The sequence below is a fragment of the Capsicum annuum genome, chromosome 2 (assembly GCF_002878395.1).
Source record: "Capsicum annuum cultivar UCD-10X-F1 chromosome 2, UCD10Xv1.1, whole genome shotgun sequence".
NCBI classification, from domain to species: Eukaryota; Viridiplantae; Streptophyta; class Magnoliopsida; order Solanales; family Solanaceae; genus Capsicum; species Capsicum annuum.
The window spans coordinates 153,025,430-153,151,847 of record NC_061112.1 but is presented as its reverse complement, the minus strand read 5'-3'; the positions used below and the strand labels follow the sequence as shown (position 1 = coordinate 153,151,847).

General features: G+C 36.2%; 14 protein-coding genes across 29 annotated transcripts in view; 9 read left to right on the top strand and 5 right to left on the bottom strand.

Annotated features, from left to right (window-relative positions):
* LOC107860730 overlaps positions 1-2,956 on the top strand; it is a 21,686-nt gene extending 18,730 nt beyond the window's left edge. For 2 of the 3 annotated variants that reach the window (XR_007052618.1, XR_007052622.1), the window contains exon 14: positions 2,133-2,956. The gene's annotated coding sequence lies outside the window, so the exon portion shown is untranslated. Of the gene's footprint in view, positions 1-2,126 lie in introns of all 3 variants that reach the window. The other variant, XR_007052625.1, reaches the window with a different exon arrangement.
* Positions 2,957-4,371: 1,415 nt separating this feature from the next.
* LOC107858414 (zinc finger MYM-type protein 1-like) lies at positions 4,372-6,172 on the bottom strand. The gene is made up of 3 exons (XM_016703060.2): positions 5,593-6,172; positions 5,039-5,469; positions 4,372-4,794 (listed from the first exon to the last, which is right to left on the bottom strand). The coding sequence occupies exons 1-3, from the start codon at positions 6,170-6,172 to the stop codon at positions 4,372-4,374; spliced, it is 1,434 nt and encodes a 477-aa protein (XP_016558546.2).
* Positions 6,173-18,903: 12,731 nt separating this feature from the next.
* LOC107860729 (plant UBX domain-containing protein 1) lies at positions 18,904-24,861 on the bottom strand. The gene is made up of 7 exons (XM_016706190.2): positions 24,410-24,861; positions 21,587-21,683; positions 21,391-21,465; positions 20,979-21,046; positions 20,191-20,320; positions 19,871-19,975; positions 18,904-19,319 (listed from the first exon to the last, which is right to left on the bottom strand). Exons 1-7 carry the CDS (start codon positions 24,488-24,490, stop codon positions 19,117-19,119), a joined length of 759 nt encoding a protein of 252 aa, XP_016561676.2. The 5' UTR covers positions 24,491-24,861; the 3' UTR covers positions 18,904-19,116.
* Positions 24,862-37,652: 12,791 nt separating this feature from the next.
* LOC107860726 (AUGMIN subunit 6) lies at positions 37,653-45,072 on the top strand. 4 transcript variants are annotated; one of them, XM_047407629.1, is made up of 14 exons: positions 37,653-38,233; positions 38,310-38,366; positions 38,486-38,580; positions 39,101-39,251; positions 39,585-39,710; positions 39,825-39,981; positions 40,138-40,198; positions 40,280-40,577; positions 40,999-41,124; positions 42,621-42,782; positions 42,865-43,084; positions 43,189-43,650; positions 44,307-44,391; positions 44,489-45,072. In XM_047407629.1, exons 1-13 carry the CDS (start codon positions 38,018-38,020, stop codon positions 44,345-44,347), a joined length of 2,172 nt encoding a protein of 723 aa, XP_047263585.1. In that variant the 5' UTR covers positions 37,653-38,017; the 3' UTR covers positions 44,348-44,391; positions 44,489-45,072. The 4 variants fall into 4 exon arrangements, with proteins under 4 accessions (XP_047263585.1, XP_047263584.1, XP_016561670.1 ...); XM_047407628.1 differs by having other exon boundaries at positions 42,865-43,111; XM_016706184.2 differs by having other exon boundaries at positions 44,307-45,072.
* Positions 45,073-46,249: 1,177 nt separating this feature from the next.
* LOC107860727 (serine/threonine protein phosphatase 2A 57 kDa regulatory subunit B' theta isoform-like) lies at positions 46,250-53,024 on the top strand. 6 transcript variants are annotated; one of them, XM_016706187.2, is made up of 4 exons: positions 46,250-46,375; positions 46,917-47,050; positions 47,434-48,813; positions 52,174-53,024. In XM_016706187.2, the coding sequence occupies exons 3-4, from the start codon at positions 47,602-47,604 to the stop codon at positions 52,534-52,536; spliced, it is 1,575 nt and encodes a 524-aa protein (XP_016561673.2). In that variant the 5' UTR covers positions 46,250-46,375; positions 46,917-47,050; positions 47,434-47,601; the 3' UTR covers positions 52,537-53,024. The 6 variants fall into 6 exon arrangements, with proteins under 6 accessions (XP_016561673.2, XP_047263588.1, XP_047263586.1 ...); XM_047407632.1 differs by having other exon boundaries at positions 46,254-46,375; positions 47,405-48,813; XM_047407630.1 differs by lacking the exon at positions 46,250-46,375 and adding an exon at positions 46,396-46,828 and having other exon boundaries at positions 47,405-48,813.
* Positions 53,025-54,079: 1,055 nt separating this feature from the next.
* LOC107860728 (probable carboxylesterase 16) lies at positions 54,080-57,618 on the top strand. Its single transcript, XM_016706189.2, has 2 exons — positions 54,080-55,372; positions 56,790-57,618. Exons 1-2 carry the CDS (start codon positions 54,540-54,542, stop codon positions 57,328-57,330), a joined length of 1,374 nt encoding a protein of 457 aa, XP_016561675.2. The 5' UTR covers positions 54,080-54,539; the 3' UTR covers positions 57,331-57,618.
* A 970-nt stretch (positions 57,619-58,588) lies between these two features.
* On the top strand, positions 58,589-75,191 carry LOC107860723. 4 transcript variants are annotated; one of them, XM_047407627.1, is made up of 18 exons: positions 58,589-59,444; positions 61,145-61,390; positions 62,237-62,427; positions 62,510-62,681; positions 63,285-63,422; positions 63,507-63,684; positions 63,833-63,978; positions 64,433-64,609; positions 64,708-64,818; positions 66,647-66,766; positions 66,864-67,020; positions 68,652-68,815; positions 68,919-69,005; positions 71,760-72,088; positions 72,387-72,444; positions 72,643-72,782; positions 73,793-74,042; positions 74,655-75,191. In XM_047407627.1, the coding sequence occupies exons 1-18, from the start codon at positions 59,118-59,120 to the stop codon at positions 74,985-74,987; spliced, it is 3,324 nt and encodes a 1,107-aa protein (XP_047263583.1). In that variant the 5' UTR covers positions 58,589-59,117; the 3' UTR covers positions 74,988-75,191. The 4 variants fall into 4 exon arrangements, with proteins under 4 accessions (XP_047263583.1, XP_047263582.1, XP_047263580.1 ...); XM_047407626.1 differs by having other exon boundaries at positions 58,591-59,444; positions 63,507-63,693; XM_047407624.1 differs by having other exon boundaries at positions 58,591-59,444; positions 63,507-63,693; positions 73,769-74,042.
* A 138-nt stretch (positions 75,192-75,329) lies between these two features.
* Positions 75,330-78,193, top strand: LOC107860724 (putative E3 ubiquitin-protein ligase RING1a). Its single transcript, XM_016706182.2, has 6 exons — positions 75,330-76,304; positions 76,435-76,517; positions 76,591-76,829; positions 76,944-76,993; positions 77,098-77,172; positions 77,263-78,193. Exons 1-6 carry the CDS (start codon positions 76,048-76,050, stop codon positions 77,768-77,770), a joined length of 1,212 nt encoding a protein of 403 aa, XP_016561668.2. The 5' UTR covers positions 75,330-76,047; the 3' UTR covers positions 77,771-78,193.
* A 330-nt stretch (positions 78,194-78,523) lies between these two features.
* LOC107860722 (glycosyltransferase family 92 protein RCOM_0530710) lies at positions 78,524-80,890 on the bottom strand. Its single transcript, XM_016706178.2, has 2 exons — positions 80,466-80,890; positions 78,524-80,245 (listed from the first exon to the last, which is right to left on the bottom strand). The coding sequence occupies exons 1-2, from the start codon at positions 80,620-80,622 to the stop codon at positions 78,738-78,740; spliced, it is 1,665 nt and encodes a 554-aa protein (XP_016561664.2). The 5' UTR covers positions 80,623-80,890; the 3' UTR covers positions 78,524-78,737.
* Positions 80,891-88,226: 7,336 nt separating this feature from the next.
* Positions 88,227-89,740, top strand: LOC107860720 (transcription factor MYB20). The gene is made up of 3 exons (XM_016706176.2): positions 88,227-88,564; positions 88,798-88,927; positions 89,023-89,740. Exons 1-3 carry the CDS (start codon positions 88,432-88,434, stop codon positions 89,525-89,527), a joined length of 768 nt encoding a protein of 255 aa, XP_016561662.1. The 5' UTR covers positions 88,227-88,431; the 3' UTR covers positions 89,528-89,740.
* Positions 89,741-90,658: 918 nt separating this feature from the next.
* LOC107860721 lies at positions 90,659-93,700 on the top strand. Its single transcript, XM_016706177.2, has 4 exons — positions 90,659-91,005; positions 92,567-92,674; positions 92,867-92,931; positions 93,014-93,700. The coding sequence occupies exons 1-4, from the start codon at positions 90,916-90,918 to the stop codon at positions 93,159-93,161; spliced, it is 411 nt and encodes a 136-aa protein (XP_016561663.1). The 5' UTR covers positions 90,659-90,915; the 3' UTR covers positions 93,162-93,700.
* Positions 93,701-94,807: 1,107 nt separating this feature from the next.
* On the top strand, positions 94,808-99,013 carry LOC107860719 (protein WVD2-like 7). 2 transcript variants are annotated; one of them, XM_047407623.1, is made up of 9 exons: positions 94,808-95,361; positions 95,554-96,111; positions 96,310-96,681; positions 96,782-96,840; positions 97,000-97,074; positions 97,485-97,584; positions 97,698-97,760; positions 98,337-98,447; positions 98,653-99,013. In XM_047407623.1, the coding sequence occupies exons 1-9, from the start codon at positions 95,290-95,292 to the stop codon at positions 98,791-98,793; spliced, it is 1,551 nt and encodes a 516-aa protein (XP_047263579.1). In that variant the 5' UTR covers positions 94,808-95,289; the 3' UTR covers positions 98,794-99,013. The 2 variants fall into 2 exon arrangements, with proteins under 2 accessions (XP_047263579.1, XP_016561661.1); XM_016706175.2 differs by having other exon boundaries at positions 95,037-95,361; positions 96,307-96,681.
* A 1,172-nt stretch (positions 99,014-100,185) lies between these two features.
* On the bottom strand, positions 100,186-101,309 carry LOC107860718. The gene has a single exon (XM_016706173.2). It carries the CDS (start codon positions 100,916-100,918, stop codon positions 100,334-100,336), a length of 585 nt encoding a protein of 194 aa, XP_016561659.1. The 5' UTR covers positions 100,919-101,309; the 3' UTR covers positions 100,186-100,333.
* A 315-nt stretch (positions 101,310-101,624) lies between these two features.
* LOC107860717 (cystinosin homolog) lies at positions 101,625-104,393 on the bottom strand. Of its 2 annotated transcripts, none has more exons than XM_016706172.2 (9): positions 104,159-104,393; positions 103,941-103,986; positions 103,307-103,396; positions 103,103-103,227; positions 102,840-102,882; positions 102,546-102,663; positions 102,372-102,421; positions 102,197-102,286; positions 101,625-102,020 (listed from the first exon to the last, which is right to left on the bottom strand). In XM_016706172.2, the coding sequence occupies exons 1-9, from the start codon at positions 104,275-104,277 to the stop codon at positions 102,000-102,002; spliced, it is 702 nt and encodes a 233-aa protein (XP_016561658.1). In that variant the 5' UTR covers positions 104,278-104,393; the 3' UTR covers positions 101,625-101,999. The 2 variants fall into 2 exon arrangements, with proteins under 2 accessions (XP_016561658.1, XP_016561657.1); XM_016706171.2 differs by having other exon boundaries at positions 103,941-104,073; positions 104,159-104,391.
* Between the last annotated feature and the right edge of the window lie 22,025 nt (positions 104,394-126,418).

Sequence of the window (126,418 nt, the reverse complement as noted above, 5' to 3'; positions counted from 1 at the left end):
CTAAGACGGCCGCTTTTGAGAGCTTGTATGCAGGGTTACAGGGGAAAGGAGGGGAGAAAAAGTTGTTCCGACTCGCTAAGGCTAGGGAGAGGAAGGGTCGTGACCTCGATCAGGTGAGGTGCATTAAGGGGGAGGACGGTAGAGTGTTGGTGGAGGACGGCCACATAAAGAAGAGATGGCAGTCGTACTTTCATAGGCTCTTGAATGACGAGGGGGACAGAGCTATTGTGTTAGGGGAACTGGAGCACTCAAGGGAGTGTCGGGATTTTAGCTATTGTAGACGTCTTAAGGTAGACGAGGTTAGACAGGCAGTCCGCAGGATGCGAAGGGGTAGGGCGACGGGGCCGGATGAGATACCGGTGGAGTTTTGGAAGTTCGTTGGAGAGGCTGGTGTAAGGCGGTTGACTGCATTGTTCAATGAAATTTTCAGGACGGCAAAGATGCCCGAGGCGTGGAGGTGGAGTACCATGATCCCCCTCTATAAGAATAAGGGGGACATTCAGTGTTGCAATAACTATAGGGGGATTAAGTTATTGAGTCACTCTATGAAGATCTGGGAGAGAGTGGTCGAGGTGAGGCTGAGACGGATAGTGTCTATTTCGGAAAATCAGTTCGGATTTATGCCCGGCCGCTCGACGACGGAGGCAATCCACCTGGTACGGAGGTTGGTGGAGCAGTATAGGGAGAGGAAGAAGGATCTGCACATGGTGTTCATCGACCTGGAAAAGGCGTACGACAAAGTCCCCAGGGAAGTGCTTTGGAGATGCTTGGAGGTGAGTGGAGTACCGCAGGCATATATCAGAGTAATTAAGGATATGTATGAGGGAGCGAAAACCCAGGTGAGGACGGCGGGAGGAGACTCAGAGCATTTCACTGTCCTGACAGGATTGCATCAGGGATCTACTCTTAGTCCCTTTTTGTTTGCGTTAGTAATGGATGTGTTGACGCGGCGTATCCAAGGGGAGGTGCCGTGGTGTATGTTTTTTGCAGACGATGTAGTCCTGATAGATGAGACTCGAGGGGGTGTGAATGACAAATTAGAGTTGTGGAGGCAAACTCTGGAGTCTAAAGGGTTCAGGGTGAGCAGAACCAAGACAGAGTATGTGGAATGTAAGTTTAATGAAGTGAGGCGGGAGAATGAGGTAGTAGTGAGGCTAGAAGCACAGGAGGTAGGGAAGAGGGATAAGTTCAAGTATCTCGGGTCCGTGATCCAGAGTAACGGTGAGATTGACGAGGATGTCTCGCACCGTATTGGGGCGGGATGGATGAAGTGGAAACTCGCATCGGGGGTGCTGTGTGATAAGAAGGTGCCGCCCAAGCTTAAAGGCAAATTCTATAGGGTGGTAGTCCGTCCGGCCTTGCTGTATGGAGCGGAGTGTTGGCCAGTTAAGAACTCCCACATCCAAAAAATGAAGGTGGCAGAAATGCGGATGTTGCGCTGGATGTGTGGACTGACCCGAGGGGATAGAGTTCGGAATGAGACTATCCGGGAGAAGGTTGGTGTGACTTCAGTGGAGTGTAAGATGCGGGAAGCACGATTAAGATGGTTCGGACACGTGAAGAGGAGGGGCATGGATGCCCCGGTCCGTAGGTGTGAGAGGCTAGCGTTGGATGGTTTTAGACGGGGTAGGGGTAGACCAAAGAAGTACTGGGGTGAGGTGATTAGGCGGGACATGGAACAGTTACAGCTCACCGAGGACATGACCCTAGATAGGAAGGTCTGGAAGATGCGAATTACGGCAGAGGATTAGGGCCAGTTCGGGTCGCTAGTGTAGGGAATTAATTGGTGGGGGTGTTTCCTGTTATGATTCCGTATTCAGTGTTCCGTGTTCCGTGTTCCATGTTTATTACGAATCTGTGTGCTTTCCTCTGCTTTATATTCCTGCATTCCCGCTTTACTCTGTTTTATATTCATTATGGGTGCCGTATCTATGTTATGTCATCTGCTTCTGTGCTGTACTTTGTGTTTGTGTGATATCTTGTGACTTGAGCCGGGGGTCTTTCGGAAACAGCCTTTCTACTTCATCAGAGGTAGAGGTATGGACTGCGTACATCTTACCCCCCCCAGACCCCACTAAGTGGGAATACACTGGGTTTGTTGTTGTTGTTGTTGTTGTTGTTGCTAGCTACAGTGTTTCCCGTGAGCCGGGCCCTAGTCCTGGAAGAGGTATTGATAGGCCATCTAGTGGACACCGTGAAAGTCGCGGAAGTGGCATTGGGGATGGAGATAAATGGAGTAAAACATCTGGGCCTGTTATGCCTGGGAGGAATTTTCAGCCAGACCTTGCTTTTGGGGGCAATGCTATGGGATATCGACCTGGTCCAGGAGGCAATTATGGTGTTTTGTGGAACCTTCGAGCTCCGATGCCCATCCAGTATACCGGGGGTCAGTTTGTTGGGGGTATACTAGCTGGACCAATGCAATCCATGGGTCCTCATGGAGGAGCCTTGAGAAATGCAGTAGATGCTGACAGGTGGCAGCGTGGAACTGCTTTCCAAAAGGGTTTAATCCCATCTCCTCAGACACCTGCACAGATTATGCACAAAGCTGAAATAAAAGTATGAAGTAGGTAAAGTAACAGACGAGGAACAAGCCAAGCAGAGACAGCTTAAGGCTATCTTAAATAAGCTAAACTCCACAGAACTTAGAAAAATTATTCCAGCAAGTGAAAGACGTCAATATTGACTATGCTGTGACACTCAATGGTGTAATCTCTCAGATTTTTGATAAAAGCTTTGATGAAGCCAACTTTTTGTGAGATGTATGCCAACTTTTGTCAGCACCTAGCAGCCGAGTTGCCTGATCTGAGTGTAGACAGAGAAAAAATAATCAGTGATTTTAACGTTTTTGGGATTTCTCTGACATTGGGAAGGTACTAAATAAATTTTGTTAAAGGAATATTCAATTATTTTTATTATATGATAAATTTTTCACTTAGATTATTAAAGAAAATTATATCCATGTTTTTCTAATGATTGAAATATATTAAATGTCATTTACTTTTCTGAAAGTGGAATTTTCAAAAATTCTAAGAATACTTGATGATTAAACATTTAGAAAAACTATCAACATTCATTGAGTCCAGAAAAAATAAATCTACATTACTAAATATAATTTTTTTATTTATCTCCTCAATCAAGAAGAAAGGAATGTCATATAATTAAAAAAATAAAATTTTACATGTGGATGGTGATGTGGTATAGTCACGTGGTTTTTTTTACGTAGGTGGCTTGTTTGGTGAAATTTCGTTAAGAGACGGGGTATTTTTGAGCCAAAAAATTAACGAGGTGTACTTTTTATCCATTTCAGATAGTTAAGAGATATTTTTGACCTTTTTTCGAAAAATAAAATTTTACATGTAGATGGTGATGTGGCACCGCCACATGGCTTTTTTTACCTAAGTGATATGCTTGGTGGAATTTTGTTAAGGGGAGGGGTATTTTTGAGCCAAATATTTAATAGAGGGATATTTTTAATCCATTTCAGATAGTTCAGGGGTATTTTTGACCCTTTTCTGAATTTTTTAATATTTTGAGTAAGTGTAATTTTTTTATGAATTTTCTTTTCTTTTCGTTTCATGTTATTTTTAATGTTTACAATTCTTTTCAAGTCACTCACTTTTTGAAAGTAAACTATATTTTCATCAAATTATTCTTAATTGATACTTTCTCCGTTTCAAAATAACTGACATGTAATTCTTCCGTTTCAAAATAGTTGACATGTATATATTTTGTACAATACTTAAGAAAAAATTAATAAGGGGTACAAATTACCTAATATGTCCTTATTATCTTTTAATATTGATTGCATGAATCTTATTCAATTAATGTGAAAATTAATTACTACAGATATAATTAAAAAAAATAACTCTTGATCTTTTATATATGTTGTTGTAAAATTAATGTGTGGATGTCCACTACTCTAGAAATTACTTTCACTATTTTAGAAATTACTTCCACTACTTATCTCTATTATTTTCCTCCATTATGAAGATAATCTCCACCATTTATAATCTCCACCTTTTATGATCATTATTTTTGTAACTTTTCACATTCATAACTGGTGGAGCCAGGAAATTGGTTAAGGGTGTTCATACATTTAGAAAAAGAAGAGGGTCATAAAAGAATATTGTAAACCGTATATAGAAGAAGAAGCATTTTTGAACCAAATTAATCATAAAAAAAAAAAAAACATAAAGAATAACAGGCTGAAGCATATAAAAAAAAATGTCAACAAAGCAAATTCTATTAATAAAAACTTGATTAGAAAATATAATTACAAGTGCACTCGACGACGCTTTATCCCTTGAAATATTTTTATAATACACTCATTAGAAATATTCTTAAATACTCTTTTTTCTACATAAGACACTATGCAACATCTAAGAATTCATCATCAATTTGATTCCGCAAATCATTCTTGATATACTTCATTGCCGAAAAAGCTCTTTCAACTGATGCAGTAACAACGAGTAGAGGCAAAGCAAACGTCACTAAAAGAAATACAAGAGGATAGCTTAAATGCTTCTTTGTCTCAACCAACTTTCTTGCATGTTCCCCAACTCCGCCTAAATTGGAGAATCTTTTATCAATTTCACGAACATCAATAATATAATTAACAAGTTGATTCTCAAGAACCCTCATGTTGAACTCAAAGTCATCAGGATATAATTTAGCCATCACCAATATCTTTTTGATGTCAAAACTAGAAAATGTATCAATTGGATTCAAGCAAGCCATATCATTAAGCAAATAACTTGTCACCTCATTAAAACGGTCATTAACTTCTTGTAGCTGTCAATCAATAATTTTATAAAATACATCCATACGATAATGGTGCAAAGTAATATAATCAACTATTTTACGTCGTGATCTCCCAGAGTTAGCATATGACTCATCATAATTGGATAATGGAATACTATGCTTGATACAACATGTCTCAACCTTTTTCTTTGAGAGAATCCTAACAAACATTTTTTAAAAGAAGATCCCATTCATTATCTCATAATGCTTGTAATCTTTTCTTTTCTACTTTTACAAGAATCAAAGCATTAGCAATATCCCGTTCCAGTATCTGTAATGACACATTAAGATCAGTTGTGATTTCTAAAATATCAATCATCAAATGCAACAAGAAAACAATCTCAAAAGTTTGACAACTTCTGAGAAATCCCGATTCGATAGCTTTTTCTTCCGAAGTACTTGCATTTTTAACAAGAGAATCAAGTACATCAACAATGAAGGCAAAGTTACTAATAAAGTTTTCAAATGACTTGTGGTGAGATCCCCAACGAGTGTCACTAACTTTAATAAGACCATGTTCTTGATTCAAACCTCTACCCCTTTCTAGCTCATCCATATCTAATGCCTTTTGGAGTTTTTCTTTTTGAGATTCTCGAAATTCATCCACACGTTTAAAGGAAGCCCCCAACACAATCAAAGTATTTGAAATTGATAATACAAGTTCTCCTACTTGAACACACTTTTTGGAAACCGCAACAAGAGTCAATTGAAGTTGATGAGCAAAACAATCAACCGAGCGAGCTGATCAACTTTCTTGTCTAATTAATGTTTTAATACCACCTAACTCACCTTGCATATTATTTGCTGCATCATAACATTGCCCCCGTACATAAGCTAAAGTTAAATAATGGTGAGCAAGTACATCCACAATTGTTTTCTTTAGAGATAAAACACTAGTATCTTTAACATGAACAAGTCCAATGAATGTTTCCATCGCAAACCCCTTTTTATCAACATATCGTAAATAAATAGTCATTTGCTCTTTGCGTGATACGTCTCTTGATTCATCAACCAACAAAGCAAAGTAGTCACCATCTAAATCCTTTATTATAGCTTTGATTGTTTCAATCTTACATGCAATCACAATATCTTTCTGAATATCATGAGAAATTATTTTATTATTTTTTGGAGCTTTTTCTAACACATAAGGTTTAATGTCATCACATCTATCCGAAAGCCAAGAAAGTGCTTCAAGAAAATTACCTTTGTTCAAGGATGATTCACTTTCATCATGACCGCGGAGTGCTAGACCTTGATTTAGAAGAAATTGGACCACATCGATTGAAGCATTTAACCGAACTCGATATTCATTCTTACTTTTCTTGTCCCACTTGTAAAATGCAGCCTCAATAGATTGTTCTTCCCTCATAAGATTTTCACACTTTCTTTTTGATTGATTATGAATGCTATTCGGAGGATCAATGTGTGTTGCAAAGCTATCTTTTCTGTGTCAATTTCTAAATCCCTTTGTCGAAAATATATTACCACCTCCTTGATGAATGCTTTCGCCTTGAAATAAATAACAAGGCAAACAATAAGTTGCATCTGCACATACACTATATTCCAACCAATCAGAATATTCATCAAACCATTTCGAAACAAAACGACGTGAAGTTCCATAAAAGGCTGTTTGAGGAACTCATGGTCTCGAGGTTGGCAAGAACGTTTTAGAATGTATGCCCTTCTTATCTCATCACGAATGTTTGGAGGATAATTCAAAATTGGAGGTCTTTCAGCGTGGTCAGCCTTTAGATCATTTACATCAAATTTTTGTCTCTGAGAAAAATGAGATGGTATTTCTATTTGATCAACATCATCATCTTGTCGTGATAGATTTTGATACGTTGAACTTATTTTTAAAACTTTACGAAAACACTTCTCCAAACTCATTGAAACCTCAAACTGAAATAAAAGGAAGCCCATCACACTTATTGTTCAATTTCAACAAATGAAAAAATTATGAATACTTGAAATATTTTTTGATTCTCCTAAATAATATTAACTAGCAAGTTATCTACTAGATAAAATTAGAATATTAAATTACTTAGTCCAAAATTAAAAAAAAAAAAAAAAACAAATGCAGGTTTAAGGGGGGGAAACAAAACTAAAAGATAAGAAAAAATAAAAAATACCATTTTACAATTCACACTCCAATAATCCTTAAAAAAAAATTATAATGATATAGCCCCTTGAAGATCGAAGACTTTAACACCAAAATTCAATTTTTTAAAAAAATATGGTAATGGTAGAGAAATTATGGTGAAGGGTTAGAGAATAGGGGGGTTGGTAAGGCCTAAGGAATAGGTTAAAAGAAGGAAAAACTTCTGTTTGTCGTTTGACCTATAACCAATTATTTTTTAATTTAAAAATAAAGTGTGCAATAATTAGTTTTTTAAAAAAGGCATACTTGGTAGTTGTTGACCGGGTCCAACATAATATGTAAAAGGATATTTTCCCTTCTTTAAAAAGGAGAATAAAAGCAACTGCATTTAATGGGAATTGAACCCACATCACTAAACACAAATCTACACACCCTTAACCACTAAGCCATGCTTACTTATCATGTCAAATATGTTTAACAATATTTATATAACCATAAATATCTATGTATATGCTCGAAAAAATTTTCCGACGAACGGTGTTCATCTGACCATCCTTCGGTGGTTGTAGCTCCGCCCCTGCATAACCTAGATAACTTTTTGCATGCCTGTATATGACACTATAAATAGAGACATAAGGATTCATATTGTATACATTTGTACACTTGAACAATTGGAATAATGAAAAACTCTCATCTCTTGTCTTGTCTCCTTATTTTCCTGTTTATAGTAATCACTTGTTGTAGACACCTAATTTCGTCCCTCCCCGATATCATTTTTACCCATTTTTATTTTATCCTACCATGTACCCTCACCCATGTCATTATACCCCACAAAATACAAAAAATAAAAATAAATAAATAATAAAATAACTAATCCTATGTTATCCTAACAACCTACCCAATAAAAAAATAACACCTCACCACTACCCCCACCCCACGTTACCCCACCCCCCCTCTTTTTTTTCTTGTCCAAGACGAAAGGACCAAAAAAAAAAATACCATAATATATACACACATACTCTCACAAAACAAAAGGGGATGAACAGTAACAAATACAAAAAAAAAAAAAAAATCAACTCTCTTTTTCTCTCTCTAGACTCTCACTCTCTCTCTCCCTCCAATAAACTTCGCCGGCGACCGCCGCCCTCCGTCCGACCAACGACGGCGGCAATAGCGTCGTCGTCTCCGTCTCCCTCCCCTTGAAATCGACCGTCGCCTTCTCTCTCGGCCGTGAGCTCTCTTCCCCTCCGGCCAAACACGCCAGATCTGCCGTCACCGACCAACAATCCGACAACCAATACACCACCCGAACCACCAGCCATCGTCGAACCACGTAAATCGAACCAACCGACCGAAATTCGACCCGCACAGTAAAGAAAAGCAAGTTATGGAGGGTGTTTTGATGGAATTCCGGTGAGAAACCTGGTTCCCGTTCAAGCTTTTTCCGACGACCTAAGTGTCGAATTCAGTTTCAGTGTCAGTTGTTCGAATCGGTCTCATAATTGCCCAAATCTCTTTATTTTCTTTCGATTTCTGGATGAGATCTAGCCGGAGTCCGACCGTTTTAGTTGTTTTTGGTCACTGTTCCAGCGAGGTTACACTGATTCGGAGCACCGGGGTAGCGAGAATACGACGTCCAGCTCGTTGATCCATTCAAATCCGCGTCAAACTGCTTTTTTTTCTCGACCTTGATTCTGGTTTAATTCTCACCGGAAATATCAATTCTGGTTGTCAGTTCATTCGAATATGATCGAGTGGTGATTGAATCCAGTTAAATTCTCAAAGTTATGCGTTTGGTTATTCCTTTCGATTATTCGACTTCAATTTCGGGTTTCTATTTCTCTATACTGAGTGTGGATTTTGGTTGTTGTTGAGGTTCTCTATTCGGATTTTTCTGATCTGGTTTTCTTAGACAATGTTATCAACGTAATATTCAAATGTTAGATTCTATATCTCTTATTTATTTATTTTTTTGAGAATATTTTTGAATGGTGTGATTTTGGTCGGATTTGATTTAATTTGGTTGACGTGATTTTACTCGCCGTTGTCTGATTGTTAATCCTGATGTAAAGTATTGTTCATCGCGTAGTTGATTCGAGGTTAAGTTGAATTTTGGGGAAAAAGATTGAAAATTATCAAAAGAGAATGTTTATTTATGTCAGTTCAGTGATGATAGCCTGATTCGGAATGAACATCGATTTTGTTAAGTTCGATAGTCTCATGTTTTAGGCCGTGGATCATTAGGCAAGCAATATAGGTTCGGGTAGGCAAATTTTAAAACTTGTTATTTTGGTTGAATATTGGAATGTGCGTGTGAATGTCCCTTTCTAGATTATCGTATTTAATTCAAATGTATTTATTTAGCCGGGGAATGCCAAGAGATCATTTGTATTCATTCACCAGGGAATGCCCCAACGTATCATGTTGGCGGAAAACAATCGTAATAAAGGCCCGCGGCGTCGGGTAAGGCATTCGAGCTTAGATTTAGTTTAGACTAGGATTTATATTTTCGTATTTTTATTTATTTATTTTTCTCGAACTGTATAATTGGACTGGACTTTACGTTTTTGGACTGCTTTGTTTTGTTTATTGTTTGATTATTTTGAGTTCTTTTGTGTGGTTTATACATTTCATAATGCCAAAAAATAGTCGATACACTCTACCAAGCGACCGTGGTTGAACCACGGGATCGAGGGGTGTCTAACACCTTCCCCTCGGTCAACAGAATTCCTTAGCTGGAATCTCTGTTCGTAAACCAGTTTAAGAGTCAAATGGTTTCGAAAAGGATTTTTCAAAGGTGACTTGGCACACCGAATTATGCTCAGTGGCGACTCTGAATAAAAAATGCAAATAATTCTTTTTTCGAAACAAATTTTCATTTCTTTTCACTTAAATAATAAAATCCTTTCGAACTTTAAAATATACACATTTTTTTGGAATACGTAAAAAAGGGGTGTGACAGCTTCTGGCGACTCTGCTGGGGAACTATGACAAGTTTTCAGAATTCGAGCTATTTTTGGAGTCGTATTGGCTTTGTTTGGCATTACGAGTGTATAAACATTGTTTGTGGTTATTGTTTGTGTTATTTTTACTTTTTGTGCTTTTTCATGCTCTTTGTTTATATTATTTATCCTGGGGGCAGCCTAATGGTCACAGTACGGTACAGTATTGATTATTGTTAGGTGGTTGGAGGTTCGGGAGGAGGAGGTAATGGCGAATGATAATTGTAAAGAATGAAATGAACGAATGTATACCGTTCCACAAATGTGTTTGAATTCAAGAACCCAATTCAGATTAATGATAATGTACATGATCCTAAAAGTGTTTATGAAGTGTGGTTCACTTCTATTATGATTTATTCACTTACGTCTGATTTTCTTGATCCCCCATATCACATATGATTATTCACGGCTTTACATACTCAGTACATATTTCGTACTGACGTCCCTCACGGGGGACCTGCATTTCATGCTGCAGGCACAGGTGCTTCAGCTCATTCACAGCATAGATAGAAGCCAGGTCATACAGCTATTGTTGGTGAGCTCCAGTTTGCTTCGGAGCTTTCCGAGTCGGTCCCTTATGTTTTGTTATTGTACAGGAGTCATGTGTGGGCGGGGGTTTGTCCCGACCCTAGTTATGTCATGTATATCCTAGAGGCTTTGTAGACATAAGGAAGGGTAAAGTCATGGAAGTTTATATAGTGATGTTATATTTGTATATGCGGTGGCCCCGACGGCCAAGTATGTATATATATATATATATATATAATTATGCGTGTTGTGCTGATACAGGTAATTAGACCCTTCTATATGCAATGAAGTGCTGTCCAAATTTTTGGTGACATGTAAGTGAAAGTACAGGTATCTGAACGGGTTCTCCCGGGCCTTCTCGGTTTCGGGTGCCAGTCCGGCCCGATGGGATTTTGGGGCGTGACACTGTGAGCTGAACTGGAACCAAGACATAACCAGGAGTATCTGATGGACTCACAAATAATGGATGAGTATTATCGATTTTGATTTACAACATGGCTGAAATGCAGGTGAAAGACGGAAGGAAGAAATTGCACTATTTCCAAAAAGAAGAAAAAAAAGGTTCGAAGCTTAATTGTTTGGCTTTGATACCATGTTAAGCTTTTATCATGGAAACTGACGTTGAGCTTTTTCAATGTATAAGAGAAAAATAAATGGGAAGTATGTTTTTTTATTCCAAAAAAATCTGTTAGAGAATGTACAATCAGTGATATATATAGTACAAACTAACTTCTAATGCCTAATTGTGGTATTGCATCTAATCTACTAATTACACCACTAACTAACTGTGAATTACAACTGCTTGGTGACAGCTTACATACAGTTGTCCTTAGTACATGCTTCTCACGTGATACCGTTAATAATTTCTGCTTTTAAGCTCTTTGAGAGAGATGAGTTTAATTTCAAGTACTCTTTCTATTCGATTTGTGCTATATTTCAAGAAATTCTTTGTCTTGGGTGTAGATGAAATCTATTGTACTTGTGTTTGTGTTTTGAGAACTATATTATTAGGGTTTGTTTGATAAACGGGATGACTAATCTTGGAATTAATTATTGGGTGAGCTTATTCTATATTTAGGATTAAATTACGGGATGACTTATTGAGTGATTGCAGTGCAATTTTTAACCCAAATTGAAGATGAACTAACAATCTCGAGTAACTAATTTCCCAACTAAACGGGCTCTTAAAGGTTTGATTTTTTGTTTGTTATCCTCTTTATTGATAAGTTTCTGATTCACAATTGTTTGTTGTCCTCCCGGAAAATGTGTATTAATCCTTGTCTAACAAATACTATCACATGTTGACACCAAAGATTAGTTCAAGTTTTATGTACATTAAGAAGATTGTTGATGGTTAATTGTTCAACATATTTCGGTAAAACACAATTGGTTCTGAGTTTTGTTGAACTAAAGAGAGCAGTTAGTTGTTACATATTCATTCTACTGTATTCCATATTCGCAAATCTGCAATGGAAGCATAATTTTCTATTGAGAATGAGATAAGATGTCTTCTATTGAACCAAACTTCTATTAGATTGGAAGCACCATGTATGTATTAGTATTAGCCTTATACTTGTTCTTCTCTTATATTTTCTTAATGTGTAGAAAAGCTTGTAAATGAAGTAGATTTTGTTGAGGAGCAACTATCATTGTAAGGTATGGCTATATACCAAATAAGTTTCTTATCTTTGTTACTTTGTTTATGATGCCACCTAAATCAGATTTTTCGATGATTGAAAACTTTCAACTGAGTTATTTTTTATCTTGTTAAGGGTACATTTGTAATACCCCGTATTTCCTTAACCTAAATTAACTCTCAGTACGTGAGTAATCTTATATAAAATTTTTGAAACATTCAATATTTTTCAGTTTAGACCCTGTCATTGCGTAGAAAATTGAATTAGCTTTCCAACAATATAAAATTTGCCTAAATCCGATAACCGGGTAAGAAGTTATGGCTATTTTAAGTTTCAGTCGTTAAACACCGTCATTCAGGCCAATAGCGCGTCGCAGAGTATGTCAAATGACAATTGTCAGTTTCCAGTGAGGTACCACGATACCGGCGCGTCGCACCACAACTAATTTTCATAGTTATCAAATTCCAGCGGCGCTCCACGATTATACCGCGTCGCGCCACAGGCCAAATTCCCAGTCGTTCTTTTAAACAGATTCCAGTGTAATTTCAGTAGCATGGCACGATGGTGGCGCGTCGCGCCAGGGGGGAAATCGGAAAAAATTGATGAAAAATTAAAGTTTCGTCCAGGGTTAAATTAGTCTTTTACCATAATTTTAATCCACCCAGGTGTGGGATTTAATCCCTAAAAACGTAGTTGGGTCATTTTTTTACTCAATTTCCCAAAAAAGAAAAATCAAAGCATTCTCTCTCAAGAAAACAAATCCTAGCTTCAAGAATCAAGGTCAAAACTCAAGAATTTCTTCAAGCACCTTCAAGAATTAACAAATTAAGGTATGTTAGGTGTTCATCTATGCGTTCCTTTCACCCATAGAGTCCAAGAATCCCTTTTTAAACATACAAGATCTCAGATTTATGATTTCCATGTTTGAATTATATTGAATTCATGTTCATGATATTAGTTGGGATTCAATCCGAGATTCAAGTGCAAGTTTCATGACATTGAATAGCATGTGTGATGAATATGTGATTATCTTGATAAACTCTTGAATTTACAAAGTTATTAACGTGTCTATGATGTATAATTTGGTTTTAAATCCATGATTATAATAAGATTCATGAAAATAGAATAGTATTTAGGGGAAATTATATGAATTACATATTGAACCCATGAAATTGCAAGTTTGGGCATTATAGTTGCCATGTTTATATGTTATCCATGATTATGTGCATTAAGATGTGCTCCCCAAGTGTTTGATAGGACGTGCATTAAGATGTGCACTAAGATGATGAAATCATGACAGGCTAGTATATGTACAATCTTATGCCTTACAAGTGTTTGAAGAAATGTTTCTATGAGTGAATTATGGACAAGTGTACATTGTCATGCTTTTCAAGATTATGTTATGCTTTACTTTTCATGCTATCGAGTCCTGGGGGTATTTAATACCCAACAATCTAGTTGTTTACCTAGAGCCAGTGTCAGTTACAGAATAGTATCAATCATGTCACGATCAGTAGAATTCAGTCAGTTACAGAACTCAGTCAATTATAGAACTCAAGAAAACTCAACAAACTCAGTATCAGTCCAGTTCAGTTCAGTTTAATAATCAATGTCTTTCAGTTGGGAGTATGATTTAGCACCGAGCGAGTACAGGAATGACAGTTTCTCATTCATAGAGGCAGAGTCATTAGTAGCAGTCTCTGTACTCCAGAACTACATAGCCAGCGTAAGATGAGGAGTCACCCATCAGACTAGGCTTGATTACCTCCCAGGGTTCACCTGTTAGATTAGGCTTGACTCCGCCCAGGTGTCACCCGTCAAATTAGGCTTGACTCCGCTTAAGGGTCAACCGTCAGTTAGGCTTGGCATCCTAGTTTTTCAGTGTTAGTACCCGTTGCACGATATTAGAACCCTTCCAACTGAGGTCACAGGTTGGACCCCTATCAGCTCGGCTCAGATTTGGGGCATGTCGGTTAGATGATTACCTCTCACAGTTTCAGTTTCAGTCTTCAGTTTAGAACTCAGTTCAGTTTTACAGAATTAGGACTGTCAGACACAGTCAATCAGTATCAGTAAATCATGTCACACCCCTTTTTTAACCAAAAAAAAATCGTTTTGTGTTCGAAAGGGTTTTGATTATTAAGTGACAAAAGAAAATGATTTGTTTCGAAGAAGGATTGTTTTTACATTTGAAATCAGAGTCGCCACTTGGCATAATCCGGTGTGCCAAGTCACTATTTGAAAATCCTTTTCAAAACCATTTGACTCTTTAAACTGGTTTGCGAACAGAGATTCCAATTAAGGAATTCTGTTGATCGAGGGAAAGGTGTTAGGCACCCTTCGATCCCGTGGTTCGACCACGGTCGCTTGGTGGAACATATCGACTAATTCGACACTAAGAGTGTATAAACCACACAAAAACATACAAACCAATCAATCAATCAAACAAACAAACAGACAACTCCAATATTATAGTGTTCAATCCAATTATTACAATCCAAAAATAGAAAAATGCGAAAAATATAAATCCTATTCTAAGCTAGTCCTAGACTAAGCTCCAATGCTTCACCCGATGCCTTGGGCCTTGATCACGAACCTCATTCGAAGACATAATACATCGGGGCATTCCCCGGTGAATAAATACATGAAACGTCGAAGCATTCCCCGACCAAACGAATACACTCGAATCAAATACGATAAACTAGGAAGAAATATTCGCACGCATATTCAAACATTCAACCAAAACACAAGTTCTAAATTTGCTTACCCGAACCTACATTTGCCTATCCGACTATCATGATACTATCACGTTCCGACAATATTCATGCTTTCCGAATTTAAACGAAGCAATAATAAACCAAAGTTAGTCTAAATTAACCCCTTTTAATCAACTTCTCAGTTCCACCCCCAACTATCAATTTTAATCCTTCATGAGATATTATTTCATCACACAATTCATAATCATACCATAATTAAAGAAATCAGGCACCGAATCAAAACAAATAACAATTCATATCATCACTGATTAAACAACACACTCTGTCCAATTCAAAGCATTGAACATGACAAACGACGAAATAAAAAAGAGGAGTAGAATTGGACCTCAATGCCGTTTTCAAGTATTATTCGATTAAACGAGATAAAATCCGCACCGAAACCTCGGATCGAACCTCAACTAACGAATTCAACATGAACCCACCAACTCGATCGAACCCAAAACCATTCATGCCAATAGAGTTACGAGTTTCGCCGGCAAATGACGCTATGGTCGTTGGGATGGACTATCACGGCTTCAAACGAAGCTCCGAAAGCCTCAATAGTGACGAACCATTCCAACTTAGAACTGAGAATAACAAAATAAGGAGATCCGGATAGGATTCCAAAGGACCCACCCCCACCTCGAACTGACAATCGTGAGAATAAGAGAACCTAAACCAGAATCCGACGAGCTTGGATGGAATTGAAAGCAGATCAAGGTCTACACGAAGGTTTTGCGTTGCCTCAGCTCCGATCAACTCCGTCGATGACCGAACGACAACGACGTATCCGATGGATTTTTGAACAGATTTGTGATAGCTTAGATGCGTTTCCGGTGAATCTGTCATCGGAGCAGTAACCAAACCACGAAACTCGTGTTCTCTCAGCTCTCACTATCCTTTTCGTTCGAATCCCTCTATCTTTCATCCATTTTTACTGGTTAGTTCTCAATCGTTATTTCCCCTCTCCCTCAATCTATTTTTCGTGAGTGTATGTGTGTGATTTCGTGTAGAGCGTGAGAGTGATGTGAGTTGTGTGCGCTAATGGTGGAGAGATTGGTTTTGTGAGGTGTCGTGTGGTGTTAATGGTGGATGTAAATATCTATTCCATAGATTTTTTTTTTGAGTGGTGTTGATGAAGAAGTGGGTGTGTTAGTGTGTGTATGTGAGAAAAAAAGAAAAATGGAGAAGGACCCCTGTATGTATAAAAAAAAATAAAAAACAAAAGGGTTCTTGGCACCTTTCTGGAAGGTTCCCTCGTGGGACCCTCTTTTTAGTGTATGTTTATCCTTTTTGCCTTTGTGGATAAGAAATTAAGGGGTGGTGAAGTGTTGCCATTTGATAGGGTAGGTTGTTGGTTTGTTATTTTTGTCTTTTTGCAGAGGAATTATCATACGGATGAGAATACACGATAGAATAAGGTAAATAGGCAAAAAATATCTTTCGGAGGGACAAACTTACGTGTCTACAAATCAGTTATCAGTAACTTCAGCTATCAGTTACTCAGTTATCAGAACTCAGTACTCAACTTCAGAAAATTCAGTTACAGTCTATACGTATATATACAGTATTGCATACTCAGTGATTTTCGTAGTATCAGTTATCCACGTACTCTTATATTCAGTTACTCTATATTATTCAGTCAGTTATTGTTCATGCATATGAACCCTTGCATTCAGTCTTACCTCATCTAGCATACCAGTACATTCCACATACTGACGTATACTCTTTCTTTGCACTATGATGTCTCGTATCATAGGTTCGAACGCTTATGATTCCGACCGCGCTTAGACAGATCCAATCAGCAGTCGCAGATTCCGACCGCACTTAGACAGATCCAATCAGCAGTCGCAGATTTAGTAGTGAGTCCTTATCTATCGAGGATATGCTTTTATTTCAGTATTTCAGTAGTTGGAGTTAGTTGGGGGCTTGTCCCATCAACTCCACATTCAGACAGTTCAGTTAAAGGCTTTTCAGACTAGACTAGTTTTCAGACAGTGTTCATTTTTACAGATTGTTATTTTAGTTGATACACTTTATCAGTATTTACAGATTTTGAACTTTATGGCATTTTAGCCTATTTTTTCACTTTTATTACAGTATATTATTCAATGCTCACAACAGATATCAGTCATGGGTTAGCTTGTGGTTCTTCGGGGTCGTAAGCATCGTGTAGCGTCCGAGGTACAGAGTCGGAGCATTACAACATGTTACTTGGAGAACTGACATTATATTATGACAGGAAAATGTATCATGCACTAGACAAGGTTTTTCTTTTAAGCTCCTAGTTGTGTCTAGTTCTCGAAGAGAAGTTGATTACCTTCTTTATTTTTGGGCTAAGTTGAGATTATTAGTAATATTATAACAATAGTAGTACATGACATAGAAAAGTAAAAAAGCAATACTAGTTATGCAGGAGCAATGTTTAAGAATAATCCTTTGATGTGCTTTGATATTTCACTAAGAAAGGTTATTAGATGTTAAATTCAAACAAGTATTTGAGTGAATTATCATCTTTCATATCAGCAATTTTAATTTGATTTTGATTCTGCATTTGCAAGTCTAAGTCGATGCATATTTTTGAAGCCATACTAGTGACTTTAGATCTCGTTAATATTCATTTTAATTGTTAGCCTTGAAATTCATAAAAACATGAAATGTGCTATCGATTTGTTATATGAGTAATATAGTTGTGCTATCGATTTGTTATATGAGTAATATACTATCTTCAAGTTCAGGTTGGAAGGCACTACTATATAGTTTAGATACACTATGTGAACTGGATAAAAAGTCTGGAAAGAAGTAGAACAAGAAAGACTCATAAGAATGTGCACATTAGACCTTTACCAGAAAATTGATTCATGTTGACTAATTTTAATTTGATTGTGCAGTCATGCCAAAGGTTAAACGTTTTCAAAATTCTTTAAAATCAGCTCTTTCACCACATGATGCCAATGAACACGCTTCATTACCAACAATTCCATCCCAATCACATGTTATAGGTCCCTCAATATCAGTACAATCCCCTCCACATGATGCATCACATCCTTTGCTAGTTGATGAAGTCCAACAACAACAAGAAGCTCCAACTTAAGCATCTAATTCAAGTGCAACATTTGAATCCGTACCACATTGGAAAGTACAGTCAATTGGTATTTGCTTTATATGTACTTTAATTTTTTTTGTTGTTGTTGTGATTGAGTAGCTTATTTTTTCTATTCGAGACTTGAAAAGGACTATCAAGAGTACTAAAGTCAAGGTACATGATGTCAACAACCTACCTTCAGGGGAACGTATAATTGTGGACTTCAATGAATATGGTGCACCAGTTGGGGCAGAGGATGGGTTACTTGCAGGATATTGTGGAACATTGGCAATTGATTGCAATTTGTTTTCAGTTAGTTTCGACAAGTGGTCAGGTCGAGCAGGCGCTCCTAAAAGGTATAAAGAAGATTGTTGTAAAACAATTTTAAAGGTACTAATTCGAGAAAAGACTGATTCAAAACATATATTTTTAATATTTATGCAATTAAAAATTTTTCTCCTATCATAAACTGATAAATTTGTCTGTAGCCCGAAATATATATCGCCTTCAATAAAATAAGGTGTTTTTAATGATTTTGTTTTGATCTGATTTTATTCTCTAAATAAATATTGAATTCCTATATTGAGCTCGATAGAGGCTGCTTATTTTTGAACCAAGGCGCTATACAATTCTTTTCAAATATTATTTAGATTGTGGAAATTTTCATTTTATTAGAAATTGTCTACAAAGGGGATGGATACTTTTGAAACTTGGAAAAGCCTTGTAAGTTCTAAACCCACCTTATACTGGCTACCAACAGATACAACAACAATAACATACCTACTGCAATTCCATTAATGGAGTGCGAAGAGGATAGAGTGTATGGAGGCCTTACCCATACAAAATAAAGAGAGGTAGTTTCCTACAGACACTCGGTATTTCCTACAGACACTCGGTACAAATAAAAACAATACAAAACAGTTTGCAAAAGGAAACAGCGGGAATGAACAAAGCAAAACAAAATGCTAAAGCGAGCATGACAAGACATAGTAAGTTCATTTTCAATCTACATTTTTGAACAAGGAACAACATATTTCCGAGTTTCAACCTCCTCTTTGGCATACAACTCCAGAAAATGACTATCCATTTGAAGCAAAGAGGACATGCACATATGTTTTAGCTTCTAGTGACAACTGATTACAGAACAAGCAAATGATTACACAGACTAACACTTTATTAAAGTATAACCCTAAGATCAATCATATCACAATTTCAACCACTTTGGCTTAATTTTCTTCTTATCAGCAGCAGGCTTTTGATCTTCTACAGAAGCAGGGGGGTTGCGTGCTGGAGATTCATCTCTGCTAGGTTCACCAGGCTCCACCTTCTCTATCATAGAATCCAATCCTTGCAAAGACAAGACCTCTTCTTGAAGATAGGATCCTGAGGCTGCAGCACCATCATCACCTGAAAAATTGTACACATAAAGATCAATTTCACCAACATTTTTGAGACAGGTGAGGCGTAAGCGAAAGAACAGAACTCAAAAAAAAAAAAAAAAAAAAAAAAAAACAAAAACAAAAAAAATTAGCAGAAGATTCATTAAAACTGGGGGCACATATACCCAAATAAAAAGGGAGGGCAGAATATCCAGCAGTAGATATCTAATGGGATAATGACAGTATGGGACCATGGCTACTTTGAGCATATCCTTTAGTATTATATTTTCATAAAGAATGACTCTATCTGCATGGAAATTATACCTGAATATATGTAGTAGTCATTGCAGGTTCAATGCCCAAATATATAACAAAGGTTTAAAAGAACAAAGTTAAAAAAGCACAGAAGATTCAGACAGTTACAGTTTTCTTTTCTTTTCTTTATTAAGTAGGAAGTTTTCATTGACAAAAGCTAACTGGATGGTGCCATATTACAAAAGCAAAAGCTTGAGAGGTTTGGGAGCAAAAACAAAAGGTAGTAAGCTTTTGGAGTCAAGACAGTTAACAGTTTTCACTAACCTTTGGGCAGATCATAAGAGAAATAGACAACAGCACCAGGAATAAATCCAGCAGAATAGAAATCCTGAGATACATCTTTTATTTGCTTCTTCGGAGGAGTAGTATCTGAAATTAAGGACAAGCATTAAATCTTCAGCAACACTATAATTATAAACTGCACTTAAAGAGCAGTCCGGTGCACTAAAGCTCCCGCTATGCGCAGGATCTGGGGCCCCACCACAAGGGTGTATTGTACGCACCACAAGTTATTGTTATAAACTGCACTTGCAAGCAAAATATGGGAAAAATCTAAATGTAACAAATGTTTAGGATACACTTACAGATATAGAAAGGCAGTTCAGGGTGAGCAATCACTTTCATAAGGAGGTCAAGTAAGCTCTGGATTTTCTCTGATGGGTGAAATGTGGCCTCCAATATATAGTTATCTGGAAAGCGCACTCTGATTACAGCCTGCACAACACAGACCAACATGGGGGGGAAAATGTCAAATGCAAAGGCGTAGATATGTGTCAAGGTCCCTGGGGCTTTAAGCACAAAGCTACAATCAAAGCCAATGCCCGAAGAAAGGTGCAGATGAAGAACAAATAAGAGTCATGTATGATGAGAAAAATCAATACAAGGACAAGAAGTAGTATGAACCAGGAAATTTGGAAAAACTGCAATTGAGTGAACATATGAATCAAAAATCATGTCAATTAAGTTTAAAATTGATTTCAACTTCTAATTCAGATGTACATAGCAGTTTTCAGTTTCAATTAGATCTCTCTGACTAGTTTTCTTAACTAAAATTTAAAATTTCCTCTTCAAAATTCACTGACTGGTCATTCACAATATTTTCTAAACAATTAATATATCATTTCGCCAGCTGCATTTATTGTTTATTGCTGCCCTCTCCAAGATAGAGCCCAAAGAGAGGAACACATTGTGGAGCCTTATTTAGGCATTAAAGAACTGCCCAAGTAAAATGAAGCGTTCAGCCTCAGCAGCTCAGCTACACCTACCTTCAGATTTCGGGCGTGGCTTTAACGATACTTATGAACACTTAATTTAACAAATCTACGACCAAAAGTATTCAGACTTCATACAAGTGAAAAGATCAGCTGAAAACCTTAGTCATCCTTGCTCTGCGTGCAGCTTCTTCTGCCTCGCGAATTTTCTTTGTCTTCAAGTGCTTCTCTGTTGAAATTTTTTACCCAACACCAGTTAGAATACGCAGCATCATAAAATAACCAAACACCTGTATACTTTTTTTTGCAGATCTATAATAATATACAAGAACAGCCAGAAGGAAAGGAAAGAACCATTAAATAAGGTAAAAATATGGAAGAGATGATGAATGTACTGCAAGCAAATAAGAAAAATAATAATGTCCGGAGTTTTAGCATAATTTGTCAATTAAATCCTCAGACAACTAATTGACTTGTTTCTTTATACTATTGTTGGAGGTCAACTAGAAATCTCACTTTGGCAAATACTTGAAGCGATATTTGAAAATCCACATCTAACAAGTGTAATCTAACCTTCTTTTTTTGTTCCCAAAAGTCGATAATAATCCTCCGGGGTGAACTCATAGAAGTCTTCTGGCTCCTCTGACACTGCGGAAGACGATTGGGAAGGGCCACAGACAAATAAAATGAGCTTATATGAAAAAACATACAATAGACTCATGTTTAGGGAATTTCATTAGTAATACTGTCTATATCAAGTAGGAAGTACCATTGCTGGAAACTTCAGGAGGCGCTGAAGAAGCTGATGCTGTTTCAAATACACGGATTTCACATCCAAACTTTTCTTTTGCAGCTGCAAGCTTCACCTGAATTTACCCAATAAAACAGAAAAGTTACAATCCATTAGCCAAAAAAAGTACTTCCATGCATGAGTAAAAGACAAAGCTCTCCTCGACTTTGGCTTTTGAGGGGGCAATTGAAGCAAAGCCATATGTATTTTACACAAGGTAATGGGAATAGGTAACGTTACTTAGCAGATACTAGAACCGAATTAGGCAGCTTTGGTATGGGATTTGTTCATCATTCTTTACCTTTACAGCTGCAAGATAGATTTTATTATATTTCATCGTCGACACTGCTTCTGCAAGTTCAAAAAATTAAGATATTGCTCATGTATGCTCTTCAAACTAAGCAGCGTATTATTTTGCTTTTAAATTTTAATTTGTTTTCCTGCTAGATGAAGGGGAGTCGTGGTGCATCGATAAAATTGTCTCCATTTGACATACGTCACGGGTTCAAGCCGTGCTATCAACCACTAATACTAGTTCCATGGTAGGATGTCTACATTACACCTCCACGGGGAGCAGCCCAGCTCCGGACCCTGCATGAACGCTGGATACTCGGGTAAACCCAACTGCCCTTTTCTCCATAGTATGTACAAGTCAGGTTAATACAAACGTCTCACGCTAGTAGCTTAACAGTTCACTTAGGAGGTTTTATGGCCTACACACATTTCTACAGTCTTTTTGATTGTTAAGAAGTTAAATAATATGTCGAGTCTATGAGCCTTTTTTTTTTTTAAAGCCCGTGCATCTCTTTGGCCTCTCAATTATTAAAGCTAAAGAATACTTACTAAGAATTAGGATTGAACCTAACTCCTTATTCTGTTGTTCAAACGCCATATTTGCAAGATAATTCAACAAGAGGAAATAACGCACCAACAATATTGAACTCCTCTTTTATCACACTTGAATTATCAAAGCAATATTTCTCATCTTTTCGGACAAAGACTTGCTACTCTTCCAATTAAGAAATTTTACACAAAACTACACAACAGACCCTACTGCAAGAACCAAATTGAAGATGTAACAGTAAAACTTTCTCCCCTTTTTTAATGACAGTGGTGTCCCCGGTTAGCTTGTGTCCATCTCGACTACTCCACTGGGTACTTGCTACCTTCAACCAACACAGTACCAGGTAACTCTACCTACTAATGCTTAGACAGATGGGAAGAAATCACCTAGTACTTTGTCTTTGCTGGGGTTGAACCTAAGACCTTATAATTTCTATCCCACTTCATTGACCACTTCAGGCGACAATCTTAGGGAAAAAACTCAATTTCTTACAAGAGCAAACTTGAAATCATGGAATATATATTTCTTAAAAAATCAAAATATCAATTGACAAATTAAAAAAAGAACAAGTCACAATAGGATGATAATTATTGTAAGGCACTTCTGAAGAATGAAAGGAAGCCTGAGATACAGGTTGCAACAACAACAACAATGCCGTAGTCCCTACTTAAATTGTGGTCGGCTATGTAAATCCTTAAGGACTATGTGGCTTCATTCAACCTCATCTCAGCCATTATTACACAAAATACTAACAGAAATAAAAACAAAATAGAAGTTACCTATATTTTTCTTGAATCTGTAAGAAGTTCCCTATATTTTCTACTAGAATAATAATGTTGGACTCCTAAAAAGCATAGGACCTAGAGTAAAAGTACTACATGATTACATGACCAATATTCCCAACTAATAGTATTGCATGTATAGATCTTTTTCTTCTGATGTGTCCTGTTGTCACCAAATTTGCATGGAATCAAAGGGCATAGGTCTTTCAAGAAACAACTAACAGGTAAAAATTCATGATCAGCAACAAATACTTCGCCTCAACCCCAAATAAGTTGGGATGATCAGCAATAAGTACTACGCCTCAACCCCAAATAAGTTGGGATGATCGGCAACAACTACTATGCCTCAACCCCAAATAAGATGGGATCAGCTAAATGAATCTTCATACGTCATTTAAGCTCATATCATATCAACGTAATAACTCCGCCGGAACGAGCTTTTTTCTGCTAGCAGTCTCAAGCCCAGATGAAGGAGGGTACAGTGGTCAGCAGCCAGTGTAAACCTTGTCAATTCATACACTATTCTATTTTAGCGGAGAAAATCTCCAGACATGTCAAACATAATTGATATTCACCGAGTAAAATTTGAACTCCAAGATAAGTTTCCATAATATAATAACACTACTTAGTGCAGGGCATCTAATCATCTCAGATAGACATACTTCAATTATTTGTTTGATTTATGTGAGTTAATATTCAAATATCGCTATCTCTCTAGAAGGTTAACCACGCATGACTAACATACTTGTTCCTCTTCTAACCAGCACATTTTTACAGCATGTTCCTTCATAACTAGGATAAGAAGGAATAGAAGAATGTAGTCTATTTCCCTACCAATACTGACTTAACTCTTGGAAAACATATTCATCTTTAGCAATGAAACCACGAGAGATTATACAATTGACAGTCCTTCCAAGTATTCAAACACTTGTGCTTGGAACAAAAGGAAAGTGCAACAATCACAAGCCTAGGGCAAGTATAGTATAGCTTATTAGTTATTTGTTAGCGCGCGCGCACACACACGCAGAGTCAAATAATCATATAATAAGCGTCTAACAATCTGAAAAAATCTAATAAGTATTCCAATTACATAATCGAACCCTTAGCGTAAGATAAAGACAATGAATCTTTATTGAAACAACAGCAGAAGAATGCAGATGAGAATGAGATGAATACCTTAGCTGATTCTAAGTCCATTGGATCAACGGTGGTGAATCTCTGGCGCTTAATAGCTGGTGCAACAGAATCAATTATCATTACCTTACTCACACAAGCAAAGTTTATTCTTCACGAATTCGACTCAGCCCTCTTTCCTGTCTTGAGATTGATTGCACCTTTATATTTTCTACTTCACTTTTCTGGGATTCGGATGGCGGGGCTTTTCCGAATGGGAGATATGGGCTAACGGGCTTACTTATACTCGTCCGGCCCAATTACAGTTGCCAGATCGGGGATCTCTGAGAAAATAGCCGCCTATGAGCAACTTTCAGAAGTAGTGTAATATAGGCAAAAATAGGCTTGCATATCAAGAGTTTCAAAAATTACAATTTATAGCCATATATCTGCTGTATTTATGTTAATAGATAAAAATAAAATACTACCAAATATCATATACTTGATTTTATTATAGGAAAAAAGGATATGGGCTGACCTTTTTTTAAAAAAAGGTCACAATTTGAAAAGATGGACAACTGTAGTTAGTCGGATATTTTTAATTCCCTCTTTTAGTCATTTGGCCCAATTGGGCACATGCAGTCTCTATACTTAATTGATACACTTTTATACTATATTGATACACTTTTTAAAAAAGAGAAAGGAAATTCTATGCAAGCACATGCAGTCCTTATATCTAATTGATAATCTTTTATACCATATTAATACACTTTTATATTACATTGATACACTTGCAGTGTCCATATACTCAATTGATACTCTCTTATACTAGATTGATACATTTTTAGAATCCATGTAGAAACTATATAGAGTCGTATAAAATATGTATCTAAATAATAATTGTAGTTACAAATTGTATAGAATTTGTATAAAAATGATATAATTATTATATAGAATATGTATATGTATAGAAACTGTATCATTATTATAAAGCCTACAAGAAATTGTTCTCATCAATTACTACTAACGAAGCAATGTAATTTTTATTAAAAGTATGTGGAATGATGAATACAGAGAGACCAATTTCTATTGCATTCAAATGATTGGTTTTGTTGAAAAATATCCAATGTGCAAATTATGTAAAGCAGGGAATAAAAATGCTACTGATCAATTAGTTTCTAATGCGGACAAAGTTATAATTAGTTCAATGCAATAATTTCCTCTTGTTAAGTAGTAACTAAGTAATTTGTTTTCATTTCCTCTTATAAGTTTGTGTTGTGACGGCTTTTTTATTCAAATAATATGGGGAGTATCTATTACAATTAGCATTACTAATGATGCCCACTCCCCACACACGTCAAATGGCCATTCGGTTGAAACTATTTTCCTTGTGGCTATTTACCGGAGTTTAGAATTTAGGTGTTAGTTTTGTAGAATTTTTTTAGTTTTAGATGTTATTTTTGTCATTTTCCCTTTATTATATACACTAGAGGAGCATGGTCCATATCAGCACGGGCCCAACATTAAGATATTTATTTGTCTTTTCAATCTTGATATATTAATATAAATTTTTTTTAATAAAAAGATTGCACATGTTTTCTAGGATTCATCCGGAATCCAGCATGAGTTCAACATGTATGTTATTTTAATATACGTTACTTTTCTTGTTCAAATTTTTGTGGCATTGATAGTCAATTATATTTTAAAAATAATTTAAGTTTTTTATTATTGTGATTTATAATACTTTTCTTCTATTCCAATTTCAGTGACACTAATATAATTTCAAGAGTCGACCAAATATTTATATCTTTTAAATTTTTCAAGTTGTTAATTATTGTGATTTCTAGTATTTTTCATGATTTTTTTTTTTGAAATATATAACATATTAAATTATTTTTTAGATTTTTAAGTTGTTAACTATTGTAATTTATAATACTTTTTATGTAATTTTTGAATAATATATTCTATTCTCCTTATCCAGAGTTTCGTGTCGACGATAGCCAATTATATTTTAAATAATTTAAATTTTTTATCATTGTGATTTATAATATTTTTTCTATTTCAACTTATGTGACACAATGCTTAAATGAACATAATAATTAACTAGGATGATATAGTCAAATCACGACTGAATCAGCGAAGCATAAATGTCTTAAATGACTTACAACAACTAATTAGAAGTGACATAGCGAAATTACTATAAAAAATACTTGTGAAAATTTTAAGTGGATCTCATATAAGACGTCAAGTTAATTTAAAACATCAAGAGTTAATTTATTATTTTTATATCTATTTTATTTTTATTAAATATTATTAAATTTTTAGTACTTAAATGACTTATAATAATTAATTAGGGGTGATATTTAGTAAAATTATGGTTGAAACAGCTGAAACAAACATGTCATAAACGTCTATTTTACTTTTTTTATTAAATATTATTTTTTTAATATATAAATGACTTATAATAATTAATTAGGGGTGATATTTAGTAAAATTATGGTTGAAACAGCTGAAACAAACATGTCATAAACGTCTATTTTACTTTTTTTATTAAATATTATTTTTTTAATATATAAATGACTTATAATAATTGATTAGGAATGATATAATAAAATCACAATTGAAGCAACTTAATCAGACATGTCATAAATGTTTATTTTTTATTTTTAAATTAAATATTAATTATTTTTAATACATAGATAACTTATAACAATTGATTGTAGGTGATATAGTAAAATTATGGATTCAATATTATTAATTTTTCAATACATAAGTGACTTATTATAATTAATTACGCGTTATACATTAAAATCACGATTGAAGCAGCGGAAGTAGAAATCAGTCTTTTTGTTAATTATTGTTATTTACAGTACTTTTTATTTCATTTTCAAATAATATATGTTGCTTTATATCTTCTTCTGTCCTGTCCCAATTTATGTGGCACTAATATAATTTTGATTAGAACTTTTATCTATTTTTTAAAAAAATATTTTAAATTGTGATTTATAATAATTTTTACGTAATTATCAAATAATATATTTACTCCTTGTGTCCCAATTTATGTGGCTTCAATACAATTTTGAGAATCAACTAAAATTTTTATATATTTTTTAAAATATTTTAAGTTGTTAATTAGTATGATTTGCAATACTTTTTCTTTTATCTCAATTTATGTGGCATTGCTATTGGATATATCAAATGATCAATCGATGAGATTTATCTTTTTGGGCAAAATTTATTCGACAAAAAATTAATTCAAAGGGAAAGTAAATTATGCATGCATGACACTGTTTCGAACTGATGCTTCTGAAGGATGCTCCTTCAACAAAATGACACATTGATCCATAAAATGGTCTGTCTGTTCAGAAAAGGTGCAATCTTTGGATGAACAGACATGATTTTTCAGGAAATGTCACACCTTTTAAGTGAACTATTGCCACTTTTCAGAAGAGGCATACGAAGGCTATACAAACCTGCTTTCATCCACAGGTTTAGAAACGAAGTTATTTCTGAAATAAAAACTCTTTTCTTGTTTTAAAAACATTCTGTGTGATAATCAAACTGTTGAGTGAGTTCGTAGAATCCGACAATTTGAGGTACCGCTATTGTTCGGATTGTAGCCCATTTTATCCTAGGAGGAAGATTCCATAATCTCGGGTACAGTGAGGGAAATTATTCCTTAAGGACACTCCATGAAGTCGGGGGACTTGGTCTTAAATTCTGTTTCATCTATTTTCTAAAATCTAACACACTTCTTGGATAGATTATTAAGTAATCTTGTGTTGAAGGTGTTAAAGAACTTCAAAGGTGTTCTTGTTTATACATGAACTATTGTTGAAGTTGGTGTTACAATTATACAGATTCTTGTACCCAAAACTACATAAGATAACAATCTTAAGGAATAATCTTTTGCAGAATCTGCATTGCTTGTTTTTTTAGATTAAAGCTTTAAGATTTCTACTCCGTTTGAACTTAACTAGTGATTCGAAGATATAAAATTTTCATCACAAGTTAAAGATCATTTGGTTGACGATTGAAAGTCATAAAAATTTCATCGTTAACTAGAAACAAGAAGAAAAGTTTAAAGTTGCTTAACTTTATAAATAGTATTCTGAAAATACTAAATTTTATTGTCTTGTGGTGACAGAAAAAATGACTAACGAAAGTCAAATGCAAGATGCAGCTACAACTGTGGGGGCAACTAGTATTGCCTCAACAAGTCGAGCAAATGCTCCGCAACCAATGACGCCTGCGAAGAAGCCCAAAAAATTTGCGGGCATTGACTTTAAGCGATGGCAGCAGAAAATGTTCTTCTACCGCACAACACTATGTATTCAATGGTTCACTAGTGAGGATGCTCCTGAGGTGCCCGAGAGAACCTCGGACAAAGAGCGTTTCATAATTGTAGAGTCTTGAAAACACTCGGACGTCCTTTGCAGGAATTATATCTTGAGTGGTCTCCAAGACGACCTCTATAATGTTTACAGTGGAACTAAGACATCGAAGGAATTGTGGGGGGCACTAGAATGAAAATACAAGACAGAGGATGCGGGAATTAAGAAATTCTTTGTTGCAAGGTTCCTGGACTTTAAAATGATAGATAGCAAATCGATTGTCTCTCAAGTGTAGGAATTGCAAGTAATCATCCATGATCTCCTAGCGGAAGGTTTGATTGTGAATGATGTATTTCAAGTAGCAGCGATCATTAAGAAGCTACCACCTATGTGGAAAGACTTCAAAAACTACTTGAAGCACAAATGCAAGGAGATGACTGTCGAAGATCTTATTGTCCGACTGCGTATTAAAGAGGATAATAAGGCTGACGAGAGAAGGTCAAAAGGTAATTCTACAATTAATGGAGCATATATTGTAGAAGATGACCAAAACAATACTAAGAAAAGGAAGAAAGTTGAACAAGGAAGCAATCAACCCAAGAAGAAATTCAAGGGAAAGTGTTTCAACTGTGGAAAGATTAGCCATAAGTCCACGGATTGTCGTGCCCCCAAGAAAGGCAAGAAAAAGGACCAAACAAATATGATTGAGTCCAACAAAGAATGTGATGATCTGTGTGCTATGTTTTCAGAATGCAACTTGGTGGGGAATCCTCGTGAGTGGTGGATGGATTCCGGTGCCACCCACCATGTTTGTGTCAACAAAGAGTTGTTATCGTCATTCACTCCGGCTCAAGTAGAATAAATGATCTACATGTTTAACTCCGCTATGGCTAAGGTAGAAGGAACAGGAAAAGTGGTCCTGAAAATGACTTCAGGAAAGGTCTTGACACTTAATAATGTCTTGTACATTTCGGAATTACGTAGGAACTTGATTTCTGTTTCACTTCTAGACAAGAACGGATTCAAATGTGTAACCGTTTTTGAAAAAATTATAATTAGCAAACGAGAAGTGTATGTAGGAAAATGCTATCTCACCGAGGGCCTTTATAAGATGAATATAATGAATGTTGAAATCAATAAAATTTTAAATTCTTCTTACTTGTTTGAGTCTTATAATTTGTGGCATGAACGTTTAGGCCATGTTAATTACAAAACGTTACGAAAACTGATTAACTTAGAGGTTTTGCCAAACTTTGAGTGCAATAAATCAAAGTGTCAAACATGTATGGAATCAAAGTATGCAAAGAATCCTTGAGAAAACAGAATCAATTAGCTTTCAGCGATGCCTCCAACTCGAGATTTTGATTCATAGAACTGGCCATCAAATATATATTCATCCATCTATCAGCTGCGTCTTCTTTAGTGAATGAAAGAGGGACTCGTTTCATAGGTAGAAAGAATAGGAAGAAGAGGGAAGACTGTTGTTGAGGTTTTTATTCCAACTAGCAAGGGAAGGCCTCGTTTTGGTCTTGTAGAATGAATATGAAAAGCAGAATCGTATGATTTAGATACCTGACGAAATGGACAGATAAAAGATCGGGATAGCCAGGATAACCTATTTCAAGATCAGATGATCCACCTCTTTGTCCACTTGGGAGGGCTAACTCGGATAGGTCAAATACGAGGGAAAGAGCCCATAAAAGAAAGATCGAATACCCTTTCTGATTCAGTTCACGATGCGGAGCTGCCAACTAGCTAAGCTGGGTAGTTTGTTGTTAGAATATCTATCCTAGTAGGAAGATGGAAATAATTTACTACACACTATAGGAGAGTCAAAGAATAGGCCTGTTGGAACTATATCAAGATTATAATGACAAGGAATATCCGTGTATAATAAGTTGGGCTCTATCCTTCATGCCTATCTTAAACATATCTGAAGGGAAGAATCCGAGGGTAGCCTGATAATTAAGGGACAGGGACACTGTCAACGGGGTATGGTTCTTTTTTATCACCCCGAACGACGTACACTTCTTTAAATAAAGTGCAGTGAATAATGCGTCAGACCTCCTAACCAGTTGAACCGTTATCTTATGAACGGGTAAGCCGAAAAAGAATGTTCCTTGCTTCTAGCTATCCTCATGAGTCATTTTTGTTGTAATCTGTCTCTCTATTAAAAGCTTTCTTTTGATCCGAGTTAATTTCGTCTTCTTGAAGAATTACGAATTCCTAAACCTAGTAAGGGAAAATGATTCTACTCCAATTGCATTCATTAGTTGGATGAGAGTGAGAATAGAAAGGAAGACGGGAGGAAGAATGGAATATAGCATTACCTCCAGAGTACAACCCTACTCCTCCGCCCCTCAATCCCATATCTACTACTTAGTCAAACCCTTAACTACTTCTACACACTGACATTTGTGATATGAACTCAACACCATCACGTGGTGGAAAAAAATATTTCATAACTTTTATTAATGATTACACTAGATATTGTTATGTCTACTTGCTAAATAGTAAGGATGAAGCAATAGATGCGTTTAGACAATACAAAACTGAAGTAGAAAGTTAGTTAGAGAAAAAAATAAAAATGATAAGAAGTGATAGGGGCGGATAATATGAATCTCCCTTAGCCAAAATAAGTGTAGAGAATAGAATCGTCCATCAAACTACGACCCCGTATTCACCTTAATCTAACGAAATTGTGAAAAGAAAAAATTGAACGTTGAAGAAAATGGTGGATGTCTTATAAGTTCTGGTTTACCGCAAAACTTGTGGGGAGAGGCTATCCTTATAGCTAACTGTATACTCAATAGAGTTTCCCATAGTAAGACACAATCAATTCCTTATGAAAAATGAAAAGGAAGGAAACCCAACTTGAAACATTTCAAAGTATGGGGGTGTCTAGCAAAGGTCCAAATTCCTATGCCTAAAAGGGTTAAGATAGGACCTAAGACTGTGGACTACGTGTTCATAGGATATGCTAAAAACAGTAAAGCATGTCGGTTTTTGGTTCATAAATTCGAACATCCGGATATAAATGAAAATACGGTAATTCAATCAGATAATGTTGAATTCTTTGAAAAAATTTACCCGTATAAAATTAGACATGAACAGTCTAGTGGAGGATCTAAACGAACTCGAGATGAACCAAGCGAGAATATACATAATGAAGAGAATCCAAGACGTAGTACACGTTAAAGAACTTATACTACGTTTGGATCAGATTTTGTAATATTTCTCTTAGAAAATGAGTCTCAAACATTTAAAGAAGTGATGTCGTCATCAGACTCATTCTTTTGGAAAGAGGCAGTCAATAGTGACAGTGATTCAATATTAAGCAACCATACATAGGAATTGGTTGATCTTCCTCCAGGAAATAAACCTTTAGGTTCTAAATAGATCTTTAAAAGGAAAATGAAAGCGAATGGTACTATTCACAAATACAAGACAAGACTTGTAGTAAAAGGTTTTAAACAAAAAGAAGGTCTTGATTACTTTGATACATACTCTCCAGTAACAAGGATAACATCGATTTGAATGTTAATTGCCTTGGCGGCGGTATATGATCTTGAAATCCATCAAATGGATGTGAAAACCGCATCCCTAAACGGAGAATTAGAGAAAAAAATTTACATGAAACAGCCTGAGGGTTTTATGGTTTTGGGAAAGGAGAATAAGGTGTGTAAACTTATTAAGTCGTTGTATGGACTAAATCAAGCACCTAAGCAATGGCATGCAAAGTTTGACCAAACCATGTTGGCAAACGGGTTCAAGATAAATGAATGTGATAAATGTGTTTATATTAAAGACACTCCAAATCACCAAGTCATTGTTTGCTTATATGTGGATGATATAGTGATCATCAGTAGAGACATTTTTGACACAAATGTAACAAAATGAATGCTCGAGAGTAAGTTTGATATGAAAGACCTTGGAGTTGCGGATGTGATTTTAGGAATAAGAATCTATAAAACTCCACAAGGGCTGGCATTGTCACAGTCTCATTATATAAAAAATGTACTTGAAAAATTCAAGTATATCGAATTCGGTATTGCCAAGACTCCATTGGATGTGAGCTTTGCACTTCGAAAGAATGAAGATGAAAGTGACTCACAATTGGAGTACGCAAGAGTATTGGGATGTTTAATGTATATAATGAACTATACACGACCATGAGCTATTAGTAAATGGAGTCAGTACACGAGTAATCCCAACAAAACTCATTTGATGGCAATGAAAAGAGTTATAGGGTATCTTAAATACACTCAAGACTATGCATTGCATTATAATAAATATCCCACGGTACTCGAAGGATATAGTGATGCAGATTGGATCACCGAATCGAACGAAGTAAAATCCACAAGTGGATATGAATTTACTATCGGTGGAGGAGCAGTCTCTTGGAAATCATCCAAATAGACTTGTATTGCTCGCTCTACAATGGAATCTGAATTTATCGTATTAGATAAAGTCGGTGAAGAAGTAGAATGACTCCAAAATTTCTTGGAAGATATTCCTTATTGGCCCAAACCAATGGCACCAGTATGTATACACTGTGATAGCCAAACGACAATAGGTAGGGTAGGGAGCATGGTGTACAACGGTAAATCTCGTCACAACGACGGAGACATAATACTATTAGGGAACTTCTCTCTAGTGGAATTATCATTGTTGACTATGTAAAGTCAAAGAATAATGTGTCGGATCCACTTACAAAAGGCCTATCGAGAGAAGGAGTGGAAAGGACAATCAAGGGAGTGGGTTTAAGGCCTAGGATGAGTAAGTATAACGGTAACTCTACGTAGCAGACTGAAGATCCCAAGAGCTAGGTTCAAGGAGATCAAACAAAGTTGTGTCTGACAGGTTCAACATTGTCAATTACCTAACTCATTCTCATGATGTAGACAATGTTTAGTAAACAAGGATAAGACTTAAAGTGAAGAGTCTTTTAATGATTATCTAAATTTGACAGATTTGACCAAATAGTTTAATCTATAGGATTGAACGTTTAGAAATCACCTATGTAAGGGTGAAGTGGAAGCCGCTTTAAGGAGAATGTTAGTAAAGGCCTATTCTCTAAGCTCTCATGAAATCGGGACGTGTTCATGGCTGAAAAGAACAAAACCGTGAGAACCATAAACGGTAATAGGCTAATTGTGTGACATGTGTTGTCGCGGTGTACACTAAAGCTTGACGGTTCAAAGATATCAAATCTACCGATTGACCAAGTGCATCCGATGCATGTTCACTACGGAAAATTCAAAGGAAAACCCACTTATCCAGATGCAATCAGTCTTTGCTTAATGATCACATACTTGTCCGTAAGAATTGTATGAAAAATAGCCATTTCCCATTCATGTGGGAGATTGTTGGGTTCAAAGTATATGAAAAAGTGTGAATAAAAAAATAAAGGAAAAATGGTAGAGAAGGGAGACACCAATTTAGAAAGTGTACTCCCAAATTGAAAAGTTCACTCTTTCCCCCACATTGATAGAAGAAGAGAACTTGTGAGTGTTTAAAATAAGGAACACTTACTCCACATGGTAAGTGATGCAAGAAATAAGAGATGTCTCGCGCCGTCGTCGTCGTCGCTCGCTCGGCTTGGTGTCGAATTTGGATTTGGATTTAGATATATCAAATGATCGATCGATGAGATCTATCTTTTTGGACAAAATTTTTTGACAGAAATTTAATTCGAAAGGAAAGTAAAAATGCAGTAAATTTTTCTGTGTTTTGATCCTCCAGTTATATGCATGCATGACACTGTTTCGAACTGATGCTTCTGAGAGATGCACTGTTTTGAACTGATGCTTCAGAAGGATGCAATCCTTCAACGAAACGACATGCTAATTTATGAAATGGTTTGCCTGTTCAGAAAGTATGCAATCTTTGGACGAACAGACATAATTTTTCAGGAAAGGTCACACCTTTTAAGTGTACCGTTGCCACTTTTCAGAAGAGGCATATGAAGGCTATATAAACCTGCTTTCATCCACAGGTTTAGAAAAGAAAGTTTTTTCTGAAATAAAAACTCTCTTCTTGTCTTAAAAACATTCAGTGTGATTAATCAAACTGTTGAGTGAGTTCGTAGAATCCGCAATTTGAGGTACCGTTATTGTTCGGATTGTAGACCACTTTATTTTGGGAGAAAAATTCCATAACCTCGGATACAGTGAGAGAAATTATTCCTTAAGGACACTCCATGAAGTCAGGGGACTTGGCCTTAAATTCTGTTTCATCTATTTTCTAAAATCTATCACACTTCTTTGGATAGATTATTAAGTAATCTTGTGTTGAAGGTGTTAAAGAACTTCAAAGGTGTTCTTGTTTATACATGAACTATTGTTGAAATTGGTGTTACAATTATACAGATTCTTGTACCCGAAACTACATAAGATAACAGTTGTAAGGTTAGTGGATGCATAAATATCTTGTTAATACTATGACGATTTGAGGTTAAAAAACATTTTACACTACATTCTTTAAGATAACATCTCAATGACAATTTATGTTGATTTTAACCATTAAAAATTATCTAATGAATATATTTAACGATCATATCTCTATACACATTATTTATTATTTATGTATGTGATTTAGTTAATGAGATTAATTAATTATTATTTTATAAGAAACACCAAATACATTTTGATCTAATTGAATCACCAGTATCCTAATCGGTAATCCATGATCAAGAACAATTTAGAGTAAGTTATAAACACTGTGATTGTTATGATTTTCATAATAATATTGAGTCTCATAACTTAATGTCCCTATCATATTTTAATCAAACAACTTTTTGTTTTTGGTTAATAGATACATAACAAAATTTACAGAACTAGTTAGTTGCATAGCCACTGTATTATCTGCACTTGTGACATTATTGACAGTCCCTCTACTTGCAGTCAACAACAAACAACTTAATAAATATAAACAAAATATTAAATACAATATATTTATATCAAATAATATATGAATCCAGGTGATACGCCTAAATTACAACTCTTTTACAAGGGTGTAAGCGGTCGTTGTCAAATGTAGAACCTAACTAGGTTGGGGTCGAATCCCATAAAAAATATGGTGTTAATTTAGTAATATGTAGATTAGTTGACTTTAAATCATTCGTTTCCGCAAAACATAATAAGGGGGTTCTGATTTAAGTACGAAGTAATAGTTTTAGTGTAACAGTAAAGCAATACGTGTAATAGTATTTGAATATAGAGAATAACAAGTTAGGGTTATGTCCACCTTGTAGTTTTCAATACTTTCTAACTATGAGTGTTAAGAATTCATACATGCATACACTTATAGAGCAACGTGTTCAATACCTTAATCCAAGCGTTTTTAAACCATCAAGGATTAATTCACCTTAGTTCTCTGGAATCAAAAGTGTTTACATAATTATACGAATCTCCAAGTTATTAATCCTATTAAGGCATTAACGTGTGAAATAGAGGTTGGAAACCCTATTTTCTTGTCACTACTCTCTTTTCCAAACATTAACCTTTCTATCGAACAAGTCATGTTTCAATGACACCTTTCCTATGTTTGCAACCACGAGAATGCAAGAATAACGAAGCGAGCATGATATAAGTGAATCAATGCATAATGAATTTGAAACCCATATAAATAGATAATATGCTACAAGGTTTTCATAATCCTAACCAATAACCTTAGCTACTCATGGACAAAACGAAAATTACCATAGTCATATTCATCATACCAAAAGATAAAACACGATCTTGGTGTGTAAACGGTGAACAAAGTGAAAACTTTCTTCTCTCTCCTCTAAGCCGCCAATCTCCAATTCAAAAATAGTACAGAATAGTCCATTGTAAGTGAATTTTCAGCATCAAGTAATTTTAATAACTTTTTCCTCATAATTGTCTTCTAAGTCCTTAGACTAACTCTAAATGACAAATTAGTCTTGGACATAGTTTGTAGGCGCCACATTTGGTCCAGACCGCTATACTCTCTGGTGTCATATGTCATTTGCATTCCATAGTCCCATTATGTCTCCATCTACCTCATTAATATCTAAAATCATGCTAATCACATAGGTTAGCTCAATTACATAAAAGTAGAGTAAAAACATAAAAAACTAGGCACTTTGTTATCCAAACTTAGCTAAAATATGAATAAATTATGGTGATTAGGCGTATAAATACACCCAAGATCACTAGGATATCAACTACATCCCTAACATGGCGAATATAGAAAGCAGGATGATACTTAATACTTTCATAGAAATCATAAATTTTGAATTACCTAAACACAAAATAAAGAATTAATTTAATAATTTGAAAATTTTCAAAATTAATCTCGAGATCCTAAACTCAAATACTATCAAACACTATGTTTTTTCTTTCAAACCGAAACTACATATATGAAATAAATATACTATATCTTCAATAGAATCAGTGTTCGCTGCTAGAGCGGTTAATATGGATTAGGCCTGTTGGGTCGGTTCGATCTGGTCTATAATTTAATAGAGTTGAGCTTCAATTTTTGCAGCCATTTAAAAACATGACTTTTTAGTCCGGTCCAAATAAATCCGTGACCCATGAAGCTTGAACAATGTGGGGTGGGCTAGCCCGTGGGGTGATCCGTAAGTCAAATACATGCAACTATTTAGATTGCTTATTAGTATTTTCATTTGGTTCGAAGAATATCATGTCAAAGTTTATTTAATTTTGCTTTTAGGAGTACTTTTTGGGGGTGTTGGAGACTTAATTAATAAGTATTAAAATTATATAATATTATCTGATAATATTTACCTTTATTAATATTCTAAAATTAAATTATAAAATATTATTTTTTTAAAAATAAGTTGATCCATGAAGTTCTCAATCCATAATATAATGATGTGGACTTAATATTTTTCGGACCATCAAAATAATAGACCAATTTAAACTGACCCGTCAAATTAAAAATCTGTATAAGCTAACATGAATGAAATGAACCGACCCATATTTACAACTCTATTCACTAGGAAGCAAAAACCAAAACGGGCGAAACAGAGATATGACGAAATCACCTCGGCCGGCAAGCGCAGAATAATTACTCATCATTTCAGCGGCGCACGTTAGATACATCCCTCCACGAATTTCAAAAATTTTCTTCTTCTTTTATTATCCAACTATACCCCACCACAAAAGTACCAGAAATTTCAAAATGTACCCCAAATTTTACAATCAAATCCATCCATTTGATCCAACAACCAGGGCCTTATATTAAATTGACCAATCTACAAGGACTTCTGTTTGAAAATTTACATAAAATTATTATACATTCAAATCGGAAATCGGAGAGTTGAAGCAAAACAGCGAAAAGTGTAATGACGATGGACCGAGAAAAGGAGAGAGAAGTAGAATTGGAAAGTGCAATGTACACCAACTGTTTGTTACTAGGGTTAGATCCGTCGATCATTGGAATTGGCGCCGGTAACAGCACACCTCGGGTCGGGTTTTTCCGTCATTCGAACCCTAAATTAGGCGAACAGCTTCTCTACTTTATCTTATCTTCTCTTAGAGGTCCTACTCAATCCGCTAAGGTAAAATTGCTACTTAGCTCACCGGTGATTGGATGCTTTTGTTGTGTTTTATTTACTCACTTTTAGATTTTTTCAGGATTTCGATAAGGTTTGGCCGATTTTTGATTCTGCACAATCTCGCGATTTTCGCAAGGTAATTATGCTTTTTTAGTCTGAATAGATTGAAATGGATATGCAATTTGTATAGATTCGTATACAGTTGTTGTTCTACTAGTGAAAGCTTAGTAATTTATTTATTTTTGGGAAATTTAGGTTGTACAAGGGATTATAAGTGAGCTGGAATCACAAGGGGCATTGCCTAGAAGTAATTCGAGGGTCTCATCGCTTGCTACATGCTGTGGACCAAGGTTTGGCTCATTGATAGCAGTTTGATTGATATACCACTCGGGTTCTGGTTCATTTTAATTAGTTTGAGCTATCATTTGAATTTAATGTATCGTGGTGTTGTTTTTTTCCTTCCCTGCATTGTATGTTGCAAATGGTAGTCCAGTAAAGCTGATTCAACTCAGAATGTAATTTGATTAGTGGTTAGTTATTGCAATAATGCAAATAGTTGTCCTGCAGATGCCATAGCTCTTTGAAGTTTGAATTGCGCAAGGGTCATAAGCAAGTTCTCGCATCTCTGTAGCACTGAATTGCCCTTCCAGCCCATCCTGAATAAGTCTATTAATGAATTTTCTAGTGCCTTTATCTAATTATTGAATTTCACTATACTTTTTGGAGGGGGATATGATTCCTCTGTAAGTGGCAGAGCTAAGACAGTACCTTCTTTGTTTTCCATTTCCATACTCGTATAAGTTTGATTCATACCCTTTAAGATGTTGTTTCAATGTTGATGTGAAAGAGTATTTTACATGTTTACTGCAGGTTTGTTGAACTTTTATGGCAACTTTCACTGCATGCTTTGAGGGAAGTTCATAGGCGAATGTTTGCTGCTGATGTTGCTTCTAACCCCTTGCCTGCATCATTAACGGATGTAGCTTTCTCACATGCTGCCACACTACTTCCTGTAACTAAGGTCTTCCTTCTGACTCTTCCATCCACTAGGCTTTTAAATAGACCCATTTTTATATCAGGGGTTCTTGTGACCTTGAAATTTAACAACCTAATCACCTGAAGTGAAGGTTTTAGTTTTCTGCATATGTTAGATGTAAGGCAGCATATGATTTGACTCGGTTTTCTTTCCTAATGTGGAAGCTATTTGTATCATATTGGCAAAGTAGCTTTCCAGTAGTCTATGCTTAGGTATTGATTGTTATTATGATTGTTTTCGTTGCTAGTCTTGAAGCTTAAATTCACATGAGAAATTATTTTTAGTGGATGGATCTAATTTCCGCCTCTATGTGAATAGGCTAGGATTGCTCTCGAAAGAAGAAGGTTTTTGAGTAATGCAGAAACAGCAGTACGTAGACAGGCCATGTGGTCTAATTTGGCTCATGAATTGACAGCTGAATTTCGAGGCCTTTGTGCTGAAGAGGTGAAAGAAAATCTTGTTATCTTTCTTTGAGGACTTGGAGTTGGTTTCTTAGCACCTTATTCTCTGGGTTAAATAATTGTTTCTGAGGATCATCTTGGATCTCCCTGGTCTCAGGCTTATTTGCAGCAAGAACTGGAAAAGCTGCAGGATGTGAGAAATAAAGTAAAGATGGAAGGTGAACTGTGGGATGAACTTGTATCAAGCTCAAGTCAGAACTCACATATGGTTCAAAGAGCTACCCGTTTGTGGGACTCTTTGTTGTCTCGCAAGAGTGCGTTCAATCAATATCTCACTTGTCAATTCTCATCCTAATAAAACTATGCAATTAGCGTGCTTTTGCAGAGTGCTACTCTCACTGATCCTGCAATTATTAAAATAGAATTTTGTATACCCTGCACTTACTTTAATCATCTATATATTTATACAGATCAACATGAGATTCTCGCCTCTGGTCCAATAGAAGATCTTATCGCTCATCGTGAGCACAGGTAAGATCACTTTTCCATATTCTCTTGGGCTTTTAGACCTGGCGTTGCCTTCATAGTGTTTTATTAATTTTTATCATTTAGGTATCGCATCTCTGGCTCAGCTTTGCTCACAGCTATGGATCAAAGCTCTATAGCTCCACCACCTGATTTGGCTTCTTTGCATCAAGATAATAAAGACCAAGATGGAAGATCACAAGCAGATGTGAATAGAGAAAAACATGTAAAGAGTTCAGATTCTTCTCATATCCAAGTAGAGGATAACACGTTTTCTCGAGTTGATGAGAGAATTGCAAGAGGCCATCCTACTGTTGATATAGCAGAAGTTTTGAGGCGTTGGACGCATGCCCTACAACGTGTTCATAAGCAGTCCCTTCAACTGGTATGCTGATTCCTTTGACTCAAGATTCTATTAGTCTTGTCAGAACTCTGTTTTTTCCTCTCCATAAATTTCAAGCTTAGCATATCGCGGAGATAGTTTATATAAATGTTTGGAATGGTTTTCTTGTTATGTGGATTCAAGTGGTCCAAGTGAAGCGAAACCTTTCTTGGGTGGGCCTAAATATGGTGCAAGAGCTTTCAATAATACGAAGCAATATGCATCCACTGTTTTAAGATGTCATCGAGCACCATGTCTGCTCATATTTTGTACTTCAGAAGTAGTTTACAGGAGAATCTGAATGTATTAACAAACGATAAAAGAGGCTTTACATCTGTTTTTGCACTTTGTAATTAATTAACAGTTTGAATCTGTCTTTGATTTTCATTTCATACTTTCTTTCTGGTGCCACTACTTTTTGCAGGCAAAAGCTAATGATGGAGAGGGTCCAGAGCTTTTGAGGAGTTCACATGATGGTGGTACTGGTGGTCATGCGGAGTCCTTGGCTGCAACTCTTGCTGAACATAAGCAACACCTTGCAAGTATACAGGTCTGATATTCAGTCTAATTTGGTTGTGCGTATAAACTATTCCATCCGTTCCTAAATATGTATCATCCTTACTAAAAATAAATATTCCACAATACTTGTCATTTTAGAAAATCAAGACATAATTAGTTGTTTGTTTCCGGAGAGATATTAATATGGTGCAAAAAAGAAGTATTAAATAGAGATGAGTAATAAATAATGGTAATTTAGTCAATTTTAATTTAGTCAATTTACCCTCTACTTAAATGCTTTTCTTAAGGGGCGTGCAAATAAAAAACATAACAAGTATTTAGGAAGGGAGGGAGTATTTTACATGGATTCAGGTGAGAGTGGAATCAATGCGAATAGTTCAGAGAAAGCAAGGTGGTTGGTATAGTTGGATATTGTGATTTGTCACATTTCTCTATTTAAAGTACCCCTATAATCACCCCACCATCAAGAGAAACGAAAGTGAAATAAATGATTCACTTTTATTTGCAGAGAACAGTTTAAATTGTTGAAGCTCTTATCTATCTTGACCTAGCAGTATTTTGTAAGTCAATCTTGTAATGTCTGATTGCTAGTTTCGCTGTCAACAAGATACTCTCAATTTAAGTCTTACCTTTCACATTTTTGATTGAATATAGTTTTCTCCTTTTGAGGTGGGAAGCATCTTTCCCTTAAGTATTGTTTTTTCATTAGCAAAATTAAATTCTATATTCCACTTTAGTACAAAATTACAAATAAACTGGGTTGCAGCGTTGTCTCAGTGGGGTCAATTTGTGGATTGGATGGTTATTCTTTTCCGAATGCACCTAGTTGTCAGTGTTCCCTGTCCGAACTTTTTAAAAATATTTTATTCCCCAAGTTATGTGGTTTTATCACTCTTTATTATATTATCTCTATACAGAGGTGTATCCGCTGTCTTTATTGGTTATGTACTGGACATGTTTGTCAAATCTGGAAAGTGGTTGTTATCTAATTCACTCCTGCATGGCTGCCTGAGATGCTGTAAATGCACTTTTTTTTTGAAGTTGTAAACCTTGCCAATCTTGTACTTCAAGTTGAAAAAATATTTGAAGCTGAAGTTGTGCTCCCAACCTATATATCATGTGAAGGTTTTCAAATCCTTAACATCCACACAAAGTTTCAACTTCTGGAAGCTTGTTCCCTGAAAACGTACAACTATTCAAAATCAACTTTAACTTCTGCAAAATTTTTAACAACTTCGAACAATGTGTTTTCCCACTTCAGCCTCAAATGTTGTCCAATATGACTTCAGTTGATTACCTGACAACTGGAAATAGTTCTTTTAGCATTCAGCATATAAACTATATTAAAAAGGGCAGCCCGGTGCACTAAAGCTACCGCTATGCGCGGTGTCCGGGGAAGGGCCCGACCACAAGGGTGTATTGTACGTAGCCTTACCTTTCATTTCTGCCAGAACATATAAACTATATTACATTGAAATATTACAACATACTGTTGTAAGTTTGTGATGTAAATTCGTTGATCGCTAGGTGCTTATAAATCAACTGAAGGAAGTTGCTCCCTCCATACAGAGTTCAATTTTAGAACTCACAGAAGAAGTTAGTAGTATTTCGTCCACTTCATCCAGAATGGCCAATCTTCAGGGTAGATCACATTCACCTGTTGATGCACAGAGCAGTGGGAGGACATTGGTAATGTTTTGTGAAGCATTTTCTGGACTTCCTTTTACCTTTTTAAAACAATTGAAAAGCCTAAACAACAGAGATTCTACAGGAGCACAGTGTTGATGAGGTAGCTGAGATGAGCTCAAGATTGTCATCTATGCAATTTGAAAAGACATCAGCCAGTCCCACTACTTTGAAGCTCCCACCTTTGTTCAGTGTAACACCAAATTCTTCGGGAAAAGGTGGTGCACAGAAGCGACAGATCTCAGCCCAAACCAGCCAAATTGAAAATATGCCTGAGATGAAGTCTCTGGATCAGCAATTATTAAGTAATTCATTTGATAATCCTCCACAAGGTTTTTGTTCTGCCTTCTGAATGCGTATATTGATTTCTTAATTGTTGGACTTATAAATTTTTTCTGTATTTTTGCAGATAATGATACAAGCTTTGTTCAAAATCTGAAGAGATCTGTCAGAGAAGCTGCACTTTGCTCCCAATCTTACCATCAGGGATCGTCTCAAGACAGTCGTTCTGATGATAGTTCTGAGCACTACTTTGAGCCTGTCTCAGGGGTTGGGTTTTCGCAGAACGGAGATCGGGCAAACTTGTTGAGAAGGAAAAAGTTGTTTGTGTCAGAACCAGATTCATCGTTTTTAGGGACTGATGCTCCAGATAATCATATAAACATCAAGTCTGATGGACTGCCTGACTTATTAAATGATCTGCAGTCTGTGGATGATTATGATGGTTTTCTTTCAACTATGGGTTCTAGCTCTTCATTTTCTGATGCACATAGGTCATTTTATGATCTGGAGGAAGCTCAGGAGCAAGTATTTTCACCTCCTCTGCTTATGGATGCATCATTATTAGCAGATTCATATGAGGACTTGCTTGGTATGTTTGTTGCTATCTTTTACCTAATAGATCAATTTGACTATTTTGTTTTAGTTCTAAATCCGTTATTCCGTAGTTGGTTTTCATGCTGACTCTCTGATGCTTAAACCTTTGCGTTATATCCCCGAGTACCTGAACGGTGGTTCCATGACTTAACTGATAACATGGGATGAAAATGTTTTGAAACCATTTCCTAACCTGGACATTCTGTATTGTGTAAACATGTTCTCTGTTAAATTCTTTCTGGATCAATAACTTTGGTTCACTTCCCTTTGAGAGAGCTTTGTCGAGAATGAGCCAGGTTTTATTGTTCTCTTCCGGTGCATATTTATTCAGTCTCTTCTTTTTTATTTGTGTCGAAGTTTTAAAACTTCGTTCTTTTAGGAGATCCATTCTCTGTTCTTTGCTCTTGATCCACAAACCCAACCTGTTTGTCTAAGTAGGAAAACATCATTAGCAATACCACATGCATTTTGGACAAATTTCCCTTTCCTCATTGATACTTGCTATCGAAACGGAACTGGTTTCTACCTGTAAGTAAAAGCTCTTTCTGGGAGCCATCACTATTTGCCTGTGATATCTTCTGCAATGTTGCCTTTATTGTTCTGCCAGACTATCAATAATTTAATTTACTAATAGTAGTTGTACTGTTGCAGCACCATTGTCAGAAACTGAAACTGCCCTGATGGAGCATTGAGATCAAACATTGGGTGATGTTGCTGCTCGGGCTTGAAGAGATTGGTTAGCAGCTTGTACTATCAACCTTTCGTTGTTGGAAAACCCTCCTCGTACTAACTTCCGTTGGATTGTGTGATTTCTTGTATTTTCATGCTTCAAGTGTATCGGCCTTATTTTTTGCATTTCATTTGAGTTGGAGGAGCGTAGAGGGAACTGAACACAGAACATTGCTCAGTAAGTCTGATCACGGCCGAGCCAAGATTTTGTTGTGCTTACTCTGGACCTGTCAACGGGGCTTATAGGCATTAGGCATAATGCTCTCCTGCAGGAGATCAGGAGGACTGCTTCAGACAGTTGTGTGCTGTATATTGATGGGGAAAGAATTTTTATCTTGCTCCTGAGGGATTTCTCTTTTGTTTGCTCTGTAACAATCCCCTCAAAGGGGAGCCTTGGAGTAACGGTCAAGTAGGTTCCGTGCTGGTTCGAGCCCACTGATGCTTGTGTCAGGATAGGCTGCATACATAATGCAGACTATCTGCGAACACGGAGTGCTTCGTACATCGGGTTACCTTTCTTCTGTAACAATTCAATAGACACATTTACTGTTGAAAAAGTAATTTATCTGTTCGTTTGTTCCATTATTATATGGTACATAGTCATTCATTTGCTGTTTGGTGAATTATCTGACTCAACTTTTTGTGCTTATTTTACTAAAAGAATCTCTCTTTTTCTTTTTTACTTAAATATGTTTTCCATAAGAATCTCTTTTACAGAATGATAATGTTTGGATATTGACATGTTGATTTTGAGAGCTTGGGTCCGGCATTGTCGGTCAGTAATTTTCAGGATAATATGGCCAATGACAGTAACTTCCACCGACTTCCATGTGTAGATTCCCTTTCTCTCTATCTCATTTACTATAAAAGTCATTATCTTCAATTGAATGCTTAATTACTTCTGATAGGTTGTGGCCACTTCCATATCTTCCAGTTTTTACTTTTACATATAAGCACAAAGTACGATATGATGACATTATGGGAACAAATAAGTGTTTCTACTTTGAGTTGGAGGTATAGTGACTTGAGAAATTTACAAAATGATTGAAAGCAAGAACTATATACTGATATAGCAACAGTTAAAACCCATGGAGGAAAATTTTCAACCGTGAACTTAAAGAGTATTTGTTGGATGTAATAATTGAACAAAATATGGACCATTCAGATTTTATCTTTTGGAGGATAAAATAATATCTCAAAAGTCAAACCTTTGGATGCCTCATGTTTCTACACTAGGGCATAATGAAATTTGAACCTTGATTTAATATATGAAGCAGTTTACTCATGTTTCTACACTAATAATATTAAGGCATAGTGAAATTTGAACACTTGGTTAATATATGAAAATAGTTTAATCAAGAAAGAAATAGAAGGGGTCGTGTGTGGGGGAAGGGGAGGGTGGTGGTGGTTAGTTCAAACCATAATTAGAATGAGGACTTGTCATAATTGATATTTTGATGATCTTTACTCGATTTCTCTTTACCTAATAAAGTTCTCTTTAACTTTTATTTTTGTTTTTACATGTATTCCACTTAAAATAGATAAACTCAAGAACATTTCTCTTCGTCGATAGTCGCTTCATTCATTTTTACCTATTTATATTTGATTTAATTCACTCTTTAAATAAAATTAATAAAATGTAAGTTTATTATTTCACCTTTTCTTTAACATAATAAGTTTAATCAATAATGAGAATAAAATAGGTATAAAAATAGTTATATTTTAATTATCCAAATTGAATAAATAACATTTGGATATGATGAACATTAAAAATATAATCTATTTTTAGTAGGGTGAATAAATAAAAATAAAGAGAATGCTAAAATTACATATTTGGCCCACACATAGAAGCGCGTGTTCGATCCATCCACTTTATTCTTGTGCTTCCAAATCTCATTTTTAACCCTGGTGAGTGATGACTTTCTTTTGAAACTGTGAAGGTGCCACATTTGTCAAAATTCAAAATTGTCCAAATCTGGAGAAACCCAAAGGTGAGAAGAATAAATATAGCAAGTGGTTTTCATGTTGAAATCTGTGAGTTAAAAAAAGAGGCTACAGAAAACAATAAAAAATAGTAACTCTTTCAATTCTATATTCATCAAAAAATAGCTTTATAAATCTTTTGTATTTGTGTAGTTTGATTAAGCTTAAGCTTCATCATGGAGTAATTAGATATTGTTATAGAAAGAAAACAAGATAAAAACTGAGGTAAAAAAGGAAAGTTAAGAGAGAAAATGGGAAGCAAAAATGGAGAAAAAAACGAAGAATAATAATTGTAGCTAACCAAACACATCATCATCATCATCAGAAACAACAACTTTTCTCTAATCCATTACCCCTTTTTCCTATCTTTCTTCAGTTGGGGTCTGTTATTAGATTTTATCACTGACCCCAACTCTCTAAAGTTGGAATCTTTTCAATTTTCATATGAAAATTATACTAATGTAAGCATTAACAACTCTATAAAGTTACAATCTTTTTGATCTTTATTGACCCCAACTCATTTTTTGAGCTCAAGTTTCTGTCTTGCAGCTGATTCTTGCAAGGAAATGTTATCATTTGCCTAGATCGTAAATATTCTTTGACCTAGCTGAACAGCCGAAAAGAAGAACAAAGGTTAATGCACCTACCCCATTCTTCATCTGGTTGACACCTAGTATGGATGGGTAAGATTTTTTCAGTTCTTGATTCAGGTTATTTGGTGCTTGATTTTGAATTAAAATGATTTTCTTGCATCTGGTTTTTTGCCTTTTGCACTACTTAGTTCACCAAGAATACACCTTTTGTATTGTTAAATGAGAGTGTGCATCATGGATTTGTTGGTTAATGGATTAGATAGGCTCCCTTTAGTTAAAACAGGCTGATCCCTTAAAATTTTGTAATTCATCAAGAGAAAGAAGTAAATGGATTAGGTAACAAAGAGTTGATCTTTTAGCTCTTTTCTCCATGATAAAGAGGTTTTAACTTTTTCAGATTGCTGGGATTTCTTCATTTTACTTGCCTTTTTCTTATATTTTCAGATGAAAAGGAGATTTATTTGTCTTGACAGGCACGGATGTGGTTTCATATAGAGCTTGTATGTTGGTTTTAAGGTGCTGGAAGAGATCTGCACTGGCTTGCTAACAATTGATTTTGCTGCTTAGGCCTTTCAGATTGATGAAAGTTCTGTGTTTCAATCAGTAAAACATTACGACCAGAAGATTGTAGTTTCAAAGTTATGATTAAACAGATACTCAATAGGCTCCCTAGGAAGCCTTCCAAGTCAACAGAAAATCGTGATGGAGGAAGCTCTGCATCACCATCAAGTGCTTCAACTAGCTCTACAAGCAGTGACTTGTCTAGTTCCCGGTCAGGAAATTCGAGTGCCACTACTCTTTCAGGAGTAACTTCTTCAACTCAAGGACTCAATCATGGAAATAAGTTACCACAGGCTGCAAATGCTAAGGTGAATGGAAGTGCAGCGGTTTTTCCATATGAGACCTTGCCTAGTTTTAAAGATGTACCAAGTGCTGAGAAGCAAAACTTGTTCATTAAAAAACTGAACTTGTGCTGTGTATTATTTGACTTTACTGACCCAACAAAACACTTGAAAGAAAAAGACATCAAGCGGCAGACATTAGTGGAGCTTGTTGATTATGTTAGTTCTGCGAATGGAAAATTCACAGAAACTGTCATTCAAGAAATAATTAAAATGGTGTCTTTAAATCTGTTCAGGCCTCTTACTCCTCAGCCTCGTGAAAACAAAGTATTGGAAGCTTTTGACTTGGAAGAAGATGAACCCTTGATGGATCCTGCATGGCCACATCTGCAAATTGTTTACGAGTTCTTTCTTAGATTTGTGGCATCGCCAGAGACAGATGCAAAATTGGCTAAGCGATACATTGATCACTCTTTTGTCCTAAGGTTATTAGATCTCTTTGATTCAGAAGATCCAAGAGAAAGGGAGTACTTGAAGACAGTTCTGCACCGCATATATGGAAAATTCATGGTGCACCGCCCTTTCATTAGGAAATCAATCAACAATATATTTTACCGGTTTATCTTTGAAACTGAGAAGCATAATGGAATAGCAGAACTTTTAGAAATTTTGGGCAGTATAATCAATGGATTTGCACTTCCGCTGAAGGAAGAGCACAAGTTATTCCTTGTTCGTGTTCTTATTCCACTTCATAAACCAAAGTGTATACAAATGTATCATCAACAGTTATCTTACTGCATAACACAATTTGTGGAGAAGGACTGCAAGCTCGCTGATACTGTCATAAGAGGTTTGTTGAAATATTGGCCTATCACAAACAGTTCCAAGGAAGTAATGTTCTTAGGTGAGCTGGAGGAGGTTCTAGAAGCAACTCAGCCTCCAGAATTCCAGCGGTGTTTGGTGCCTTTGTTTTGTCAGATCAGCCGCTGTTTGAGCAGCTCACACTTTCAGGTGAGTAGTTCTAGTTATTTGGTATTTTATTTCTCGTCCTTTGCTCTATGCCAGAAATAAATCATGGTTTGTCAGACTGAACCTTGATATGCTGGCTGGATATGATATTAAATATAATACAACACCTTTTATGCAAGGTATACGTTTAACTAAAATAGATGTCATTGCACATCTATCGTGGTTTATGTCCTTTCAGACATGTTGCTAATCAGCTACGATCAGGTTCAGGTTGTAGTTGGAAAATGGTGTAAAGTCCATTCGCCATTTCTTTTACTTTTGTTCTTTTGGGACAAAGTAATAAGCTTATTGATGTTAGCTGGAAAATTTGGATGTACGAAGTGGCATACAAAAGAGTAGAGGACCCATAGGAAAATATGGTTCTCTTAGAATAGCATCCAATCATCTACATTAACTGGGACATTAAAAGTGCACCAAAAATTCACCAAGAACAAAATGACAAGCCTTCAACTTTGCAAATTCGTTTCAAAACCCTTCAAATGTTCTTTCACTCTTCTTTCTCGAAAGTATCATCTCAAGGTCCAAAGGAGCTGCATCCCAAGCTCAGCATCTTCTTCTTTCTTCTGAAGTCTATTGTGCACTACGCCATGAACTTTAATCAGCATTGATGACTATATTCCAAGCTGGCTGTGCATGGCAGTGCACTAGTGAGTGATCTACATCCTTGCTTGACCATGTGCACAAAGTACTAGTATACATAGTGTAACTTCCTTTTTCTTGGATTTTCAGCCATTGGGATCCTAACCCTTACTTCCAGCCAAGTGAAATGAGTGTCTTTTTTGACGCTACGAGAATCTAAAACGACGGGTATAAAACCCCTGCATAGTCTCTTTTTGAGTAACCTGTAGTATTGGAGCTTCATAGAGAACAATTTGTTCCCTCTTCACTTCCATTTCCATGTTGCCTATTCCTACCGTTTCATGTTTTGCTTTGTAGTATGCCATTATGTTTTGGAATATCCTATCTATACATCTTGTAGAGTCCTGAAGGCTGAACCTCTTATGCTAATAAGCTCTGCTTGCTTGTGTCCTGTAAACGTGATGAATCGTGATATCCTTCTAACTCAATGTGTTGTACATGGTCTGTAAGGCAACTCTTAAAGTATCATTGCATACTACTCATGCTTCTAAAAACTGATCCTAGTTTCATTCCCAACTGTAAAAATGTTGTCGTCGCTAAACTCTTCTCTCCCTTTATGATGTTCCGCATTCATAGGGTAATGTGATGTTTCTGGTCCTCCACCCCCCTTTATGTGTGCAACTCTTGGATGCGATCACTCTCCTACAAAGCCTGTACCTCACCATCTTATTGAAGATATGACCACCTCCCAGTTCATTACATGAAACTTTATTCCATTTCAATGTTTTGGTTAGACTAGCCGGCACATGCATGAGGGACATGTTGTATGTGTGGATGCTTGACAGAATGTTATTGATCGATGCATCCTTGTATCAAAAACAATGGTATTGTTGTCCTCCATCATTGAGCCTTGATGTCATTCGTATTTTCTTCCTTCCTATTTTAGGGTCAACGCATCAAAATCACTATTTTCTCTTCCATTTTAGCTGTTCCTACTGTTGTTTATTCCTGGCATCAGTTAGATACACATCGAAATATGTAATTTCAGCGGACATATTTTCTATTTAGAGTGATTGAGTAGATCATCCGTTGATCTTTACCTGATTTACTCCATTCATTGGTATAAATCAAACTTTCAAACAGATGTGGATATTTTCAAGCAGCTCAGATGCCTAAAGATCTATGAGAAATATCAAGTTGGAGATGAATGATCTACACTTCTTTGGATCTAGTGCAAACTTTAGTTCACATCAAGTTTGCACTTTCCATAATCCTGGTTTTTGAAAAAGCTTGTTTGTTTTTAGGAACCTTTGCCCTGGTTATTTGAATCTGTTTATCTCCTCCTTTCAGCACCTTAAAAATAATCTCTGTCAGCGTACCAACTCTACAACAAGGTTTAGTGCACCAGCAATAAAGTATGCCATCATGCAATCTTTGATAATTGGCACAATCCTATGTCTGAGTGTTTGACTTTGCAATGCAGTCATGTTCGTAAAAGCAATGGAGTTTTACTAATGACAATTTTATCATCTTTGGCTCACTAAAAGAACAATGTTCATGAGGTAAATGCAAGAGGAAGAATGATTTATGCACTAGTTTTATTTGTTAAGTAATAAGCACCAGATCTATTTTCCAAAAAAAAAGAAAAAATATTAATCACCCGTTAAATACGTGGTGGTGATTAGACATGACATGGAGTAGTTATTGCTTACTGCGGATATGACACTAGATGGAAAGTTATGGAGGACGCGAATTAGGTTAGAGGGCTAGTACGTGTGGGTGAGTTATAGCCAGTAGATAGGAGTGCTTTGGTGTAGCCATAGTAGTAGTCGTAGGGCTTTGCTCGTAGGTTGGAGTTTCTAGTTAGGAGAGTTTGGGTGAGGTGCGTGCTTTCGGTTTAATAGTGTATAGTACTACTCTATGAGTGTCTTATTTCTGTTATTTCATCTTGTTTCATGTTTTATTACGGCTCTGTTTACTGTCTTTTTTGTCCTGAACCGGGGGTCTATCGGAAACAACCTCTCTACTTCTTCGGAGGTAGTGGTATGGACTGTGTTCACTTTTACGCTCCCCAAACCCTATTATATGGGAATACACTAGGTATGCTGTTATTTCACATACCTTTGGAGAGTTGGGATGTGTTGGTGCATTGTCTACATGGGCAACTCCTCAAAAAAAAAATTGAATCCAGTTGAACTTTGCTCAAACAAGATCTAAGGAGAATGTGAAAGGAGAAGTGAGGTTCTTCAGAATCCCTCAATTCTTGAGCAGGAGAAAATGTGCTGCTCCTTATCAGCCTAGTTAGGAATGAATAAGAGACTCTTTTCTCTATTGAATTGTCTTTTCCTGCCTGTGTTTGCAGCTCCCTCTTTCCAAACATACTAAAAATGAAAAGGGGAAAATCGGAATGCCAGAGAGAGAGATGGTTGCTTTTCAGAAGTTCACTTCTGTTTGGGTGGGTTAACAAGCAGACTAAATTTGCTGCATGTTGATGGCTTTTCCTCCTGCTGGAGATAACTCTAGTTTGCTATTTGTCAGTTTTTCCTGATGAGACAACTGGATATTAAATAACCCTACAACTTGTGAATGGAAATATTGGCTGAGTTTTCATGGCTGCTGTTCAAATAGAAAAATGATCTATCAACTGGAAAAATAGTGTGCTTGTTTAATGGAATGAGATGGACAGCATCAATTCTGTGATGCAACATCCGCCAATGCTTTTTTCCTTTCATTCTCTAACTCTCCTTAACTTTGCATCTTCAGGTGGCTGAGAGGGCTTTGTTCCTATGGAACAATGATCATGTTGAGAGCCTGATCAAACAAAATCGTAAAGTTATACTGCCGATAATCTTCCCTGCCTTGGAGAAGAATGCTAGAGGCCACTGGAATCAGGCGGTGCAAAGCTTGACATTAAATGTCCGCAAGATCTTCTCTGATATCGATTCCGAGCTCTTTGAAGAGTGTTTGCAGAAATTCGAAGAAGATGAGACCCAAGAAGAGGAGGTAAAGAAGAAACGTGAAGCAACTTGGAAACGGTTAGAGGAGCTTGCTGGAATGAAAGCTGCAGCAAGCAATGAGCCAGTGCTAGTTTCTCCCAGGAAAACGTCTCATTCACCATCTGGCTAAAGACAATATTTGTTATTGTTGCTTTTCCTTTGATCGGGTGACCAGTAGGCTAATTGAGGAAAGAAACTGTGAAGAGGAGTCTGCGTCTCCTTGTTTGTTCATACAGCAAGACATCCTGAAGCACGGACTGTACATATGGAATCGCGTCACTGGAGAACCCCAACTAACATTCTATAGTCTGCATCAGTCCACGCGTGGCTCGAGTTCAGTTGGTGTTTGCTTTGTTGGAGTTTGGTATGATGAGAGTGGAAAAGCATCCTACTTCAGGTATATGTCTTAAGTTCCTTTTAGGCTGCTAACACTTGAATCCTTGTACCGTCAAAATACATGCTTTGACTTTGTAGCTTGGCATGAAATATCCGTGTAGATAATCTTGAGAATATTCAAATCAAGGTGACATAATTAAGTTGCAATGTTAAAGTAGTAGTAGTAGTTATTTTTTTGAATTCACACGCTGCTTGCAATGAGTATTTTGGGAGTTTCCTTCATTCGCTGTAACAAATCTTGATCATGCATATTAAGAATTAAGGGCAGTCCGGTCGGTGCACTAAAGCTATCGCCATGCGCATGTGCGGGTTTGGAGAGAGCCGATTCACAAGGATATGCATATGTTAATTTAATAATTGTATCAATTTTATTTCTAGCTTCAACTTTCAAGCCCACAAAACTTGCAAGAGAAAAAGTGAAAGAGATTGATTGATGGACGTAAAGCATTGGCAATAATGCAGTAAATGACATGTAATTAATCTCGTATTGGCTCACTGTTATTCAGTTGGTTGTCCTATAATAATAATCATGTTAATGCAATTGCAGCGAACAACACGCAACATAATCAACAGACAGACGCAACACTATCTATAAATACAAAGTTATCTGGAGGCGCCGACTACCCTCTAAGTAACAATACAAAATATTAAGCAGCCTATTAATATTCGAGTTAAGTAAATGTTACTATGCACACTATTTGTATAGTCGTATAAGTAATAATGAAACATGTTACCAAATTAATTTGGGACAGTAAGATTGTACAACACGCAAATAAATAGCATCATATCCTTTTCATTGTACCTAGAATAGTAAGATTGTAAATTAAGATGGTACCATCCTCCCCTTATTTGTTACTAGTTTTCTAATTGAATTTCTGTTTTTAGATTTTTTTTTCCTTATTTTATTCTTAACATTAATTTTTTTTTTCAAATTAATTTTAAGACACAACGTAAACATCATTTAATAGAGTTACTATAATAAAATAATCATGTTATTTATTATATTTCTTAATAGGTGTGTGTCAAGTCAAAAAATGACAAGTAAAAGCGAATATTTAATTTTTATGTAAAAAATATATTTGTTAATTTATTCATTCATTTTATCTGAGATATTTTTATTATTTTTTTTTTGCATACTATTCTTATTATTAACTAATTATAAATAATAATTAGATTAAAAAAATTTAAAATATTATTTATAAAATTAATTTAATAATAAAATATAACTCTAAGTAAAATTTTGGCGAGATGTGGCAAGAGGTAAATGAAATTGAAAAGAGTTTATTAAAGCAAGAACTTTTTGTCCAGTAATAGTAGTATTAATTAAGTATGAGACAAAGCTACCGCAGGCGGCGATAATTAATTAGTCCCAATTTTCAAGAAAATGCTATTCAACATACCTAATCATACCTCCATAAGCATTTTACCAGTTTCGATTCGCTATATCAACGCCTATTCCTTACGACCATCATTTTACTACTCCTGCTCACTACACTTACCCAAATTCAGGCCTTTTTTTCACCCCTCTCCCCTCCTATCAAAGCAATCTCCATCCCCCCTTCTGCCTTTTCCCCAAAACCCTAAAACTAAAATCAATTCAATTCCGTTCATATGGAATTTGTTAGGTAATTAATCGTACGGTACCCGGAAGTCGTACAGGTGGGGCCGGGGGAGGAGGGTGATATCCAGAAGTGTGGATTGATTATACAGGGAAGGAGAGGAGGGAGTTGGGTGGAAATGCCAAGCGTGGCGGTGAAATTATACAGTGTTTTTTTCAAGTTTTTATTAAAGCATCGGTTACAGAACCGAAGCCAAATCCCTATAAATGATCCCAATGAGGGTACTTCTTTCGGCGTTACGTCACGTCCAGATGAGGAATCTACGGCTGCTTCAAATCCTTCTTTTACCGACGGCGTTGCCACCAAGGACATACATATAGATCCCACCACCTCTGTTTCTATTCGGATTTTTCTACCCGAGACTTGTCTAGGTTCCCCTGATTCGGATTTGAGGGGACAATCGAAATCTAGGGTTAAGGCTTTATCGGGATCCGATCTGCGGCGAAATAGCTATGGTGCGGCGACGACTGACAATGTGACGGATAATCATTATAGGAATAGTTTTAGGAGAAATAGCTATGGATGTAATGTGGATGATCTCGCTTTGAAATCTGAAAATGGGGCTTATAGAGGATATGCTCCTTCCGGTAAAAATTGTAGGAAGTTGCCGGTTATGTTGCAGTTTCATGGTGGAGGATTTGTGAGTGGGAGTAATGATTCTGTTTCGAATGATTTCTTTTGTAGAAGAATTGCAAAGCTTTGTGATGTCATTGTTTTAGCGGTTGGGTATAGGTTATCGCCTGAGAATAGATATCCAGCAGCATTTGAGGATGGGTTGAAGGCGTTGCATTGGCTGGCGAAGCAGGCTAATTTGGCTGAATGTAGAAAGTCCTTGGGGGATAAACGTGGTGGAACAGATATGAAAAAAACTGATTCTCACGGGCACATAGCAGATGCCTTTGGAGCATCAATGGCGGAACCTTGGTTGGCTGCTCATGGAGATCCATCGAGGTTGGTTTTGGTCCTATTGTCTTATTCAATAGTGTTAGCTTAGTTTTAGTTTTGAATTCATGGAGATCCATCGAGGTTGCAATGGCGGAACCTTTGTTTTATCTGTTTCAGTAATTGCATTAATGAGTAATTTATTTGAGATTTGATCAGAGACGTGGTCGGTCACAAGTATAGTTATGAAGAATGAGAAGCTAATGTAGCACAATCTAATTTTGAATAATGCGGTGGAATCCATATTATTAGATCGTACATCCATTCAAGGTTAGGTGCAGTGACCATGTAGAGCCAACCAATATTATTGATACAAATGCTTAGTTTTGGGCCTCATGAATAGTGGAACGCTTACCTGCCAATTTTCTAGCTTTTTCCTATGATATCATATGGATGCGAGTTGAATTCCATAAAGAGACAGCTGCATTTTGTGTTGTAAATGGCTACTATATCATTTGCTGGAAAGAAAAACATTTTACTAGGGGTAATCTACTGATTTTGTTAGGTATGGCTGGCAAATTTAGTTTCTGAATAGAAATGTTTTTTTGCTGTGGGTAAAAATATATAATTGTTTTTGAAGTAATCTTGTTATTGTCTCTTTTGTCTGTCTATCTTGGATCCCACTATAAGTGGCCTGTTTTCTCTTGGTCATCCTAAAATTGAAGTTTAGATTGAATTAGGCTTAAATTGCAGTATAATTATGAATTTGATGTAACATCTTTTTGTGGAAGAATTTGATGTTCCAATTTAAGATGTAATGCAATGTGTGGGAGTAATCCAAGCCTGTCTATTAATCCTTTCATTTAGAACTCTTACATTATCCATCTAGGACAATTATATAACTAAACACTTCCTCTGGCATGTAACTAAATCTTTTTATAAAAACATGGACTTGAAAGTAAAGTTACTTATAATGTGAAAAGTAGCAATAAAAAAAGGTTACTAATATGATAAATGGCCTTACCAAGTGTTGGCTGTATACCATGTGAAAAAGATGAGCATTCAATCCAAATCCCCAAGGCAATGGTGGAGTAGCTCAATACCTTTATAGACCGCTTCAAAAGCCCTTAAACTACCCATGCGGGACAGTTGTATAACTAAAACGTTGACGTTGCTTGGACTCTTCTGGTGCGTGTTGGATCCTCCAAAAATAGTGCTTTTTGGGAGGATCCAGCACAGGTGCGGCAACATTTTTAAGAGTCTGTGCAACTTATTTCTAACCACTTCTTCACTTTCTTGCATTTGAAAAGAACAAGGCCAGCTTTCCTGCAAGATGAGTGCCCCTTTTCGGGTCACGCGTAAACAGTACTTTCTCGTTCTTTTACCATGATAAATTAGATATCCTTCCTTTTTGTCTCTCCGTGATTCTGTTAAATATAGTTAGTAACTTACTATTCTTGTATCTTTTTTTCATGTGTTCAACTAGGTGTGTTCTCCTTGGAGTGAGTTGTGGAGGAAATATAGCTGATTATGTGGTCCGGAAGGCAGTAGAAGCAGGCAACCTTTTGGACCCAGTCAAGGTGGTGGCACAGGTCTTGATGTATCCATTTTTCATTGGCAATGTTCCTACTCATTCCGAGATAAAGCTAGCAAATTCCTATTTCTATGACAAGGCGATGTGCATACTTGCCTGGAAATTATTTTTACCTGAAGGAGAGTTTGACTTGGATCACCCTGCTGCTAACCCACTCGTCACTGGGAGAGAAGGACCTGCTTTAAAACGAATGCCCCCAACATTGACAATTGTAGCAGAGCATGACTGGATGAGAGATCGGGCTATTGCTTATTCAGAGGAACTCCGGAAAGTAAATGTTGATGCTCCTGTTCTTGAATATAAGGATGCTGTTCATGAGTTTGCAACTCTTGACATGCTTCTCAAGACCCCTCAGGCTCAGGCTTGTGCTGAGGATATTGCCATCTGGGTAAAGAAACACATTTCACTTCGAGGTCATGAATTTTCATATTGAGTTGGATAGATGGTCTTGTATAGCAGCAGCATCTTTGGACAAATGATCCTTGTGATTTGAGGTTCACCATATATTGCTTTTAAGTTTCATCACAATTCTTTTTTCCTTGGAATGTTTCTTTTGTAAAATAGATGTGATTTGCCAGAAAATAGGGATTAGCTGAGTTTTGAGCCACGAATTCCTCCTATTTTGAGTTAAGCATGTATGTGTTATCCTTGTAAACATTTTTCCCTGTATCAGAGATTTCTCTGTCGTTAGCAGATAATGGAAGAGATGTATTCCGCTTTATATTTATGGTTGGATTTCAGCGCTTTAAATTTCAAAGAATTATTGACAGGGTATTTAAAAGTTCTTTCATGTGTCTGTATTGTCAAGGAGATAGTTCTGAAGGCGAGAGTTCAATCGGAGCAACATTATTCCCCCTCCCCACACCCAATGCACCCTATAGTTCACTTGTGGGTATTGGGTAGGTGGTGGTTGTACCAAATTCGTATCGAAGAAGTTGTTTCTGTTGGAGTGCACAAAGGGGATCGATGTTTCCAATGGTGTCTTTGTCAAATTCCACACATGCTAGCTCCTGGTTTTGAGTCATTTTCAATGTCAATTTGATTAAACATTCCAATCAATTACGTAACAAAAACGAAAGAAATAAATGTTTGCATTCATTGCGGATAACGCTGCACTTAAGTAATCTTCCTTAAAAATATTCAGATATTTTCATTTCTTTTTCCAAATCTCTATTAACATAGGAAAGTGAAATTATCCATTTTATTTTAGATGAAAAAAAAAAAGAAGTCTTAAGTTATATTCAGTCCTTGAGAAATATCCAACAAGAATTAAGACGACGGATAGAGTAATTAAGGCAACTCAAAAATAAAGGACGTGAATGGTAAAACATCACAAACTAATGCTTTGAAATGTCTTTTATAAATTGCTAGTTTCATCTATTCTTTAACTCTTTTATTATATTGGTTACTCCATTTTATTTTGCTTATTAAAAATAGATACTTATTTTATTTAATAAATTAAGAATATTTTTTTTCTTTTTCAAAACCATCCTTAATATTAAATACAACACCAATAGCATACCAAGTGAACTCCATAATTATAATTGAGGTTTGTGGAGGGTAAAACATAAATGCATTTTCAAAAGACTTTTTTAATATTAAATGCTTACAAAAATAATAGTAATAATTAATTCAAAATTTTAAAATATGGTTAATTTTGAAAAATACATCTTCAATGAATTCATTGTGCAGGATCAAAAGAGTTCATAACTAGTTTTATGAAATGCAGGGAATATATGGTCGAGTCTCTCTACTGTTTCCATAAATGCAAAATATAGAAAGAGGAAAATTACAATCATCCGATTCTTTCCCTTTCCAGTTTTCCACGTTCTTTTCTACTATTCTACTACCCCTTTCCATTTTTCTCTTTGTGTGTGTTTTAAATCACTTTCCCTCTCTCTCCGGATCTGACAAGATCCCATCATCTGCAATAAATGGAGTTCAATTAATTCCTTGCTGCCTTCACTACTACACATAATATCAGATTGCATGTTCCAACTGAAGAAGAAAGACTCCACTACTCTCACTACGCCTTTCCTATTATTGGGATTCTTTCCCTTTTCTGGAAAGGCACTAACTTTTTTCTGAAAAGTTTCAACTAGATCTCCAATACTGCACATATCCTGTTTGTATGTTGTTCCCAAAGACACCCGAATTCCAATTTTTTCACTTTTTAGCTCAAAGATCTGGTGAATGTGCTAATATATTTGGTGGATCAAGATGACGTGGTGGATGGGTGGCAGTGTGAGCCAAAACATGGAAGGTGGTAGAGCGAAATTGAGACTTGTGACAGTGGTTCTACTTGCCATATGTATTGCTCTAGCTGGTCTTTATAGCATCATAAAACCTATAGCTAATGGTTGTACTATGACATACATGTATCCTACTTACATCCCTGTACCGATACCGAAAAATGTATCGTCCGCAAAGTATGGATTACATCTCTACCATGAAGGATGGATAAAGATTGATTTCGATGATCGTCTTAAATCGCTTAGTGGAGTTCCTGTTCTTTTTATCCCTGGTAATGGTGGAAGCTACAAACAGGCAAGTTTCTTATTTATGTCCTCCAATGCTTCAGAACAGTATTGCCATCATTTGTCTCTCTAAAATTGTCTCAAATCTTCCATCTGCGAATGTACTAGTATTTAGTGCATTACCAATTCCAGTTTGATCGAGTGAGGTACCATATGTGTACATATAGTCATGACAGATGTGCAGATACAGGACATAGTATGTTGATGAAAGCACATAGAAAGTCTTTTATTCTTGAAACTGTTTTTTGTGTTCTTTTGGGACTCTGAAAGCATAACACAAGTTTCTTCTGGTTAATGCATGGTAAAGTATACAAATACTATTAAAAAGTAATTCTACTTGTGTTAGGGACAAAATTAAGTGATATGAAAAGGCTCTATTTGTTTGCTCCCTGACTACATAGTTAAACCGCCAGAGGTAGTAATTGATGAAGTCTAAGTAAATGGTATTTATGTGTGAACCAATTAAACATTCTCGGTTTACGTACAATGGTACAAGTAAAAGCGTGTAATAGTGGAAATAACCTGCAATTATGGATCTTCCCTTTCTTGGGGGCGTACCTTAATCAATTGATTCTAAGGTAAGCACCAAAAGTGCTTAATAGCCAAAATCAATGCGACGTTTCTGCTTCTTTGCTTTGACCAATTCTTTTACTACTTTTTTTTTTTGATAATCAAGTTATTTCTGTTTTTGGTTTTCTCTACAATTGCTATTATTGTTTGTTACTATGGAATTACCTTTTCGAAACAAAGCCCCTAACACACTCTTTGCTCATTCCGCCTTTTATCTTTCTCTTGACTGTGCTTACGGGCCTTACCATCATCTGCCACTCTAGTTATGATAGAATAGTTTTTGTTTTATTCAAATAGTCTTATCTAATCAAATTAAACTTAAAGTGAACTGAGGCATATATTAATGTGTATTTGAGTCAATGTGGAATCAAGAATCTTGAAATAACCAACTTCTTTCAAGTGTGAATAGATTTAAAGGCATTTAAGTTATTTTAACCCGAAAAGTGTTTAATACCAAACATATCAACAATTGACTATCAGTTTTCAGCACTTGCAATAGTCAACTTCTTTCAAGTGTGAATAGATTTAAAGGCATTTAAGTTATTTTAACCGAAAAAGCGTTTGATACCAAACATATCAGCGATTGACTATCGGTTTTCAGCACTGCTACCCAAAACATCGCAGCATATTAATGCCAACTTCAGCACTTAAAAGTGCCTTTTAACACTTGATACTTATCGGCTACTTTCGATCAACTAAGCCAAGCTGGTTCCAAGCCAAGAGCTTTACAAGGAGTTTATTTTGGAAATTGAGTTGCTTCAATCAGACAACTTGCTGTCTCCTATCCATTTTAGACAAACCTTGTCCGAAAGTAACGTAACAGGATTCGATGTTGCACCATCTTCTGAACCCTGGAAATAAAATGTTTGTTCCGATAACGGGAAAGTTTATCACTCTGATCTTAGTTAATCTCTTTTACTAACGTAATAAAAAGTTTACTTGCTGCGACAACTGTTGGCTGATAGACATATTCTGGAGAAAGTGTTTTGGAGGTAGCACTCGTACTTTTAGCTAGAGATTGTTTTTAACTGCTTGTTATATGAATTTATCTGGCATCATAATATGAGTGCTAAACACGTTGCTGAATTAATTGTTCTCATTTTTGGCGTTGTTCCTAATCCTTTTCAAATGCTTTTACAGGTGAGATCTGTGGCTGCAGAATCTGATAGGGCTTATCAAGGAGGTCCTCTTGAACGTAGCTTTTACCAAGAAGCCTCTCTAAATCTCGTAAAGGGAGTAGACTTTGATGTCACCAGCACTCCTTTACCCTATCAATATGCATCCATGCTTGACTGGTTTGCCGTGGATCTTGAGGGTGAACATTCTGCAATGGATGGTCGAATTCTTGAAGAACACACAAATTATGTTGTATATGCCATTCACAGGGTATAACTTTTCTTACTCAAGTAAAATATCTCTTTATTGACATTTGACTGATGCTATGTGATGGCAATATTTATTGCGCAATTCCATAGTTTATCCAATATGACACAGTGATGAATACATGACGTTTTCCCAGAAAAGGGAGAAGGTAAAAGGTAAAAGATGAAAGTAAAATATCAAGTTGATTAATTTAATATAGTTCGTTTTGTCCTTTGTTTTTATAAATTTTCAAAGAGAGCACCATGGAGTGGCTGGACTATTTGATGTTATGACGGTGATACACTTGTAGAACCTTTCAAAGGCTATCTGCAAGTCTGAGGGTTCTTATAGATTGATGATGCATGGTTAGATTTCCCAAACATTGATAGAGGAAAGATCCAAAGTTACGTGTTTATTCTAACTAGTAAGCATGGGTGGTGATACTTACATTTTCTAATATGCAAAGTCTGGAGAATTGGGACATAACTTATTGGGAACACAAAAAGGGCAGCCCGGTGCACTAAAGCTTCTGCTATGTGCGGGGTATAGGGAAGTGCCGGACTACAAGGTTCTATTGTACACAGCCTCACCTTACATTTCTGCAAGAGGTTATTTCCACGGCTTGAACCCATGATCTCCTAGTCACATGGAAAATATACCCCGGGAACATATTAATGAAAAAAATGTATACAGCCTACCCTTTCATATGCATGGTTATTGTTATTAAATAAATTCAGTCCCTGGTGAATGTTGAACACTTACTGTTCTACATTTTATACTCCTCTCTTCTTCCTTCCCACTCCTCTCTGTCCCATTTTATGCCATGTAATTTTCATGTCTGTGTTTCTATTTACACCTTCCTGCTCTTAGATTTTGGATCATTATAAAGAGTGCCACAATGCACGAGTCAAGGAAGGTGCTGCTGTGTCTAGGAGTCCCCCAAGAAGTGTGATATTGGTTGGTCATTCCATGGGTGGTTTTGTTGCTAGAGCTGCAATTGTCCACCCACATTTGAGGAAATCTGCTGTTGAAACTGTTCTGACACTTTCTTCTCCACACCAGTAAGTTGCTCTACTCTTGGAAGCTATTATGTGGCTACACTGATGCTATAAAATAACTTTTTCTTTGTGGTGCCTTACCAAGGTCGCCTCCTCTGGCTCTGCAGCCATCACTTGGTCAGTATTATGCACGAGTAAATGACGCATGGAAGAAAGGGTACGAGTTCCAGACTTCTCGATCGGGGCATTATCTGTCTGATCCACTACTCTCTCATGTTGTCGTCGTCTCCATTTCTGGTGGTTATCATGATTACCAGGTACTTGTGCTATTTGCTTTTACATGTTCAAGGTTGAAAATCTGAATTATAGTTGGCAACTAAAAATGTAAGGCTTATAACCTGTATCATTTCTTTTCCATTCTTTCCTTTCCTGATGATTCCAGTAGGAAACCTCAACTTTCCTCTTCAATCAAAATATCTTTTTGAAGTGAATGATTGTTAGTTCATTTAGAGGAAACTAGATAAACATAATGTTTTTATGATCATGGGTTTTACTTATCAACTGTCATGCTATTTCTGTTAAATTCACTGTTCTGTTAGCTAGCTGAGAGAAGTAGCTCTACAACTTATTCTCCATCAATCCATCTTGCCTACTGTTAGTTCATAATAGTCTTATTTCTCTCGAAGGGTTCTAGGTTTGCATACTTTCACTTTAAGTTATCCTTTGCCTTTGTCTCTATGTAACTGCTAATATACTTTGTTTCAATCGTCGGACGCTTATATTATCCCTGCTGCTGTCTGCGTACTTTGTTTTTTTGCTGTTGTACTTTCTCCTGCCCCACCAGTTCTCTTTATGTCAGCTAACAGCTATGCATTTCTTCACTAAATATTTAGCATTAGATTCTATAACTTTTCATTTAGGTCCGATCAAAGTTACAATCACTTGATGGTATTGTGCCTCCTACACACGGCTTTATGATTAGTAGCACAGGCATGAAAAATGTGTGGTTGTCAATGGAGCACCAGGTTATCTTGTGGTGTAATCAGCTCGTTGTTCAAGTAAGTCAATTTTTTCTTAAGAGTCTCCATTCTCCCGTTAAATTTGTAGTCAAATAGCTTTGAATTTCAACATCAACTTTTCAGGTATCACATACTCTTCTTAGTCTGATAGATCAGGAGACTGGTCAACCTATATCTGATGTTCCAAAAAGGCTGGCAATCTTCACAAAAATGCTTCACAGTGGGATACCTCAAAATTTTAATTGGTTAAAGCAGCCACAGCTGCCTCACATACCAATTGAAAATGGAGAAGCTGAATCTGGTATTCTCAGTCAGTCTCTAACTCTATGTATCTGCAGTAGTAAAGGGATGATCCTCATATAGTATTTGAGCTATATGAAAATTCATTTCATGCTAAATGTGAGAATATAACCCCAATTTGGTGTTCTTAAAGGTGAATTGTGGTGCAGGATCTCAAGCACACAGAATGTATGCTTGCCCTAGTAACATCCATTGGAGTGATGATGCACTTGAAAGAGATTTATACATCGAGACAACCATGGTTACAGTTTTAGCAATGGATGGGAGAAGGCGGTGGTTGGACATTGAGAAGTTGGTCAGCTTCCTTTTATTGTTTATAAAAAGTTCACATCGTTCATATCTTTCATAGCGTGCATGCTTGATTTGTCGTTTTCCCTCTATTCTCAAGAAACAAATGCTTGAACTCTTGAAGGGGAGCCTTGAACTAATTGGTAAAGTTGCCGCCATGTGACCAGGAGGTCACGGGTTCAAGCCTTGGAAACCGCCTCAGCCTCTGACAGAAATGCCAGGTAAGGCTGCGTAAAATACACTCTTATGGTGGGGCCTTTCCCCGAACCCTGCACATCGTGGGAGCTTTAATGCACCGGCCTGCCCTTTTAAATGCTTGGACTCTTCTGTGTAAAAGGTCACAATATTTCAGGGACTCCTTAACTTTGCTTTTAGAGTTTGAATGCCAGCAATCTAGAATCTGTATTATAAAATTTAGGGTATTTGTCCAGTTTATAACTTAATCTTACTCGCATACTCAGGGGTCTAATGGCAAAAACCATTTCGTTTTTGTCACAAATCTTTCTCCATGTTCCGGTGTACGACTGCACCTCTGGCCCGAGAAAGGAACTTCAGTTTCCACTTTGCCGATTAATAAACGGGTTTTAGAAGTTACATCGAAGATGGTGCAAATTCCATCTGGACCAGCTCCAAGGCAGGTACTTGGTTGTGTGCTCTGTCTCAAATGCCCTAAGATAAGATGTTATATGAGATAGTTTGATTTAAATTCTTCTTAAAGGTGCTGCTTTTACTATAGGTTGAACCAGGTACTCAGACTGAGCAGGCACCTCCTTCTGCTGTATTTTGGCTGCACCCAGAGGATATGCGTGGCTTCAGATATCTGACCATCTCAGTGGCACCTCGCCTGGTACTTGTTCACAGGGTTTTCAAATATGCTTTAGCTTCTGTTTAGTCATGATATCTGGTTTCTTGGGAGTTCTTTGTAATAGTTCATATCTGTTAGATTTTATTACCCGTTAAATCTTTTATAGTATGAAATAGGACTTGACTTTCTGTACTTTATCAATAAAAGATAAAAGGTCTTCACTTGCCTTTTCCATGTTAAGCAGCCCAAGATTTCAGCTTCTGGTGTCCTCTCTGAAATGCTTTATGCATTTTTCTGTATTCTTCCTCCCCAGAAATGTCTTTTTCAATATCTTTTTTTTTCCCCCTATCACATTCATATGTCCTGTTTACCATCTGTCTAAACAGAATGGAATTCTCTCCTTACATCAAAAAATAGTGAAGAAAGATTTTAAAGCTTTCTGGTTGTTCTCACTATTTTGAAAACAAATTTCTATTGCATTCATTCCGTATGCACAAAAAGAGAGATACCAGTGATGTATACAAGGTACCTTTGTATCAGTTCACCTCATCCATATTCTCCAACTCATGGTTGCTTCCGTCATTGTTCTTGATGGCATAGATGAGATGTTGAACAATATGAAAACAAGTGGCCAGATCTCTGAAGCCAATCTTCAATGCAATAATAGATGAACAGTATTCTTTTCCAAATCTGTGCACATGCAACCCCAACTAACATATATCCTTCTCTTTCTTAAATTATCCGCATTTGGTGATAGCATTCGTCATTCGGCATTGCACACTAAATGGAATAAGGCTACTTTTTTAGAAACTTGTTGTTCCAAATTTATTTGCAGATCTCCCACTTATCACCTCTTTCTGATAGCTCCATGTAGTAGGATGTTGCTGTTAGCAAAGTTTCTTGTTAAGATGCATGGTCTATACACTATAGTCAATGAGCTAGCCTATAGGTGATTACATGAGAGGTTTTTATTGAAAACCATAAAGATTTTACTGTATTCAGAAATTCAATGGTGTTGCGGTTCATACCTTTCCTTCTTCCTGTTTGTTTTTGAGCCCCTGGAATTCATATTTTTGTTGTTTTCTGATCTTTAAACCAGTCTTGTAGTTTTAATGATGCTTGTTACGTCATTTATCAAGGTAAAAAGAAACTCCGAGGTCCTGTTGCATACAGATACCAAATTTTATTGGGATCACCACATCGAACAAATATCTAGTGTATAATCTTCTATGGGTTTGACGAAGCATTGACTTTCCCACCCGTATGTATAGCTCATATGGCTTCAAAGATATTTGTTTGAGCAATTGCTTTTAGCTGAAAGTACTCATTGAAATGTCTTTTGTGCATAATTTTTTAATCACTTAGTGAGAATACACTGGGTTTGTTGCTGCTGTTGTTGATAAAAGTATTTTATGTAAAACTCCTTTCAGTATTGTTTGTCTGTCCGTGGTCATGACTCGCGAGTCATTACTCTCTAGCTTTATCCTCAATAGTTTATCGATTTCAATATTTTTGAGTTACTTTTTCTAATGACAAAGGTAGTGGGGCAGCCACCGCAGAGAGCATCCTATTGAAGATTTGAAATGGATGTAGAGTAAGGGGCTGAGGCATTTAGGATCTGCGGGGAGGCCTTTTCTTTCTGAATTTGTTTTAAATAGAAAATCACACCTTTCATCTGCCTTTGATGGTGGAGTTGCTGACAGATCCTCATTGCAGTAGTTTATATAAATTCATGAGATTTTGTAGTGCCACAGTGCAAATTTGGTCTTGGAATAAAATTTCAGATGGAAACTTCTGTTTCTCTTTGTGTTGTGTGTCAAATGTTGTCAGATCCTGGCTTTTCATCTCATGATTACTTTATTATTTTCAGGCTGTTTCAGGAAGACCTCCACCAGCTACTTCCATGGGAGTTGGGCAATTTTTCAAACCAGAGGATGAGGAAACAGCCTTATCTTCTGGGTCGTTGATTTGGTCTATGTTTTCTGTAAAGGTTTGTGTTGGGTTAATTTAACTTAACTAGACAGGGTGGAAAAGAGTTTGAACTTTTTCTGCCTTTTAATACGTTATTTTTTGGTTCAAATTTGCAGGAGATGATGTTGAATGAGGATCATCCTCTTGCACTCAATCTGTCTTTCTCTGTTAGTGTGGGTCTCATGCCTGTGACATTGTCTGTCAAAACAACTGGTTGTGGAATAAGAAAGTCAGAGTTCACTGCTGATGAAATTGGAGAGTTGGAAATTGACAGTAAGGGTTTCTCCTAGGTGACAAAATAAGGAATCTTGTACTGTTTCTATTAATCAGTAAAGCATTTTGTGCTATTTCACTTGGTGTTGTGTTACTTGCCAGCATCTTCCACTAATCCCTCCAAGTTCCATAAATTTTGGTGGAATTGATGTTTGAGGAACCTCTTGGAGGGAATTTGAAGTGTGGTGTTAGTTCCACATCCCTTTTGCTAATTAAATGCAATACGAATGTAAGGAGGTTTATGTTTTCTCCCCTCCCTTTAACTGCTATTTGATCTGCCCCCATTGAAGGGATCTTTAAATAGTTGTTGTTGTATAATAGCAATAACTGGTAAGTCACATGTATCACACACACTTTCAACTAGCCACCTTTGTATGTAATTAGAGAAAAAGTAACCAGGTCAAAAGTAATTTCTTTAGTTCATTCAGCTGAGTATTTACAACAACAACAACAACAAACCCAGTGTATTCCCACCAAGTGGGGTTTGGGGAGGGTAAAATGTACGCAGTCCATACCGCTACCTCCAAAGAAGTAGAGAGGTTTCCGATAGACCCCCTGGCTCAAGATAAAGAATAGTTAACAAGTTCATAGTAATACATGAAACAGAATGGGTAGCATAACCAAAATAAGAAATGAGAAATAATAAAAGTAGAGGTAAAAGAGACACGAAAATAAGAGCAATACGAAAATAAAAATAGGAAATAAGAAATAAGAAAAGGACACCCCCTAGTAGTAGCATACACTAGCGGCTCCTACCAATGGACACAGTCCTTGGATTACTAACCCAGCTACACCAGAGCTCCCTAAATACTAGTTACAACCCACACGCGCACTAGCCTTCTACCCTTATTCGCGACCTCCACGCCTTCCTATCTTGGTCATGTCCTCAGTAAGCTGTAACAGCTCCATGTCATGTCTAATCACCTCTCTTCAGTATTTCTTCGGCCTACCTCTACTCCTCCTGAAACCACCCAAAGCTAGCCTCTCACACCTACGAACTGGGGCATCCGTGCTCCTTCTCATCACATGCCCGAACCATCTTAGCCTTCCTTCCCGCATCTTGTCCTCCACCAAAGCCACTCCCACCTTCTCCCGGATAATCTCATTCCTAACTCTATCCCTTCTAGTAAGTCCACACATCCAACGCAACATTCTCATTTCCGCTACTTTCAATTTTTGAATGTGGGAGTTCTTGACTAGCCAATACTCCGCACCATACAGCATGGCCGGACGGACTGCCACTCTGTAGAACTTGCCTTTAAGCTTTAAGGGCACCTTCTTATCACACAGCACTCTTGAGGCGAGCCTCCACTTCATCCAACCTGCTCCAATACGTTTAGAGATATCCTCATCAATCTCGCCATTCATCCTGGGAATCCAACCTCACCACCACTCCGTCCTCGTGTTTCAAGTCACTAAACTTACATTCCATATACTCCGTCTTGGACCTGCTCAACCTGAACCCCTTAGATTCAAGGGTTTGCCTCCAAACCTCCAATTTTTTATTCCCCCCCCCCCACACACACACGCGCGTATCTATCTTACCAAATAAATGTTTCATATATAATACTGAATGTCTCAGTTTTTGTTATTTATTTTGCTGCTAATGTAACTTATTCTTTTGAGTGTAGGGCTGTGTAAACTTCGCTGTTTCCCTCCTGTAGCACTTGCTTGGGATGTCACATCTGGTCTTCATATTTTCCCTAATCTGTTCTCTGAAACAATTCTTGTGGATTCCTCTCCAGCACTCTGGACTTCCAGCCTAGGGTCAGAAAAGACCAATGTTATGTTGCTGGTATTATAACAGACCCGTCAGTTTCTTGTTCGGTTAGAAAGTTGAAAGACTGCTGCTCTGTTTCTTTAGCTCTTATGACTTTGTTTTTCCTTCTTATGTGCAGATTGATCCACATTGTTCGTACAAAACAAGTATTGGTGTTAATATAACCGTTGCAGCTAAAAGATTTTCACTTTTATATTTCTCAGAGGTGAACGCAATTTTAAACCCATTTCATAGCTGGAAGTTTTGTATACCATGCAATCTGAGACTTTGCTTTTCATGTGTATATTTCTTACATGTCAATCACGACTTAGCTTCAAACCGTTATACGGTATTGATCGTGTCACACAATCTCCCATTTGATTTTGATGCCCAACTATTCAAATATTTCATGTTTAAGAGATTCTTTCATGTTCCATTCGGTTGGGTACATTATATGGTATTGATGGTGGCACAGAATCTCTCATTTTATTTTGATGCCCAACTATTCAAATCTTTCACGTTGAAGAGATTCTTTCATGGTCCATTCAGTTGGGTACATTCTACATGTTACCAATATTTTTTTAAAAAACATTTCACAATTCTTGCCGTCTGGGTGATTACATAGAACTCCTTATCAGTCCGATTTTTAGTGCACACTTTCCTGTGAGACTTGTCTTGAGCCGGGGGTCTATTGGAAACAACCTCTCTATCTCACCTCTGAAGTGGTGGTATGGACTGTGTACACTTACCCTCCCCAGACCCCACTTGTGGGAAGATACTGGGTATGTTGTTGTTGTACCTTCTTGTGAGACTTACTGATGAAATGATCTGTACACCTTTTGCAAGTTTCAAGGTTTCAGATTTTGGTTGTCAGGTGTGACATGACCTTTCTGTACCAATCTAATATTTACCTCAGACATCCAGTGATCAATTTAATGCACACTCCACTGCAATCATTTTTTTGGCTATCACTCCAATAAAATTAAATGGCGAAGGTATAATATACTTTAAATTACTAGTTTACATTAAACTTGTAAAAAGAACGACAGAATTTAGTATACACTACTAAGAATTGAATTCCATTGTTTCCTTCATGATAAAATTTGTTAGAGTTATTTTTTTAGTCGAGGCCAGTTCAGTTGATGTCTAAGCAAGCTGCATTCAAATTATTACGAATCATGTACAGCCTCACAAAGTTTAGGATGTCTTTGATTTCTTCATTCAACAGTGGTTTATTTCACGATCACTTAAGCACTTTGTTGCATTCTAACTCCTTTATGAATTAAGAATGAAGTATAGTATTGTTGGGATCGGTTATCCAAAAAAAATATTGCAGTCGGGTCCTTCATCAAGCCTCATAGCCAAGCATGTAGCAAAAAACTTATTCTCAGTGAGTAAATGAAATATTGAGTCATCTGTTCTTTTTCTTTGTATGAGTAAGGTTCTATGATCATCCAAAGTCTGGTCCATGCATGTTTCCTGTGTAACAACAAGTTGGGGTTGGCTATATGAGTTCTCAACTATCATATTTAAGTTCAACACATGTCATTATCATACAAAGTAAAAGCAACAATAGATTAAATGTATACAAATAATAGTGATAGTTGTAATGATATTCAAAACTTTTTAACAAGAATCTTGTTACCCACTAGTAGATATCACCTATATGGGTACTTATCTTCCGTTGTGCTCTATTCTTTATCTAAGACTATCAAAAAGGCTGCCCGATGCACTAAAGCTCCCATTATGCGTAGGGTCCGAGAAAGGGCCCACTACAAGGGTGTATTGTACGTAGCCTTCCCTTGCATTTCTGCCAGAGACTGTTTCCAAGGCTTGAACCTGTGACCTCCTAGTCACATGCCATAACTTTACCAATTACTTCAAGGCTCTCCCTCTAAGAACCTTACTAAGACTATTGATCCCAAGGAATTATAGGTCGTTTGTGACAAGTTTCTTTGATGTGCTTTTAGGTCTACCTCATCTCCTTTTTAACATCTCTCACCATGGTTTCACACCAATGGATCGGTGCATCTGTAGGACTTGACCAAACCATCTCAAGCAACAACAACATCAACATACCCAGTGTATTCCCACAAAGTGAGGTTTGAGGAGGGTAAAGCGTACGCAGTCCATACCACTACCTCATATGAAACAAAGAGGTTGTTTCCGATTGACCCTCAACCCATGACACATAACAGTAAACCAATCCGAGAACATAAAAACAAACAACAAATATGGTTACACGCCACTAGATACTAGAAGAAACAAGACACCTACAGAGTAATCCTATGAACTACCTATCCAAAATCACAAACATCCTCAAAACTCCACGAATAAGAAACTACAAGACACATTCACAGCACTATGACCCAAACAACCTCAAGTGACCTACTCTTATTTTATCCTCAATGCGTGGTACTTGCACCTTCGGCCAAATATGGTCAATTTAAATGTTATCTAATCTTGTATGACTACACATCCATCTTAGCATCCACATCTTTTCAATACTCAACTTGTGGATATGTTGGACTTTCTTAACTCAACATTTACTACCATATAACATTGCCAGTCTTATAACTGTTCTGGAGAACTTACTTTTTATTTATTAAAAAAAAGGAACTTACCTTTTACTTTAGTAGCATCCTTCTATCACATTACGCCCAGTAGCACTTCTCCATTTCAACCATTCAGCTTTTATTCGAGAAATTACATCTTCATCTATCACGCTGTTCTCTTGAAACAAGCCTAAATATCTAAGTTGTTTGCATGTTTCTGGACTGATATATCAAAATATCATCAATGGTTCAATCGTGACGTAGCCCTTCTTTTGTAGTGAAATAGGTTTATTCTTTTGTTGGATGTCTGTAGTTCTTATAATTGGTGCTGATCTTTTTACCATGCTCCTTTGTCTAGTTATTGCTTCGTTCTGCATTTTCTGATTATTGGATTCATTGTTATGTGCTGTCATGGACCTGTGCAGATTACTGGTTTTGCAATTGCTGTTGTCTTTTTCGCTTTAATGCGGCAAGCAAGGCAATGGGAGCTTGACCTGCCTATACCTTCACTCCTTTCAGCAGTGGAATCTAATTTACGGATGCCGTTGCCCTTTCTATGTTTGGCCCTGCTGCCTATATTATTTGCTCTGGCACTTTCCTGCCTCATTTCTCTACCTCTTCCTCCAGCCATAAGTTTCATCATTGTCTCAACAATCTGTTACTTATCTGCAAACGGAGTGGTGATTGTGCTGATATCGGCCTCCCAATTGTTACTCTACGTTAGTGCATTTTTACATGTATTCATCAAGAAGCGGTTAGTTCCTCTCTCTTGAATATATATACCACATTTTGTTATTAAAGATTTTCATACAAGTACAACAACAACATACAAGTAACTGGGGAAATTTCTAGTCCCCCACCCAACCATAAATAAATAATTAAAATACTTTCAAGCAAGGAGTGTGATGCAGACCTAAAATAAATAAATAAAAGTGACTACTACTCTAACAGTTTAAGCTTTTTCTTAAGGTAGCCACATAATTCAACAGAAACCTTTATTAATGCAAGAAATTCATTACCAACTGAGCTAACAGCAATATAATGTTTTGCAGGTCGCGAACACGGGAACGTAACTGTTCTTCTCTTTTCACTGCCTTCCTGTCATCCAAGGTTAGTTTAATTGCGATGTTGTAGCTTGCAAAAGCATGAGTTTGTAAAAGGTTGGCTTTTGTACTTATATTTCGGAATTGAAACTGAATGTATCTTGCATTCCTGGTCCTCTAATCTTAGTAATTGTCGAAATCCCAGATTTAGTTAATTTTTTCCCATATGCTTGTTTTCTTAATATAAGTTTTCTTACTGAAACAGGTAGTCAGGATCATAAGATTCAACCCATTATTTGTTATGACACTTGTCTCTTTGACCCTAGTTTGCTTCACTCATCCAGCATTGGGTCTTCTTTTGCTGGTCATTTCTCATGCTGTGTGTTGCCACAATGCCCTGTCCAGGTACATCCCAAACTAGTGCCCTTTCTCCTTTTTCTGTGGTGGTCTTATGCTGTGTATTAATTTGACTGGGTTTTCCAGAAATAAAAGTAGAACTGAGGGCAGTTTCATGACCATTGATATTGTGGTCCTCCTGTCCAGACAAAAAGTTTATCTCCATATCCAATATTTTGTGCGATTCCTAACCGAATTGTGTCCCCTTCAGAGCATTTGAATAGATTAAACATTTGATCACAACTCATTGAACTCAATAAATAATGAATTAAAGATAATTGCTTCTTCCCTTTGTTTATTTTGAGGGGGTAGGGGTTGTGGGAAGAAAAGACATTTCACATTAAAATTGATACTGGGAGCAAATGTGATGAGAAAATTGTTCAAAGTTGAAGGCAACCATTCAAAAACTCCATGAAGTTCTAGTTGGTTGGAGTAAAAAAGATGACTACGTGAAAAAAAAAAAAGAAGCAAAAGTCATTTACTTTGACCTCTGTTTAGCAGACTTAGTAGGGCTCCCTTCTAGTTTGAGAAATATCATAGACCTCCCCTTGTTAATGATTAAAGTTAGTTGCATTGATTTTCAATATACTTCTACCAAAATAACTCCCTTTTATAAGGAATCTTAGGCAACTCAATTAATTGGTTTGAGAAGAGCGTATATGAATAAAATTAATCTCGATAGTATTAAAAGTAGAGTGGAGGTTTAAGATTTTCACAAACTAGAGGGTTGGTCCAATAAGTTCCGCTAGACCAGGGGGATGATCTAAGTAATTTATCCTTGGAAAGAGAAGGATAAGGAAAAAAAAAAAAAGAGGAAGTAATTAGGAGTAATGAGACGTATATTCAAAAAGAAATTTGGAAAACACAATTTCTATGCTCATAAAATTTACATTTATTCTACATGTTCTTGTTTATTTAGTTTTTGGTTTGCTAATAATTTGATGTTTTGTTATGACAGAGGTTGTCTAAAGTCAATTCTTCTTGTCTGTAAACAGTTTTTTGATGGCTTCATTTCGCAGCCATACCCAGAGTAAGGAGTTAATAGAATCTGGGAAAGGAAGTCGGAGTGGATTGGAGCAGCTCATACCCCAGTATGATGGTGAAATTAACAACCAATTCCCTCAGAAGGAGAGTAATTCGAAAAGTCTGGACTCAGTAAAAAGCTATGGTGATACCCAATTAGAGATCTTCAATCATCAGCATGGCTTATTTGTATTACACTTGCTTGCAACACTTATGTTTGTCCCTTCACTTATATCGTGGATCCAGGTATTTCTTCTCTCCAAGAGGATTTTACGGACTTGTGTACATATTTTGTCATCTTGGAACCTCATTACTTTGCACTAATAAATTGATAAAGCAAATGCTTGTTAATTTCCCCATTAATGGTGTATATATGACTTGTATAGAAGCAATTCTTGTAGAGGCATGTTTTGTTGCCCAAACTCTATTTAGCAAGTATACGATCATAATGAATTTCAACTCAATCATCTGCAGTTGTAATTATGCTTAGTCGTGTGAGAAAACAGTACCTTAAAACCACAATGTCCCCAGTGCACAAAAAAATAAAATAAAAATAAGGACAAGAAAACTTGCCACCACAAAATATAAAAACGTAAAACACACACGAGAAACAAGACATACCTACAAAAAGGAAAGGAATGATTACTGTATATAGTTGGTGGTGAACAACTGAAGTTCCCTTGTTATTTTTCTCCCTCCTCTCATTGTTATAATCTCAAAGGTAAGTTGATCCCATGTTCATTATCTTGTATCCCCCCCAAACCCCAACCCCAAACCAAAAAGAGAAATAGAACAAGAGAGGAAATTATTGATTGCTAGCATAACATTTTCTTTCTTTTGGTGTATCCTTGCACACAGAGAATGGGGATTGGTCAGAGCTTGCCGTGGTTCTTGGATTCTGTACTTTGCATAGGTGTTCTGCTGCATGGTGTATGTGACTCAAAGCCGGAGTTCAACTTCTTCGTATTTCCTTTTCCGGGCATCCGAAGATGGGAGATAAAGCTGAGCTTTGCCTATCTTGTTGCTGGATACTATTCCTATTTTTGTGGGTTGGCCTTGGCTCCTTACAGAACATTTTATCCCATGGCTACCATTGGGTTTATTTCATGTGCTTTTAGGATCATAGAGAGGAGAAGTAGGGAAAAGGGGGAAATGTACCATCACCGTAGGAAACACTCTCATAAACACTAAAGAAAATAGTCTCACGTAAGTGCCATTACTAGCAGTATTTTTTCAAACAGAATCGTCTCGTGTACGATATTTCCACGTGGAGAAGATGTACTAATTGACATGGCGCTTTGGTGCCACAATTTTGAATATTCTTCATCAAGTTTTGTCTGTAATTTGGTCTGGTTTCGAAGCGATTCATATTCCTTGAAGATACGTTGTTGATAACAATAGTGTCTGCTTTTTTTCTAATTTTAATTGCAATTTACGTTCTCAGATAAGGTTGTTCACATAATTCAGTATAATGTCTAGACAGATAAAAAGGTTTTTGGTTTGCACCATTGCTCATCAACATGCTCACACTATTCAATTTGAGCCTCTTTATACAATTTGAGAGATGCTTCAAGTCCCTCATGCTCAGAAAGAAGCTTACGTTGTACAATATTCGGCTTCAATTGACCATGTTGGCATGATGATCTCTATTTTCCTGCCTTTTGAAGTGATACAAGGAATACTTTTAATTGCATTTATTTGAGGTCCCGCTTACTAATTCCTACTTCCCAGTTCCCACCCACAAAAGTTATTTGTTGACGTGAGACCTCATAGTTTTCAACTCATTTTATCTGTTATATTTGTTGCTACTAGATTATACTCTTGGTGAATCTAGAGAACGGTGCACCTTAATTACGTTTGTTACATTTTCATCCTAACCCGAAAAGCAGCCAAAATACAAAGAATAAGAAGCAAAAAGGCTAAAGGGACCTAAAAAAAAAAAAAAAGATGATACCTCCATCTCATTTTATATGACAAGTTTCGAAAGCGGTGATCCATAAAATGGGAGAGAGTCGTAGACGGATTTTCTATAATAGATAAGGCAAAGAAAAAGAAAAGAGTGGCAGCATATAAAACTGTACCGCAACACACCTGATCGGCTCCATGTGAAATATAGCCGTTATGCCAATCAAGTATGCAATTTCAATTCAAAAAGGAATATGACCGTTGAACCCTAGATCCATCCTCATTCTTTCTCGGAACTTCATTCGACCTCATCATCACTAAAAAACAGACAGGCTGAAGAATAGGGATGGTGAACGAAGATTCAATCAAGAGTCCCCATAACCCTCTGAAACAACCAGAAGCAGAATCAGCCAACAATGGATCCAACAAAGTCGAAGATTTGTTCAGCCCCAAGTTCCGATCTGTTGCTGCTATGGCTGGTTGGGACGAAGAGGCTCTTCTCATTGCTAGTCTTGTCGTCGAAGACACTCCAGATCGCCTTCCCAAACAAAAGAAACGTTCGGATTTGCTCCATTTCAACACTCCCCCAGCTAATTCTAGAAGGTATGATTCCGGTTCATACGATCAAATCGAATGTGTCCTACTGAATCTAATTAATTAATTGGATAGATCACCTGTACTTTCTGTGTGATTGGCATTATTGGGAAATGCTTATAATTTGTGATTTTCTCAGGAAAAGAAGGGTTCAGAAGAGCAGCCCTGCACCCATAACTGCCACCGTTCTTGATCTCGACGAAGATGACACTGCAAAACAAGGTAAATCATAATTTTAAAGAAGATTTCGTGTTACAAATAATAGGTTATGTGTCCTGATGTAGATGTTTTGTAGAAAGCCAGAAGGAGGAGGATGAATCAACATCCGTTGAGAAACTAGACAAGAAAGGATCTGACGAATCGGAAGAACAGGGGTGCTCTGTTGCATCTTCTAGTAAGAAGATAGAATCAAAATCCATTGAGAAAGCTGACAAGAAAGGATCTGACGAATCGGAGGAACAGGGGTGTTCTGTTTCATCATCTTCTTCAGCATTTCCCTCCATCGATCGACTTCGTGAAGAGCTTTCTTGCGCTGTAAGAGTTGTAGTCCATTCTTGAACCATGATGCACCTTTCCATTTATTGATTGAGGGTGTATTTTTGTTGCTTTTCCTATTTCAGTATAGAAATGATTTCTTTGAATTTGCAGATATGCTTGGAGATCTGTTTCGAACCGAGTACCACTCCTTGTGGTCACAGGTACGATCTTAATGGGTCCCTCATTAACTTAGATTCATAAATCGATACGCGCATCCATTTTCAGTAATTGACTCTGACTAATTTGGTAAAAATTATGTCTCTAGTTTCTGTAAAAAGTGCTTGCGATCTGCTGCTGATAAATGTGGAAAGAAATGTCCCAAGTGCAGGCAGCTTATCAGGTACTGTTAGGATGCCTTTTCTTTTTGTGTTATCTTGGTGCTTCAATTGTTTCATAGATGATGTATTCCTGTTAAACTTGATCTCTTCAGCAATGGAAGATCTTGCACCATAAACACAGTACTTTGGAATACGATTCAACTGCTGTTTCCCAAAGAAGTAGAAACAAGAAAAACAGCTGCAGCTTTGAATAGTAGAGAAGCTAAACGTCAAAGTCCGGTACGAACTGCTGCTGATGCTGCTACTCATTCTAACATCCCTAGCAGCAGAACGACAAGAGTCCTTCTACTTAACAGTCCAGAATCTAGTCCTAGTAGTCAAGAAAGAAGGAATATCCGTGCCATGAGAAGACAAAGTGCCCTAGCTTCTGGAATGCCAAGCAGAAATCGAGACATTAGCTCGAGGAGAGAGTTACCAAGCCAGGACGGGGATGCTGCATTGGCTCTAAGATTGCAGAGAGAGGAGTTCATGGAGTCCTTCAGGACAAGAAGTTCTGCTGATGAGCAGTACATGAGCTCTCTTGCTCTAGCCAGAGCAAATTTGAGGGCAATGGCATCAAGAGCCATTAACGTTCGCGTTAGAGGAAGCCGTGGATCCTAAAAGTTCGTATTTTGTTTTCCGTTGCACTTGGATTTCTGTTTTGTCCTTACATTAAGAAACCCATATAGGTTCTCTTGTTGAACAATTAAAAAAGGTCCTTGAACTCCTCATGAAGTGCCCATTATCCATATCTAGCTGTAATGTTTTTATATCAATTTTTTTGATAGTTGAGACTTGAAACTCAGTCTTAATATATATATAGTTGAATCATGGAATTAAACTCCTGATAGAATCCTCTACTGGTGCTTTCTGCAAGGGAAAAAATACCAGAAGTATCTTATGTTAAATCCTGTGAGTTGTCACGGATATGATGAAGACTTTGCTTCTATATTACTAGTGGATGGCCTTGTATCATGGGTCGTCTTCTTTAAATAGTGAAAAGCTCAGTTGCAATTTTGAATATCCGTGACTGCAATTGGAATACATGATTTATTTTGTTATCCCCCCTCTTTTAAATTCGGATCATACGAATGATTGTTGTTGTCCATGTCAGCATCTTGCTGATCAAGTCAAAGATTCAGCGCTGATTTGACAATGAAGCAATTTCATGTAGGAATTATATAATCCATAACTTATTAGCAGAGACAGAGACACGAATAAGATAATAACTATTATAATCTGGAATTCTTGTAGGAGCATTTTTTTCCCCTATTATTTAGCCTATGAGAATGTTGGATGAGATAATTGAAAAGGCTTATATAATATGAGAAACAAGTCATCTCACGTTTCCAGTACCCTACTAACATTCTGTCATTACCCAATTATTATTGGATTTATAATAATTTTCACCAGATACAAGTACAGGTAAATTGAACATTCACCTTTCATTTTCATATTGCTCTTTTGTGTCGTGACGTAAATTCATGTACAAAAAGAATATATCGACTATTTCATGTACAAATAAAATAGCAAAAGAAACATTTGTTGCATCTGATACTAAATAATGTCATGTTCCATCCAAGTCATGTCAGTGATTTTGCCAGGGTAACCTGCCAGTGTTTGGGTCGGTGAACATCTCTGCTACTCGATCCTTAAGGCCGGTATCAATAACTTCACAAAATCGACTAGACCAATCTGGTGGTTCAACAGCTCTTGTCCCTAAACCCGGGGCACGATCCCTGGACCCAACATTTCTCTCCTGTTGCCAATCAGATACGTAAGTAGCCACCCTCCTGTAGAACTTCTCCTTGAACACATCCCAAACTTGATACTTGTAATGGTTGATCACAATCACATTTCTATCCATATTGGCATACCTAAACTCAGACTTCAAATGAAAATGATGAACCACATTGATTAGTGTTGAATTTAATGCTTCTGGTTTCACTATACTCTTGTGCCTCTCAGGTGCAATCATCCTGCAATTGTACCCCATGGTGACCCCTTGTGCCGGGACATGTTTGAGACCGGATGGTCCAAAATTATGACACGACACCCGCAACTCAGCAACTTTACTACTAGGATAATTGGATTGGTTTCTTAATATGTCAAGTAATGACATACCTGTAGGCAAGTGAAAGAACTCATCAACATCCATAAAACCTACCCACTCACACACGTCCCTAGCTCGTAATGCACAATGAGAAAAACCTGCCTCTTGAGTCTTGACCCAAGGCCAAACATGTCGCGTCACATTTATGTTCCCATCCATCGATAATACCTTAATGATATCATCAATATCGTCCAAGCTGTTATTATCATATATAAACCAACGCTGTACTCCGATTCTAGTATGGTACATGATCCACTCTTTCAAGAAACTAGCCTGGTTCCTTAACATTGTGCAGACACACATCTCATGCTGTTTTTGACCTGGCAGGTTAGGCTGCAGATAGCGTTGAGGACTCGCTGTGGACTCTAAAGGCTGTTTACCAACCATTCTAACAGAAACCTTAATAGGCTGATTCATATTACTACCAATAACCCTCTGCGGATTATTCAGTATGCTCATCGGGGTATTACATCGAACAACTTCTTGAGCTACTGATACAGCATCTGATTGTAACACGAATTTCGGATTCTTAACATCCCAACCAAAAACACACTTGAACTTGGAAGGGTCCGATTGTTTCCCCCCACGAAGATTGAACCCTTTGACAAACACAATAGTCGTGTTATCGCGATCGATCATCGCCTCATAGGCCAACGAGTTCCACCGGCGTGTGGGCCCAAATGAGAAGGTATCACCAGTACTCTCGACGGAAAGTGACGTCAGCACACCGCGCGGCTTAATCAGGGGACATCGAACGAGCTGTTGACCCGATAATTCATCGTTTTCAACTGATTCAGGGTACTGAGAAAGGTTAGGAGTAACGTAGTGGCAGTACAGGTCATCTTTTGTAAATAGAGGAGTTGAAGGAGGGTATTTTAGGAAAACAACTGTCTCGTCGGGAAATTCAACGGTTTCTGTAACTATGATATTCGGTTTAACAACGGTGGTGACTGTAGCTGCCGCCGGCTGCCATGAATGAAACCCTGTAGTTCGGATATGGAAAATACTTGATATGTAATAACAATAATAATCTAATTCATCATAATTAAGGCTAATAAGTAATAATAATCAATCACCATATTTCAAAACATTAACCGCTCACGTACAAACAAACAAACTAAAGCTTCCGCTGCGAACATTAATTAATGCACTAAATGAAACAAAATAATTAATGTAAAAACTGAATTTAAGAAAATCACGTACCTGGAAGAAGGAGCCAAACAGAAGAGAAAGTGAAGCCAACAAAACAGACAAGAACAAGAGTAGACCAGACAAAAGATTTCTTAGGAATTTGAACCGTTGCCAAAACTGCACGTTGTTTCTTACGATGCTTCAGTCCCAAGACAGGAATTTGACCCATACTCAGAGTCAAAATTCAGCAGCCCCAGTTTCTGAAACTCTGTTTTAAAGCAAAAACAGCGACGATCATCATCGTTTTGTTCTTCTTCTTCTTCTTGTCGAGTTTTTGTTTTTTTTTTGAGCATATTAGTAGCAGCAGACTTACGCTTAGTCAAATTGCTTCTGCCAATAACAAAAAAGATACGAGGTCGCCCACTTTGTTGCAACTTCCTTCTTTTGTTTTATTATTTTATTTCTATTACAATTGCAATTATTATTCCCTTTTCAACTTCAAATAAACTTCTTTTTTTTTCTATGGTTTATTTATACTAGAAACCTCCCCTAGAAAAGAATGTTCAACACTAACCAAATTATAGAGAAAAACGGAATAATATATAATAATAATTAAAAAGAAGGAACAACAGCAACAGCCACTTGAGTTGTTTCTTTCACTGTTTAAAGTATAATTTGATCCACTAAAGCTATCGCTATACATGGTATTTAAGGAACGATCTCATATAAGAATGTATCGTACACAATCTTATCTTACATTACCAATGCATTGTCTTGTGGTATAAAATTCCATTTTCGTGGGCGTATTTCTTTTTTTACTTTTGTAGAATTAAAAAAAGTGTGATAACTGCGACACATAATTCCTCCTAGACCATTCTTTCGTCGTTGAATAATAACATAATCAAAATCAATATCTTAAAATGACGATAAAGACGGGCTTGTTTATTGGACATTTGGACTTATAGTTTATTTTTCAATTTTTCAGAAACTCTACCATGTAATAGTACTCCGTCCCAAATTACCGTTTTAATTAATTAAGAAAAATAATTAATAACATAACTAATTTATCAGTATATTTATATTAAATGATATTTTTATTTTAATTTAAAGAAAAAGTAATTAATGTAAAGGATAAAATATGAAAAAAAAATTATCTCTTCTTTATTAATGAAAAAAGATAATTAAAATAAAAAATCAAATTAGAAAATTTGGAACTAGTAATTTGAGACGAGAGTAACAAATTAAGAAATTTGGATGGAGTAATTTGGGATGGGAAGTAACAAACAATAGAGTGCTTTGGAAGAAATCTTTTATATTTCCGATTACTTAATTAAGAGATTATTAGAACGCTATTATACTTGCATAATATCTTAGAATCCACGCTATATTTCGTGTACTAAATTAAGACATACAATTTAAATGAAGAGAGTAATTAACAAGCTAATAATTAGAGAAAAAAGTTTGGTTTATTTAAGCTAGACTAGAATTGTAGAAGCGTCATTATCAAACTTTAAATGGATCTACATAAAGTAATTGTCATTTGATGAACACGTGTCATGATTGAGATTTTGATTAGGTTCTCTAGATACACCTACGATGGCAAAAAAAGAAAAAGTCACAGCCACTTTTACGGTTTCGTCTTTCATCCGGTCGAATTATATCCAAAATAAACCGGCGGCTGGCCTATGACGTGACTGGGGACCACAATCGTAGCGGCTGATACGCGCAAGTTGTTTCTGGTCAGTCATCACAGTTGATAATAATGGGCCTATTGGGCCTTGTGAAACAAAGCCGAAACTGTTGTTTCAAATGTTTGTTGTTGGCCCAAATGAGAGAGTAGCGACTATTCGTATTTAAGAAATTCCATTTATTATAAGGATAACGTAAAAAGTATTTTTAACATCAGATTAGTACTATGTATCTAGACATCTAAAATTTGTATACTCTTCAATAAGAATTCAAATTCTGTTAGAGTTTTAGAAGGATACTTTACCTAAATCTCGCCTATTTAAAGGGTAACATGTTCCCTACAACAAGCATCTTGAATATCTCATAAGCTGATGGGTATTCGTAAAAAGATTGGGATCTCCAGTATCCCACAAATCCACGAGATATTCGCAAAGAGATCTCCAAGATCTCAAATATCCCACAAATTCATGGGATATTCATAAATCTCGAATATCTCAAAAGTCAAAGGGATCAAAAACCTCTCTTCATAAATCTCGAATATCTCAAAGGTCAAAGGGATCAAAACCCTCTCTTCTTGATTAATAAAATAAATCAAGAAGATCGACAAATTCTTCTTTCATGGAGATCAAAGTCAAATATTCCTATGTTCGAGAATAAGCCACTAACGACCCTCGGATTATGGAGAAATTCAAATGTTCCTATGTTCGAGAAATACGCCGCCACTAACGACCCTCGAATTAAGGAGAAAACCAAATCCTTCTTTCATGGAGGTCAAATTCAAATATTCCTATGTTCGAGAATAAGCCACTAACGACCCTCGGATTATGGAGAAATTCAAATGTTCGAGAAATATGCCGCCACTAATGACCCTCGAATTAAGGAGAAAATCAAGAGAGAAGAATCAAGAAAATCAAGAGAGAAGAATCTTCCATGAATTTAAATTATGTTGAAAACAATGTAATCAACGAAGTAATTTATATTGTAAAAGAACTTCACAATATGAGTATGTATAAAATACATCATTTAATTAAAGAAGAACAATTATTATTTGTTGGACTAATGCAACATATAGGATATGCTCTAAGATAGCTACAGGACTCATTAAATGGATTGACTATATATTAAGTGCAGTTGATTAGAAATTTGACATTTAAGTTGAGAATTTTCTCCACTAATTTTGGCATATTTTACAATCACTAAACTCTGTGGGGGAAAAGTGCAAATATCACCAGTTCGAGGGACTCTAGTTGATATATACAAACTTTGAGGTCTTCATCCACAGCTTTACATGAAATCTCTATCAGTTTAATATTATGTATCGGCCTTTTAGATTTAAGTAACCTACATCAGAGACGGTAAAGATTAATTGTTACACTACCATAATACGTAGTTTAGTTTATTATATAGTACGTTATTACTCCTGCTCAGGGGCGGAGCTACAGCCACCGAAGGGTGATCAAATGAACACCCTTTGAAATTTTTTTTCGAGTATATAGGTACAATAACAACAACAACAAACCCAGTGTATTCCCACATAGTGAGGTCTGGGAAGGGTAAGATGTACGCAGTCCAGTCCATACCTCTACTACCTCTAAAGAAGTAGAAAGGTTGTTTTCGATAGACTCCCGACTCGAGACACGGAATACTACACAAATACATAGTAAAGCATGAAACAAGATGGCATAACATAAATACGACATCCACAAGTAATAGAAAACAGAGAAAAGTAAACAGATTCGTAATAAAGCATGAAATAAGGTATGATAACAAGAATAATACCCCCATCAAGTAATTCCCTACACTAGCGACCCAAACTGACTCTAGCCTTCTGCCCTAATTCGCGTCCTCTAGATCTTCCTATCTAGGTCATGTCTTCAGTGAGCTGTAACTAATCCATGTCCCACCTAATCACCTCTATCCAGTACTTTTTCAGCCTACTCCTACCTCGTCTAAAACCATCCAAAGCTAACCTCTCACACCTACAAACCAGGGCATCTATACCCCTCCTCATCACATGTCCGAACCATCTCAATCGAACTTCCCGCATCTTATTCTCCACTGGAGTCACACCAACCTTCTCCCTGATAGTCTCATTCGAGTATATAGGTTAAAAATAAAGATTTATGGTTATATATATATTGTTGCACACCCTTAACAAGCTAGAGAAGCATAATCCATTGTCAAGAGTGTGCATTCTGCATCAACAACTCGGGTTCGAACCTTGGAAGTGCAACAGTTCTTTACTGTTTTTTTTTTTTTTTTCAAAACAGTTCTTTGCCCTTGTAAAAAAATATGAACACCCTTAACTAAAATTCTGGCTCCACCACTTTTCCAGCTTATCATATAAAAAAATATACCTGTAATTTTCTTATAAATAATTTAATTATGTTTTACTGTTGTTAGTCAATTAATGTACAACAAACAAATAAGATGCCTGGTTGTGCGGGGAAAGCATCAATGGTGCGTCTTAATTTTGTTGTCATGCATATTTTTTGGAGTAGAGACGACAATGTCCGGTTTGTTATCAGTCATTCATCTATGGATCCTAAGATTCCTAGGATCAACTGGCCATCTCACGTTTACTTGTTCTCTTCTTTTTGTTTCTAATTACAGTGTTACGTTGTTCCTGATTAACATTTTGTTACTGTCGTTTTGGGTCCCTAGTGGCCCTGCCAGAGGATTTATTTATGGACAATCAGGAAAATTGTTGTAATTAGCAAATACATACATTGCTACATATGCAATTCTTGATTATTCAATAGCATGTTCAATCCTAAGTCAAGTCAAATATGGATAAGTTAAAGATAGACGGAGAGAGTATTACTTTATATAATTAAAATGGATAAATAAAAAGAGAGATTTATTTTTAATATTGGAGCACTAATGCCATTTTATGTTGTAATGTCTAATTCTTTTAATCTTAAAAAGGGAAAATGGAGAGTACTAGTGCTCTCTTCATGCATGAGCAAAAACCACAAATAAACGAGCGGTTGTTGGTGGAACGTGTCGTTAGTAATTCATTAACTGCTCCGTTAATTAAGTCAATATAATCATTAGGGAATATTGCCCATATAACTAACTTGCAAGCATGTATAATAGATATTATACATGACATATTACATGAACTTGATAAATTTTTTCTTCAAAATATACTTGTTTGATTCCTCTTCAATTTAGTTGGAAGTTGTACCTATGATGAAGCAGCTAGCTTGTGCAATGTTCAAAATTGACTGCTGTTAATCTATGCTTGGCAAATAGAGAAAGGATGGAAATTAAAAGAAAATGTAGGAATAGTATAGTAGTATTTTCTTGACAATCATTAATAAATGGTACATAAGTTAAAATTGGGATCTTTTGAGGGAATTTGGTTCTGAAGCCCAATTATAAATGTTATATTTTAAAATATTATTTTTATAGTAAATCCTTAAGATCTAACACACATGAACTCTTGGGTCATTTTATCTCATTCAAATTGTAAGTGACAATAGGAGACCATTTCCTCCTCTAAATCCTGTTCCTTATCTCTTCTTATTTTCCTCTTTGTACTTTCCTCCGAATGCGTAGCATTAACTTGACATTTTCACACTCTTTCAATCGTAAGCTCGGATTTAAATCTAGAGAATTAAAGTCATCTCTGGTAGAGAGTCTTTACTTCGACAAGTGAGACTTTCTGACGTGAAATTCAAATTAATCAAGCCTCAAAATAGATATCACGCATCAAAAAGAAAACGATAAAAGAAAAAAGAAACTTCCTGTAAAGTCAGACTTTCGGCAATTTGTTTTATCTCCTGTGTATCTTAATTCTCGGCAAATTCCCTTTTACTGCATGCAACAAACAATAGCACTAAGGGTGTGTTTGGTATGATGAAAAATGTTTTCCGATTTTTTCTTGTTTGGTTGTAGTCAAGATAAATAATTTTCCTCTATTTGAGGGAAAATGACAAATGTGACTTATTCCCTCACCTCCATCCTCTTTCCCACTTTAACAACACTCGTATTCATATGACTCAAAATATTCATATTTTTCAAAAATTTACATTACTCGAAATATTTTTTACTGTGTTTTGTTTCAATTTTTCATTGCTTGAAATAAAAAATAGTGAAGCCCAAATTTTTTGCTTTTCCAATATTCGTTGAATGTATTGTTATTTTTGCTAGAGGAAGACTTACCTATGTTACTTTTGCTAATTGCATATTTCATTTTGTCATCGATGTAACTTGCTTTACAAGGTTGAATAAGCTTGTCGTTCCATTATATTTCTATTGCTTGTAGTATCTTGAGATTGTCCTAACATAATATTGAAAAGTGTCTCGTATATTTGCTAATTAATAGTTTCTTAAATTTAATGATTACAATATTTTAGTATTCGATATTAATATTATTTGCTATACTTAAATTATTTCTTACAAATTGTTGAGTTGCTAGAGACACTGATATCCTAATTAACAGTTAGTAGTATTTTCTAAAAAATATTTTTTCACTCACCAATCAAACACAAAAAAATATTTTCTACTCACCAACCTAAGACCATAAAATATTTTTCAAAAAATATTTTCCACTCACCAATCAAACATGAGAAAATAAGTAGAAAATCAACTTATTTTTCAGGAAAACATTTTCCATCATACCAAACACACCCTAAGTCGTTTTATAAATATCTTTATTTTTTGGGTTTAAACTTCAATTTTTTTTTTTTTTTGACGTGTGATTGCACTATTAATCTATTTAAAAGCTAACTAAAGTAATTCTCTGTAGTGCGGTGTGTATTGTATGCAACCTTACTTATGTACGCAGTCCTATCTTGTAAAGTTATAGAGAAATAGATGAATTTCATCAACCTATTATATATATTAGGCAATTAATAAGTGAAAAAGAAAGTCTACAGTAAAAGATTCTTTATTAAGAACGCTGTCCAGTTCTTGTTTGAACTAGTTATAATTGCCCGTAGTACTGGTGCTTATCGTATTTGGAAAGGCATATTCACTTACCCTCTTACTTGTTAAGTTTGGATTAGTTGTTTTATGAGAGTCAAGAGGGTTAAAGTTCATAAAATACTAAACATGCAATTATTAATTCGTAACTAACGAAAGCACTGAACATAATAATTGCAATGATTATATGGTGTATCTTCTGTATCTTCACCTTTAGTACTACTAGTATACTTTGAATAGTATTTGGATGGACGGACAAATTAAAAAGAGTTGGTCACAACGACAAAATTAGCCAGCTTTTAAGGGAATCTCATCCATTTTGAGTATTAAAATTCAACCGGCTATATATCTTAGCAGCATCACAAAATGTTATTCATGGAGACTTTGTGAATAATATTCTTAGACAATTCTTAATAATTAGCTTGCTTTCCCAAGGGTCGTATTATAATACAAAAGGATAGTTATGCGATGAATAATGATACATACATATATATATATATATATATATATATTGATCTGGATTATTAATTTAAGGTCATTTTTGTGTTTACATAGTGTTATACACATCAACATACATATTGTTGATCGATAATACACGTATTCTTATCCCACGTTTTATCCGGTATAAAATAGTTTTTTAATGTGCGTGTGACGTGAATAACTCAAAATTCTGTATTAACGTGTATATCGATCAGGGACCAAGAGCGGTCTCCGTCTTTTTTCACAGTAATCATCCAGTAAAATAGAAAAAGGCCACCTTAGTGCACTAGAATAAGGAAAAAAAAAAAAAGAAGCATCTAACACAACTCTGGTTTCGTCTATTTACTTTCTCTTTTTTTTTATATTAATTGAACTTTTGTTAATAATACCAAAAATCAGATGTTAGTGCATTAGTTGTGAAGAATTTTGTTCAGAAACCAAAATCTTATATAAATAAGACGGAGTTTTATATGAGTAGTTTTTCTTATACTTTGAACCAAACCATCCAAGAGTTTAAAGGAAAAAGCACAAAGACAGGATGACTTTTATCAATTTAAAAAATCTTCTAGTTACTATATGATTAGCTAAGAAGCTGCCATGGCAATGTTTGATTGTGATGGTGGCTGGCCACTTTTTATTAATATATGTAACACATCCTCCATGCGCATCACCTTTACCATATATTTTTTTCCCTATTCAATCATGCATTTCCCTTCTTAAGCAGCACAGCACAACTTTTTTGTTACATGTCCCTTTGCTTATCTGTCCGCATCTTTTCTTTGCTTTGAATATAAACTTCTTTTTCCTTAAGAGAAATGATTGTAGAGTAATAATTGCTACTTGCCTGTACCTATATATGTGGGCTTCTTCATCTGTTTACTAGTTTGAGCTAGCTTCTCCAGTTGTGAAACAAACTTATTAATTTTAAGAGTTGAAAATGGGAAGGCAGCCTTGTTGTGATAGAGTTGGATTGAAGAGAGGTCCATGGACTATTGAAGAAGACCACAAGCTAGTTCATTTTATTCTCAGTAATGGCATTCAGTGTTGGCGAACCGTTCCCAAGCTTGCAGGTATGCTCCCTATTCTATTTAGGAATGCCCTCGATCTCATATGCAGACCTGATTCTTTTTCTTAAGAGTTAGTTAATAAAAGTATGCGTGGAAGTATTGGTAGCGATGAAACTTGAAACTATAGCCTCTCCCAACTGCGGTGTTACCATGTTGAATTGTGTGATTATCTAAACGTATAATTAGTTGTAAGAGACAATACACTTTTATACGGCTACAATGGATATGTGGTGTAGGGTTGCAAAGATGCGGCAAAAGTTGTAGATTGAGATGGATTAATTATCTGAGACCTGACCTCAAAAGAGGGGCGCTATCTGAAGCTGAAGAGGATCAGATTATACAACTCCATGCTCGTCTTGGTAACAGGTACTTTATCCATGTACTGTTTTTCGTTTAATCATTTGATATCTGAAATTTACTAATTTGATTAGTTTTGATACTGTTATATGCACCTTTTGTAGGTGGTCTAAGATAGCATCATACTTTCCGGGGAGGACAGATAACGAGATCAAGAACCATTGGAACACTCGGATTAAGAAGAGATTACAGCTTATGGGAATAGACCCTTTAACTCACCAGCCAATTGACATGGAAAAATATCAACATGAACCTGATCAAACAGAGAAATGTGATAAAAGAAACGAACCAGAGAACTTCATTGAAAATACTAATGATGTTTCACTACCAAACAATCCACACCACAATATGTTGAGTGACAGTTTTAATGTGGACTTATGGAACAAAAGTGGTAACACTATGTCCACTTGTTATAGCCCTTCAATTTCTTTGGAGGCTGAAGAATCTATCAACTTGTCAACGACAACATCAGCTGCTACTGAATCATCAAGTAATGTAGCTGCACTCACAGAAGAACAAGATTCTCTACAGCAATGGATGGATTCAATTTTCTCATGTGCGGTCAATCAACTAGAAGAAGACCTCATCTTTTTGAGGAAATACAATTAATTATCGCGCAACTTTTCTTTCTCTCTCTCTCCCTGTTCTTCATTTTCTTGAAGAATAGCATTGTTCAAGTTTCCTCTTTGTTACTTTGGCTGTAATTTATATTTCTGTTTTGCTGTAGCTTAGTGAAATTTTAATCGTAATTTTATAAATGATACTTGTGTTGAGTAGCAAACGCAATCCCACATCGAAAAAATAGAGGGAACATGTCCAATATTTACAGTGTCACCCAACTCTACTAATATGAGGCCTTTTAGAAGGTGCTCAAAAATAAATCCGTGAGGGCTTGGCCTAAAGCGGACGATATTATATTAGTGCAGAGTTACACGCTAACAACTGGTATCAGAGCCCAGGTTCGGGTGTGCGGACGATATTATATTAGTGCAGAGTTACACGCTAACAACTGGTATCAGAGCCCAGGTTCGGGTGTGTCGGAGTGGTGACTGCGGTTGGTGAAAAGGTGCCCAACAACAAGGGCTTGGCCTAAAGCGGATAATATCATACATTGTCATGTGGCGTATGCAACATATGACATTGCTCGCCTCTAGCGTTCATTCTCAGAACTCAACATTTTCCACGTGAAATATAAATTTATATATGAAAATTCGTTAAAATGCAATAAATAGATTCATCATGTTATAAGTGTAATGAATTTAATTAGTACCAAAATCTCACATGCTGAACCGATAAAATTGAAGTCTTAAATCTGCAAATACTAGAGTCATAATTGGGATAATTGGAGATACAAACTCAGATAGTTCTGCTATTTATGCGTTTTGTGGACTTCAACCTTATAAGCTCTTCTTGTAGACACCGATAGAATAAAGCATAAATCACAAAATTAAAAAACATTATAAAAAGAATGATTAACAAGCCTTTATCTCATAAAAAAGAAAGAACTGGTAATAACTACATCGATTGTTATATAATTCTCAAAAAGAAAAAGAAAGCACACAATTTGTTTTCTACAAAGTAAAGTTCAAAAAAAGAAGGCCAACTAATTTACGCAAGTATTTTTTTTTTCTTATTTTTAAAAATTGTGCATTTATAATTCTTGAATTTTTTTTTTTAATATTTAGACAATGTTAAATTCAAATTTAATATTTACTCATATATTAAGCAATCAACCTGCAAAATATTAAACCATTATCTCTAAATGCTGATTTTAAAGGTTCATAAATTATAAAGAAAACAGGCTATTAAATAAATAACTGTCCCAGAAGGCCTAAACTCAAATGAGTAGTGGGTCACGAGCTGGTCCAGTTAACAGGCCCATCTTTGCAATCAAACGGGTCAGCATGATGATTGATGAGACAGCAGTGACCCGACCCAATTTGTTGATGTTCGGATCATCGTCGGTTGGTGTGTAGGAGGAGAAAGAGGGAGAAGAAATGAATGTGATCTATAGAGGTCTTCGAAGCACACACACTGCTGTAGACTCTCCACGCCTCACCAGATTTGTTCTTCATCCTCCTAAATTTGTATGTCTCCCTTATTTTTATGATTTCTTGAACATTTTTTTTTTTTTTTTTAGTAACTGTGTTGTCCGGTCAGCTTTCGCGTACCCTGAGTTCTTGAACTTATTAACTGTTTTTCTTGAAAAATTCTTGAACCCAGATTGAAAAAATCTTAACTTCTAGCTTTAACCATAATGTTGTATTACTCAAGTTCATGTTTTTGCCTATGATGTTCTTTATTGTATGAATTAAATTGAGTTTCTACCCAGATAAGAACATTTTGGAAGTCTTTGGTGTAAACTTTAGCTTAACCTATGATGTTAGGGGCTGAAAGTTTCGACCTTTAACTTATAATGGTCTTATATAAAAAGTAAATTGGGCGTTCTTGTTTCCTCCCTCAAGAATTTCATATAGGTTAAGAATTGATTCCCATGGTTGCCGGGAAATCTTAGTAGCTCTGTTGGTTGACCACCTGAATTTTCACCTTGTTGGTGAGTGTTCGATTCCGCACCTTGTAATCCCCTCATCCATTTCCTGTTCCCCTACAAAAATGGAATTATTGTGGGGAGCTACATTTGTTGAGTTGGTATTAGCTCATAACCGGACAAGCCAATGCATATTTGATTGACCCCTTAATGAAATGTTTTATGCAAATGAATGGTGTTAAACAGAAAAGCCTTTAACCTTGGCTTTTAGTTTACACCTGTAGCAATGAATTTGCATGTGAATAACTGAATTATTGCTTTCAATCATTTTGGTCCATGTTGGGTGGAGCAACTTCCTCTTCAATACTAGATGTGTTATTTGCTCTGTAGGGTTCATGGAGATTTATTTGAAGATAAAACATGATAATACTCCATGGTAAACCTTCATTTTTTTTTCTTTTTTTGCTTGAGTTGTTTTTGCTGCACAGTAATCTCATTGATACATAAAGTTGCAAGGGATTGTGTTTGAGGCACCACGTGAGTTCAGAAAATGGAGAGACGAATTGATATATTCATTGAATCCGTCGGGACTGATGGGGCTCGAACCCACAGCTTCCGCCTTGACAGGGCCCACCTTGCTCCAGGAAACTCTAGAACCTGTACTCCTTTCAGCAAGTATGTCAATAATGGTGTACAGGTAGTAGCATTATAAGCTTTAGGTGGCAGTAAGGCAGTTTACAGTCATCTGGACATTTGAGGCCCGTTAGAAGATAAATATTTTCTTCTACTATTTCCTGTTTCAAGTATGACGTGTATGCAGCATTTGTCTAAATTACACACGAAATTCCTAACATTTTCACGAAGAAAAATATTTCTAGGGAAGAATTAAATGAAACTCATGAAAAAACTTTGGACGATTTGACCGTATTAAATGGTAAAAAAAAAGGTTTCAAAGAGCCCACATATAGTTTGAGAAAGGTGATGTTAGAGTGCTGCCTTTCTATGAGTTTTAAATCGTGAATCCAACTTATAGTCACGTCTTATTGTGGATTTTGGAGACTGGTCGCATCAACCTGGATTTTGCAAAGTGCAAACTTATTTACTGTAGTTTTCCAGTATTGTGAGGACGACTAGTCTGATCGCTTCCTGAATCTTTTCAGGTGGAGGTGGAGTTTGAAAACGGCAGTCTGTATAAGTTGTCAGCTGAGTATTTGAGAATATATAGCCCCGCTGTTGATAGTAAAATCAGATCGATTTGCGGTGAGAAGGTAACTAGAGGAACACTTTCAGTTTTTTTTTTACTGGGATATTCTCTTTGCTGTTTTTTAAAAAGAAGATTCATGAGTTACGCAACAGAATTCCATCAACAAACCAGTTAATATGTTTTGGCTGTAGCTCAATTCTGGTCTGTGAACTTGTTGCATTATTTTAATTTTCCAATTTATGTTCTTGTGTATTAGGTCATATCTGGTAGACGTCATGTCGGAATCATGTCTGCAGAACCCATTGGAAATTATGGAGTGAGGTAATAAGATTTGTGTCTTGACAGTGAAGTCTCATTTTTTTTTTTTTGTTATTTCTCATTCTCTTGATCCGGTTCAACTTAGGTTATTGTTTGATGACTTGCATAAGACTGGTATCTTTACATGGGACTACTTCCACCATCTCGGAAGTAACAAATTCACCCTCATGAGAAATTACATCAAAACTCTGAAGAAACATGGACTAAGCCGGGATCCACCTAGACGAAGATGACCATTAGACGTGGCCATAAAAAGGTCGACCCACACTATTTAAGTAGGAAAACATTCTTTCCACGTGCTAAGAGTGGAATTGTGACACAAAATGGACTGTTGCAAATATTTCAATGACTAGTTCATCATATGTTATAGTATGTGCTGCTGAATTTTTGGTGCGTTATACGCAAGATCTAGAGATTGAACATGCAACTCAAAAGAGGAACATAGAGGAGAGGCTCTTTGTTTGTAATTCTGATTTGAAAAGCATGTTGGTGGCGCAGAACATGCTTGATCAGCTGAAAGAAACAGTAAAGGTGGCAAGTTTGTTTTCTTCTTTTTACTTTTGTCATATTACAGTGTCTTCTTTAATCTGTAACAGAAAGAAGAAGAAAAGGGAATTGATAGAGTGGTCTTAACCCTTTCCCCGATCCAGGGGCTTTAGTGCAGGGCCTACCCTTTTATTTCACAAGAACTACCTCTATCCAGTGATATTAAGACAATCTTAGCCTGTTCAAAGGGAAATACGACAGCAACATATGGCTTCTTCCTTTTGAATTTTCTTGGTTGATTTATCAATGTATTAACTCCCTCTGTATTAATCTGCTTTCATTGACTAAAATAGGAAGGTTATTTCAGACCGATAGTCACCATAAAACTAGCTAGTTTATGATGACTCTTTACGATACAAAACTTGTTCCTTGTTTGGGACGGAGACATAATTGTTATATTCAAATACTAGAATATGCTTGAAATTTGAATGTAAACAGAACTGCACATAAGCACTGAAGCCCCCTTTTTCGTGCACTGTCTCAATCGGTAGCAGACGCATGATATATAAGATAAGGTCGTGCGTCATAAAGAAAAAAAATCAAATAGTATAAGAAAATGATCTTTTAATGCTCACTAATTTTAATCGAAAATACTGACCTTATAAAAATATCTTACGTTACTTTTTACTGATTTCACAAGAAGATTACAGAAACGGTTAATTGTGCTTCTGGCAGAAATGCAAGGTAAGGCGATGCATAATACATTCTTGTGGTGGAGTCTTTTTCCGGACTCTGTGCATAGCAGCGGAAACTTTATTGCACCAAGCTGTCCTTTTATTACAGATACGATTAGCTACTCCAAATTTTCTTGAAAAAATGATGTTATAACAACTGGTAGTTCAGGGTGTAGCCATCTTACATTGTAACAATTCTGCTGCTTCAAACAAACACGTATTTCTCCTACCATATGCTATGAAAACGATACAATAATAAATCTCTGAAAGTATAATCAAGATTGTGTATAATAATAACAACAACATCATAATTTGTAGAATCAGATTGTATCTTTTGGAATTAAATTTTCGTGCAAGATGGAATTAATGCTCTTTATTACAAACAATATTAGTAAAACGTCAAATCCATTCCATCTGCTATTTTTTTTTTTAATAATTTGTGGTCCCACCATATGATATGATCTATAAATTAAGCAAAATATACGTAGGATTTACCAAACATTGACTTTTGACACAATAATCGAGCAGTATCATCCCTTTTCAAAATTTATAATTCAACCGTTTAATTTCAAAATCCGTTTAAGAAAAAATCACTAAATTTTTTCATCCGAAAAACTATTTATCTTTTCTAATAACAAGACTTGTTACGGCTACATCCAATACAGAAATAGAATTTTCGTTAGGAGAAAAAAGAGTTACATATAGTACTTTCTCCATTTTTTTTTAATTAACTAATCGATTAAATAGTATCACATAAAATAAAGCTGTGATAAAATCAAATTCGAACGTTACTGGGGTTGAGTTCAAATAGTGTGTGGGGCCCATTGTCCCGTTGAAAAAGACGACCTTCGCTTGGCAGAATTCTAAAGAAACTTCACAAAACGAAGCACTTGGCTTAAATTTAAAAAAATGACACCTTTAGCTTCTTCTTACTCTATGAGTGGCCTTTCTACACACAACGTGTATCTCTAATTTTTTTTTTTTCCAATTTGAATTTCAAATTTAAAATCCTGAGATCAAAAAACAGACAGTTAGATAAGTGAGATTTTCAGGCCATAAAAAATCAAATTTAAGTAACGGCAGAATAATTATTCTGCTGATTTTTCAGGTTCCATTCTTGTTTTTTTCCTTGCAGACTAAAATGATGGAAGATTCATCTTGTCTTATGCATGGTTTTTCTTATGCTTCTGCCATACCCAATGAAGTAAAACAGGTATAAACAAAAACCCCATTGTTCTTTTTTGTTTTATAAACCGTGGTGTTCGGATCAGCTTTCCCGCACCTGACTAAAACAGTGAACCCCACTGTTTTATGTTTCAAGATTCTCTAAACTTAGCAGAGCTTAGAGGGTTTGTTCTACTTTCTTGCTGATTTTTTTTTGGGTATGGAATTGTGTATACCACAGGGGAACCCTATGCATGCACTTGGGGAGTCAATTTCCTTTGGGAGATTTATGTCCGAGTCATTGGATTGGGAAAAATGGTCGACTTTTTCTCATAGAAGATATGTAGAGGAGGCTGAGAGGTATGCTAAGCCAGGTTCTGTTGCCCAGAAAAAAGCATTCTTTGAAGCTCATTACAAGAAAATTGCTGCCCAAAAGGCTGCAGCTTTGCTTGAACAAGCTAATCAAGAAAACCCCAATTCTGAAATCATCAAGAATACAGCCACTGATTCTGCTTCACTTGCGAAACCACCCCATGTGGAAGTTAATCTAGAACAGGTTCATGAGAACCCTGATGCTCTAACAACAGATTCCATGGTTAAGGCTTCAGTTTCGGTTGCTGAAGGAGTTGCTAATGTGGAGGAGACAGAAAGTGAGTCCCCGGCGGAGGGTCCCGGTACTCCTGAAGCTATAGAGAACGAACCATCAAACCTGATTGAGAATGGTCAAAGCCAAGAAACAGTTTCAGGGTCTGAGATTAGTGAAACATCTCAAACTGAGAAACCATTGCTGAATATGAAGGTAAATATGTGTTCTTTAGAGTCCTTTTGGCTTAGATCGAGCTTCTTAACTATACCAATACTGTAAGAAACTCTGGTTTTATGAAAGCATAGTTAGTCTTTGTGAGAGAAATTATATATAGATAACCTCAATTAGTTTGTGATAAAGCCCTATTGATTGATCGATCGATATATTGATGTATCTCATTTGATTCAGCAGAACTCCAGCTCTAACCTTGATGATGATGATGCATCAGTGACAAGCAAGAAAAAGTCTGCTTTCTCTTCATTCAAATCAGCAGTCTACTCCAAAAAATATAAAATTCCACCTTCACCTACTAGGCATAACATTCTTCTTGATGTCGATAAAGAGAACAATTTCACTCCAATCACAACAAATTCTAACTTGGACTTGACGAACGAAATGAGACCAACCGCAAAATCTTTGAGCAAGTTGATCAACTTTACTCCAGTCAAAGAGCCACACAAGATACCCCCTCCACCCCCCTTCCTCAAGAAGGAAAGTTCAAAGGTTGCTCCCACTAGTAGCAAGGCATCTAAGAAGTGTGCAACTCCTCTTAAGACTCCTGTGGTAAATTTCCTTCCCTTGTTTTAACTCCTTTTTCTTAATGCTAATCCTTGTAATAGTGTTTCTTGGCGTGCCTAAAGTTTGCTTCACTTTTCACCTGTAGGCAACATCAAATGGTGCATCAAGCCGTCCCATGACAACGCCATCTTCAGAAAGTAGAAGGTAGATTTCCCTATGTTGTCTAATTAAAACAATATACAAGCTTTATGATGCAAAGCATTTCAATGAATTAGATAAGACTGAAGTATTGAATCCACTGACACATGGTTCTTTGGTTTTCCCACTTTCCTCACTCCAATTCTTGTATCTTCCTATTTACAGGATTAAAACACCAATTCATCCCTCAGCTTCACGAAGTAGAACAGCAGGGCCTAAATGGAACATTTTGTCTTCTGTGTAAGTGTCTATTACATGATGAAGACAAGAGTAGAATAATCATTTATACGGATGAATGAATCATAGTAGAACACCTTTCTCTTAACTTGTAAAAAAAAAAATGATAGCTGGAGGTTTGAGCTAAGAGTAACCAGGTTTTGCCATATCTCAAAACAAGTAGATTTAAGTGGGATACAGTTTGAACACTTCTCCTGGACCGGGAGACTTTGTAAAGATAATGTGAGAGGCAATTTTTTCTACTTGAATTTAGTTATCTTCACGCACATATAAGTATATTGGCGTGTGATGTGTCAAACTATCATGCACCAGGACAGTGATAATCTTCTTTCTGAAAGTATTTGGTTATAGAGTATATAATTGTGTTGTTGTTAGCCACTGGATCTCTCTTACCTTTGGTGTTCCCTGTTCAGCTCCAAGTCTTTCACAGCCTACCGAAACAAATTGCACTCACCAACTGTATCCACTCCTTTCCCTTTGAGGACAGAAGAAAGAGCTGCACGAAGGAAACAGGCAAGTGTACATTTTAAACATATAGTACGTAGGATTTTTCTGTGGATTATCTCCTTTGCATTATGAAAACTATTTTAGCTCATGTGTTGTACTTGTGCAACAAATACTTTCAGAAGCTTGAAGAAAAATTCAACGCCAAGGAGGAAAAGAAAGTTCAACAACAAACGACATTAAAGGTTCAACTTCTAATGCAAAACCTCATTTATGGGTTGCAGAATGTTTCTATTTACCATGAATTCCTTGCTACCAAATTTTAAAAGAAGGATAACAACGAAAAATAGTGTGTGAAACTTTGACACACTTTGCTTGAGAAAGAGACTTGAGTGTGTTTAGGGGTAATGTCCCACAAGATAAGTTCAAAAGCTATTTTTGGTATAATATAAAGATTTCCAGCTGTGGTGAAAGGATCTAATGCAATCGGTTTAATTGAGAGGGGGTTGATTCCGCCTCTGAACATTAGGGTAGAAACAGAGTACATAGCTCGAAATGCTTTTGGTCTTTCCACTAGTAAGCAATATTTTGTTTTCTTACGATTTCTACTAATCACAAGGTAGCTCCATCTCATAAAGAAAGATTAGAATTTCTAACATGTAGTACTATGTCATAATACCTTAAAATGTATGCAAATGATTTGCACTTTGTTTTCTAATATTCTCCTAATATGCATGCATATATATAGTTTTCACCATTTTTTGTAGTCTTGGGCCTCTGGAGTAATTTTCCTTGCCATAATTCCTATCTTCTTGTTGCAGGAGAAAGCAGGAACGGAGCTTAGGAAACTCCGACAAAGCCTTTGCTTCAAAGCTCGGCCCCTGCCTGACTTCTACAAGGAAACAGAAGCAGCAAAAGACCACACAAAAAAGGTACCACTACATTGTATTATATATATCTTCATTATTCAGATATTCCTAAAAGCTATTTTGTTGTCCCCTTTGTCAAAATGCATCCTATCTTGTCCAATGTTGATTATGATCAACATTTTCTTCTGCAAATAAAATCCTATTATATTTCATGTACATGACTTAGTGCTTCCTGTAGTGGTGGTTCATACGGTTTAATTTGGTGCAGATCCCAGTAACACAAGCTCAATTGCCCAAACGTGGAAGAATGCCATATCCAAGCTCAAAGCAAGGCTTAGTCTCGAAGCCAGCTTCTGCATCTTTGACGAAGAGTGGCTCTTGCAAGAATCCAAGAAAGAATATTAGCTGATAAGTGAAAACTCACAAATCTTCGCTCCTTGCAAAGAAAGCGTTTCAATTGGGCATTTCTTTTGGAGATGTATGAATGTCTTCCCTTAATATGATTAAGGAGAAGCAACTCCAAAATCTTGTATAAACGCTATCGAGAGGTAGAAATATTTAAATTTTTGGAGTTCTGGACGGACCATAATTGGAGAATGGTATCTAGTATTGAGCCGCCTTTTACAAAACATGAAGTTCCATTTCACAACAATTACATACATTGCGACTTTCTCAGGTCATTTTGCGAAGCGAGTTTCAAATCTACTTGTGTAGTGCATCACTTATTTGGTATTGCGCTCCCCGTTGTGAAATCATTTGATAACCTGAGTCATTCTTTGATAAATGTTCACTTCAATAGAATTTGATCAATCTTATATTTTTGTTACTGTGGAAGCAAACCTTGACGTTCTCTCTCCTTCAATGTCTGTGGATGAGTACAATAGTACACTACAACTAATACTCTTTAAAATTTAAAATCTATTCTTTATTTAGTTTAATAAAGGTTGGAATGCTCTTTTACAAGTACACTAGGGCTGGAATGCCCTTTTATCATGTATACGGATTATTTTATCGATCAAACTCATATGTTGTGCCTGCTCGTTTAAATCAGATCTCTAATTCGGTACAATAAGAAATGGTTTGCTATGGTCAATGCAGTGAGAATAGTTGTAAATTGGTTTGCTATGGTCAATGCAGTGAGAATAGTTGTAAATCACTAGGTAGCCATACAACACTCGTCCCCTCTAATTTGGTGCTTTTTCTCTAGAATGGACTCTTCTTGAACTCTATCGGGAACAAAAGGACTCTCTAAAAAATCTCCTCAGGCAAGAGCAAAGGTCGCTCGATAGAATTATTGAGCACCCTACGCCTCTTTCCAACCTCCGCAGCGCCTATCAATATAATGTTGGGATTTAATCTTGAAAGCTCATGTTTTTTCCATACTTCACGGATGACTAGGTCACGATGTTTATTGAGAATCTTCAATGATACTAGTAGAATGTAAGCTTCTTTGTTTGCTTGTTAAACAACTCCAAAGATACGTAGTCCACTAAAATTTAAGGGGTTGCACAAAATAGAAACGCAATAAACTGTGACTAAGCAATGAATCGGTTGTTCGGTGCATCTTTTAGGATAACAATAAAAAAAGTAGTCGCCGACAATCCATTTACTTATACGACACTATCATCTTTATTATTATTGACATAAAAGAAGGAATTAGGAATATGCTTATAAACTTTAAATACCTATGAATTGGTTTAATTATATATTAAACTAGCTGAAGTATCAAATTGTCAATTTTTTTCTATAAGTTTAACTGATCAATGCATATGACAAAAACTGCAATTTTCTCACAAACGAATGCCCTATAAATAAATGTTGCAATTTATTTGACAGTAGATACATACAATTACAGAAATGTAACATACAAATATTGCCCGTCTTCGTTTCATTTTACTTTGGCCCGGAATAATACATATGACAGGGAGAACAATTGAAAGAGATTTGAATTAGATTCCTTCAACCACACACCAATCTCCGTCATCTTCAACATTTTCCCACACAAATCCCACCTCACAGAAACTCATTTTCTCTTCATCATCATCATCACCATCACCAATCTCCTCAATTTCAACGCTGTTCATCGGCGAACAATCGGGGTCAACTACCAAATCCTCATCGCCGTTACCTTCATCAAAGACATCATAGTAAATTCCATGCTCATCGTAATTATCCAAATGATCCAAAATCCCAGTAGCCGAAAACCCCGAAAAATTCAACCCAGGTTTAGCATCAACAACCCTCCATGTAACCAATGATACGACGTCGTCACGTCCCTTTAACTTGTATGTGCCCTTAGTTTTGTCCTTGGATTTTCCAGCAGGATGAATATGGCAGCTGGTGCATCTGGGCCTACCGCACTTGCCGGTGAACTTGGAATGGTTATTGGGCTTAGATGGAACCTTCGTGAAAAGCCCAGCGGTTGGCGGTGAATTGGACTTTTTGATGTACCTGGGCTCGGGTTTTGGGTTCCATGGGGAGGGTAAAACTGGAAAAGTACGAACCATACCGTGCTGGCGACCTTCTCTCCTCATTGTCTCGCTAAATTGAAGAGAATGAATCTTTTTTCTCCAACGATCAGAAGAAAAATAAAAATAAAAATAAAAATAAAAATTGAAAGATGTAAAATGCAAGAGCTAAAAATGGTTGAATTGGTATTAGAAATCGAAAAAGGGGCCGTTATTTATATAGGGGTTTTTGGAGGTGGGAAAACTTGGGAAGCAAGTAGTTATTTTTAGTCAACTGAGGACACGTTCTTTTCTTTTTTCTATTTTGGTGCGTGTCTACTAAGCTTAAATTACAAAATTCCCAACAACCTCATTTGGTGATCGAAATTGATCTGTAGTTACGTTAGGCTTGGTTTTGTATAGTTACATATATAAATTCACTATGTAAGTTAGGAATTTTTCTTTTTTCAAAATCAAGTACGAGATTTTAAGTTCAGAATAAGATAATTTATAAGTAGGCTTTTAAATTTGTACAAACTTGAAAAATTAGACACATGTGTGGCGCCCTATGTGACCGTGCGTTATGTCGCATAAGACATGTGTGTCTACTTATTCAACCTTATACAAGTTTAAGTGTCTACTCGTGCACACTCAGAATTGAAGGTTATAGATGTGAGTTGAGATCGAGTCTTTTCAATCTAATTCAAAATTTAGAAGTATTTGAAGAAGAAGTTGAAAAGAGATAATTGATTGGTAAGTGTTTGGGAATAAGGGAAAAAAAAAGAAATTTAGCTTGAGTGTAAACTTCAAATGCTACTAAAATATGTTTTTCAATTTTCAACTTCTCTACTCCAAGCTTGACGTTAGAAATGACGGGCCAAATCCACAAACAAACTACTTGTTTGATTTGCACATAATCTAACTAAATGGCTAAGCCTGCGAATTTACAAACTATCATAGGCTACATCTTCTTCAACTATGTTTCGACTCAACGAAGAATGTTGGAATTATAAAGATTGTGGATTTTAGGTACACCAAGATGACTTTTACACATTCTATAGATTCAGTTTTCCTTGTAAACTTGTATCGTCGTTACTCTCCAAATGGCCACACATGTAATAACTTTGTTTCCAACCATCAACTGAATTAGAGCATCAATCATCGTCCCTCAATGTCCTTTTGGTTCTTCCTGAGTAATACATGAAAAAGGATCATATTTATGCATAAATAATCAAAGTATATACTAATAAATATTTAACAGTAGAAACAAGTAGTAATAAATACATTCTTTTCATCAAATCATGCATTCTATATATGACATAGCACATAATGTATTCTACATTTGAGTAATGGATTCTTGCTTACCACATCTAAATTAGGAGAAACAACTTCTTTCCTCGAAGGATATAGCACATAATGTTGCACAATGAAGAGAATGTCAAAGAATATCGACACCTGCAACATTCAATTGATCAAAAAACAAAAAGAGTATTTGATCGCGAATGTACATAGGTAAACAATACATGAACATTATTCATACCAATGACAACATAGTCTTGCCGATGTTTCCATAAAAGTTCACCCAAGAATCTGCAGCAAAAATTCGATCAAATACTTTATTAGGCACATATACATACATTCTTAACTAGGACAAAAACTAGAAACTGCTACATATGTTTGTTGAAAAATATATTATTGAAAAACAGAAACTCACTTTGATCTATAGATTGCACTGCCATCTGCCCATAATTCGTTAATCCTCCAAACAAATCTAGCAAAATGTTGCCAATACTAAAACCGATAGTGCTCTTTCGCCGGAAGTTCATTACAGCCTATAGATTTTCCATAGCCAAAATGATGCATTGGAAGAAAACAAACAGTACTAAGAACTATGTCAAAGATGCGGACAACTATAGACATATATCATAAATGTTATTGATAAGGAAGTGTGAGTTTTTTTTTTCCTCACACAAAGTAAGAATTCCAAATGATTAAGCAAGCTATTTACCTGGGGAATGTACTTGGTTACTGTCATAGCAACCTGCAATGCACTGCAATCAAGTGAAAGAAGCGTGAGATTTTATCGTTATACTAGATAACGTACATTTACTGTAACTCGACAAAAAACAGTTTTGCCAGAACTATAATATTATAATAGGTAGAGTTCAGTGATCATACGTGAAGTTAACCCTCCCGTAAAAGAGTCAAGAGACTCACAAATAACTGGTAGAGTATCTATTATAATTGAGGATTTAAAAGAAGGTGGCTTACTTGAAGCAAGACACTATCCATAGCCAAGAATGCTTAGGGATACCAACAAACACACAAACTGCAACACTTAACCAAGAAACGGATACAATTGCTAAAGCAATTTTCGAAACCTTCTGATTTCCGCGCTGAAAAGAAACATGCATGTTTATAAGAACCAAAATAATCATTTGAAGTGAAAAGAGTAAACAGGAAAGGAACACTTACATCATAAATAGAAATCTGAAACAAGGTAAAGGCTGTTAAAAGAACAGCATGAGCAGAGAAAGCCACATCATTGGCAGCTACTGGTATCATCTGCAGTTAAACCATATTCAAAGGTTAATCAACACAAATGTCATTAATTCCATTTAAAACATAGAAATAAAGCAGAAGGAAACTTGACACAATGACACCTTAGCCTTCAATTAGTTAGTAAAAGTTAATGGTAATATAGCTCTTAAAATAGTCTAGCTTAATAGTATATAATATTTCCGATAGAAAAAAGACAAAATGCAATCTTTTTACTTAAATTGACAGTTGGTGCTATTTCCGATAGAAAAAAGACAAAATGCAATCTTTTTACTTAAATTGACAGTTGGTGCTTAGTCAAATGCAATCTTTTTAATTAATTAACAGTTTAGTCAACTATCACAAAGATTAAATTTAGCTTGTGTAACCGTTTTAACATAAATTAACGATAACTCAGCAACAATGCAAGTAACATTTGATGCAATTCAACATACCATCAAAACAAGCATATGAGTAATAATAACATATTTAGCGTAAACGTGTGCACGTATAGCAAGATCACACATATCAAAATAGAAAGCGATTTGAAGGGGTCGGAGTGTCAAGTAACCTCGTTAGATCCATATCGACTGTGGTATTGCCTCTGAACAGCGCTACTGAAGAACATGGAAGCATTGTAGATGAGATACGAAGAGTGCTTCGTCAAATTCAACACCACAAAATCGAAATTCAATCCCACCACACTTTTAAAAAAATAAAATCATGTAAGAAACGGAACTTAACCTTAAAAATAAACATCAATGAAGAAGAACAAAAACACAAAATTACCTTTTCCTACGAAAATTCAAAATGACTTGAGGATAAAAGCTGATGGACCATGAGACGAACGCTACCCATCCCAAAATATTGTACAACACTTCCAGCGGAACTGAATTCCACGAAGCCATTAGGATTTAGGAATCAAAATAGTAACTTTTTTAATTATTTCTGAGAAAACAGCATGTAATCTTAGATATTTTTGTGCGTATATGACCTAATACTATAGTTATTTATAGAAAATATAGAGAAGACAAAGAGTATGGGTCAGCCAGTTATTTATATTTTGTGTCATCAACTATTTTGATGCTAGTCCCAATGTGACTTTAAATTGCAGTTGGAGAAGTCACGTTTTAAGATTATACTACTACTACCTAAAGACATTTACTTCTAATGAATGTGCCCCATATTTCGTCCCTATTCACATCCATTTCTCCCATCATCCATATTTACTCCCTATTATAATTTCAGGTGTATATGTTCAGTATCTACAGTTGATAAGCTAGTAATAAATAGTAGTAGTAATTTGGAACTCAATAAAATTTTACTTACTTTTTGGCTGTCAACAGTTGTATTTTTAAAGTTTTTTAAAAGGAGATCAAAATCAAATGGTGGCATTAAGAAATCTTATCTGTGCAATCGTCCCATGAATGAACTGCCATCTACAGACCTTGCATTCAATAATTTCAATACCTCTCTGTTTACTTTTACTTTTACTTATCACAATTTGATTTAACACACTCATTAAGAACAATTAATGGCACGGCTATTTTAGTATAGTATTCCTATTAACTGTCGTTTACATTATGTGTTAAAATTAATTTAGAGAAAAAACAATTAATACTAAGGATAAAATAGAAAAAAAAAAATTCTTAATATGTCAAAAATGACAAGTAAACATAGAAATATAAAGAAAATTTGTGACAAGTAAAAGCGAGGGGTAATTAATTTGGACCTAAATATTTTAAGGAAGGAAATTCATATTACGCCTAGAGTTTCTCAAAGTATCTATCTTGAATATTTATTAGTCAAATGTTTGGTCTTAAATTTTTATACTTGCTTAATACGTTTTAATATTTGTCTATAAAGCAAAACTTTGGCCAATTAGTCTCACGATCTTCCAATTATTTGTCTTGTAAGCAAAAGTTAGAAATTATGTCTGGTGAACACAATATCATTTTTAACTTTTGTCCGTAAGAAAAAACTTATAATCAATTGGGCAATTTAATATCTTAAGATGTCCTTAACGTATGTCATGTGAACAAAAGTTAAAACTTATGTGATGAGCAAAATATTTCAAGTTTTGATTTTTGTCTATAACTTATACTCCCTCCGTTCCTATTTACACACCGTCCTTATTATTAATGAATGTTTTTTTATGTGTGTTATTTCACAAAATCAATGCATATTATTTGATACTATTTTTTTCATTTTATCTTTGAAAGTTATTTAGTCTTTGAAACTAAAATTTTGACCAACACAGAAATTGCAAATAATTAATTCATGTCATTAATTACTTCATATTGCTTCCATCAATCATCATTGTGCATTTATAGAGTCTGATCTTTAACAAACAAACTAAAAATAAAAGATGAAGAAAAAATCTAATTACTTCTTTCACATTGATATATGACATATTGAAATTTCGGCTCCAATAACATTCGAGCTCGACTTTTTTAAATACTCGTCCTTTCACTTTGATGTACAACATTAGTGATTTACTCTTCAAATAAAAAATATGAAAAGTTTCATATTGCAAGATTTTATATGCATTAGTTTTAAATTTTGACTTCTTGACAAGTATATTTTATTAACTCAAGAGAAGACTAAATGAAGTACAATGGTAAAATTACCTAGCTTTTTAATAGGCGTGAAACATAAAAAGTTGGTTAATTTTACAGGTTCACTGTTTTAAAATATTCTGAACATCTTTTTTATGGACAAAAGTTCTTAATCGTGGCTAAAAAATTAAAACCATCCCTATGAAGGTCATCTTTGTAAGACTTCTCTTATAAACGAGAAAATATCAAGACCAGCCCAATTTTAGACTATTTTTTAAGGGCAAAATTCAGATATAGCATACTTAAGAGCCTAATTATTAATTTTATAGCAATAGTTTGATAATTACATTTTATAGCAACTTATATTTTGTATTTTTAAAAAATATTGCTGGAAAAATACATGTACAAAAAAATTACTGCACTTAATTAACTGAAATTAGTTGAGTTATATATGGTATAATTACCAATCAAGTAATTATGTAGATTCGTTTTTCATTTAAAACTCTTAAAAAACGTGACATCCGTTATAACTTGAGAATTCAAATTTTAGTTTTTCCCCATTTACAGCTGTATCTTTTTTTAACAATTTGTTTTAAACTTCCCCTGTTTTGAAAATTCAAGCATTGGTGTTGCTGAATCAAATTGGACTGATTCTTCTTCGAAATCAACAGCAATTGCAAAATGATGCAGTAATTTGATTGAATCAAATTCAACTGTTGATTCATCTGTTCCATTTGTTTGAATTCAACTGTCAGTTGAAAATTCAACCATTACTACTGTTTAAGGTACATAATCATTATTGTTATTCAGTTCATTTTTTTTTTGTAACCATTACTGATGTGCCTATCAAGTTTTGGTTGTCGACTTTAATTTATATGTGAAAAAAATTAAAAACAATTCGAGTTAGATTCAAGGCAGCAGTAAAATTGGAATTCAAGTTTCTGTTGCAAATTTCAGCTTTAAAGTTATTTTAATGGGAAAAAAATCAGTATTCGAATATTGTTTTGAGGATCGTTTGTTGTTATTTTGATTATTTTAATAGTAGAACAAATTGTAAACAACTTTCGAATTGAAGTTGATTCAATTATTTTCTGAAATACTAGATAAATGAATGATTGCATGTATCTGTTGAATTTGATGATATTCTATGAACTCATACAAAAGTATAAAATATCTGTTGCATATGTATTTTTGATTTGCTTAATGTTAACATTGCATATGTATTTTTGCTTTGTTGTCGGAATTCTACAGTATAAATGTATATTTGAAAAGATATTTTACTTTAAGAAAATGTAGTGTAAATGTATTTTTTAAATGGAGTTGCTGGCTGTGTAACTTTGTTTGCACTTAAATCTGAAAAGTGTGTGTTATAACAAGTGACATTTGACAAATATGTATAAAACTTATCAAATTACAAATTATGTATGTTGCAGATGTATTTTTTTGATATGCTTAGTGTTAACACTGCATAAGTATTTTTGATATGATTTATGTTAACATTGCATATGTATTTTTGTTTTGCTTTTCAGAATTTGAGAATATAACTGTATATGTGAAAATATATTTCGTACCTGTTTTACTTCTGTTTGATGGAGTATTTTCTGTATTTGATTGAAAACTTTTGTTGTATTTGTATGTAACTTTAAACAAATATTGTTTAAATGTATTTTATAAATTGAAATGTTGGCTGGGTAACTTTGTCTGCACTTAAAGCTGTAAATAGTGTGTTAAAATAAGTAATATCTGACAAATATGTATATTTGTTTATTTATTGATTAAATCAAGTAGAAATGAGAAGCATACCAGTCCTTGTGAAGCACTCTAGCCAATGGACGTACGAAAAGAACTTTGAAAAATATGTCACTGATGCTATACTGTTGAGCACATCAAAAACATTTGTTGAGCTGCACGATATTTTGGCATCTCACTTAAGTGTGAATTTAACCAGAAAACGTATTTTAGTGAAATATCAAATCACTGCTAATGTAGGGCGGATAGAAATGCATAACGATATGGGTTTGAAGGTTTTTATATTGCAGAAAAAGCTGATACAAGACATGAATTGTCTTCCTTTATATGTAAGCACTTTGGATAAAGTTGTAGGAAACAACTTGGCAAGTTCATCTATATGTGTTGCTGAAAGAGGAATCAACTGTAACAACTTGCAAACATTAATAAATACAACAAATGAAGGAGCTTTGGTGGTTTGTGAAGATACACAAACATTAGATTTTTTTGAGATGGATACTATTGAGGTGATTATCTCAGACCCACATCACAAGCATGTTGAGGACAATCAGGTTTACTTGACAAAAAAAAATCTTAAAGTCAGTCATGAAGGACTATGAAATTAGGGAAAAGTTTCAAACGCGCAGTAAAAGGTCAAGTAAGAAAACGTACGTACATTCTATATCACTTTGATTTTGTTAAATATTACTTTGGATATGTATTTTGAATATATTTAATCATGTTTGATGCAGTTATACATTGTTTTGCAAATCAAGAAACTGAGAATTCTTAATGCGTGCATCAGGCATGGGAGACACTGAAATGTTTAGAATTAGAAGATTCATACCTGAACATACTTGCCCAGTGAAGGACAAGATCTCCCAAGGTGCATGCAACTAGTATGCTGATAGTTGGTATGGTTAAAAAAAAATTCAAAAACCACAAATGAAAATACAGTACGACGGAAATAAAAAATGAAATGAAGGAAAATTTTGGTATGGATTTGATATACACTTTATGTTGGAGGGCCAAGGAAAGAGCGTTAGAAGAGTTGAGGGGTAAGCCATCAGTGTTTTACGGAGAAATTTTGACTTTTGAAAGAGTCGCCACTTAATTTTGAAAAGGAATTAAGAAACCTTTATAAAACACTTTAAATGATCTAAAATAGAAAAATCGTTTAAGTTAAGAGATTCTGAGTAAGCGGTTCTTATTGACATTTTAGGAAGGTGTTAGGCACCTAAAACGTCCGCTAACTTGCGGTTATCCGGACTGTTTGAAAATCGTCTTTAACTAACTTTGAAAAAAGTTTATTTTTTGAAAAGAAAGAAATTTTATAAATATTTTGGTATTTATGCAAAATTAGTTTTTAGCGACTTGACTAGGGATTTAACTAGGTTCGCAAAACACGTAAAACAAATAAGCAAAAGGGAAAGAGGAAAGGGGAGAAGTAATGATTTAGGTTTTTAAGCCCAAATCGTCAACCCTATCCTAATCTAGTTGGGTTTATAGCGCATTTTTTTCACCTGTCCTAATTCTATGTTTCCGAGCCCTTTTTGGCTCGAGTCTGCTCCACCTGTATTAAATACAGCTTTGGCTTCTTGGCCCGAATGAATGAATAAAAATAAATAACTAAATAAAATAGATACAGACAACAAATAAAATAAAAAGAAAATATAAACAAATAAATAAAAAGAGACTTTTTAGTCCCTTTGTCGCTTCAAAAATGGGATTTTAATCCATTCTTCTCTTTGATTCTTTATATCTGCGTACTATGAGATTGTTTCCTTAAGGCCTTCGAAATCGACTTATGAAAGATTGGCCTCGATGACCCATAATGCATATGCAAAGAGAAAAGAGCCCACGTAGGATGCGAGTGTATCTCTTTGAAAGCAGCAAACGGTACTCGAGCTATCAGTAAAATTGTTACCACCGGGAGTTGATGTTATCAATGCGAGAACTTTTGATTGATCGACCAAACTTCCAAAAGGAAACTGAAGAGGGAATATATTCTACAGTTAAAAGGAGCTTTTATCTTCTGAAAACCCTGAAACAAATCGATATCCTCATCTCTCGCTCAAAACTTTAAATATCGGCTAGGATTCCCCAGAAACAAAAAAAGAAATCCTAAAAAAAAAACTACTATATGTTTTCTTTCAAAACCTCGTCACCGACCTAAACTTCGAACTAAGATCCTCAGAACTTTTCCTCGTTTTTTCCCCAAAAAAGAAAAGAAAATCCCCCCTTCAGCTCAATCAATGAGCCTTTTATAGCCATCGAAAAAATCAGGGTTCAATGAGGAAAATCCTTGATGAATTTTGCGTGTGACGCCTCCGTTTTGGAGTCTTCCCCCTAACGGATTGAAAATCGCGGATCAATAAAAAAGAAACAAACGAAATACACCCCTAAACCAATGAAAATCCTCCAAATGTGTACGAAATCATACCTATTATCCTGAGAATCATAGGATTGAGCCGTTAGGGGGTACAACTCATCGGATTCTGGAAGCCTCGAGGGTTTTCTCGCATGAGACACATGAGGAGGGGCTACAAACTGGTTGATTTCGGGTGAATTTCGAGCTGGTAGGGTCGAGTTCGATTGGATTCAGGTTGAGGGTTGTTGATGATGTTGTTGTTATGCTTAGGGAACAAGACATATAGGACTGGGCCGGGTCAAAACATGGAATTAGGCTAGTTTGGTTAGGTGTTTGGGCCAATTTTGGCTGTTTTTTTGAGGCTATTAAAAGAGAAAGTGAGTTGCTAATGGATTTAAGGGTATGGGTTTTAATGGGTTGGTATTGTGAGACTATTGGGTCGAAATTGAGGTTGATTTTGAGATGGGCTATTATAGTTTAAGGGAAAAGTGGGCTGGTTGGTCACACAGGCTGAAACTATGGTAGAAAATAGAGAGACCGAATTGATATGGTGTTGGGAAGTAGGAATCAATAAATGGAAAGAAAATAATTTCAATCCTATTCTAATTAAATTTGACTAAATTGAAAGTTAAATAACCAATTATATTGCGATTATGGCCAACTTAATTTCAATTATGGTCAAATCTAATAGATTGGCTAAACTAATTCGAAATTCGAAATGACTAAATATCTTATTTAACTCCGAGCTTCTTGATTCGATAAAATCAAACACATATTTATCCGAATGAAATATTTTTGAGAGTAAATTTTATTTAAATCAAGACTTTAATCATTATAAACTTATTTCAACATAGGCCTTGATTATAATCCGATATTTTGCAAAATCAATATTTAAGTATCAAAATTGTATAATTTTGTATAATTGAATACGATGATATACAATCAGTACTTAAAAATGACAAAATCACATATAGGAAAATTTTTGAAAATCCTTTATATGGATAAGATAAATGTTGTAATTTTATTTGAAAATCTAAGAAACTCCGAATTAAAACTGAGTTATGGAGGGCAAAAATTATGTGTCAACAACTGCCCCTCTCTTTGGGTAGGATGGATGCAAGTAATCCTGGGCAAAGGGTGGTTGACGTTCCTAATTTTTGTCCGGCCATAAATTTGAATCTGAAAGAGGTTGGTTTCTCGCACGAATTTAAGAGTTATGGCCGGACCTCGGCATCAGGTTTCCTACATATCTCAGGTTCCATGAGAATTCAGGCCACTTATAGTTATTAAAGTTTGATTTAAAGCACGATTTTCAAAAGATTCACTAGGCATCTCGATTTTGGAATTTTTGATGAAACCGAAAAGCTAGAGAATAAAAGGATTTGGGGGGAAGGTTGGAATGCAGTCAAATTTTCTACATAGATCCAAGTCTACATATCTCCAAGACTCGGGGAATCAGACTGCTTGTAGTTCGACTCAATTGGTAGAAAAGATAGTCTTTTATTTCAGACGATCTTTGGCTCAAGATGAGTGACAAGTTGATCGAGTTGCAGAAAAGAGGCTTGTAACCTCTTAACCATGAATGTGGGATCCTTCACATCCATAGGCAAGAACTTACCGGAATATAATTTCCAAAACTCTAAGTGTGTTGCCACCCGAATTTAAAAGAAAGAGAAGGTTACCCTCGGCATGAGTTTAGAAATATTTCGATGGTAAAGTTGAGACCAGAATATCCAAAAATACCCACATGCCTTCTAATAGAGGCATGTTTATATAGTGGTGGTGATCATCATTTAGCTCGCATCAAAAGAGTTTGACGTCCCTCTCTAGACTATGTCCCGTTTTGCTGCTAAAAAAGAGTTCCATGTTGTGTTGTGTCCTTTTTGGAGTCATCCACACCTGTGGTTTGGATTTGAGATTTTCATCCTCTTGGATGATCTCGACAATGCTTCAAGCAAAAAGTGTTAGTTCTAAACATAATTCACAAAAGAGGTATGTAGTCTTTTACCATATCTCCACGTGATTTGTTGCCTGAGAAGCGGAGTCATCTCTTCATGTACCTGTTTGGAATGAAATAAATGGCAATAACAAACACAACAACCCTCTTGGTTGTTGTATAATAATCACATTTGTTGATTTAATATGTCTTTAAAATGGGGTGGCCCTTTTGGATACCGGTGATACTTTATGCAGAACGGTCCCTACAACCGTGTAATCTTGTGCTGGAGTAGCAACCCTTTTGTTTACCTATATCACTTGTTATATGTGGAATGATAACCTTTCCGGTTATAGTCGATGATCGATTTATAAATTTTCCTTAAATTGTCAATCTTTGGATAATCTTGTGCATTATTTGATGTTGGATACGAGGCAACTTACAGATATCCTTTTAATTTCTAGCTTTTAGGTAATCCTACACATTATCCGACTTTGGATAAAAGATGGCTTATAGATGTCCCTCCAATCTCTAGCTTTCAGGTGTTCTTGCACATCATCCGACCTTGGATACAATAGCACTTATAGATAATCCCTCAAATTGTTAGTCTTTGGGTAACCCTTCACATAATCGATCTTGGATATGAAGCGGCTTATAGAGAACCCTTGGACGTATCAATTTGATAATCTTGCATATTCTCCTGTATGAATTTATTTGCGACTTATGGATAACCTTTGAACTATCAATTTTTGGGCGATCTTGCACACTATCCGGTTAGGATGTTGTTGTAGATTACGGATGACCTACAGGCTATCAACTCATAGGTGATCTTGCAGACTATCCTATTTCAAATAATATGATTTATAGATGACCCTTAAATTATCAATTTCTAGGAAATCTTATATATTATTCATCCTTAGATAGCGACTTAAAGGCGTCTCTTCAAATCGTGTGCTCTCGATGCATTCAGATGCTGATTCATAAAATGATAAGATATCCTCGATGCCAGCGTTTATGTCTTGCATGTCAACAGATATAAAATGACGATGATATCCTCGACGCCAGTGTTGTGTCTAGCGCGTCAACAGATATATTGAATGCTGATGATATCCTCGACGCCAGCATTGTGTCTAGCGCGTTAATAGCTATTGAATGATGATGATATCCTCGACGCCAGCGTTGTGTGTTGCATGTTAATAGATATAAAATAACCCTTTCGGCAAATGATATAAATGGCCCTCTTGGCAATGATATAAAATGGCCCTCTTGGCAATGATATGCAATGACCCTCTTGACAATGATATAAAATGGCCCTTGCAGCAATGATATGTGATGGCCTTTGCGGCAATGGTATGCAATGGCCATTGCGGAGATGATATGCAATTGCCCTTGCGGCAATGATATGCAATGGCCCTTGCAGCAATGATATATAATGGCCCTTGTGGCAATGATATGCAATGGCCCTTGTGGCAATGATATGCAATGATCCTTTCGGCAATGATATGTAATGGCCCTTGCGGCAATGATATGTAGTGGCCCTTACGGCAATGATATGCAATGGCCCTTACGGCATGCGATGGCCCTTTCGACAATGATATGTAATGGCCCTTACGACAATGATATGCAATGACCCTCTTGGAAAATTTTAAAATAATTTTACCTGACTTCATTTTTCAGCGTCTTGCTTTCTACATGTACCTGTACTCAAGGTAGACGATTAGTAGACACAAAGTCGCTTTTTTCTAGCGACTGATTTTTTAGAAAAATTCTAAATACAATATTTGTAAAGAAGAAAAGACACTTTTATTTGTCCTCCATGATCTCAAGAAATGAGATGGACACTTCAAAAGGTCTTCAATATATGGGTACTAAACCCATTTTTAGGGCTACCCAAAAATACCGTTCTTGAGCATTAGTGCTCTGGTGTGGCTCCCAATTTGCTCGGGGATTTTTTAAAGAGACTCTCATTTTTGTGTATTGGTCCCTGCACCCACAGAAATTGATTAGGTTGAGTGAAACTACTCCGTGTTGACTTTCTTTGATTCTCAATTTGCTCTACGCCATCTTTTGGGTACTCCATCATATTTGGACTTCCACCCTTGACTCCCCGTCCTAATTGATGTCCAGGCAATCATTAACTAAAAGATTTATATAGATTTTAGAAAGTAGTCTTAATTTTTTAGAAAATAGTTTCGGAAAACTCCTACAAAACTTTAGAAATCTCCGCCAATCATGTCATGTGCTAGCTCAAAAACCCTGTTTCTCTTGATTCTGACAATGTCCGACGTTTGACGGAGGATTGCTAGGGATTCAGCATTGTCGAGGCTCTCTACCAGAGGTTTTATCAAAGATGGAGATTCAGTCTTCCTAGACCTTATCACAAGTGGTTATTCTCAAATCTCAACTTCGACCTCTAGTGTTGGGGAATTTGAAATATATTCCAGTATTTGATTGAAATTTTAAGGCCTCCCTCAAAATTTCTACCCCAGTTTTAGTCTGAGATGATATCATCTTCTGAAGTCTTTACTGATCTTCATTCTCTTTGTTGGATGTTGATCTTCTCTTTTAAATTTTTGAGATTACTTCTCAAAAATTCTGCCCCAGTTTCCATTTCCTGGGTTATATGACCGAGCCGTTGGGGCGCCTACGTATCCCGTTGAAGCAGGAATCAAGTCAAACGTAGTTCAAGACTACGCTAGGGATATATATAGAAAAAATCTAATGGGTTGACCAAAGCTGACATAGGCCGCCTACGTATCCCTTTCTTGAGAATTCAGGTCAAACATAGTTCGTAGATAAAAAAAAGGATAAATTTTCCTAAGGGGTTGACCGAAGCCGACATAGGCCGCCTACGTATCCATTTCTTGGGAATTTAGGTCAAACGTAGTTCGTACATAAACTCATAATGGCCCTAAAAATACTTTCAACCATCTTACTAGGATATAAATAAGTACTTCTATGCATGACATGACGTTTGCATTGCGTTTGTCTTGATAGAGCAAAGGATCAAATGTTCAATTGAGTCATCGCCTTCCTAGTTAACCACCTCGGTTTCCTCCAGATTAGGCTTCTTTGATTCTCGAACTCTTTGACTCTTCTATTGACTGTTCTAGGGCTACCATTATTTTGCTTCTTGACATGACATGACAATGACAGGTTTTAAGTTACTGTTATACGACGGACAATGAGTCATGAGTGGATTGGAGGTCCAATTCAATAATGTTTCCTCCAATTAATCTTTTATGATTCCGATTGTCTTGGAAAATTCTTCCCTCACGTTTTCCCTTATTCCATCCTTGAGACTATCGCTTACAGGGTTGAAAAATGATAGGTAGAGTCCAGTTTTACTACTAGTCATTTTTCTTTTCCTGTAACAAAGCTATAGTCAAGAAGCGGATCTCTTATTCATTTTGATCTGGTGAAGTACGGTCATTTTATGCCAACATAGAGTAGTTTCTATTACCTGCAAAGTAAAAACAACTCAAACGCTGACGTGTTAGGTTCCGTTAGTAATAAGTAAATGTAACACCCCGATTCGCTGAACCGAAATACTACACGGTGCTCATGACCCCGAGGGACCACAAGCTAACCCACGACTGATATCTGTACCTGTATACTACAAATCATGATATAATAATACAGAATACATAGAACTGTAAGGCCATAAGGTTCAACTGAATACAATCATGTAGGTGAAAATACCCAAAACAACTCAATCTGAACATAAATCTGAAAGCCTCTAAACTATCTGAATAAGGAGTTGAAGGAACATGTCTCCAACTAACTCCATAAAACTAAACTGAAGAAATAAATAAATGAATCAAATCATATTGTCCTCGAATCAATGAGGACTCACTGTGTCTCTGCAACTGGAATGCTACCGATACTGCTGGGCTGGAGCTCGTGTCTTGGAACCTATGGTGTAACATGAAAAAAAAATACCATAGCGCAAATGCGTCAGTGCAACTGGAGTACTGAGTATACGAAGAAGGTAGGCTAAACATAAAGGGTTTCATGCATGAACAACACTGACTGACTAATATGAACGTGGGAGTGCAATCACACATATATAAAAACTGGGACCATGAATACGTGATAGCATGACCTGTAAGCTAATACATGGTTTACTGATAACTGTCATGACTGATACTAAAACTGATAACATGGACGACTGTATCTAACAGTCCTATATATACTGAAATCTGAAGAACGCCCTGAGTTCTTTTACTGAGACTGATACTGAAACTGTGCGAAGTAGTGTTTAACTGACATGCCCCATGTATGTGTTATGACTAAGCTGGGGTCCAATTTCTGCCCCGACTAGAGGGGTGTCAATAGTGTGCCACGGGTAAGGACAGCCTGTGAGTGACCCTTATCTGGTGGGTACTCAATGAGAATGGTGGGAACCCTAAACTGACGAGTTAAGCCACCTCATCAACCCTAATTTGACGGTTTAAGATGTCTCAACCTACGTGGGCTACGTAGCTCTGGGACACAAAGATGACTACTAAGAATCACACCCTGAACTGGCGGGTGATTTCTCATCCTTAGGTTCACTCGGTGCTAACCTCTACTTCCATCTGGAGGGACTGGACATGAATAACTGACTGTGCATGACTTAATCTTACTGAATTCTGTTGACTGGTGGAATGTTACTGATATCTGGCAACTGACTAAGATCATGAGGTTTTCCTGAGTCACATGACTGACTGAAGTCTATGGAATCATAGCTTGAGTTCGGATATCGTGAAACATGACATGGCTCTAGACACACAGCTATAGTTTTCGGGTACAAGTACCCCCAGGACTCGATGGAAGGAAACTGACACACATGACTGACTTAATCATAGGAGTAGAGTCCATAATTTATAATATCATAAGTAGGGATCTCATACTAAGCATGGTTATCAACAATGTATTGCATGAAAAGGATTTCACATCCCATGGAAGTACTTGCACAATCTTAATATCATGTTCATTGCATAATCATATTGGCAACACATACCAATAGCATGGAAGTTCATGTGGATTGCATGGTTATCATACATCTTGTTCATAAGTAGGATTTGCAAGTAAACATACCATAATCTCATAAGAATAGTTCATGAGTATTCCAACAACATTTACAAGGCACATTAACAACATAGAAGTCATTGGAACGTAAGGGCATATCATGAATCCTTCACTTAGTCACAATTTAGCTATATTGCATGATTTCTAGTTTCTTAGGCATTTTATCAAACACCTTACATGCACATCTTAAGCATAGGTGAAATCATCAAATTATACATCATGAACAACCAAATTTACATGTTTCCAGCTCATATGATATCATGAAATTCAAAAAAACATATAAAGATTCCATCTTGGGAATCATCCAATATCAACAAGATGATCATCAACACCCAACAATATAGAAATCATACTTTATAATGAAAAAGAGGGTTTTTGATCTTTATGGATGAAAGGAATTCATAAATCAACTCACGTATACCTTAGAAGGAAGATTCTTGATGATTGACGGAGCAATTTTCTTGAAATCGGATCTTCAAGATTAGTTAAGGAACCCTAGTTGTTTTTCTCTTTTAGTGCTCTTGGATGATGACCTTTGAGATGATAATAGGGTTGTAATATGTTTAGAAGCTATATATTTCGTAGGGTTAAGTTTAGGGACGTGTAAGGAGTGTTAAAAGACTTAATTACCCTTAAAATATCTCAAAACAGAGTGTTTTTGGCACCTAAAACTGACTTAGGCGGCGTCCAAGTGATTGCCTAAGCTAGGTTGGGCGGCGCCTAACCAATCGCCTATGCTTGGGTTGGGCGGCGCCTAACCAATCGCCTATGCTTACTGTCTCTCACGAAAATGGGCATAACTTTTTGCTCGGGTATTGGATTAAGGCGAAATTGGTATCGTTGGAAAGCTAATTCAATTCTCTAAAATTTGGTGGGTCTAAATCATCCAAAATACCACATTAACATTGATTTATACTCATTCAAAGATGACCCTTGCAAATTCGAACATTAAAACTTGATGGATTCAAAAACTCTTAGCTTATATTACCTTAAGTGACCCATATGCACATGCTTAATGCATCATAAGCTATCCTATAATTAGGATATTCATTATAAGTGATGTACTCAAGTATGAATCACAGGATAGGAGATTTCATATGTAGGAATACTTATTCACTTCCTAGCTTAGAAACATGCGGGGTATTACAGTAAAAGAAGATAATAAGGTAGGAAGTAAACACATAGAGTTGTTTCTCATCTCTGCAAATTGATCCATGAAATAATGATGACTCGAGGATTTCAATGAACAGGATTTTGCTCAATGATATGTATAGGTGGAATTTTTCGGAAAGGTTCAACTCTTCTTCTTTCTTCAAGAAAGTGGAGGACAACAGAGCTTTTAGAGACATGGGTCGGGCTGAAAGACTGCCTACGTATCTTATGGAGGAGAAATCAGGCCCTACGTAGTTTGAAACTATAACAGATTTTTCTGATTCTAAAGTTAACTTTCCTAAAATGGTAGCGATCATTTTGGAAATTGTAAGAATGACTACGGACTTTTCTGAGAAAATTGGGAGACTTGGAGTACTTTTAGTCGGACTTTTGTATAGTGGGGTATATTTTTGCCTAGAGATGTTCTATAGAAAATGGGATTGGATTAGTTCGCCTTTGATTCAAATCAACATAATACGTATAAGCACATAAATAGTTATATTACACAAGCATATTGTAATAAACATGCATCCTAATTAGGTGACCCTTTTGAGCCAAGGGTTTGGGCCTAACGGTTTTTGAAGAAAAAATATATGCTTGCTTAAGGTCACTCCATTATCCCCCAACTTTTATAGACACTAAAAGAGCATAAATGCCTACAAAAGATAACGAAAGAGGGATACAAGCTTTAGGGAAAGGGAAATAACATGAAAGAAGATACGTTCCACACAGAAGATAAAAAATACTAATTCCTGAGTGCTTTTTCTATTAGTCTTCCCCTTCTTAGCTTAATTCATTTCTTATATTGGTGACATCCGTTGACGTTCAAAATATGCCTTAAATTCAACCTCCATAATCGATCAATTTCTTGCTTAACTTACTTCAACTCTTCTTACGAAAGTAAGCAAATCAAGCTTTTTCCCGACCCCCAAAGGATAATGGATTGAATTAGACAGACATACATTTGCTTCAACACATAAATATGGTTCATCAATAATTAAATTGGGGTCAATAGACGCAGGGTAGGTTTTCTAATGGGCCCAATACCCCGCTCGGGTATTGGGTCGTCCTAGGCTCATGCCTAAAATAGGGTTTTGGTTTTATTCTATCCTAGGTGTCTAGAGTAGGTTTGAACATTGGTTCTTAAGCAGACAGCTTGAGTTTGAAAATATGAACAACCATCAGATGACTCACATGCTAATAAGCTATTCGTATTTCCAACACATTTTGGAATTGAACAACAGGGGCTGGGACATCCACGAAACTCCAAAATAATTTAAATAATGCAGGAATATGCCATGAGATGCGATAGTTAAACTTTATAGAATTGAAACATATAAACATATAAACAGTTAACCAAAAGACGAAATTAAACATTTGTTAGAACCTAGTTACAAATCCCCAGCAGAGTCACCATTTCTGTTTTGCAGAGAAATTTTGACTTTTGAAAGAGTCGCCACTTAATTTTGAAAAGGAATTAAGAAACCTTTATAAAATACTTTAAACGATCTAAAATAGAAAAATCATTTAAGTTGAGAGATTCTGAGTAATCGGTTCCTATTGACATTTTAGGAAGGTGTTAGGCACCTAAAACGTCCGCTAACTTGCGGTTATCCGGACTGTTTGAAAATCGTCTTTGACTAACTTTGAAAAAAGTTTATTTTTTGAAAAGAAAGCAATTTTATAAATATTTTGGTGTTTATGCAAAACCAGTTTTTAGCGACTTGACTAGGGATTCAACTAGGTTCGCAAAGCACGTAAAACAAATAAGCAAAAGGGAAAGAGGAAAGGGGAGAAGTAATGATTTAGGTTTTTAAGCCCAAACCGTCAATCCTGTTCTAATCTAGTTGGGTTTCTGGCCCATTTTTTTCACCTGTCCTAATTCTATGTTTCCGAGCCCTTTTTGGCTCAAGTCTGCGCCACCTGTATTAAACACACCTTTGGCTTCTTGGCCCGAATGAATGAATAAAAATAAATAACTAAATAAAATAGATACAGACAACAAATAAAATAAAAAGAAAATATAAACAAATAAATAAAAAAAGACTTTTTAGTCCCTTTGTCGCTTCAAAGATGGGATTTTAACTCATTCTTTTCTTCGATTCTTCATATCTGCGTACTATGAGATTGTTTCCTTAAGGCCTTCGAAGTCATCTTATGGAGGATTGGCCTCGATGACCCATAATGCATATACAAAGAGAAAAAGGGCCCATGTAGGACGCGAGTGTATCTCTTTGAAAGCAGCAAACGGGACTCGAGCTATCAGCCAAATTGTTACCACCGGGAGTTGATGTTATCAATGTGAGAACTTTCGATTGATCGACCAAACTTCCAAAAGAAAATTGAAGAGGGAATATATTCTATAGTTAAAGGGAGCTTTTATCTTCTGAAAACCCTAAAACAAATCGATATCCTCGTCTCTCGCTCAAAACTTTGAATATCGTCCAGGATTCCCCAGAAACAGAAAAAGAAATCCTAAAAAAAAACTACTATATGTTTTCTTTCAAAACCTCGTCTCCGACCTAAACTTCAAACTAAGATCCTCAGAACTTTTCCTCGTTTTTCCCCCAAAAAGAAAAGAAAAGCCCCCCAAAAAAGAAAAGAAAAGCCCCCCCTTCAGCTCAATCAATGAGCCTTTTATAGCCATCGAAAAAATCAGGGTTCAATGAGGAAAACCCTTGATGAATTTCGCGTGTGACGCCTCCATTTTGGAGTCTTCCCCCCAACGGATTGAAATTATAATTATGGAAACATAAATATGAAAATACTTTCCATGCAGTTGTAAATTAATCAAAAGATATACAACATTAAAAATATGAAAATTTAAAAACATAATATGTATTTTGCAGATGAATTTTGTCGTATTGAAAATTATTAACAACTGCATATGTATTTGTCTGCTCTGTAAAAAAGTACTCTGCATATGTATTTTTATTTGCATAAGTATTTTTAAAAAAAAATGCTGGTGTGTTTACAACATATCATGAAATATGAAATTCATCTTTTTGTATTAGTGCATTTAATTTTTTTTATGTCAGGTTGTACCAGCTACAAAATATAGGTATATGGTACATGACAAACAAAAGCACTTCATTGTTTGCATCAAGAAAAAAAAAAGTGTTCATGTAATGCTTTTCAAATAGATGAGATACCATGTGCACATGCTTGTGCGGTGTTGGAGAAAAAGAATTTTGAAAAGGGGCCATACTGTTTAGATTTGTTTAAACTAAAAATTAATTTGAAGACATATAATGTTCCAATCTACCCGTTGCCACACAGCGATGACTAGATAATTCTAGAGAGCATACGTGATGAAATAGTACTGCCTCCAAAATTCAAAAGACCTCTCAGAAGAACTGCAAAGAAGGATCGTGGAAAATCAGGTCGGGATATATTTGGAAAGAAGAATATCAACTCATGCGGTGGTTGTGGGGCTAAGGGTCACAATAGGCATTCTTGTAGGAAATATCGCAACTGATACATTTCTTCTTCTGTATTATTTCTTAAAACATTTTTTTTTTCATTTTTTATAATGATGAACTAATTCAGTTTAGTTAATGCATTTATAAATCATTTGACAATTGAAGATAGTAATATTTGAATAATGGAGCTATATATGTTTCAAAAGCTGTACATTACACATGTATTTTCTAGAAGCAGTTCTTATGTATTTTTGACATAGTAAATATATTTTAGGTTAAAGGTGGTAACTTTGATTAACCAAACAAGTATATGATTCCTAATTGTTCAAATGTTTAAATATATGTGACATATTCTGTAAATATATGTTTGAATTGCATAATATTATTACTACATATGCATTTACATTGTAAAAATACATTTGATGTATAATCCATATGTATTTTTAATAAAAATATCATCACTGCATATGTATTTTGTAACTAAAATCAAATCTATAACTGCATTAAAAAGTCAAATTTATCTGTAATTAAAATTCTCTTGTATAATGATTTAAAATGAACACATATCAAAATTACATATTAGGTTTGATCTATATGTATTTTTCATTAGCTTTATATTAACACGGCATATGTATTTTTTTGACAAATATTTTTAATGTATAATCCATATGTATTTTGTAGCAAAATATCCACACTGTATATTTATTTTGTAAATAACTGCAATAATTTTTGAAATTTCACTTTAATTTAAATCCTAATTTATAATTATAGGTAATGAAAACATCCTCAAAATGCATATAAGGTATGTTGCAGTTGTATTTTTGTAATGTTTGATTCTAACATTTCATATGTATTTTTATGCTGAAAAATAATTGATTTATACAACATATGTATTTTTCTGCATAATATGAAAACTATATATGTATTTTTTAACTAAATCTCACAGTAAAAGGTAGAACTTCATAAATCTCACACAACATGTTATATTTAACAATATAGGAAGGTGGTGAAAAACTTCAAAGAACAACAACAACATAGTAAAATACATATTATGAATGTTCTATATGTATTTTTGCAATATTTGATTTTAACACTACATATATATTTTTAGGCTAAATACAATTGATTTATAAGATATATGTATTTTTAAACATAATATAAAAACTACGTAAGTTTTTTTTAACAATATCTCACAGTAAATGGTAGAACTCTATGAAATAGAACCAATTCAAAACATAAAAATTAGTCTGTACAATCAAAACCTATATCCATAAACTAGTTTCTAAAATACAAAAAGTCAAAAATCCATCAACCATCATACATCAACAATTTCGGTGACACTAGTTATTCTACTTTGTCTTGCAGGCCTCAATGGTGCTTCAACATCACTAAGGACATTTGCTTCTTGTTTTCGGATCCCATAGTCCCACAAAAGTACAGCATATCTTGTACGTAGTGCGTTGGAGTCGAACTCCGTCGCAATAACTTTGTGACCATAAGAAAGGCACTCTGCATACATAATAATAAAGACACCACAATCCCTACAAAAAAAAACAAATCTGATTAAATAGTGAAATATATTTTGTACAAATATACAATTTTGGTATATGTAAATTGAAAACTTACAAACTTCCACTCGGTTGTTAAAGCAAATCATCTTCAAATAAAACAGCAAATATATCTGAGGATTCTTTGTCTTTGTATCTTGGATGGTTTTGAAGATCAATTCCTTTCTTAACATAGAAATCACAAGCTTGGAGATAACAACAACAACAACAACAACAAATCCAGTGTATTCCCACCTAGTGGGGTCTAGGGGGGTAAGATGTACGCAGTCCATACCTCTACCTCTGAAGAAGTAGAAAGGTTGTTTCCGATAGACCCCCGGCTCAAGACACGAGATACCACACAACACATAGTACAGCACAGCACAAGATTACATAACATAAATACGACACCCATAAGTAATATAAAACAGAGGAAAGCACACATATTTATAATAAAACATGGAACACGGACTCCTAACAAGAAAAAAACCCCACCAAGTAATTCCCTACACTAGCGACTCAAACTGGCCCTAGTCCTCTGCCCTAATTCGCGTCCTCCAGACCTTCCTATCTAGGGTCATGTCCTCGGTGAGCTGTAACTGCTCCATGTCCCGCCTAATCACCTCACCCCAGTACTTCTTCGGCTTACCCCTACCCCGCCTAAAACCATCCAACGCTAGCCTCTCACACCTAAGGACCGGGGCATCCATGCCCCTCCTCTTCACGTGTCCGAACCACCTCAATCGGGCTTTCCGCATCTTGTACTCCACTGGAGTCACACCAACCTTCTCCCGGATGGTCTCATTCCGAACTCTATCCCCTCTAGTCAGCCCACACATCCAACGCAACATCCGCATTTCTGCCACCCTCATCTTTTGGATGTGCGAGTTCTTAACTGGCCAACACTCCGCTCCATTCAACATGGCCGGACGGACTACCGCCCTGTAGAATTTGCCTTTAAGCTTGGGCGGCACCTTCTTATCAGACAGCACCCCCGACGCGAGCTTCCACTTCATCCATCCCGCCCCAATACGGTGCGAGACATCCTCGTCAATCTCACCGTTACTCTGGATCACGAACCCGAGATACTTGAAACTCTCCCTCTTACCTACCTCCTGTGATTCCAGCTTTACTACTACCTCATTCTCCCGCCTCACGTCATTAAACTTGCATTCCACATACTCTGTCTTGCTTCTGCTCACCCTGAACCCTTTAGACTCAAGGGTTTGCCTCCACACCTCTAATTTGTCACTCACACCCCATCGAGTCTCATCTATCAGAACTACATCATCTGCAAAAAGCATACACCACGGCACCTCCCCTTGAATACGCCGCGTCAACACATCCATCACCAATGCAAACAAAAAGGGACTAAGAGTAGATCCCTGATGCAACCCTGTCCGGACAGTGAAATGCTCTGAGTCTCCTCCCGCCGTCCTCACCTTAGTTTTCGCTCCATCATACATATCCTTGATTGCTCTGATATATGCCAGCGGTACTCCACTCACCTCCAAGCATCTCCAAAGCACCTCCCTGGGGACTTTGTCGTAGGCCTTCTCCAGGTCGATAAACACCATGTACAGGTCCTTCTTCCTCTCCCTATACTGTTCCACCAACCTCCGTACCAGGTGAATTGCCTCCGTCGTTGAGTGGCCAGGCATAAATCCAAACTAGTTTTCTGAAATAGACACTATCCGTCTCAGCCTCACCTCGACCACTCTCTCCCAGATCTTCATAGAGTGGCTCAATAACTTAATCCCTCTATAGTTATTGCAACTCTGGATGTCCCCCTTATTCTTATAGAGAGGTATCATGGTGCTCCACCTCCAAGCCTCGGCCATCTTTGCCATCTTGAAGATTTCATTAAACAATCCAGTCAACCACCTAACACCAGCCTCTCCAACAAACTTCCAAAACTCCACCGGTATCTCATCCGGCCCCGTCGCCCTACCCCCTCGCATTCTGCGAACAGCCTGTCTAACCTCTTCTACCTTAAAACGTCTACAATAGCTAAAATCCCGACACTCCTCAGAGTGCTCCAGTTCCCCTAACACAATCGCTCTATCCCCTTCGTCATTCAAGAGCCTATGAAAGTACGACTGCCATCTATTCTTAATGTGGACGTCCTCCACCAACACTCTACCATCCTCCCCCTTAATGCACCTCACCTGATCGAGGTCACGCCCCTTCCTCTCCCTAGCCTTAGCGAGTCTAAACAACTTTTTCTCCCCTCCCTTCCCCTGTAACCCTGCATACAAGCTCTCAAAGGCGGCCGTCTTAGCTGCCGTGACTGCTGACTTAGCCTCCTTGGCATACGCTCCTTTCTTGGTCCCCACTTTCTTCTCCACCTCTTCATTCCACCACCAATCCCCCTGATGGTACCCGGCCCGGCCCCTAGAAACCCCCAACACCTCACTTGCATTCTCCCTGATGCACCTAGTCGCCCTATCCCACATACTATCCATGTCTCCCCTACCCTTCCACACCCCCATTCCCGCCAACTTCTCCCCTATCTCCCACGCATTCACTGGCGTCAGGCCGCCCCACTTAATTCTAGGTCTACACTCCCTACTCCTCCTCTTTCTATTCTTCTTTATACCCAAATCCATAACCAAGAGCCTATACTGGGTCGAAAGATTCTCACTCGGGATGACCTTACAGTCCTTACACCACGGCCTATCCCCTTTCCTAAGCAACAAAAAGTCAATCTGGGTCCTGGCTATCGCGCTTCGAAAGGTGATCAGGTGCTTGTCCTTCTTCGGGAAGCCCGAGTTCACCACCACCAGCCCAAAGGACCTTGAAAACTCCAATAGGGTAGCCCCCTCTTCATTTCTCTCCCCAAAACCAAAACCACCATGCACATCACCAAAGCCTCCCGGTAGCGCCCCGATGTGCCCGTTGAAATCTCCTGCTACAACAATCTTCTCCGAGCTAGGCACGCCTCTCACCACCTCCTCCAAAACCGCATCTTCTCCTCCCCCTCCGATCCCACTTGCGGCGCATAGGCACTACACACGTTCAGGGTAAACCCCCGAATGACCAACTTAATAGTCATCAACCTATCGTTGATCCTCTTCACCTCTACTACCTGACCTCTAAGCTCTTCATCTACTAAGATGCCAACTCCATTCCTACGCCTCTCGCTCCCAGAGTACCACAGCTTGTAACCATCCACATCCCTAGCCTTAGACCCTACCCACTTGGTCTCCTGAACACACGCAATGTTGATCCTCCTCTTCCTAAGGGTCTTCACAAGCTCTAT

Excerpts from the sequence above, each read along its gene's own strand:
- LOC107858414 (XM_016703060.2), bottom strand. The coding sequence starts at position 6,172 with ATGAGGGAAGAACAATCTATTGAGGCTGCATTTTACAAGTGGGACAAG. Across the intron at positions 5,470-5,592 it reads TGCAGCAAATAATATGCAAG|GAGAACTTGTATTATCAATT; the intron begins GTGAGTTAGGTG and ends GTGTTCAAGTAG. Across the intron at positions 4,795-5,038 it reads TTGCTAATGCTTTGATTCTT|CTACAAGAAGTTAATGACCG; the intron begins GTAAAAGTAGAA and ends ATTGATTGACAG.
- LOC107860729 (XM_016706190.2), bottom strand. The coding sequence starts at position 24,490 with ATGATAATTGATTCTGTTGCACCAGCTATTAAGCGCCAGAGATTCACC. Across the intron at positions 20,321-20,978 it reads GCAGAGCAAGGATGACTAAG|GCTGTAATCAGAGTGCGCTT; the intron begins GTTTTCAGCTGA and ends TGTGTTGTGCAG. Across the intron at positions 19,976-20,190 it reads TGAACTGCCTTTCTATATCT|ATACTACTCCTCCGAAGAAG; the intron begins GTAAGTGTATCC and ends CCTTAATTTCAG.
- LOC107860726 (XM_047407628.1), top strand. The coding sequence starts at position 38,018 with ATGACGATGGACCGAGAAAAGGAGAGAGAAGTAGAATTGGAAAGTGCA. Across the intron at positions 39,252-39,584 it reads CACTACTTCCTGTAACTAAG|GCTAGGATTGCTCTCGAAAG; the intron begins GTCTTCCTTCTG and ends CTATGTGAATAG. Across the intron at positions 39,982-40,137 it reads CTCTTTGTTGTCTCGCAAGA|ATCAACATGAGATTCTCGCC; the intron begins GTGCGTTCAATC and ends ATATTTATACAG.
- LOC107860727 (XM_016706187.2), top strand. The coding sequence starts at position 47,602 with ATGATTAAACAGATACTCAATAGGCTCCCTAGGAAGCCTTCCAAGTCA. Across the intron at positions 48,814-52,173 it reads TGAGCAGCTCACACTTTCAG|GTGGCTGAGAGGGCTTTGTT; the intron begins GTGAGTAGTTCT and ends TTGCATCTTCAG.
- LOC107860728 (XM_016706189.2), top strand. The coding sequence starts at position 54,540 with ATGCCAAGCGTGGCGGTGAAATTATACAGTGTTTTTTTCAAGTTTTTA. Across the intron at positions 55,373-56,789 it reads GCTCATGGAGATCCATCGAG|GTGTGTTCTCCTTGGAGTGA; the intron begins GTTGGTTTTGGT and ends GTGTTCAACTAG.
- LOC107860723 (XM_047407624.1), top strand. The coding sequence starts at position 59,118 with ATGACGTGGTGGATGGGTGGCAGTGTGAGCCAAAACATGGAAGGTGGT. Across the intron at positions 62,428-62,509 it reads ACACTTTCTTCTCCACACCA|GTCGCCTCCTCTGGCTCTGC; the intron begins GTAAGTTGCTCT and ends TGCCTTACCAAG. Across the intron at positions 66,767-66,863 it reads GGTCTATGTTTTCTGTAAAG|GAGATGATGTTGAATGAGGA; the intron begins GTTTGTGTTGGG and ends TCAAATTTGCAG.
- LOC107860724 (XM_016706182.2), top strand. The coding sequence starts at position 76,048 with ATGGTGAACGAAGATTCAATCAAGAGTCCCCATAACCCTCTGAAACAA. Across the intron at positions 76,830-76,943 it reads GTGAAGAGCTTTCTTGCGCT|ATATGCTTGGAGATCTGTTT; the intron begins GTAAGAGTTGTA and ends TTGAATTTGCAG. Across the intron at positions 77,173-77,262 it reads AAGTGCAGGCAGCTTATCAG|CAATGGAAGATCTTGCACCA; the intron begins GTACTGTTAGGA and ends TGATCTCTTCAG.
- LOC107860722 (XM_016706178.2), bottom strand. The coding sequence starts at position 80,622 with ATGGGTCAAATTCCTGTCTTGGGACTGAAGCATCGTAAGAAACAACGT. Across the intron at positions 80,246-80,465 it reads TGTTTGGCTCCTTCTTCCAG|GGTTTCATTCATGGCAGCCG; the intron begins GTACGTGATTTT and ends TCCGAACTACAG.
- LOC107860720 (XM_016706176.2), top strand. The coding sequence starts at position 88,432 with ATGGGAAGGCAGCCTTGTTGTGATAGAGTTGGATTGAAGAGAGGTCCA. Across the intron at positions 88,565-88,797 it reads AACCGTTCCCAAGCTTGCAG|GGTTGCAAAGATGCGGCAAA; the intron begins GTATGCTCCCTA and ends TATGTGGTGTAG. Across the intron at positions 88,928-89,022 it reads CATGCTCGTCTTGGTAACAG|GTGGTCTAAGATAGCATCAT; the intron begins GTACTTTATCCA and ends CACCTTTTGTAG.
- LOC107860721 (XM_016706177.2), top strand. The coding sequence starts at position 90,916 with ATGAATGTGATCTATAGAGGTCTTCGAAGCACACACACTGCTGTAGAC. Across the intron at positions 92,675-92,866 it reads GATCGATTTGCGGTGAGAAG|GTCATATCTGGTAGACGTCA; the intron begins GTAACTAGAGGA and ends CTTGTGTATTAG. Across the intron at positions 92,932-93,013 it reads ATTGGAAATTATGGAGTGAG|GTTATTGTTTGATGACTTGC; the intron begins GTAATAAGATTT and ends GGTTCAACTTAG.
- LOC107860719 (XM_016706175.2), top strand. The coding sequence starts at position 95,290 with ATGATGGAAGATTCATCTTGTCTTATGCATGGTTTTTCTTATGCTTCT. Across the intron at positions 96,112-96,306 it reads AACCATTGCTGAATATGAAG|CAGAACTCCAGCTCTAACCT; the intron begins GTAAATATGTGT and ends CATTTGATTCAG. Across the intron at positions 97,075-97,484 it reads TGGAACATTTTGTCTTCTGT|CTCCAAGTCTTTCACAGCCT; the intron begins GTAAGTGTCTAT and ends TTCCCTGTTCAG.
- LOC107860718 (XM_016706173.2), bottom strand. The coding sequence starts at position 100,918 with ATGAGGAGAGAAGGTCGCCAGCACGGTATGGTTCGTACTTTTCCAGTT.
- LOC107860717 (XM_016706171.2), bottom strand. The coding sequence starts at position 104,277 with ATGGCTTCGTGGAATTCAGTTCCGCTGGAAGTGTTGTACAATATTTTG. Across the intron at positions 103,228-103,306 it reads TTCAGATTTCTATTTATGAT|CGCGGAAATCAGAAGGTTTC; the intron begins GTAAGTGTTCCT and ends GTTTCTTTTCAG. Across the intron at positions 102,883-103,102 it reads TGGATAGTGTCTTGCTTCAA|TGCATTGCAGGTTGCTATGA; the intron begins GTAAGCCACCTT and ends ACTTGATTGCAG.